General features: G+C 41.6%; 1 protein-coding gene across 3 annotated transcripts; it reads right to left on the bottom strand.

The window, feature by feature from the left end:
* Positions 1-72,852: 72,852 nt before the first annotated feature.
* LOC148038506 (bifunctional 3-dehydroquinate dehydratase/shikimate dehydrogenase, chloroplastic-like) lies at positions 72,853-142,751 on the bottom strand. Of its 3 annotated transcripts, none has more exons than XM_087672839.1 (11): positions 142,313-142,751; positions 140,010-140,115; positions 109,155-109,373; positions 108,352-108,698; positions 96,165-96,228; positions 95,726-95,834; positions 75,402-75,536; positions 75,155-75,303; positions 73,835-73,997; positions 73,631-73,716; positions 72,853-73,464 (listed from the first exon to the last, which is right to left on the bottom strand). In XM_087672839.1, exons 1-10 carry the CDS (start codon positions 142,567-142,569, stop codon positions 73,667-73,669), a joined length of 1,599 nt encoding a protein of 532 aa, XP_087528965.1. In that variant the 5' UTR covers positions 142,570-142,751; the 3' UTR covers positions 72,853-73,464; positions 73,631-73,666. The 3 variants fall into 3 exon arrangements, with proteins under 3 accessions (XP_087528965.1, XP_087528967.1, XP_087528970.1); XM_087672844.1 differs by lacking the exon at positions 142,313-142,751 and adding an exon at positions 141,654-141,825 and having other exon boundaries at positions 72,854-73,464; XM_087672841.1 differs by lacking the exon at positions 140,010-140,115 and having other exon boundaries at positions 142,313-142,750.
* Positions 142,752-144,179: the final 1,428 nt, after the last annotated feature.

Genomic DNA, 144,179 nt, shown 5'->3' with positions numbered 1-144,179 from the left:
AGTTTGTCCACTTACCCCAGTTTTTGGCTCAAATCTTGATCACGTCCTGCTATTTTGGCTGGAGCCCTCCATTTCTTTCATTATTAATGCCAAGAATCACCATCTTCATCCCTATTTGTAGCAGACTTTCACATGTAACTCCGGTTTGAATCCTTCATGTCCTGTTAAGTCCTGTCACTCAAATTTCTAACTATGGTTTGCTCTCTCTAGCCTAAGAAACTGAATCTAGTACTTGAAAATGACTTCTGCAAGGATCTAAGCTATGGATCTGATACCAATGTAATGAAAGCAATCAACCATGGAATGAAATCTAACTGAAATTGAAAATTAACTAAGATACAACAAAGAATTAACAAATCTATTGCACCAAGACATCCTCATCATGTATTAATGGTTGGGGATTCAAGAATACATGATGGCCATGGCTGAGTGCTTCATAGGCTAAGAAGAAGCTAACTCTAAGAAAATGGTAAAGCCAAGATTATTGAATGATCAAAAGATGTCTTGCCTTTGGCCTCTAGTCCCTTTTATTCTAATCCTCTTCCAAACTTAAGGGCTGTTCACACATGTACACATAGGCTAGGGCTAAATTTACAAAGGCTGGAATTAATCCAAGGTGCAAATATTAATGTTGTATTTTCCTTCGTGACACATATCTTGAAGAGAACTTGATTTCCAGCATTCTTGGGCTTCATTTGAATCTCTTGCCTAATCTTTTCTTCTCTTTTATCTCCTATTCTCTACTACCTTCTGTTGAGAGTGAAAAAAGACTGAATTTTTGACCGATTTTTGTTGATTTTGAGGTCTGAATGATTGCTTTTTGATGGATGTACAGTGATGTATGGTCATTAATGGAAGTGTTTGAGAATATTTTGGATGATATTGATTATGTTTTGAAAGCTCGTGATGATTTTTAGTGGAGATATGAAGCTCTGTGATGTTCTGATAGGTTCTGTTAAGGTTCTGATTGGTTCTGATACCTTCTGTATAGCTTCTGTTTTGTTCTGATTTTCTTCTGTATGAAGCATGGATTAATGATTCATGAAGGTTGAAATCTTTTGAAAACTTATTGAATAGTTTTCGATAGTTTAGAATGGCTTTAGTTTGAGTTATGAGGATTTTATGTTCTCTAATGACCTTCTATAACCCTCTGTAAACCTTCTGTAGAGCCTCTGTCTTTGCTCTCACTGTTCTGTATCTGCTCTGGTCCTGTACTGTACTATTCTATAGATCTTCTGTAAGTATTCTGTAGAATGTATGTGTGACTTTGGAAAAGTTTTATAACTTTTGGAAAGGATTAATCTAAGTTCAAAAGAGCTAAAACACAGGGAAGAAGCAGCTGCTGAAGACTAAAGAGAAGACTGGAGTGACAGTGATAGTAGTGAGATATGAAGAGACACTGTAGTGGCTCTGGTGCCTCTTCACATCAGACATACCTCTTGGGAGGTGCATCCATGACCTAAGAAGGATTATTAAGAGTCATTATGAGAGTATTTTAGTGAGGAGATGATGTACTATTGAGAGAGAGAGAGAGAGAGAGAGAGAGAGAGAGAGAGAGAGAGAGAGAGAGAGAGAGAGAGAGAGAGAGAGAGAGAGAGAGAGAGATAGCCAATTCTATCAAAACAGTGTAACTGTATATGAGAGATTAAGAGAGAAAACTATGAAGACATTGAAGATGAATACTATGTGATTTATTTCCATTCAAAAATGGCGTATTATTTTATGTTCATTGTTCTATTGATGGATTTTATGAAGATGTTGAAGATTATGGTTGATTCTATCAAATCCGTGGGAGATATCTACTATGATGTTGCGTGAAGATTTGTTGTTTTCTTTGTTTTGGTAATCAAAAGAATGAAATGAAAGCTTGTTGATGTTACAAGATAGATTTTCTTGTAGTAGAATCCCCTTTTCCTTGGTGTTCCTCTTGGGGCTCCATGTTTTTGGTGCGCAGTCGGGGAAACTTGCCATCAACAAGCATCAGAAGAGGCTGAAAATAAAGGAAATGACATTGCCAAGAAGAGGAGAATTCAATGGATTTTTGCAAAGTTCCTTCTTCCACTGAAGAGTTGGAGATTCTCATTACCAAAGCCACTTTCCACAAGAAATTCATCCCATAATAGCAAAAACATATTACCATCATGATGCATACTCTATGTGGTGGAATGTTTCCTCTTCTTGATGAAGCACCAAAAACTTGCATCTTGGTGGCAAATTGTTTGGGAACAAACTGAAGAGCAAAAACAGAGAGAATGACCATCTATGGAAGATTTCGTATTCATTGAGAAGTTTTCAGTCATCATCAAGTGGGAGATTGTGAAGAAACTTCAAGAGTCGTGGTCTGTTGAGGTTCACGAAAACAAGAAGGAAAAGAGTGGGAATTTGTTAGTGGATGCTCAACAGCAAGATACGTGGGATGCTTGGTGCACTGGCAATCTTCTGTTTGTTCAATTAGCAACCCACTAGAAGTTGGTGGACAGAGTGTTTTTCACAACATACACTGTTGAAACCCTCAGAAGCTGGCATTATTATAATGGCACAACAATGATACTAAGAAGAATGAGTTTTGATACTTTCAGAACGAAATATCTCCCCCTCTGTAGTGGTTTGAAAGCCGAATTCAGAGATGTTGAAAAGAAGGAAGTAGAAGAGATGTTGGCCAGAGAATCCCCAGAGACCGAAGCCCCTCTCTAATTCTATTCTGTTGAGTATTGAACAACTGGTTGGAGCCAAGCCCCTGATGAATGACATAATCAAGAGGCAAGCATTAGGGCCAAAAACGCTTCAAAAATGGCACTTGTAAGAAAGTGATTAAGTTGCTAATTAGTTGAGGTTTAGGAAGAATAAAACCTCTAAATTTGGTTGTCCAGATGTGATTAATGAGAGAATATTTGGTTCATTGAAGAGGTCGGCCATTAATTGCCCTCATCTTTTAATCCAGGTCAGGGGTCACCTTTTCGGCCGTTTATTGTCTTGGAACTCGAGAGATTTTGTATTTTCGAGATTTTCGTACGAACTTCGCATTTGTTTGCTCCCGCGTTTTCTTTCTATACACTATTCTCTTTTACCATTCCTTTTGCTGCACTTGCTTTCTATCACTGTGAGATTCTTGCTCGGTTCATTTGCTAGAATGTCTAGCAATACTACTTCAAATAACACAGGCGCAAGCACACGTAAATACAAGCTATCTATTCAGCTAGATCCGACTTACACATCTTGGAGAAGTATACATCATCGAGTATTGATAGATGAGATTGAAGCCAACAGGTTGCGAACACAAGGAATGAAGCATATAGATTTGTGGGTGGATGGAAATATCTATCCCAAGGATCCTTCTACAGGTAAACCGCCTCCTTTTTTGAATGTCCATGACTATATAAGATATGCTGGAGAAGGTTACAATGGAATGCTTGGCTACTGTATGAGGTTATACTCTGCATCTTACACATATATAGCTCAAGTGCACGAAATGAAAAAAGCACTAGAAACTACACAAACAAAAATTTTAGAGTTGACAAGTCAGATTGATATTTTGAAAAATGTTAACAATTCATTGCAGAATAAGCTAATACGCTTGAGAGAAACTCCAGTAGGATTTAGAGAGAGGAAGAGACCGTTAAAAAATATAACCAGCTTGTGTGAGAGAGCAAAGAAAAGGAGACTAAATCTTACAAAGAAATATGTCTCTAACATATTAGGCATAAATATCCGAGAGAATGAGGAAAGAATCAAACTTTTGAAGGAAACCATGAATAAGAAAGACATTTTGAGGATTCTTAAGTCACCAGAAAATGTGGATTTGAGAGGTCCAACTCTGAGAGAGTTAGTGAAGGACTTAAAAGGCACAGTGAAAGCAAATGAAATCGTAGAGACATGCGATACTGTGGGTATAAGTCGAAAAGGTTACCGTGCTATCTCTGGATTATGGTTTAAAAATCTTAAACGCAATAGGGTAACTATATTTGGATTGCCCCGAGCCCTTGCAGTTTCCACTGCAAGAATTTCCATGAATCGCAAGATTCCACATGTTTTTGGAGATTACTTTCACATCGAAAGGTCTATGTCCTATGAAAAACAAAAAAAACAGGCAATTTTTTATTACAATGAGTTTAACAATATATGGGTTGATCTAAAAAATGTGCAAATTGCAATGGTTAACATGTATAAAATCACAGTAGAGGAAAGTTATGGTGTTCTAAAGTTTGCCTTGAAGTTGGATGAAGCACAAATTCAAAAGGGACAAAAGATGGAAAGAATTAGCATTTGCCTCATGAACATGGCATTGGACCATGGCAATGGCGAGGGCAAAGCTCCATTGCATAAGATCCAATCCGAGATGGAGGTTTGGTGGATTGGTGCAGCCCAGGTACCAATTGAAAATCATCAAACGTTGAAATGGTTGTTCAACCATACAGGTATTCCAAATATCATTAAGTCTCAAAGTGAAGGCGAAATGTTGGTAGTTGATGGGGTTGGTAAATTTAATGTGGAATGGCATATGAGTGCTGATTTGAAAACTATCAAATGTATGCTTGGAATATGTAATGGTGCAAATGCAAAATATCCTTGCATTTATTGCATGGAAAGTATTGGATCCAAAGATTGGAGTAGTTTGCGACCAGTAAGAAGAGCCCCAAATAGAGACTCTATAGATTTGAGTAAATTTAAAAACATAGAAGACATCTGGGATCCCATTCTTTCCATCTCTCTTAAGAATGTTCATATTTGTACTTCGCATGCAGAGATTAGAATAATCGATAAGCTTCTCAGGTTGCATCTTGACTACGCATATTCCATTAAGCCATTATCTTTATCAGATGAGTGTATTGATAAATGCGAGGCATTGCTATCGAAAATGGGATTTCATGGGGGCCAAGTTCACTTGAGAAAGGATCCAATACTTTCAGGAAAAACAAGAGATATCTTGGCCGATGTCTCTATGGGAGGCTCAAAAGCTAGACGATTCTTAGGAAACCATTCAGGAAAGCAGGTGAATGCAGCTTGGGAGTGTTGGAGAGAGCTATGTGAGATCACAACAAATGTTGCAAGCACGCCGAGGCTTGCGTTTCTTAGAATGGAGGTCTGGATACACCTTGATGTTTTTCTAAAACTCCTCAGGCAACATAAGACAACATATACATATGCGGAAGAGTTCAAAAGATCAATCACAAAGCTTGTTCAGGTGATAAAAGAGGCATGGGGAGAAAAAGATATCACTTTTTATTTGGTAAAGTAATAATTATTTAATATCGGCTTATTTTGATAGGTTTTTCAATTGGTATAAAATTTGTGTTACTTTGTATTGCAGCATATTCTTCATATTCATGGACCTTTCTTTGTGGAGGAGCATGGCCCCTTAGCAACTTATAGCAACCAAGGCATGGAAAAATCCCACTATCAAGCACGCACAAGTTATTTTCGAAGCACAAGGCATGGGGGAGGAGTTACAAAAAGCAATGCTTTGGAGGAGCTATTCAACTAGTTTTTTCGACGATAACTTCAAAGAATGCAAATAAAAGACGGCAATGGCACATGAGCAATCGCACTTTTGTATATAAGAAAGAATATATACAAAGCTAGTTTTCCAAAACTCTCACATTCTCTTCCTCAGGAATCTTTCCTCTATAACGTAGAAATTTTTTTCTCTTGTAGCCAGCTATAGATTTTACATCAGTTCTGTCTGCAGCTAAGGCGTAGGATGAAAACGCCAAAAAGTATCCTGCTCTAGAAGTAGAGTAACCTGGACCGTAGCCAAAAATCCTAATTGCTGCAGTCTTTTCCAAAAACATTATTTTGTGGGCATTATATTGTAATCCTAAGAAACCTAGAAGCCTTGTAAGAGCTTTAATACAAAGTATCGGCCATGCTGCGTCCTCTGAGAAACTACTATGAAGTACAAAAAAGGATTCAGGGTCAATCCTAGCCAAGTAGTGGCCGAGTGCAATGTCTTTGGTGGTGTTACTAGCAGCTCTCGATCCTTTGCCATGCCCCAAGAAGTTATCTGTATCGGCAATCTCCAACTGCAAATAAAACCCATACTGAATGAGCATGAAATGTAAACCTACCAATGTGTAAAAGCAAATTCAAAATTATCTTACCACTTGATTTTCATCGTACTCCAATTTAAACGGATTCCATAAATTAATTGATGATGCTGTTTCATTGGTGTTAGTCAATTCTTTAACATATTCAGACTCCTCTCTTCCAAAATTGGAAATGCCAAGCTCGCTTTGAATGCGATCGAAGTCCTCATCAGTAATACTCAACTCTTTTTCAGCTTCTTTGGCCTTTTCAAAACAAAGAGAGAATGCCTCACCATCATTAACTTATCATCTAGAGTTTCTTTATCAAGTTTCAGAATCTCTTCCTTTGATTCATTTTCTATGTCAATTATCCCATTAGCAGCATCAGAAGCCTCTGCAATAATTGCAAGACAATAATCTTCCCTGAGATTAAAAAGTTTTTGAATATATGATAGTAAAATGTACTCCTTGTCCTTGAAAGGTATACATGGCAGGGAAGGAACAATATGGTGAGAACTCTCATCAGGTTGAGGGTTTGTATCTCCTTGGCTCTCCTCAATGATAGTCTCAGCTTTGAAGTGAGCAACATCCAAATTCTCAGCAATGGAAGCCTCAAAATCTGTATCTACAACCTCCTCTGTTTCCCTTTCATCTGCCAGATCATCCAACATGCAAAAGCTGGCAGTCTTTGCTCCTTCCAACTGTTGCTCCTCAGCTTTCATAGGGTATTTGACAAGGATGAATATAATAAAAGCAGCAGATTTTCTCATCATCTTGCAGTTTTTGGAATGAGTGCAGCAAAATATGTATGTTGAATGAAACCTCTCCAGAGAGTGGGCCCTGCACTTTCTAGTAAATACTGTCTTTTCATATCCTGTTGACCCAATGGGAATATGGACATATTCAATTGTGCCAACTTCAATAGAATGACCTGCAAGAGTTTCAAACTCCAAAAAAGTCCTCCACAATATATTTTTCACAAGATTTTAGAACTTTGTCAAGTTCCCAATCAGGATTAAAAATATTTTTCACAACTCCATAGAATGAGAGATCCATTCCATTCTGAAGCATAAAATCAAGTAGCCTCTCTGATGGAGTGATATCAATGAGCTCTGATACTCCTTGACCTCTCACTACTGGCGTTCGCTTCCCTGGAGATGTACTTGGCTTTCTCACACTGGTAGCAGAGGATGGAGAGGAAAAAGAATGCACAGGCTGATCAGCTGTTGATGCACTTGAGCCTTTTGAAAGCCTTCTTCTTTTACCAGTTCCTGAAGAAACCTTGGATTGTATGGGTTCAGACATGTTTCCAACTTCTGACGATACGGCGCGATAAGAGAGAAACGATTCAGACGGAAAGGCCCCCTCGCACCGTATCGGTGATTCCAGTACGAAGCGCTAGAGCCACAACAAAGGTGGTCACACGAGCTTCAGGAACACTGAAAGAAGGCTAGATCTACAGAACCTCCAAAACGAAGCGAAGAGAGGAAAGCGAAGAAAACCAACAGTCGCTCTCGCGCCGTATCAGCAATACAAACAAAGGTCAGAAACCGAAAAAAGTCGTACAGATAAGAAACACACCCTTATGTAGGCGCGGATTATGCCACCTGGCAGTATCCGTTAGTCTCATACACGTGGCAGTAGCCGTTCGGCAACATGTGGCCGAAAACCACGTGGCGAACAAGTGGACCGGTCATTACTTGACACGTAGCATACGGACCATAAATGCAGATACGTGGCACAATCAGTATCGGACACGTGTCTGACACGTGTCATGATTTACCTGGGTATATAAGTGGTCATTTGTCCGACGTGTACACTTTTCATTTCTCGAGCTCTTCCCGCCTTGCTTGCCGATACGGTGCGATACAAGTCCTTTTTTCGCTAGCAAAAAGAGGTGTGCCGATACGGAGCGAGGGCGTCCAAATGGTGTGGTCGTTTTCTCCTAATCGCGCCGTATCGGCTTCTTATCTCCAATACGGAGCGAGGGCGTCCAAACGGTGTGGTCGTTTTCTCCTAATCGCGCCGTATCGGCTTCTCATCTCCAATATGGAGCGAGGACGTCTAAACGGTGTGGTCGTTTTCTCCTAATCGCGTCGTATCGACTTCTACTCTCCAATACGGAGCGAGGGCATCAAAACGGTGTGGTCGTTTTCTCCTTATCGCGCCATATCGGCTTCTCATCTCCAATACGGAGCGAGGGCGTCCAAACCGTGTGCTCGTTTTCTCCCTATCGCGCCGTATCGGCTTCTGATCTCCAATACGGAGCGAGGGCGCTGTTTCATTCTGCTCGCTTTGTTCATATCGCGCCGTATCGGAATTGCTCATTTCGTCACTTTCCTTGCCAGTTTGTCTTTCAATTATTGTCCTTCTGGTTGTTATTTTTCCTTTTCTGGATGGCAAGGACAAAGCAAATTGCAAGAAGAGTGTATCTAGATGGGAAGGACAGTGGGGGTAGAAGAAAGTTAAAATTTGATGAATCTAAGGGGGTAGAAGAAGCTGGTCCATCACAGGCTCCAGAGCATTTTACAACACAAATCCCTCCTACACCAGGTGTTGTCCTTACATCTTCCATAAATGTTTCTTCACCTGAAGTTGAGGAAGCAAAGGATGAGGCTAACCCTGTGAAAGATTCATTCCCTACAATGGTACCTGAGCCCACATCTGCTGAAGCCACTGAACACCCCAAGCCACAAAAGAGAAAGAGGAAGTCCAGGTTCTTCTATATGCAAAGATGTTTCAGTGAGATCAGGAAAGCCCAGAGAGCTACACAGCATGTCATTCCAAAAGCTACTTTTATAAGGGTGGTTAAAGAGATCTCTGATAGATTGTCTCAAGTGGCAACTGTCTCTGGTCTAAGTAAGAAGTGGCAACTCTCAGCCATTCTTGCCCTACAAGAGGCCGCAGAAGATTTTGTTATTGATTTCATGAACGACGCTTACATTGCTGCCGCCCATGCTCATAGGATCACCCTTATGAATAAAGATTTCAGCATCATTAGCAGAGTGAGGTATAGGTTTGACAAAGTCCTGAGGCCCTTGCCTTCCTATGATCAAAAAGCCTTTGAAATCCTTAACGTTCCCCCAAAATTGTCCGGGAAAGAGAAAAAGCTAAATGTTGAAGATGTTAGTGACCTTTACCCTACAAGGGGTGCCACCCAGCAGGAGGCTTTCTTGAGTGAAGAAAATCAGGAGGTGTTTGAAACTGAAGACGATGTTTACAAGAGGAAAGCCGCATCACTTGCTCCCGTCAACAGCGAGAGGATGGGCAAAGTGTATGGGCAGATTCTTGTGAATGTTGCTGGGGAATCTGAGGAGGAATATCTTAGTATATCTCTCGAGGACAAGCCCATGTTGGAAAAAAGGGATGTCCAACTATCTGACTCCGTGGTATTTTGTTGCATAAGGTAAGGTTTTTTGTTGCATAAGTTAAGTCTTTTCAATTATATTTTGGATGAAATTGGTATTGAATAGCTTTTGCTATTATCTGCAGGGCATTGGTATCCTCTCTCACTCTCGATATCCGAAGAACCATATACATTGTTGATCCACTTCTCTCTGTGGGACTTTTTGCAAAATCTGGTTCTAATATTTCACCATTTTTTCGTAGCTTCGATAGTGTGAGAAATTACCACATCTTTTTCCCTTATGTAGAAAGGTATTTTTCTTTTTCTGTAGAGGAGAATTTATGTTCATTTGCTTTCACCCTTCTACTCACCTACTCACCTCTTTTATGAATTTGCAGAGGGCATTGGAGTCTCATCTACATTAATTGTCTTTCAAGGGAAATTATCTTTATGAATTCTCTCAGCGGTGTTCACGGTCAAGCACGAATGTATGTTGGAAGAAAATTACTTACTTTGATTTCTTTTATAAATAATATTTTGAACTTACAAAGCTTCCTTTTGCAGTGCTGGTAGACTCGTTTCTACATTTTTGGATACAACATACGAGGATCTTGCTGATCCTCAAAGGCCGTATACTTTTCTTCTACAAGAAGTTCCATTGCAAAGCGATGCGCATTCTTGTGGATGGAGAGTTATCTCAAACATTTGCAGAACAGTGGATTCAAAGCTGTTACAAATAGAAGGAGTGAATGTAAGTTTATTTCATTTGATGTTTGTGTAACCCTTATCATGATGTCTTTTCACTAACTTATAACATTTATTCTTACAGTGTAGAGACTATCATGAATCATATGTTTGGTGGATAAGGGAGAGATGCATCGAGTTGATTCTAGACAAAGCAATCACACCGTATGATCCTGACTCCCCTCTTCCTCCCAAAACTTCAATGGCCAAGGGCACAAGCAAGGGAAAGGTCAAGGGAAAGAGTAAGGACAATGGCAATGGTAAAGACAAGGGCAAGGGAAAAGGCAATGGGACCATTGCTGCAGAGTCTAAGAAAAAAGGAATGCCAGTGCTCTCTCCTCTTAAATTTGATCCATCCCCTCTTAAGCCCCAAGAAAGGAGACTACCTGTAAAGGTCAAATTTTTTCAACAATCAAAGAAAGGCCCTGTGAGAAAAAATATCTTTGAAGAAATCGATAAAGAATGAAAATAGCAAACATAAGCATACACGAGCCATTTTATTTTGGCTTTGTACATTTTTATGTAATTTTTGTACCTCATTGTGTAATGAAAATTTTCACTTGTAAATCGAATGTAATGTACATTTTATACACGAGCCTTATTATTTTGGCCTTGTACATTTTTATGCAATTTTTGTACCTCATTGTGTAATGAAAATTTTCACTTGTAAATCGGATGCAATGTACATTTTATTTATACACATTCGAAAGGCGACTTGCTTCACGATAGCTTATGAAGTTCCCATTAAAAAATATCTTAAGGACAGTCTATTAAGATAAATTCCTGCCAAGTTTTCATTCTTAAGGCCCCAAACTCACAATTGCGGGAGACAAACAACTCGTACAAAAGAAAGAGCGCTCGGCTCTTTTACCAATTGTTACACCATTCACTTTGAACTTATATCTAGGGGATGTATTGTCTAGCAATTCCAAGGTATCCCTCACATCTTTCAAACTCCAATTGGAAGTAACACTCACCTTCTTTACTTCTTCATGCGGAAAAATGTGCACCACAAGTTTATATGGTGTGTTCTCTGTATCAGAATCCAAGGGAACCCAAATACCCAATCTTAGTTTGTATCGCCTGTACTCAAAGGCCAAAGCAAGATTTTGGCGAGGGATACTGTAAGCCAAAGCCAAGGATTGAGGGCATACACTGCACCTCAAGATATCACCTTTATGATCGCACTCTCTAGATTTCCAATGCGTCCCTATAGTGTTGTCCAAATCCTCTTCCGAAAAGTTTCTACTTAACCAGGATACCTTCGTTCTTTGTAAATTTGCTGTTTTGAAGCAAGCCACGAAGATATGGAGGGGTACAAACCATGATAAACGTATTCTTCTTGAGATCCTTCCAGCTATCATGGACTTTTTAATATCCTGAGATATTTTGAATTTGAAACTCTGCACTGTTACCTTGTCAGGAATCTCCCAATTTAGAGATGAAAGACTTGGCAATGGCAAATCTTCGATATTCCCATACCTATCCGCTTTAGAGGGAACCACATACTGTGCATAATATATAAAAACCTTGCATTCACTATAAAAAGACACAGTTTGATCGGCATAAATAATGTTTGCCAATACCTTATGAATGGCATGGAAAGTCCCACTTAGGCTTTCCACAGGTTGCCATTCAATACTTGTTGACGGAAAGATATCTACAATGACGAACTGTTTGTTAGAACTTGCATAAATGGAAAAGAATTATATACGTTATTCAACTTATAACTTACAATGTGTTTGTTGGGGAACACGTTCGTTTGGAGGCAAGTGCATATCCTTGGCCATGTAAACATGTTGCACCTTGACAAACCAGCCTTCGGGCATAATTTTGAAGGCAATGATACGCCCCTTCCAGTGATGTTTTATATCTTCTCGTTTTCTTATTTTCACCTTATGGGAGCCCTTGCAAGATGGCAGCATGGTAACCCAATCATTTACAGCAAAGGTTTTGGGCTCAAAATTTCCATCTACTCCCTGGCTATAGACTGTGCAAGAGTGTATTAAACGAGAAGGGCGCCTGGAGGAAGCCATGAAAAGAATGAAAGCGCAGAGAAAGAAGCTCAAAGAGGGGTGAATGAACTTAAAAGTAGCGCCAAGAACCCAAATGAGTATGTATTGGGCGCCAAAAACAATATTGAAAGATCTCCCGACTTTCAAAAAACTCATTATTAATTTCATCACATCTCTGTCATGTATTTTGTCAGATTTGTAAGTAAATAACGTCTTTGGGACTCCAAAACATGTCAGACTTTAGGGGTTTTGGCTAAAAAAGAAGAGAGAATCACGAAATGGACTCCACTATCTCTAAAAAAGAGGAGACAAGAATACCATATTCTTGCACACGTGGCGAACTCTCTTTGGCCCTTTCCTTAATCCCGTGATTAACAAAAGTGCATTTTTTGAAGCGTTTTTGGCCCTAATGCATTAGAACGAGTCCAGAGGTATGTGAGAAGAAACAAGGAAAAAATCAAAACTGAGAACGAGCTCGCAGTAGAAGCCTCCTTTGATGCCCTAAAAGCACTCTTTGTAGAAGTCCCCATGGCGACTCAAGGTCCCCTTCCTAGTCAGATTCGTCCTGGAAATATTGATGACAATCCAACAAATGTAGTCCCATTGCCAGTTTTTAAGGGAGAGTACAATGAAGACCTTGATCTTCATGTAGCATAATTAATTGTAGCATGTGTGGCTAACAATGCCAGAACCCCTGAGCATTGGTTAGCGATATTTTCCACCACTTTCAAGGGCACGACATTTCAATGGTATGAGAGACAAGCAGCAAGAACTTTTGGCACTTGGGACAATCTGAAGTTGGCCTTCCTCACTAAATTCAGGCGTGAAGGTTTTGAAGAGCGGATGCGAGAGGAGTTCATGAACCTAAGTCAATCCTTTAGAGAAAGAGTAGAAGCTTATGTCTTGCGAATGAAATCCATCCTCAAGAGATTACTAATCATCATTTGGACGAAGGTATCCAGAAAGGAGTGTTTCTCAGAGGCCTACAAACATAACTTTGCAAGTTTGTGGAATTGAGAAGACCAGTCAATCTGCAAGCTGTAGTGGAAGGTGCAAGATTGTATGATGAAGTTGAAGCAAGATTGTCCATGACTCCAGGAAGAGGAGCCTTACCTCCTCCCATGCCAGGAATAGTATACCCATCAAATGCAGTCCCAGAGACAGTTCCCTATCCCTATCCCCTGATGCAAACAGTGCCGCAGTATAGTGCACCTAATCCACTGTGGTCACCACAGACGACAGTGCCTCAAATGATGGTTCAACCACAACAACAATGGCCTCAAACAGTTTCTCCAATGGCGACTCAACAATAGTGGAACCCTACCAACTGAAATCAACAACCCCAAGTTTCAACAGGAGCTCTGAATCAGAATTAGAACAAAGGACCCTCTGGATCGACCCAAGCAGTGCATGCAGTAATTACAAAAGCTTCCCAAAACCCTACTATAAGCACTTCAGGATGTGAAAATCTGAAGGACTACTTATCCAACTCAGTTGCAAGTATCAAGAAAGAGCTTATGGATGTGATTACAGAGCAGCTACAGACGTTGAAGGTGAGTACCACCAATATATCCACCCCTGCAGGAGCTGGGAGAGATGTGATGCGTTCTAATACATGGTGTGGAAAGTGTCATCAAGCGGAACATTTATCCATTGAATGTACCCCAAAAACCAACCATTCCTGGAGCCTTTTGTTCCTATTTTTTGAGGAAGAACCATACAGAGAATATTTGCTCTCTGAAAGAGATACACGAACAAAGACAGAAGGATGAAAATGCAAGATTCAACTTGCTAGAATCCAAAATGACGACACAAGATATTGAACCAAAGCCTAGGGAGTTTGGTCCTAATTTCGGTCCAAGGAGGTTTCCCTCTCAAAGTTATAGAGGACGACAGTATGGCGGTGGTCAGAGATTAGAGGTGGAATGTTATAGGTGTGGAGAAAATGGTCATATCTCCCCGAATTGTCCAAACCCTAGAAGATCTGTGGATTACAAGCCCTTAGGCAGCCAATGCAAAGGAGAAGGCCACACTGCAAATGACTGTCCAAGTCCAGCCCGTGTCAATGCCAATGCAAATGATAGCCAATAGAAGGTACAAGACTGCCTCCAATTTGGTAGAATTGAAAGTTGCCGCTGTCACGTGCGCCAAGAAGAAGGGACCAGTTATGCAAGAAGAAAACAACTCTCCTACCAAGACTGTGAAGTTCAACCTGTCAGCAAAGGGACAGAGCAATACAAGGACATAACAATGCAGTATAGAGCACTGTAGTGCCACAGAGAGTCACAGAGACAGTCTCAGAAACAAGACTAGAGGTCCAAGAGATAGACGATGCAAAAGAATCTCTAGAAACAGAGGAAGTGTCGATGTTGCAATTATTAGAAGAAAAAAGAAAGATGAAAATGGGTGTAGCCCCATTCCTGAGCAGACTGGAGAAGCCTATGGATCCTATTAAAGATTATGACTTGGTAAAAGACCTAGACAATTTTAAGCCTAACTTAACATTTTGACATTTGCTAATGATGTCCCCTAGTTTTCGAAAGAAATTGACATGGACTAAGAATCGCTCCTTCAATAGCGATCAAGACCAATAAGGCCCCAGAGCCTGTAAAGGAAGTAGATGTGGCTAACGCCTTCCTAAATCCTGGAACCCCAGAGATTAGTGTATGGATAGAAGGATGCTTTATTTCAGATGCATTGATTGATGGAGGTTCATCAGTAAATATAATCACATATGTGACAATGAAGGACTTAGGATTGCAAGGAATTCAATCTACACAGTGGCTTATCAAATTGGCAAATCAAAGCAGAATTAAACCATTGGGCATCCTCCCATACGTAAAAACAACCCTTGCAGGAAGACACTATTGGCTAACATATTTGGTGGTCAAACCAAATTATTATGGGACCTCATATCCTCTGCTTTTTGGAAGACCTTGTCTTTTTGAAGTGAGAGCCAGGATGGACTGGTTCAAAGGGACCCTAACCCTAGGCAGAGGACCTAACAAAGTGGTGTTGAAGTTGTATGGATTGCAAAAAGGCAATGGATCCGCATCCATCGAAGTCATAACTAACTCCTCCAATGAGGTAACAAATGGTACATCAAGAGATGAAGAGGCTGTTAAACAGATCTTTCCCAAGAAAACGGAGGCACAGTCCCTAACAGTGGGCACTGTAAGCCAACTACCAAGGGAAGCAAAGTCCTTGTCCATGGGAGAATACTTCCTACCTCAACTTGAATTGACTTTTGAAATCACCTCTGACAGTGAAATAGAAGCATGGATATATTGTTCTCCCTGTTACATGGCGGTCGCAGAGACAATAATAGAGATAGAACAAATATAGAGCAGAGACAAAGCCAAAGACTGTCACAGAAGTAGTAACAGACACAATCATAGAGCCAGTAACAGAGATAGAATAGGGACAGAACAGATACAGAGCAGAGACAGAGCTAGAGACAAAGGCAATAACAGAGACAGAAGCAGAAGCAGAAGCAGAAGTAGATGCAAAGGCAGAAGATATGTTCTTCTTCTACAGAGCCTCTATAGAAGCAGAGACAGAGCCTCCAAAGGAAGAGGATGAAAATGATGAAGAAGAAAAAGAAGCAGATTATGAAAGTGCAGATGAAGAATTTTCTCTAATAACAGATGATCTTGTTGATGTCCCTACAGAGATCTCAGAGGTCGAGATCTCAGGATGCTGGATGGAATGACCATGGTTCCATTTGGGTTGATCAATAGACCACAAAGTATGCAGAATCTATATAAGCAATGGATTAAAAGCATAAAAATTAAGTTCACCAGTGGCTCCTTTCGCCCTAACTGTTCAGTCCAGAGAAAAGATGATGATGATGTCCCCTGCCAACAGAAGCCCGAGCCATCAAAGCCTCAGCTTCTAGAAGGTACGTGCTATGTGACATTCCTAGACACATCCTCTGAAGATGAATCCCTAAGTCTAGAAGAAATCACCACTCACATTTTGGATGTCGCACTGTCCTTCTCGTCGTGCTTCTAATAGCCCTTATGATTCTCCTCATGAGGCGGTCTCGTTCTGCTAGCCCCTCACAGATACCTCTCAATCCAACATTTTTCTCTTCTCGTCTAATCCAACAACAGTGGCGAGGTTGGTCCTGACACATGGTATTTCTACCATTCTCTTTTTTCACGAAAAAAAAAAGAGAAAAAAAAAACAAAAAAACAAACAAAATTGTTATGGGAAAAAAGGAAGAAATTCCCTATCATAATAGGCCTCGTTCCAAGAAAAGGTGGAAACACCCCCACACTTAAGACATGACCGTCACTGAGAAACAGAAGGTGTAGAGTTAGAAGAACTTGGCCCATATTGCCGAGGAGGAATGTCGACTATCGAGGTTGCATCTTGTGTCATTGTCGGCTGCAGGAGGGACCAAGGTGTCTTCACAGCACATGTCCAACGTCCTTCGTGGTAGGGACCACACGACAGTATATAGGGAGGTAGCTGGTTAAAGGAATCGCACAAAATTCGTTGATGACGAGGGATATTACACACAACTCACGATCACTCAAATGGAATGGAAGAGCAGTCACTCGTCCCATTACTAACATTGCTCGAGGTAATATTGATGGGAACCCATATCTCACACCCAGTTTAGGAATCAACAAGGGGATGGTACAGAGGGAGTATGCCAGGGTGCACGATTAATGGTGCATCAGTGCGTCCAACCCGTCTGGCATAGGTGCAAGGAGAAATTCCAGGGAGCCTTGTAGTGCAGTGTACAGAACAAACATAGTGACGTGTCTTGTGCTGATGGCAGAGACAATCCCGTGGGTGCAGAGGAAAATAGAAATGTACTTGACTCCAATGGTCGTAACGTCCCTCAATCCTCACCTCTCGATAATTGATTAAAGAAACACCAGTCATACTTAGCCCAACCTCTGTCTCACTCTCTGTTGAAAGATACAGAGAATAGGCCATCCTTGAAACCCATTGATGTAATCCTCACCATCACTTGTGCAGAGATTGTATGCCTCATGTGCAATTGATGGTGCAACTGTGCATCCCACCCTATGCCAGCATATAGTGCAAGAAGGAAGGCCAGGGAGCCTTATGGTGTAGTGCACAAGAACATATCATGCGTGTGCATTGAGACGCCCATCCCGTGCATGCAACACTCCATTCACACATCTCACCTCTCATTTGATTCAAAGGGAAAGACTGGTCACTCAACCCACCCTCTGTCTCACACTCATTGATAGATTCAGAGGGCAGCCCATACTCACATCCCCATCCTGTTAGGATGAAAGCTCACATCACTCAAGGGGTTGGTGATGTAAATCATGTTGGCTATTGTTGTCATTAGGATCTTGAACATGAGGTGTACCTAGGGAGGCAACCTACAAATCTCATACTTCAATGATTTGTGAGAAAAGTCGTCTGTTAAGAAGGACAGACGGACTGATATTGCAAAGATAGCGCGCCAAGGGAGGTGGCTTCAAATTACTTGCTGGAAAGGTACTGTTGATTAATCAGCTATCCTGAATTGTGGGGTGTTACCACCTTTTCCACAGTCGACGTTCGTGGTTGGTTTGATGTGTGGTATTAGGTCCTTGATGTTTGATTTACCCTTCCTGCTAAGGTTTTAAGTATGGGGAAGCGTCCCTGTGCGTCTATGTTGCATACCTCCATGTATATACCCTGCTCTGATCATGCATCTATGCCATGACTTCATTTTACCCTGATGGGGTCCCTTCCCCACTCCTCCGTTCTATTTCACCCTGTCCTCGGGGTTGTTCCTTGTCTGTTTGCCTTAATTCTTTGTTTTGCGATTTTTCCATGTGAACGCATTCTACGTTCACTGAGAATCACATTCAACATTACAACCATGGTCGTCCCTTTGAAGTGCCCATTTTTCCTTTTTTCCAACCCCTTTTCCAACAGACTATTCTTGAGTTATTAATTTTTGAAGCAATTCCCATAAATTGGACGGTTTTCCATGTGAATGCGCCTTTATTGCTTTGGGACACTGATGTGAGGTGCCAGCCCTGCCCTATCCATTTCTCTTGATATTTTTCCTTTTTATTCCCTATCATTCTAATACACGATTTATCCACTATTAATTTTTGCCGGTTTTCGGGCCCTTTTCGTGCCTATTTTTTACATTTTTCCATGTGAACATGCCCTATTTTCACCGAAATTCCAGTTTAACTTGACAATCGTGTCCTGTCAGCCTTTTCCCCACTTTTTCCTTTTTCCTTCCCTCTCTTTCGACTGCCATATTTTTAGTTATTAATTTTTTCGAGTGTTTTTGGGTGTGTTTTTTCCATGTGAACCTCTCCTAATTCCCCCCAAGTGATTTTTTTATGCATCAACCCTATGAATCCTTTTCCCCCGAGCATTTTTCCTATTTATCGCACTTCGTTTCGGCAATTTGTTCTTCTGGTATTAATTTCCAGTCCATTTTTGGATTTGTTTTTGGGGTTTTTCCCATGTGAACGCATCCGATCTCGATCGAAACTGTGTTTTGCCGCGATAGGGTTGTTGGACATATTGTTTTGCACATTTTCCCTTCTTTCTACACTTCATTCCAACACGCAGATTTTTCGATATCAATACACGTATATACTTTCGGATATTTTTTTGTGTTTTTCCCATGTGAATATCCTGATTGTGCCCCGGAACCCGTGTCACATTTTTCTATTATCTTCCCCTCGTCTCCCGGCATATTTTTCCTTTTTACGATTTTTCGATCTAACGTGCAGTTTGAGTTTTATTAATTTTTTTTCATTTTTACCGTGTGGCCGCGTTTCTCGTGTCGCGCGTGAACACACCTGTTTTTTGGTTTTACGCTCCTCGGGACATTCCCGTGATCTCGATGCCTCGTGTGTCGCCGTCCCCGCCTCATCTAATCCCACCATTGCAATTTTTTTTACCCCCACCCCACGCCTACGCGTGAGACGAGGGTGTGCTCCTTTTCACCCATCATAACAATTTTTTTTGTTATTAAAACAACACAACAAAAAACTAACTAACTAAAAACAAAACAAACATTTTTTTTAAAAAACAACAAAAAAATAACACACATTTTTTTAAAAATACCATAAACAACAAAAAATAACAAATATTTTTTTTAAAATCACCAACAAACATTTATTTTTAAAAAAATAAAAAAGAGAAAAAAAAACACAAACAAAAAGAAACACATAAATTAAAACACCAAAAATCTTTTTTTTTAAGAAAAAAAATAAACACAAACACAACAAAACAACAATGGTTTTACAACATAAACACCAACAAAAAAAAGAAACCAACAAGCCACAACAATCAAAAAACAATTTTTTTAAAAAAAATACACTCGCAATGGCTTACCCGACGCCTTGATCTTGTGACCTTCCCCTTCTCGTTGTGGCCCCAACAAGCCCCTCCGACTTCTTCCTCCCTTCCGCAGCATCCCGCCCCTCCGACTTCTTCCTCCTCCTCGTAGCCTCCTCCCCGTTGCGGCCTTGACAACTCCCCCGTCTTCCTCCTCCCTCTACACCATCTCCTCCCTCTCCTTGCCTCGCCTTTCTTCCTCGCTTCCACCATCCTCGCGACCTCCCGCCTCCACCATCTTCGCCTTTCTCCCTCGCTTCCACCATCCTCGCAGCCTCCCGCCTCCACCATCCTTGCCTACCTCCTCCTTCCACCCTCCCTCCGCCGCCTCCACCATCCTCGCGCACCTCCTCCTTCCACCTCTCTCTCCCCACACTTCGCCACTCCCTCCGCCCTCCCTCCCTGCGCCTCCTCACCCTCCCCCACCCTCTTCGCCACTCTCACCACCTGCCTCGCCCTCCTCGCAGCCTACCTCCTCCTTTTTAGGCTTCCCCCATCCTCCTCCCTCCCCGCCCGTCCCTCTGTGGGCCTCCTCCCCCTTGCCTGTCCGACTCCCTCCTGTGGGCCTTCCCCCTTCCTGTGTAAGAAGCTGGGAATAACAAATAAGTGTTAATAATATTGATATTATGCCATGTCACACTGACATTGGTATAAAAGGAGAGAAGATGTAAATTTTCACACCTTTTTGACACATTAATACAATTACAATCTTTCTCTCCCTTCTTACTCACAGCTTCTATGGCTTCCCCTTCTTTCTTGTCTCTCTCTCTAAATCTAGTCTTTCTCTCTCCTCGTCACTCTTTTTCTCTCTCTTCCTGCAATCTTTCTCTCTCTTCTGCAGTCTTCTCTCTCATCTTTCTCTCTCCCTGGTTCTCTCTCTGACAAGTGGTATCAGAGCTTGAGTCTTTGATCCATTATTTTTTTCCATTTTCAGTCCCATTTTCCTATTTCAAAATCAATTTCAGACAAAAATGGTACAAGATAGTGACTAGTGGAGTGCTGCAGGACATCTACAGTTAGTAAGAGACTACATCTAGAGATATCCAAGGTCAGATATGGCGGATAATGGCGTAAATGGCTGGATGTCATCAAATTTTATGCAAAATTGAAGGTAATTAGGGTAAAGGATGGTTAACCGGGCTTAGTTTGGGAACAGATTGTGGTTACTTTCAAAAGAGGGGTTTCTCTTTCCCCTTTCCTGGAGTTTCCTGCAGGTTTCATGGAAGATCAGCCCTAAAGATCTGTTCATTTCTCTCAAACCCCTGAGCTTCTTGGCCAATAATCACTTGGAATAGTTTCCTCTGATCAAGACCTTCAAAATGAGCACAAGGTTGCTCAACTTGGCTCAGCTTTGGAGCCAGAATCAGCCCCGAAAATTGCGGCGCAATTTTCGGGCTGATTCCAGCCTTGCCTCCTGCTCAAGTTGCTTCATCTTCAACCTTGGCACTTCTTCCTAATCATTGGCAAGCAAAATCATCAGTTAGATGAGAAGATTCAGTTCCATTCAAGGTTCCTCAGCCTCTTCATAAACCCTAGGTGAACAGTCCATGGCAGCCATGAAAGCTTCAGTCCGACCTTTCAATTTTCAACAATTTCTTGAAGATTCTTCATCCTTTTAGCCTGTGGGATTATCTCAACAAAGATTCTTCAGCAAATTGCAAGGATTAAGCACTAAATGGTTAAAGATTGAAGATCAAGAGCTTCTATGGAGCAAAAATTTGGGGGAAACGGGTTTAATGCTTCAATTTCAAGCATTTGAGGCTCCAAGATTGTTCTTAAGCACCAGATAAGCAAGCCTTATGGATTATTTTACCAACATTGGACAACCGGGGGCTCTATCAAGCATATGAGATTGATCAAGTCATCTTCAGCCATGTCAAAGGTACTCTTCTTCAATTCTTAATCTCTCTCATTAATCCAATTGCTGAGCTTAATCCATTTGATTGAGAGATTAAAGAATTGAACATTATTCATCAAATTCTCAGCCAACCTTTGCTTGAATCCATCTATTCATGAATGCAATGCTTGCTTTATGCATATTAGTTCCAATACTTTGTGTGCCCATGAACAAAGACATAGGGAACGACATGAGGCCATCTTGTCAAGAATGGAGCAGATGGTTCTATCTACTGATCAGACCAAGGCTTCTATTTATAAGTTGGTAGAATCCAACGAACAACTCATGGCACAAATCTCTAAATTCATGCAGTTGCAAATGGCATCAAAAGAAGTTAATGAGAAGGCTTGTTCAAACAGTGGCCCTTCAGTCCCACTTCAGCCATCTAACCAAAATGGTCATGGAAATGGGATTATTGGAAGAAGAGGTATTCCAAATAGTCAGTATGAAGTAGGAGAAGCTTCACAAAGGCATGATGACTATTTGGGCAGTTTGAATGGGGCCAATACTCAAGCTTTTGGACTGCATACTCAAAATTCTAGGGGTACTCTACCAACAGGAAGATTACATAGTAATTCTCAGCCACCTGTTGGAAGATTTCAGTCTCAATTTGGAGGCTCTGTACTTGGTAATCCTGATTAGCCAATTTTGGGATAGCAACCCTTTCATGAAAGGGAGTTTAAGGACAAAATTGTTTTAGCCAAATTTAATGGCCAGTCATCTTCTCCATCAGATTTAGAGGAATTGACCTCTAAGATGGAGTCCTACTTTGATATATACCCTAAAACTGATGATATGAAGATTCACTTTGCTTCCTTGCATCTAGAAGGATTTGCCCATACTTGGTGGAGGTATATCTAGAAAGAGAATATACTTGTAGAGAATTGGGAAGCTTTCAAGGCACTTATGGCTGAAGTCTTTGTTTCGCCTCTTGAGAAAGAGAAGTTAGCACGAAGATGGTATGGTTTGGAACAAAGGGGCCTAAGTGTAAGAGAGTATACAAACCAATTCCTCAACTTGACCATGTATGTGAAAAGCATCAGTGATGAGGCTAAGCTTCACAAGTTTATGTATGGTTTGGAGCCATCTTTGTCAGCTGATGTTATGGCACAAAATCCTACTTCACTTTTCAAGGCTATTGAGCTTGCGGAGCGCTATGAAAGAAAGTATAGGAAAGAATCTTCATTTCAGCCTAGTTATGGACAACAAAGGACTGTTTTAAAGCAGGGACAAGTTGGTAACATTTATGGCAGCAATCATGTGCCTAATGGAAGCTTATGGGTACCAACTTATCCTCCATTTAATGCTTCTAGGCCTCAAAGTAATTTCATGACAGCAAACAATCCAAAGGTTGAATTCAAACAGGGGGACAACAAGCCTAAGTCCATTTCAGCTAATACAAATCCCAAATCTATTCCCATGGATCTTTACAAGGAAAGGAAGGACAAGGGCTTATGCTTCAAGTGTGGAGAAAAGTATACACTTGATCATGCTTCAAAGTGTGTATATACAAAAATGTCAAGCCAAAGCTTCAGAGTATGCTAGTTTTTGAGGACTTTGAAGATAGCATAGATGAAGCTAATGCAGTGGCAATCAATGTTGAAAATGAAGATCTTGAGGAGGAAGTTGGATATGAGTACTTTTATGATCCAGCCGACTCTTTTCCTTTTGATCCAGGTGGAAATGTTCCGTTTGACCCTGGTGAATCTTGTGATGAGTCGCTTGTTGCCACTAATTGTTCTATCTCTATGGATGCTTGGACAGGATCTAAGAGCCCTAATACACTTCGTATGAAGAGAAGCATATATGGAAAGCCAGTGTTCATCCTGATAGACAGTGGCAGTACTCACAGTTTTGTCAATAAGTCCATCATGGACAAGTTAAATTGTGTTCCCACAGACTTACAGTAGCCCATTAGAGTACAAGTAGCTAATGGTGAAGAAGAAATCAACACACAGATTTGCCCACAGGTTTCTTTGCAGTTGGCTGAAAATTTTAAAGCCAAAGTAAACCTGATTACTCTGGAAATGGGGCCCATAGATATTGTACTTGGTTGTGATTGGTTGATGACATTAGGCAAAATCGCTATGGATTTCTCACAGTTATATATGGAGTTTATCTCCAATGGACAGCTCATCCATATACAAGGAATTCCTAGTAGATCTGATTTTCAGCTTATCACCATTCAACAACTCAAAAGAGAGTATAAGAAGCGATCACAAATATTTGTTTTGCATTTGAACAAAGAAACACAGGATCAGCCCAATAATTCAGCAAACCATCCAGCCTTGACAGCTCTTCTTGAGGAGTATAGAGATTTGTTTGAAGTACCTACTTCATTGCCTCCTAAGAGAGCGGTGGATCACCCCATTGATTTGGAGCCCAACTCAAAGACAATCAATAAGCCACCTTATAGATTATCAAAATGTGAATGAGAGGAAGTAGCCAAGCAAATCAAAGAAATTCTTGAAATGGGATTCATTGAACCAAGTTCTTCACCTTATGCATCTCCAGTCTTGATAGTCAAAAAGAAAGATGGATCTTTCAGAATGTGCATTAACTACAGGGATCTCAATAAGATAACAGTGAAGAACGGGTATCCTATACCCAGGATTGATGATTTGCTTGATGAGCTTAAGGGGGCTCGATTCTTCACGAAGATTGATTTGAGATCAGGGTATCATCAAATTCGCATGCGAGAGGGTGATGAAGTCAAGACTGCTTTTAGGACTGATCGTGGGCTCTATCATTTCTTGGTGATGCCATTTGGGCTTACAAACGCTCCAGCTACTTTTCAAAGCCTGATGAATAAGATCTTGTAACCTTTTCTCTTTCAGTTTGTCTTGGTGTTCTTTGATGACATTTTGATCTATAGCAAGACTTTACAGGATCACTTGGCACATATGAGGAGGGTTTTTAATGTGTTGAGACATCATAGGCTTTTTGCTAAGGAGAAGAAGTGCTCTTTCATGCAGACTGAAGTGGAATACTTGGGACATATAGTCAGTGAAAAAGGAATACAGGCTGATCCCAAGAAGATGCAATGCATAAGAGATTGGCCAACGCCTACTACTACTACCTCTCTTAGAGGATTCCTTGGTCTATCTTCATTCTATCACCGATTTATAAAGCATTATGCGGCAATTGCAGCTCCTTTGACTGACATGTTGAAGAAGGAGGCTTTCTTTTGGGATGCTCTTGCAAATAGCAGCTTCAACCAGTTAAAGGAACTCCTTACTTCTGCTCCTATCTTAGTATGCCCGGATTTCTCCAAAGAGTTTACTATACAGTGTGATGCTAGTGGCCATGGCATTGGGGTTTTTTTGCTTCAAGAGCATAGAGTAAATGCATTTGAGAGTCGTAAGCTTACAGATAAGAAGATGGCCATGAATGTTTACGACCAGGAGATGTTGGCTATCCTGTATGCAATCAAGAAGTGGCACCATTACTTATATGACAGCCGATTCAGAGTACATAGTGATCACCGGGTACTCAAGTATTTCCTTACTCGGTCAAATCTCACTCCAAAGTAACATCGCTGGATAGCTACATTACAAAATTATGACTTTGACATCACTCGTACAAGGGGTAAAGATAACATAGTGGCTGATTCTCTTTCTCGTATGTGGTCCTGCAAAGTGTCAGCCATGACAGAATTACATAATGATTGGATTGAAGAACTACAGGAGGCCTATCTTTTAGATAAGAAATTCAGCCAAATCTTTCAGAAATTACAGTAAGGTCTTATGGAAGAAAACTCGCATTACCAGCTTAAAAATGGTCTTATTTGGTGGAAAGGCAAGATTTTATTCCCTCTACTTCTTCTTTTAAGCAGAAAATTATGGAGGAGTTACATTCTTCGCCTTTAGCTGGACACTTGGGAGTTTTCAAGACTTATGACAGGATCAGCAAAAGCTTTTATTGGAAAGGACTGTGGAAATATGTCAAGGACTTCGTTATGAAGTGTATGCCTTCTTAGCAAAATAAGGATAGCACCCATAAGCCAGGAGGTTTGTTACAGCCATTGCCTATTCCTACGGGTAAATGGACTCATATTACTATGGACTTCATTACTGGCTTACCTACTACTAAGAAGGGGTGGAATAGTATTTATGTGGTGGTTGACAGACTCACCAAAGCAGCTCATTTTATCCCAACAAAAATTCAGTTTACTGCTTCTCAAGTGGCCAACCAGTTTATGGAGCATATTTTTAGACTATATGGATTACCGCAGGTGATTGTCCATGATAGGGACTCAAAGTTTATGAGTAACTTTTGGCAGGCAGTATTTACATCTATGGGCACTAAATTGGCTCCATCAACGGCTTATCATCCCCAAACTGATGGAAAGACAAAGAGAGTTAATAAATGGTTAGAGACTTATCTTCGCCATTTTTGCTATGATGTCCAAACCTCATGGGATTCTTGGTTACACGTGGCTGAGTTTGCTTACAACAATGCCACTCGTGGGAGCATAGGAGTTTTACTCTTTGAGGCTTTGTATGGTTACAAGGTGCCCTTACCCACAGTCATCTTTAATGAAAAGATCAATCCTCATGGAAAGGAGGAGTTTGAAAGAATGCAGACCCTTCTTCAGCAATGCAAGGTGAATCTAAGGAAGGCTCAAGATCAAATGAAGATGTATGCTGATGAGAAGAGGAGGCCTTTAGAGTTCCAAGAAGGAGAGCTGGTTTTGTTGAAGGTGCCCAAATCCAAGTACTCTACGTTAAAAGATGGATCCACTAATAAGCTTGCCCACAAGTTTTATGGCCCTTACAAGATCCTTAAGCGAATTGGAGATTTGGCATACAAACTAGAGCTTCCCTCTTCTACAAAGATTCATAACGTATTCCATGTTAGTCAGCTCAAGCCCTATTATGGTGATCCAGTGGATATAGTTGATGAGTTGCCACCTATTGATGAAGATGGTCTTGTTCAGTACATCCCAGAGGCTGTTATAGGTCAGCGTGAAAAGAAGCTTCGATCACGTTCTATTGTGGAATATTTGATCAAATGGAGAGGTTTACCATCTGAAGAGGCTTCTTGGAGACGTGATTCTATATTGAATGAGTATCCATACTTGCGGGAGACATTGGTGGCTGAAGCCTATTGCTTATGGAGCTAGTAATGATGCTAGCTAGTTCAGGACAGCACACTGTTTTAGAATAGTTTTTATCATACCTAATTTTCAGAATTAAGCTATCTATATGGGCTTAAAGTACTCTTCAAAAGCTTCGTTTTGATATATGGTACATCTCATTTGGACACTTCTATCAAAAGTTATGGCAGATTTGGTCCAGCAGGGATTGTTTACTCAGCAAGCTGTCTACTTTATTCTGGGATTATTTGTTGAAGACTTTATGGCTCCATTTGCTTCTAAAGTATTTCAAATCATGTATATAGCTGGGGCTTACTTCCGTTCTTCAAATTCAGCTCTTATAGTGGTTATTTTTCATTTATTTCCCATTTGTAAAGTTGTAAAACAGAGTAGTACTCAGTTCTATCCATCTTCTTTCTAGTTGTTTCTAGGTTTGTTTTTTAGGACAAAAACTTTTGGGAAGGGATGGATTGTAAGAAGCTGGGAATAACAAATAAGTGTTAATAATATTGATATTATGCCATGTCACACTGACAAAAATCAACTAACAAATCATGGATAAATTCCAACACATTGTCGACACTTGTTGGATTGCTGAAATTCCACCCTTACACTTCATAACATATTCATGTGTCCTATATCTCATTTTAATCATTATAAAATAAAAAATAATTAAAAATAATTAAAAATAAGTAAAAAAATAATAAAACTAAAACTAAAATACTAAGATGCTTTTTTTTTCAAGTTGGTGGTTTTTACTTTTTTGACTGGATTCCTTGCATTTGGAACTACTCATTGCGCCTTCAGTCTCTTACATACACACCCCTACCATGTATTTATTTTTTTGTGCTTTATTGATTTTTTATCATCCCTTAATCACAGTTAATTGTTAAAATAAACTTTATGCACCCACTTTTTCACACGCGCTCGCGCTAAACACACATTTTTCTAATAATTTAAAATCAACCAGTTGTTCACTTTACACGCACTACGTGTGCTTCAGAGGCACTTTAATTTTTAATAAAAATGAACAAATCATAACAAAAAAACGTGTATTGGCAAAAAAGTGCTCCACATCACCATTAATTTCTAATTAATGAATTTGAATTTAGAGACCCCAGTCTGGGTATCGCAGTCCGGGTTTCGTTTAAGCACCGCTTCACCCTAATAAATTGTAATTAAAATTTTAAGAAGGAATCGCCGTTTTCTTATTAAGGTTTATAACCTAATAAAATTTCACCTATTGTTAATAATAATGTCTTAAAATAAACCCTTCATTAAAATCATTTCTCTCACTACACTTTTTTTTCCTCTTTTTAATAAACACACTTCGTGGGATGGGCATATATAGTCCTTTAAGCTGAAATTGATGGTCAAAGTTATGGTTAGGTCCTGATTAGGTTTTTAAGATATTATGGTCTGCTTGTGTGATACGATTACGGGTGAGGTCTGTAGTTTTTCTTCTTTTTTGCCTAATACGGGGTTTTGGATGTCTGTTTGTTGCATCGCATGAAGTTTTTGGTTGCATATGTGTAGAGGTCATGCCGAATTTTTTCTAGGATGTGGGTTGTTTAGGGTGATAAATTGGTTAGTTATGTCTGTGTGTGTGCTTCTTTTAATTGATTTCTTTTTTATAGCTATTTTGTTGTTTTGCAGGTATTCTCTGTGATTGTCTATGTTTGTGGTGTGTGTGTGTTTTCCATCTGAATGGCACCTCACGCTCCTCCTATCCAGTATGTCCCATTGATCAGTTAAAGATTATTCTTTCCTGCTGACTTTTGAGTCTATCGTGAAAGCAAGACTTGCAGCTTTCGTGGCTGCTTCACTCTCATTGATTCCAGACGATCCATATCTGTGTGATGAATTTCTTGCATCATACAGTAAGAAATCAGGCCTGGTTCGTGGTGCTTCCATGGTATTGGCACCCCGAGGGCTCTTCCCTACAAAGGAGAACCCTTTGTTATAGCGAGATAATTATTCTTAAATGATGAGATTCTCAAGCTGTTACAGAAGCAAACTAAAGAGATTCTAGATGTCAAGAAGGTGATTAACACTTCAGGAGTGTCTTTCTCCATGATCATTGATCCTATTTGGAAGTTAGTCTACCAATTCCTCCAAGACATATTTATGCCTGCCAAAACACCATCTCATTATTTGTCCAAAGAACTCTTCACAGCTTCTAGAATGGTGTTAAAAGGGGTTGCCATTGATTGGAGTACTTACATGTTTACGAAGATGGACTAATATTTTGTCAAAGTGACCAGAGGGAATGTCACAAATGTCACTTATGGTTCCTATTTATATGCTTTCTTGACATATTTCGGCCTTAAGAAGGGTGTGCTAGCACATCCTCCATCTGATCCAATACCTCCCCCTCCACCTTCAGAGGATTCAAAACCTATTGACATAGAGGATCTTAATTCCCCTCCTCCATTGTTCATTCAACAGAAGCGATTGAAGCGTGTGGCAGATAAAACTCTCACAATCATTCCTTCAGTAACAGTTCCTGCTACTTATAGCAGTGACCTTCCTGCTTATCTTACATTTAACAATTTATTCAGGGCACATAGAGAGGGTTCTTTGGAAATATCAGTCCCTTCATTGAACAGTTTAGTGTCAAGAGATGCTATTCCATTCCTTTGTAATGACATCCAGAGTTCTATTGAACTCTCAGTAATAGCTTGTGTTCAACAATTATATGCTTCTTTCTATGAAGAATTGATGCAGTCTCCAAAGACCAGTTACATAAGGCAACCACAGAGTTAGCCTCTACTAAAGACACTCTTGCCGATCTATTTAAGTAGATGGAGCAACAGATCCAAATGATTGAGACCCAGAGATAAGAAATATCTTCTTTGAAGATTCAATTAGTAGAAGCTCAGTCAAAGGTCACTAGAGTTTTAGAAGAGAAAGAGAGAATGTCCAAAGAAGCTCAAGAGTTTCAGACTCTTTTAGATACGAAACTGTCAACTTTGCGGACTGCTCACCATACATTCGAATCACAAGCTTCCTAGATTAAACAGTTGCAGGACCAACTGGCGCAATCACGGTTCATTCCTCCTAGCCCCAATGTCCCTATGATTCCTTCTATATCTCAACAAGACTGGCAGTTGTCCAAAGAGAGGCCACATTATGTCCGTTGTTTCAAGAAAAAGTGAAAAGATTGCAGTCTAGGATGGATTTGTTATGGTCTATATTTGAGCACTTTCAAGAGTATGTTCCTTCAGACCATTCTTTCTTTGTCAACTATCAATTGCAAAAGTTGGCCTTCTATATGAAGCTTTCAACGATGGATATCCCTCTTCCAGAGGATGGTTGGAGTGGGGCTTGGTCTTCTGATTTGCTAACAGGAGTTGTTCGTATGGTCTTTGAAGATTCTGTGACGACGGATACCATGTTGTTGTCTTACATGTATCTACGAGGTGATCTGTTAATTTCAGATGATGTAGATCTGGCTTGATATGTGGGGGATGTGGTTTTGCAAGTTGTTTTATATGTCAACTATTTGGAGTTGAGGATAGATGACATGTTCCAATGTTATTCTTCTAAAGTGGCTACTTACCCTGACACTTCATGGCATTCAATGATTGATTCTGTGGTCATGAATCAATGTCAAAATACAGCTTCTACTTATGTGGAGAGCACTAACCAACTGAGGGTGGATCTCCTAGCTTATCTTTCCAAGAACCATCCATTTGATTCATCCTTCTTTGATGCCTACCAGAGACAATCTGTTTTAGGTCCCTCTGTTCCTAGCCTATTGTACTATCAACAAATGTCTCATCGCTATGATACTTATCTTTCCCTTTATCAATCCAACTCAGCAACTATCTTACCTCTCCTTTTCCAACCTCACGGTTTTCCTCAAATTCCTATATTTACCTATTGTTATTTCATTGAAGATCGAGTTTTTTCCCCTTCTCCACCATGTCCTTCTTCTCCATCTATCCATATACCTTCTACTTTTTCTGCTTATCAATTGACACCTTTCCTAACTGATTTGCTTAAATTTTTAGCCACTCCTCCTTTAGCTTATTCCTCCTTTTATGATTTTTCCTACCCATCTCTTCATCTCTTTTACTTATTCCACTTCCATCTCCTGCCACTCCTATTTTTCAACCCCCTCAGTTGGTTAGTGGGTACGAAGGATTTGATCAGCAGATTCCGAGAAGAAGATGATGGAGCTCGACTGATTCTCTTACGGCACCACAGATTAACTGGCCATTAATTCCAGGGGACTCGACAACTGCTAGTCAAGCATACCAGAATTATCTCCATTTTTCTCACCAATATTCACAATCTTTAGATCCTTCAATGAGATTGACAACTCATTTTTCTTAGTATCTAGCATATATGCATAGGCATTTCCATAACGATCAAAAGGCCATTCCAAAGCTTTGTATGAATATCAATGTGAACATTGATTCCCAACAGTTGGATGTCCTATATTTACATGCTCTATGCCTACCTATCAGATATCTTGTTTTGCTAGAAAGGATGTGCTGCCTTCAGTTCTTTCAAAATCCTCCAAATGCATTTGTGGATGAGTCATTCTCCATGAATCGTTTTCGTCATCACCAAGCCTTCAAAAGGGATCACCTTCATTGATGCCTTTGCAATGTATTTTGGATGATTCTTAATTATATATATCTCTCTTTTTGGAGATGTCATTTAGATGGTTATGTTTAGTGTTTGTGTTGTGGGTAATTTGTATGTGATGAGTTTGTGCTAGTTGAATAATTTATTCGAAAGCTCTTTTCAACTATTGATGGTGGATGGCAAGCCTATGATGGAACGCTGAAAAAGAACCTCCTAGGTGATAAGTTGAGATCGTTGTTTGGCAAGATTATTGAAGATACTGAAGAAGATCAAAATTGAGCTCTTTAGAGAACTTATATTCTTCTTTTCCTTAGGTTGCGAGGACACTTCCTTTCTAAGTGTGGAGATATGTTGAAAGTGGAAAAAGACTGAATTTTTTACTCATTTTTATTATTTTTGAGGTCTGAATGGTTTATTTTTTATGGATTTTGAGTGATGTATGGTTGTTAATTGAAGTGTTTGAGAATGTTTTGGATTATATTGATTATGTTTTGAAAGCTCATGATGATTTTTAGTGGACATATGAAGCTCTGTGATGTTCTAATAGGTTTTGTTAAGGTTCTGATTGGTTCTGATACCTTCTGTATAACTTCTGTTTTGTTTTGATTTTCTTCTGTATGAAGCATGGATTAATGATTAATGAAGGTTGAAATCTTTAGAAAGCTTATTGGATAGTTTTTGATAGTTTTGAATGGTTTTAGTTTGAGTTATGAGGATTTGATATTCTCTAATGACCTTCTGTAACCCTCTGTAAACCTTCTGTAGAGCCTCTGTCTCTGTTTTGTCTGTGTTCTGTATCTACTCTGGTTCTGTACTGTACTATTATGTAGATCTTTTGTAAGTGTTTTGTAGAATGTATGTGTGACTTTGGGAAATTTTTCTAACTTTTGAAAAGGATTAATCTAAGTTTAAAAGAGCTAAAACAAATGGAAGAAGTAGCTGCTGAAGACTGAAGAGAAGACTGGAGTGACAGTGATAATAGTGAACTATGAAGAGACATTGTAGTGGCTCTGGTGCCTCTTCACATCATACATACCTCTTGGGAGGTGCATCCACAACCTAAGAAGGATTATTGAGAGTCATTATGAGAGTATTTTAGTGAGGAGATGATGTACTATTGAGAGAGAGAGAGAGAGAGAGAGAGAGAGAGAGAGAGAGAGAGAGAGAGAGAGAGTCAGAGATAGTCAATTCTATCAAAACATTGTAACTGTATATAAGAGATTAAGAGAGAAAACTATGAAGAAATTGAAGATGAATACTATGTGATTGATTTCCATTCAAAAATTGTGTATTCTTTTATGTTCATTATTCTATTAATGGATTTTATGAAGTTGTTGAAGATTATGGTTGATTCTATCAAATCCATGGGAGATATCTACTATGATGTTGTGTGAAGATTTGCTATTTTCTTTGTTTTGGTAATAAAAAGAATGAAATGAAAGTCTGTTGATGTTACAATATAGATTTTCTTGCATTAGAATCCCTTTTTCCTTGGTGTTTCTCTTGGGGCTCCACCTTCTCTCTTTAATCCCTAGTGGATACGACCTTTTGACTAAAACCCCTCTGACATTGTTCATCTTACATGGTTGTAAATACATGTTGAAGGTGGAATGTAGTGATTACATGGGGGTGCATTAGTGCATGTGTGTGGAAGGTATACTAATATGTGTATTTAGTAGTGATTAGAGTTCCCAAGTGTGGCATTCAACATGTAAGTTTATGGTTTTTTGGGTTTCCTTAATCATGTCTTAAGTTATGCAAATGCAAGTTGAGAAGAAAGATACCCTAAGGTGAGCTCTGAGACTAAACTTGGTGCTACTCAATGTTAGTACATAGTGTGATGCACTATACACAAGTGTGACTACGTGCAAATATGAAATATTTTAGGTGAAATGCAATGTGTGGTTCTAGGTGCAATGCACTGTGGTGGACTATGTGCGAGTATAGATGCAAGTGTAAGTACAAGTGCAAGTGAAAGTGCAAGTATAAGTCTAAGAGGTAGTGTACTCATGCACACACAAGCGCACACAGGTGTACATAAGTGCACACAAGTGCAACCATGTCTAAGTGAGAATACACTTAAGTGCATGTGCACCTAAGTCTAAGTGCAAATGCTCCTAAGTACACTCAAAGAATCTCAAGTGCAAGAACACACAAGTACGCTCGAGTGTACATGAGCACACATGATTATACACAAGTGCACTCAAGAGTACATGAGCACACATGACTACGCACAAGTGCACTCGAGTGTACATGAGTGCACACAAGTGCACTATGGTTTGTTGAGTGCAAGTTTACATGTATTAGGATAAGGTATTTAGAGTTATTGGCACGAGCGCATCACGAGTGCACATGTCTACACATGCATGTGTACGTGTCAATGTAAGTGTTCCTAAGTGCACTCAAGTGCAGACAAGTGAACTAGGTGAGGCTAGATGCAAGGTTTATAGTAGTGGACTTAAAGTGGATGAGGGTGTGGATATTAATGCACTCAAGGGTATTCAAGTGCACGTGCCAATGTAAGTGTCAATGCACACATGTGCACACTAGTGCATGTACGTGCTCAAGTGCATACTAGTGCACACAAGTACACTGCAATGTACCATCTTCCTCTCTCCTCTTTCCCTCTGAACTTCCCTTGCAAACAAGGTGTTGGGTTGGCATTGAGATGAGGAAGACTCTTGCAAGTGCACATGGGTATGGTATGATGCCCTACAATTGTCTATGCACTTGGGGTCTTAAAATGACTTTATGCTAGTAGTGAGTGCACAAAGTGTGCATATGTATTGTATAAGTGGCTATGCAAGATTGTGTGCAAGGGCAAGTATGGTAGTTAAATGCACTAGGCCAAGTTAATACATGCAACCCAAGTGCCCATGCACATAATGCACATAGTATGTGTGTTAGTGATAATGTGTGTGCTAGTGTGATGTTGCACACTCTCTGTAGTGCTCACAAAGACAAAAGTATAAATTCAAATTTATACAATCTCTCTTCCTCTCTAGCTCTCTTCTAGTTTAGTAGAACCACCAAAAATTTTGAATTGTTGCATGTAGTCACAAAGACTAGGTCCATACAATTTTGAAATGTGTCCACAAACTTGCGAAAACCTTTGACAGGCAGCTTTTAATTGTGTTTTTGAGACAAAGGTGAGGTGGATATACTATAGATGAGTAGACAAAAGTTTATGTCCTAGCCTTGGCTAAGGCCCTTTGGGTCAAGGACAAAATCTTGCTCTCAAAACTTTAAGTTGTCTTTAGGATTTGTGGCATTGATATTGAAGATGAGAGGAAAGTCATACCTCCCATGGATGTCCGAGTTGAAATGAACTACATACCCCCATGGGTAGGGTAGATAGGTAGGGTTACCACTTTTTGTGGAGATGGCTCCACCCTAGCTTCATTACTTACTTCAAGAATGAGCTTCCTCCATACTAGTTGTGCCTCATATCCTTGCACCTTCCTAGGTACTTCCAATGTCTTGGTTTACCAATAGCCTTTCTCCTTGTACTACCACAAGTCAAGGTTTTGTATTTTTTGCTCCATCCATCACTTCTACAATGCTTCACCTAACTCAATCACCTAATTCATTATGCTAACAAGAAGGAAACTTTAGTTTTTGGGTCATGTTCAAGGGCCATAGATGCATCTAATGGCCCTCTTCTCTTGAATTATCTAATCTCCTCCTCCCATCCAATAATGACCATCTTTGGTTCCTTCAAGAAGGGGATGCTCGGTAACATCATCTAGTTGCTTCTTATATTGCTTTATTGGATCCCTTGGTGTGTTTGAAAAGTGGATCCATTAGGGGATTACTCTGTGTGTGTTCGCTTAGGAGGGAGTTCTAGAGTGTTTGCCACATCCTAGTCTCCTGTGTCGATGGGGGTGGTGTAAATGTAGGTGCTTTTGGGATTATGAAGGCCAATCTAGTCAAATGCTCATCAATGAGCCCCTCTTGTTTAACCTATTGTGCCACTTTATCTCTTGTTGGCTCATACTCCTATGGTTGAGACAATGGTCCTAAGGCGCTTTAAAGAGCTTCTCTAGCCATTTGTAATTTTCTTTTGAGCCCTTCCACCCTTGTATCCTCCTTACTTGGCTTGATGATTTCAGTCGGTATCTTGGTGAAACTCCTTTGGTTAATCTTTATGAATTTCTTTTCCATCGCTACTCTATCAAACATGAGATTCAATGCCTCTAATATTATAGTTTGCACTCTTTTACTTCATTGGACCTCCTCTTTTCCTCTAGTGTATTTCCTTTGGAGGACCACATATGCTTCTTTTTCTCTCTCCAAGGCAAGCACTATGCATGCTTTCTTTCTTCTTCCTTGTGATCTCTTTATTCCTCTAAAATTTTGAATAGGTCATCAAAGTCTTGTCCAAGTCCTTGGCTAATGTAGGGTGTGTGTGAGGATGTTTCTTCTATCCTTAGTATATTTTCTTCTCCTTTTCCCAATTCTACTTCTTCCATGGCCAATCTTTTTGAGCCTATGATGACTTGCCCTTCTAACTTGCTTCTATGGATACAAATAAGTAGGCTGCATCCAACCATTGAAGCTTTTCTTCCAATGTTACTTGCTTGCCTCCTTTAGTCAAGTGGTGGTGGTAGGAGTAGTGTGGCTAATGGCATGGTTATTGTTTTTTCCAATTGGCTCTATTAGGATGGTGATGGTAACGGTTGAACTAGTTCCTTCCATTTTCATTCTATTGTCTTAGGCCCTTCCCTAATAGTGATGCTTCCCACTTTTTTGACACTTTTTCTTGAGCCTACTCTAGGTTGGTATGGGTTAGGTGGAACTCTAGTATTGTGTTGCCTCCCCTACGGATCTCTTCTATAGATTTCTACACCACTTGATGATAGTTCTCCTTTCCCTTCCATTCTAGCTCCTCTCTCTCCTTTTGAAGTCTAGCTTGGTGCTCTACCTCTATCCTTTGAGAATCTTCTATGGATGTTTCCAAGGTGTATTTCTCTTCAAAATGTGTATTTTCCTCCTCAACATCTTTCTTTGAGACACTTTTCTTATTCCCTCCTTTGGGCTTTTTCTTTGCTTTTTTCCTTCTCATTCTTTTGAGTGTTCGCTCTTGATTTTGTTTCTTATGTATTCTACTTTTGGGTCCAACCTCCAATTTAGCTTGTTGCACATCTTTGGCCCTTTTTCTCATTTTTTCTTCTCTCTCTCTCTCTCTCTCTCTCTCTCTCTCTCTCTCTCTCTCTCTCTCTCTCTCTCTCTCTCTCTCTCTCTCTCTCTCTCTCTCTCTCTCTCTCTCTCTCTCTCTCTCTCTCTCTCTCTCTCTCTCTCTATACACACACACACACACACACACACATACATATATATATATATATATATATACATATATATACGTACACACACACACACACACACACACACACACACACACACACACACACACACACACACACACACACACACACATATATATGTAGCTTTTTCCTAGTTTGAGAGGCTTGGGAACCTTCTTCTTTTTATGGTTGTCCTTGTTTCATAGGTGCACTAGATGTAGTTTACTTGTTCCTTTCTCTCTTGAAGTCACTTCTTGAACAAAGATGTTGCAATTTCTTCACTTGTACATGTTATGTTACCAACTCCCTAAAAGTTTTATAATCATTCAAATCTTATTCTATTATGGCAATCAATACACCTCCAAACCCAAACATAGTTGCTTTGCCTATTGTATTTCCCCTTGTTGGTTTCCTCCCCATTATGACTTCCTTGGAATTCATAGGTCCTTGAGCATCACCATTGAGTTGTTTGACCACAACATGGATGTTCTTCCTTGTATTAGCATTTAAGTCCACATTCCTCATATGTCTTGTAACTAAGTCCTCAAACATTTCTATGTGGATCTATTCATCGTGGAGTTGTGTGTGGTACTAGAGAACCATGTATGTATTAGCTATGCTTGCATTTTTAAGTAAGTCAGGGATTGCCTCAATCTTAATCTCATAAATTTCCATCTCCTACTTTGTGAATTTAAAATTGTCCACAATATCATTCCTCTTTAGTTTCCCTTTATGAGCACTCAAGTAAACCTAGGGTCTTGTGCACTAGCTCTGTAGATAGGGGAACTTCCACCTTCTACAAGCCTTCACCAATCTTCTAGGTGACTATCCCAATCCTCTTGTCGATGCTATAATTGATAAGAAATTATGTGCACTTTGGATGGTTCACCCTACCTCCCAACTTCTCCACATATTTTTCTAGTGCACACATTTCCATTAAATTCTTGGGCTTTCCACTCTCCATCTATACTCTATCCCAATTTAAAATATGTATATATCTCAAATTCCCATTCTTCAAGATGTTTTCATTAATATTGTACTTTGGCAGCTCCTCTTCTATGAAGGGAATCTAGGGATTTTTACATGCTTTTCACGTATGACCTTCTTGTTGACTCCAACCTTTTTTAATGTATGTGGAAAAAACGAGACATGTTATCAGAATTTGCAAGTTTAGAGTACATAAGCTTACACATTTCATTTTAGATGTTCATATATTTGTACAAAAAGTTAAAGTTTGCCTTTTTCTTCAAGGACATGCATGCTCTTCTTCATTGCCAATTTTGTAAAAAGACTGGCACACTCTTCTCATCTACTTACCCCCTCCTCTTCCTAAAAGTTTGCAATGATTCTTAGCTTCTTACAGGGGATGTTAATGGTGAGGCTCTAATTTCCCATGGCTCAAGAGTACTTATTAGACAATGAATGAGAAAGAAAGAAAAAGAGATAAATAAAATGCATGTGCAACAATTATGTAACATTAGGTATGTACAAGAAAGTTAGACTAACTTGATAATCTAGGATCTCACTATGTAGCAACCAACCATAAAAATGAGGATTGTATTCCATGGCACCATAATGATCAATGTCTCTTGCCTTATGCCCACATCAGTGATATAGGTGAGGATGTCCATTAGGAAATCTCTCATCCCCATGTGACTGGCAATGTTCCTCACTTAGTATTCAACCCAAATAAGGATGGAGTAGAACATGGTCCTCTAATGATCAATTTCGTGTGATAGCTAATACTTGGAATGATGTTGGAGCACTAGGAGTGGGGCCATATAATCAATTGTTTTTATGACTCGATACTCTTCAACATTGGTCATCATCTAGTAGTTGAGTCTTTCCCACTACACATGGAGAGTGACCCACTTCTACAAAAACAGAGATTCAGAGTTGGACAAGCTATCTAAGTCTCTTATCTCTTCTCTTGTTGTTTCTATGTAGCTATGTTTGAAGGAGATGATAAGTGGTGGTTGAGGGCTTGCTCTCTAATTACTTGTGATGCTATTAGTTCTTCAATAGTAGAAGCATGCTTGGTGAAGACAAATTAAAATTCTTCATCAAACAAACCTAGGTCAAGATTGCCATAGATACAAGCAAACAGGGTGAAATTATTATCAAGGTGTTGGATGCTATTGACTATACTATCTCCCATATCAATAACCATGTATGAAACACGCTTGGTTGTCATTCATTGTCGTTGCATACTGGTAGGGTTGCTATTGATGCTAGTCGGGGATTGGTCTTGGGTAGGAGCTGGTTTGAATAGGAATTTATGAGTGAGACTCCCAAGGTTTGAGGCATATTGGCCCCCAGGACTTGAGTCTCAACACCCTTTTGAGTGTTGATAGTTGAAGTCATTTTTGCTAAGGATGTAGGTTCTTTATGTTTAGCTCCCACTTTCGAGTAGATGCCCCAAAGGCATTCTTATTACTTATTGTAGTGACATTGTAGTACTCTTAGGTGGTGTTGAACTAGATGTTGCACCTTCTTGTTTTATGCTAGAAGGTAGCACATTCATGAGTACAACAAAGGGTTTACAGTAAGTAGCATTTTGAATGTATTTGCGATCCTTTTCTTAGAGGATATCTATACAATGGATGCTTGTACAATTGCTTGTGAGATAATGGTCTTCGTGGTTTTGCTAGTGAGCATTATGGACACTTGTGGGAGCCAAATCCATTGATCATCTTTGTAGTATCCCTATGCATGCAATAAATTCTTTGAAACCCATTGTTTCTTTGTATATGTTTGTTTAGCATAGCACCAATTCTTGCATTTGGGTGTATGATATGGGATTTGAGATCTCGATTTTCCTATAAATGAGTTTGTAAGAAGTTAGGTTTACCCTTGGGAAACCATTTGATTTGTTGTATTCTAGTTATAGTCAACTTATTCATTGGTTCCCTTTTGCTCTTTTGAGCCTATTTAATTTCATTTACTAGTCCTTTACCCCCCTCACTAGAGTTGGCCCAAACACATTGTCTTGGTGGTAAGCCATCTTGTCGTAAATCAATAAATTTAACTACAATTAATTGATAAGGTTGAACCTTAAGAATGAGACCAATAGGTTAAGGCTAAAAGCCTTGGCCAAAGTCTATAAAGGATAGCCTATGCATTAGCCTAGGCTAATGCCTAATTACCACCTATCAAGTGTTGAGAGAGAGAGAGAGAGAGAGAGAGAGAGAGAGAGAGAGAGAGAGAGAGAGAGAGAGAGAGAGAGAGAGAGAGAGAGAGAGAGAGAGAGAGAGAGAGAGAAGAGAAGAGAAGAGAAGAGAAGAGAAGAGGAGGAAAGTAGAAGAGGTGGAGGAGAAGAGAAAAGAAGGAGAGATGAGGAGAGTAGAAAATAGGTGAAGGAGAAGAGAAAAGAAGAGAGTAGAAGAAGAGAAGGAAGAGGGTAGAAGAGGTGGAGAAGGAAAGAGAAAGAAGAGAGAAAGGAAGGAAGGAATAGATAAGAGGGAGAGAAGGATAGAGGGGAAAGAGAGTAAAGAAAGAGAAGTGAGAGCAAGATGAGGATATTTCCAATCGCAAGAGCAGCACCACTTTGGCCCGTGAGTACTTCGACACATGTCCTTCCTCTTCTAGTAAAGTTGTGATCTTGCAAAGAGCCACCAGACCATCTAGAGATCAAGACCGTCAAAGCTTGAAGTTAGTGCAGCGGACATCTTCTCACGATGGGCTTGAAGATGAGATATTCTGGAGTGAGGAGCATGAGAGCTATCAAGGCGATCGCAAACGTAGTCAACACGCCATCACACATGGCACAAGACTAAGTTCCTTTGCAAATTAATATTATTCAACACATGACTAGGAACCTAACTATTGAGAGTGGAACCTAACTTGATGACATCTCTTGACTAGGAACCTTACTGTTGAGAGTGTAGACATGGAAGAGACAAAAACAACCATACAAAGCTAGAGGCTATTACAAGGCCTCACTAAGTGTGTAGAGGCTATAGTGTGTAGAGGCTACATGAGGAGTTTAGGAGCTTATGGTGGGAACATAAGGCAAGTCCACATGTTGAACTTTAAAATATTCTATCATCAGAAAATGAGCTACAAAAGAGGGAGTGGTGAGTCTTATCCTTTTGATCTTGGATTTCTTCTTCTCCTTCTTCTTCAATGTTGTCTTCATATTCTTTGATTGTAGCAAGTTGTGCTCTTTGAGACTTTTTCTTAGCATAGCAAAATTTCTCAATATGCCCAGGTTTCTTACAAAAGTCACAGACTATGCTCTTCTTCCCTTTCACATAGAGGAGTTGTTGGTCTCCTCTTGGGATGCTTATTTCTCCTTTTTTCTTGACCTTCTTTTCCTCTTCCAAAAGAGAGGCTTTGATGTCCACAAGCTTTGCCTTTGGCATGTTGATTAATGTGGTAGACACATTATCAAATTCAGGTGGAAAACTTTTCAGAAGCACTCCAATGCAAATGTCTTCATCCATCTTCAAGTTGATTCCTGCAAGTTGTCTCAACAAGCTTTCCATATAATTCAAATGAGTTGCAAGTGAGGTATTACTTTGCATGTCGAGCCTAAAAAATTCAATTAGTAAACCATATTTTGAGGATTTGGAATGAGCTCCAAATAAGGTTTCTAATCGATCCCATGTCGCGTAAGAGGTTTCACAATCATCAACATGATGAATGTAGATGTCATCAAGTTCAAGCTTGATAATAGCTTGAGCCTTATCATCATTTTATCCCATACAACTGAAAGTGCAACTTCCCTTGGTTTCTTCTCTTGACCACTTGTGATTGACCACAAGCCTTTCTTCATTAGGATCAATTTGATCCTAGTTTGCCATGTATGGAATCCAATGCCATGGAATTGGGATGTCGGTGAGTCCTTGCCCATTTTGAGACTTGCAAAATCAGCAACAAATCAGCTCCAAACAATTCCAGTTTCAGTTGAGCACAAGTGCTAAGAATCACTAGGTGATTAGTATCAAGAGATACTTGGCAATTTAGTGACTATGATGCCCTTGAAGTTGAAATCTTCAAGATCCGATGCAACTCCAAGTCTTCCCCTCCTTGATTTGATGTTGGATTTGCAAAAAAAATTAGTTTTGATTAGAAGCAAAGTTGATTGTGTTGACTGACATTAGTGCTAAAAGCACACACTGTTTCTTGAAATGCTTGAGAATCTTGTTAAGATCTTCTCTCCTTGCTGGTAAATAACTTGAATGCTTGCTAAAGACTAAGTGTTGGAGTAGATTAGAGAGTCAGTGACTTGATTTGAGCCACACGAGTGAGAGAAGGAAGTAAAACAAGATCTTGAAGCTTGATAGCTATGGAGTCTACATTAGGGTTTCAGGGGGCAGCCTAGTTTTTCACCTCTTGTGAGCTAAATACTTGATCATTTCCAAAACTTATTTGAAAGAAATGAAGCTTAGAAAGTAGGCTATCAAAGCCCTATGATGTTTGTTAGCATTGGGATGTGTACAGGCGGAATTCGACGTACGAACAACAGAAGGCGCAATCTGGACAGCGTGCTGTTGTTGCAGGCGCAATGCTGGAGTAGAAAGGCAGCAATATTGGGCTTTAAAGTAATAGGGAGGAGCTCCTAGAGCAAAGCAAGAGTTATCCAGAAGAAAGTACGAGCTGAAATGGCCGAGTTTGAGAGATTCAAGCCCTCCACTAAAGATGGGTATCTATGGAGATAGGTGAGAGATTCATGGAAAAGTGAAGGGAGCTAAAAATTCAAAATGGAATGACTCAATTTGTGGGCTGATGACTCACTGACTTAAAGCCCGCTCTGATACCATGTTAAAATACTGAGAATGCATGCTATGGAGGATCATTGATAAGCAAATAGACAATCATAATCATGCAAAATCATTGACAATGAAAAACAACTAATATTATCCAAGCATAATGCAAGTACAACTAATTGATAATGACTGACTGAATGAGTGTGGGGATGAGTGCCTTTTATAGGCTTACAATAGGTGGTATTGGTAGGTGGAGATAGGTGGAAAGGGACCACGATATTCAACAACCGTGGTTTTAATAAACAGTGCATACATGACCTAGTCTAAGGTTTTATTTGGAGTTTGTTTCTTTGCCTTGTTTGTCTCATACAAAGAGGCTATGGTAGATGTGATTGCACATTTCTCAACAGATGCCCTAAAAGCACTCTTTACAGAAGTTCCCATGGCGACTCAAGGTCCCCTTCCTAGTTAGATTCATCCTGGAAATATTGATGATAGGCCAGCAAACGTAGTCCCATTGCCAATTTTTAAGGGAGAGTACAATGAAGACCTTGATCTTCATGTAGCAGAATTTATGGTAGCATGTATGGCTAACAATGTCAGAACCCCTGAGCATTGGTTAGCGATATTCCCCGCCACTTTCAAAGGCACGATGTTTCAGTGGTATGAGAGACAAGCAGCAGGAACTTTTGGCACATGGAATGACTTGAAGTTGGCCTTCCTCACTAAATTCAAGCGTGAAGGTTTTGAAGAGCGGGTGCAAGAGGAGTTCATGAACCTAAGGCAGTCCTTTGGAGAAAGAGTAGAAGCTTATGTATCACGAATGAAATCCATCCTTAAGAGATGGACTAACCATCATTTGAATGAAGGTATCCAGAAAGGAGCGTTTCTCAGAGGCCTACAACCAGAAGTTCGCAAGTTCGTGGAATTGAGAAGACCAATCAATTTGCAAGCTACAGTGGAAGGTGCAAGATTGTATGATGAAGTTGAAGCAAAGTTGTCAATGACTCCACGAAGAGGAGTCTTACCTCCTCCCATGCCAGGAATGGTATACCCACCAAATGCAGTCCCAGGGACAGTTCCCTACCCCTATCCCCACATGCAAACAATGCCACAGTATAATGCACCTAATCCACTGTGGTCGCCACATATGATAGTGCCTCAAATGATGGTTCAACCACAACAACAGTGGCCTCAAACAGTTCCTCCAAGGCGACTCAACAACGATGGAACCCTACCAACTGGAATCAACAATATGAAGTCTCAATAGGAGCTCTAAATCAGAATCAGAATAGAGGACCCTCTAGATCAACCCAACCAGTGTATGCAATAATTACAGAAGCTTCACGAAACCCTACTACAAGTACTTTAGGAGGTGTAAATCTGAAGGACTACTTATCCAACTTAGTTGCAAGTATCAAGAAAGAGCTTATGGATGTGATTACAGAGCAACTACAGACGTTGAAGGTGAGTACCTCCAATATATCCACCCCTGCGGGAGCTGGGAGAGATGTGATGCATTCTAATACATGGTGTGGAAAGTGTCATCAAATATATTAGTGTGGAAAGTGTCATCAAGCGGAACATTTAGCCACTGAATATACTCGAAAACCAACCATTCCTGGAGCCTTTTGTTCCTATTTTTTTAGGAAGAACCATACAGAGGATATTTGCTCTCTGAAAGAGATACATGAATGAAGACAGAAGGATGAAAACGCAAGATTCAACTTGCTAGAATCCAAAATGACGACACAAGATATTGAACTAAAGCCTAGGGAGTTTGGTCCTAATTTTGATCCAAGGAGGTTTCCCTCTCAAAGTTACAGAGGACGACAGTATGGCGGTGGTCAGAGATTAGAGGTGAAATGTTATAGGTGTGGAGAAAAGGGTCATATCTCCCCGAATTGTCCAAACCCTAGAAGATCTGTGGATTACAAGCCCTTATGCAGCTGATGCAAAGGAGAAGGCCACATTGCAAATGATTGTCCAAGTCTAGCCCTTGTCAATGCCAATGCAAATGATAGCCAATAGAAGGTACAAGAGCCTGCCTCCAATTTCGTAGAATTGAAAGTTACCGCTATCACGTATGCCAAGAAGAAGGAACTAGTTGTCTAGAAAGAGCAACTCTCATATCAAGAATGTGAAGTTCAACCTGCCAATAGAGGGACAGAGTAGTACAAGATATAACAGTATAGTACATAACACTATAGTGCCACAGACAGTCAGAGACAGTCCTAGAAACAGGACCAGAGGTCCACGATATAGAAGCACCTCCAGAAACAGAGGAAGTGATGATACTGCCATTGCTAGAAGAAAAATGAAAGATAAAAATGGGTGTAGCCCCATTCCCTAGAGCAGGTTGGAGAAGCCCGTGGATCCTATCAAAGAATATGACTTGGTAAAATACTTAGACACTTTTAAACCAAACTTAACATTCCGACAATTGCTAATACTGTCTCCCAGCTACTGCCGAAAAAAATTCAAAAGCATCTTAACAAGAAGACGTGGACTAAGGATTGCTCCTTCAACAGCAACCAAGATCAATAAGGCCCCGGATCTTATAAAGGAAGTAGATGTGGCTAACGCCTTCCTAGATCTTGAAACCCCAGAGATAAGTGTATGGATAGAAGGATGCTTTATTTCAAATGCATTGATTGATGGAGGCTCATCAGTAAACATAATGCCGGATGTGACAATGGACTTAGGGTTGCAATGAATTCAACCTACACAATGGCTTATCAGATTGGCAGACCAAAGCAGAATTAAATCATTGGGCATCCTCCCATACGTTAAAAAAAAACCCTTGCAGGAAGAGACTATTGGCTGATATATCTGGTGGTTAAACCAAATTCTTATGGGACCTCATACCCTCTACTATTGGGAAGACCTTGGCTTTTTGAAGCAAGAGCCAGGACGGACTGGTTCAAAGGAACCCTAACCCTGGGCAGAGGACCCAATAAAGTGGTGTTCAAATTGTATGGATCGAAAAAAGGCAATGGATCCACATCCATTGAAGTCATAACTAACTCCTCCAACGAGGTAACAAATGGTATATCAAGAGACGAAAAGATTGTTAAACAGATATTTCCCAAGAAAGCAGAGGCACAGTCCCTAACAGTGAGCATTGTAAGCTAACTACCAAAGAAAGCCAAGTCTTTGTCTATGGGAGAATACCTTCTACCTCAACTATAATTGACCTCTGAAATAACCTCTGATAGCGAAATAGAAGCATGGATGTATTGTTCTCCTTGTTACATGGTAGTTGCAGAGACATTAGCAGAGACAGAGCTAGAGACAGAAGCAGAAGCAGAAACAGACACAGGTGGAGGATCTTTTCTTCTCCTATAGAGCGTCTACAGAAGCAGAGACAGAGCCTCCAGAGGAAGAGGATGAAAATGATGAGGAAGAAAATGAAGCATGATATGAAAGTGCAGTTGAAGAAGATCCTCTAATAGCAGATGAACTTGTTGATATCCCTACAGAGACCTCAGAGACCGAAGATCTTCGGGGTGTTGGATGAAATGACCATGGTTCCATTTGGGTTGACCAATGGACCACAAAGTATGCAGAATCTGCATAAGCACTGGATCAAAGGCATAAAAATTAAGTTTACATGTGGCTCTTGTTGCCTTGACCATTTAGTTTGGAGAAAAGATGATGATGATGCCCCTTGTCAACAGAAGCCAGAGCCATTGGAGGCATGGCTTCTAGAAGGTCCATGCTATGTGACATTCTTGGATGCATCCTCTGAAGATGAATCCCTAAGTCCAGAAGAAATCACCACTCACACAGAAGCAAAAAAAGTTATGATGCCCTTCCAAAAATCTCAACAGACAAATGAGTCATATGTTTAGAAAGAGAACATTGGTTCTGGTGGAACATCAGACGAGGACACGACTCTCTTGAAAGAGTCAGACCTCTGTTGAGAAGCAATCCATGGGACATTTATCCGCGAAGTGGAAAGTGAAAGGTAAGTGATGTTCCTGGATACTGACGGTACCGAATGTCACCTGAAAGTGGGTCTCAATCTTCCTAAAGAAGAACTAGTGGTCCTGCGAGATCTACTAAAGTAGAACTTAGACGTGTTTTCTTGGTCGTACAAAGATCTAAAGGGGATTGATACCACAATATACTAACATCACATTAACCTAGAGCCTGATGCCAATGAAGGGGAGCTACGGAGCTCTACCCCGAGACCTATGGATCGCTTATTGATCAAGCGTTTCAAGCCGAGCGGCCATGGCTACCTCTCACATAGCCGATGTGCAATGCCTACCTTACGGGTGTAGTGAGCTTACCTTGATGCTCCATCGAGTTTCCTCCTCTCTCTTGCACTCCGGTAGCTCCACAATCCTTACGACAAGCTCAAGGAACCTCAAGCCCTCCCCGTCAAGCTCCATCCTCCATAGCCGCGCGATAAAAGAGAAGAGAAGAGAATAAGAGAATATGAAGAGAGAAGATAGGAAGCTTCTTCTCCACGATCCCTCACTCTCATACACTCACTCCCTCACACTCCCTCAATCCCTCACTCAAGCACAAGCAAGAAGGCAAGAAACGAGAGAAGAAGAAGAAGAAGCTTTGGCCACACACAAGAATGATCTTTTCATTCACTTTTGAACTTTATATACACGCCCTACCTTTTAGGCGGTCATCCCCACTTTTTACATGGCCGGCCATTAGCCTAGACCCTCTTTTCCTATTTCCCACCGTTCTAACTTATCCCATTCCCAACTAATGCATAAAATTTGCACAGGAGTGAGCCTGGCACTCTGCGCTTTTACTCTTTTCTTTTCTCGAGGCAACATTGAGGCCTTCTAAAGAGGTCGTCATTCAAATTTTTCAGGGTCTAACTTCCATCCGGGGCGCCTTTTTCTTCCTTTGTCATGTGCCCTTTCGGTTATCTCCTTTTTTCATTTTCCCGCTCCTCTGCTCCATTTTTCCACTCCTCTGTGCTACGGTAAACATTACCCCCTCCTAGCTGAGTGCTAGTCCCATGGCGCTGTGGTGGGGAGTAGTGGGGTAGTTGGGGTTGTTGCTAAGTGAAACTCGTGGGTAGATGACCATAATCAAAAGGTGCTGTTGTGAATGAGAGGTGATGGAGTTTGATTAACGATGACCGGGAGAGATTCCGGCGTGCTTTGGACTTCATGAAGATGCTCGAAATTTCTCACACAGTTGTAGCTCCCCTTCTACGAGGCTGATAAAGGTTTTGCATGGGTATCTCTAATCCTTTTCATTGCCAGCCGGCTATTGAGAACCATGTAGCCGTGCATCCTGTGCTGATCCTAAAGCACTTAATCAATAAGCAATCCACACATCTAGGGATTTGAACATACATTTGGAGAATATGAGGTTCCAAAATCTATGCCAATGATGGGTCCATCACTGAGTTTTCCTTTTGCTTGATTTGGTTCAGTCATGGTAGCCATCAATAGACAGATGGTCAGCTACATCAAGCATGATGGTACATCCAACCATCAGAGTATGCAAAATCTCCTAAAGCTATTGTAGTGGTGTCCTATCCGACTCATGGAAAAATTGCTAGTCATTAGCGGATGTCGTGGATGGTCTTCTTTAGCTAGGTAGCCATTCACTGAGTTACGATCATAACCTACAAGAGAAAGTTGTGCACTCCCTAAGGGGTGTGTCTGTCTCACGGTGTGGTATAAATGCATATGTAGTGGAACTGGGAGATGGGTCTAACCTTGGGTAAGCCCTTGGTAATGCCCCACAATTGAGGACCCAGTTCATGTGTTGTTGGAAGTGCAGTGCAAAACTTAGGGTGACAAGTCTAGAAGTCCTGCCCTTGATGTGCCCTAAGCGTGAAGTGGGGGAGGGGCCAGGTATAAACCCTAGGTGTAGTGAGTGAAGTGAGCCCTCGTCCTTTTTTCTTTTCTCTTTTTCTTTTTTTTTTCCTTTTTTTTTTGAAGAATTGTATATAAGGAAGATGTCCTAGCTAATGCCTATCACCTTCAGCTGGATTACGAGGCGGCCGCAAGCATTGGGATAGGAATGCGTGACTTTTTAGATATTCTTTAATACCAGCCCGGGCCTTCAGAGGTGTGGATGACAAAAAAGGATGATTGCACCTCGTGAAGCGGGTATCACTCATATTCTCTAAGATTTCTAAGCAAAAGGAGGGAAGTAAGGTTGCCCTCATCATTAGTCTAGTCATGGCTCTACTATCTATCCCTAGGTTGATGTCAGAAAAGAGTGGAGGGAGGTGGGCTTCCTCGACTGTGGATCTCTGCATTAGTAGGAACTTGATAAGCCTAAGATAATTACAGGTAGTTAAGAAGGCCAGATCTAGGCAAGAAGAAAAATCTGCAAGGAAGCAGTTGATAGATGGGAGGAGATCCTCTAACCTAAAGACTAGGCATTCCTCGCGGCTCCAGGCATTAACATTATATATCTTAGGAAAGTCAAAATCCCCATGAATATTTCGATCATAGTCAACTCCATGCCTACGGAGGTAGGGCATGTAGATGGGGTCATTGCGTTCTTCAGGGAGCGAGCTGCAGAAGGCGGTCCGGGCATCAAAATTGGTATCCCAAATCCTCCTCCACCACTTCGGCTATGCCTCGTAGCCTTGGATGATTTTGGGAACCCTATTTACCTTGTCTTGCCAGTAATCTTCAAGCTCTTGCGTCCATCTGGTTATTATGAGGCTTCTTTCCTCTATCCACCTGTTTGCAAGATCATTAGCCAAATCCTTGATCTTAGCTAGAATACCTAGAGGCAAAGCACGGTCTAGAGAGCATGGATAAGCAAATGAAAGTTCAAACAACCTCGTCTGGAACTCCTGTTGAGGCCATATAACCAACTCCTGAGGCCAATCGATAGGATGGGGATCCGCCCATAGTGGCACAGGCTCTTCAAGGAACTGTCTTGGCAGTGATCGTGCTCTGCGTTGGGCTTTCTCTGCTAGTTCTTGTCTTCTTCTTCTGGCTACCACAATGCGCTCGGGCATATGGACATCTTCGGACTCTTCAGGTGGGAGGTCTGGTAGAGGCGGATTGGGCATTCTTTCTTGCTCTTCTTCAACATCCTGTTCAAAGTCCGGACCCTCTTCGACATTCTGCTCGACAACTGATGGAACCGCTTGTGGTGGTGGTGGTGGCTGCTCATACTCTTCAAACCCAAGTTCCTTAAGCTCAACAGTGGAGAGGCCGGCACGGCGTAGGTAGTGAAGTTGCTGCTCTTTTGTGATTCCTGTGCCTGTTGGAAGTTCCCGTTCTTAAAGGCCATACTTTAGTGCTCGGGTGGTTAGTTCTATCTTCCTTCTTACCTTCTCCACTGAATCATTGCCCTCCGCCTGGGTGACGAGTAGTACTGTGCTACGGAAGGCTTGCCTTTGTGTGTTGGCACATACATCAACAACTTCTACCCTAGACTCCGCAAGAACTCTCTCGCACTCAGACACCGCCAAGCATTCTGTTAAATCCCTAACTCTTTCAAAATTGTTTCTTTCCCACTCACTGGCTCTCTCATCCATCCTCTTTCTTCCCTCCTCCAGCTCACTTGCCAAGGTTGTCACAACCTCCTGCTGCTCATTCGTTAAGAACCATAGTTGGTTCCTTTCCCTAGATTTTTGAGCCAGCTGTTCTTCACAGCAATTTCTTTTGCCTGATTTGCAATGCTGAATATTTTTTCTACCTCAGCAAATAGCTCTGACTTTTCTTGCACAAGCTGCTCGTGACTTTGGATCTCTGTGAAGTGCAATCTTCTTTGGGTGAAGGCCATGGCCATGAGGGCCTCTATGTCTCCCTTGGTAATCTCCAATGCATCTTGCAGTCATTGTGCCTCATTCTGCAGCCTTTGTGCTTGTGCTGCGGGAACTCCCGGCCTTTCCTGTTCTAAGAACTCTATTTCCCTCTCCAATCTAACTTGTTCTTCAAGCTCATACCATATCCGGAAAGCTATGGCATATTTTTGTTGCTCATTTGGCTCGCCCTCCTGAGCTTCTATCTGTCTGTACCTTTCCAGTTTGGCAGTTCTCTCTTGCAAGTCAGCATACTACTGCACTAGTAACTTCAAGCTTCGTTGTTCGACCATCACGTTTTGCTCTTCATCTTTCAGCCTTTGTCTTAGGCGGCTCTCATTGTCCTAGGCTTCCTTGGTCTTTGCTTCTAGCTGATCTTGTAGAGTTTTCACTTCCCTTCTTCGATCAGCTCCTTGCTTTGAAACTTCTAGCCTTAAGGCTGTCGAAGTTTATTTTTCTTTCTCTAACTCCACCAGGGCTATCTTCTTTTCTTCTTTTGCCTTGTCCAATTGTGCTAGAAGATCAGCCACATAAGCATCATAGTCGGCACCAGATGGCATGGGAGTAGGGGCTGTAGTGGTTGATGCCTCTAGCTTCTGTCGTTTTGGATCTTGTCTAGACTCGCAATCTGCGACAGCGGGCCTTTTTTCTATGGCTTCTGGTACAATTTCAGCCACTTTACTAACAAGTAGCTGCATCATGTTGATCAATTGGGCTGTGTCTAGAGAGAGTATGGGTTGCGGGGTGGTTGTGGTTGTGGTGTCGGCGGTTGGTACTGACACAAAGGAGGAAGGCAGGGGGTGCAACAAGGACTTGCCCTTGCCTACAACTACTGGGGCCGTTTCCACACTGCCACTTGCTTCAGCTTCATGGCGGGGACTCAAAGGATCGATCTCTCCTCCCCCATGGGTTTCTTTGACAAATCTATAGGTGGCCTCTGCCAACTCAGCAAGTTCTTTCATTCTTAGTTCTTCGTCTTCCTCCTTTGCCCTTCTTTGCCTCTCTTCTTCTGCCCTCTTTCATTCTTCGCTAATTTTTTCAAGTTCTTCTTCTTCTTTTTTCCTTCGTTCCTCCTCCACCCTTCTTGACTCTCTTTGAGCCCTCTTTGATTCTTCTCTAATTTTTTTGAGTTCTTCCTCTTCTTTTTTCCTTCTTTCCTTCTCCACCCTTCTTGACTCTCTTTGAGCCCTCTTCATCTCGGCCCACTCTTCTTTGCTCAATCTTTCTTTCTTCTCCTTCTGGCTCTTGTCACTCTTCTTTTTCTCCCGTGGTTTAGCCGCTTGAGTAGGTGGTACCTCCGACTCTCCTTTGTCGCTTATTGTCCTTTCACTCAAGCCTTCTTCCTCGCGGTGAGGTGAGCTTTGAATCATGGCTTGCTCTTCATCTACACCACCATCCTTGATAGCCTCATGGATGATTGCCATTAGGATACCGCCATATTTGATTGTGGAGGCTTTCAAGGCACACTTTTTCCTTGCAGATCGTGCAGTAGAAGTAGGACACTCCCCACCAGTAGTGCTGTGTGGCTGGAGCCAGGAGTGAGGCTGAACTCTTGATAGTTTTCTGCACAAAACCGTTCCAATCCACCTCCTCTGGAACTCCTGCAACGATGCTCTCTAGTAATGGCACCCCGATTCTGCTCATTAAAGTGTTGTATCTCTGTCCTGAGAAAAGGGCGTGGACCATTTTAGCTTGCATATTTGTTGCGGGGTCTGGAATATTAGGCAAACTAATTCCATCCACTATGTACACGTCATCTTTTTTTACTCCCATCATGGTATATACATCTCTTCTTGGGCGCCTCTCCTTGGTCATGAGCCCCAGGGCTTTCTCGACGATAGCTGCATTAAGGGGCACTTGCACCCTTCTTTCCTGGTCAACCAGTCCTTACTGTGACCGTGCCATAGCTCCTACCTTCATCAAAGCTCCTTAAAAAGTCAGCGCACATACTGTAATCTACAGCCTGTTCGACCTTTTCCACATACTTTCGGAGGTTGCATTTATCCACCAACTCCTTCACTGTCGGCTCTTCTAGGATGGCATCGTCTAAATTCAGGGTATGTTTGAATGTGAACTGGCTAAATCCACATGTCTCAACACTGATCCCATACTTTGTCAGCTCCTCTTCAGTGAATGGAAGTTTACCCCCCTTTTCTTGTCCTGCCATGGTAGGTGCCTGTCATTACACCATGCCAATATTAGCGTTATGAATTGACTCATCACTAACAAAAACCCAAGAAAGAATGCGTGTGACAATTTTCTGTGCTGCTTCAGAGGTATGAAACTTAAAAATAATTCAAAAGCAACATCTATTTCCTCCTTGGATTCTTTCTTATTTAAATTCAGTTGAGCATTTTCATCCATCACTACACCTTGCTACATCACTTGGCTCTCACTTTACTCCCCCCCCCCCTCCTTCCTTAAGTTTTAAAGGAATCTTTCCTAGGATTAGCAAGGGAAGAAGAAGGACTCACATGGACTTTGTGGGGCGAGTTACTTGGCCAACAGCCAAGTATAGAGATTAGGGTTATATTCAAGCTGGGCATGACGATTAAGTTCACATGGTCGTATGGAAGCTTGGGTGATATAGGTCAAGACATCATGAAAGATATCCTCGGAGTTGAGGCGGCTAGCAACGTGCAGTTCCTATTCCATAAGGAATCGATCAATGCAAGGGTGGGCTAACACATGGTCATCTAAGTGTATGTTGTGTGTAATGGCCAAAACCCTAAACAAAAGAGGTGCCACATAAGTAGGGTCATGTTCAATTGTTTTGATTGCCCTTCTTTGCTCGGCATTGGTCATGATGCAACAGCCTTTTTTCTCCCATTGGAGTCACAAGGCATACCACAGTTGTAAGAACAAAGAATCAGAGCTGGCAAGTTGCGTGAGCTCCTCCAGTTCTTGTTCAAGTGCAGAGCGAGCAGACTTGCGTACGAGATAATTAGTCTTCTGAGAATGGCTTGTTTCTTTGAAATTTCTCCATTAGCGATTAATTTGGCTGCAATTTTGGAAAATTTGACGGTCATAAATTCGTAGTCTTCCCAAGTGCATGGCAACACACAAACATCAAAAGCAAGGGGTTCATCGAGAAGTCCTAGGTCAAGCCTCTCATAGCTCCTAGAGAATGTGGTGAATGTGTTATCTAACACCTTGATGCATGTCACTACGTCATCTCCCGAGGTCTCAGCAAGATCCTTGGCCACTGAAAGGAAAGATCATCTTTCATACAAAGACCTAAGACCTGCTGGTGGTGATGGTGCAATTGGGCTCGACAGTGGTGACTCCATTGATGGCCTCACAGATGGGACTTTGCACTCAGAAGCACTTTGAGATGCTGCAGGGGGCTCCAATGACACAGGAGGTGTATTACATTCTATCTGAGCCGGCATGGGGGTGCTCAACTCCTCTAACTTGGATAATTCTGGGCCATCTAGCTTTGGACGATAAATGAGTTGGGATTCATTAATCACAACCGATGCTGGTCCAGCTTGCTTTGCAGTCTGGGCTCCGTATGTGCAAGTCTCTCTAGCTAGAGTGAGGTTGCTTAGAGTTGAGCCTCTTGAATGTCCACTCTTAGGCACCCATATCCAGGGGTTGCCCTCATAGTATCATTGTGCTCACAAGAGATCTTTGGGGATCCATCGCGGCATGGTCGTGGGTCTATGTCGATAGCGTCTGAGCTGCCTCTTAGGCTGTGACTGATAGTTTTTGCATTTAGAAGTACGTTTCTGCGGTTTACAAGGAGGTGGCCCTTGTCATTTTGGCACCCATATGAGCGTGGACTCCTTGGCCTTGTCAATGGCCTTGGTGGGCTTGGTTCTAGCAGTTTGAGCATGGGGTGAGATATCACAGCCCTTCTCCCTAGGCTTGGTCAAAGGCATGGTCGTAGGGGTCTCTATCAGTGGCTTTGCAATTGTAGAAGGATCAAGATAACCCTTGCTGAAAGTAGTCACTATGCGCACATTGCCTATAGCAAGATGGATGCAATCTAGGTTATAGTCCACATTGCAATTCGTCTGCTTTTTAAAAGTGTGACCTAGTAGTGACTTATTACCGGCCCCTTTAGTGTTTAGCAACACATAAAAGAAGATCGGTATACTTTTAGACTCGATAGAGACAGCCACTTTGCATTTTCCTAAGAGTGAGTAAGTGTTGCCCCCAAATGGGCTGAGTTTAGCGTTTGTGGGCTGTAATTTAGGTTGACCAATGCGTGTCCAATGGTCATGCGTCAAGATATTATAGTCGGCACCTTCGTCGATCAAGGCATCAAAAGAATACATATGTTCTGCAGTGACCATGATTCGTAGGTAGGCGGGTGCCACTACTTCTTCATTTTGATCTATCAGTTCGGTAATAGTGGCCACGCAGACGTTGATAGGGGCTTCAAGCATAGGTGGCTTGTGCAACGGATGGGAAGGAGGATAGTACTTTTCTGCCATTGAAAAAACCTATTTCTTCACCTTCAAGCGTCTCCAATTCAACATTGCCTATTCTACTAATTGTACATACTCGGAAAGGTCCTAGTCCTCGAAATTTCATTTTCTGTTTGTGACCCTTCACAAAGTATAGTATAATGAGGTCCCCCTGATCAAAGTTGCGTTGTTTGACATGCTTGTCAAACCACATCTTTCTTCATGTCTTCTCACAAATCAGAGCATGGGTGGCTAAGAGTCGAGTCTCCGTGAGACGCTCTCACTCCACTAAGCAATTGGTCCAAGCCTCTCTTCCTTCCCAATGCTCTTGGGCTGCTATCCTTAAGCTAGAGACAAAGAACTCTAAGGGTAGAATGGCCTCCGTTCCATAAGTCAGCCTAAAGGGCGTCTCTCCTACAGCCGTCTTATAAGCTATACGATAGGTCCACAAGGCCACCATTAATTTGTTATCCCAGTCACTTCGTGATGTGGATACCACCTTCATAAGCACATTGACTAGGATTTTATTCATGGATTTTGCTTGGCCATTTGCTTGAGGGTAGTAGGGCAAGGACCTTCTATGAATGATTAAGAAGGTTGAGAGTAGATGGGATATCACTTCATTAATAAAGTATGTGCCCTGATCACTTACTAGTTCAATTGGAAAACCAAAACGTGAAAGGACCTGCTCCCAAAAGAACTTTGTAGTGATTCTAGCATTGTTCTTCCTAGTGGCTCTTGCCTCTGTCCACTTCGTCAGGTAATCAGTTGCCACAATTATGTAGCGTGCCTGGGAGTACTGTGCCGCAAGATTGATAGGTCCAATGAAGTCAATGCCCCATTTTTCGAAGGGTTGTCGTGCTATTACAGGGGCCAACTCCATCTTATCCTTGCGCACAGGCACCTAAGTCCTCCGGCACTCATCGCAATGTTTTACAAATTTAGCAGCATCACGGAATAGGGTGGGCCACCATAGTTGGGATTGTAGCACCTTACGGGTTGTTGTATCCCCATTAAAGTGTCCTCAAGCTATTCCACCATGCGCTTCTCTAAATACATCGTGCATCTCGTGCTCACATACACATCTACGCAACAAACTGTCTTGTTCTAGCCTATAGAGTTGGCCGGCAATCAGTTGGTATGGCTAGATCTTTAAGATAAGTCTCCTTAGCCTGGCTTTCTCAATAGGTCTCTCAGGTAGACCGTTCTCTAGCACTTGAACTACATCATCGGCCCAATATGGCATTAGATCAACTCTTAACAAGTCTCTTTCGCTAGACATGCCAAAGAGATGAGCGTCCGGTAGGTCGTCAGGTATGCCTTGTCCAACAGCTTCTTCTGTGGGTATGCGGGACATGTGATCAGCCATGTAGTGTTGCTTTCCATTGCGTACAACCACAGAGAAATCGAATTCCAATAAGAGAAGTAACTATCTAGCTATGCGACCTGTAGCGCACGGCTTGTTCACGAGATAAAGCAAGGCTTGATGGTCAACGAAAAAGACAAAGGGAGTGACCAACAGATAATGCCTAAATTTCTTTACAGCAAACACCATGGCTAATCCTTCCCTTTCTGTAGTGAAATAGTTCATCTCCGTTTCAGTGAGATGCCTCTTGGCAAAACTGACGGGGTAATATAGGTTATGCTCACCAGGCTAGCATAGAACAGCTCCAATAGCAAACTTAAAGGCATCTATGTGTACATGAAATGTTATGCTCTAGTCTGGGACTCGTAAGATTGGTGCAATGGTGAGAGCCTTCTTCAACTCTTCATATGCACGTTGGCATTCCTCGATCCACTCGAATACGATCAGCAGCTTGTACAATGGTCTAGCAATCAGTACGTAATTCAGTACAAAGCATCGATAGTATCCCGTATGGCCTAAGAAACACTGAACGCCCTTGTAGTTAATGGGTGGTGGTAGGTTGACAATGACCCTAACTTTTGAGAAGTCAGTGGCAATGCCGTTCCTTGACACTATGTGCCCTAGGATACATCCGTGCTTCACCCAGAACTGACACTTTAAGGGGTTCAATGAGAGGTTGTATAACCGACACTGTTCAAAGATAGCTCTCAACTTTTCTAAGTGTTCGGCCCAACTAGAGTGTACGCATAAGTCATCTACGAACATCTCTAGCTCGCATCTAAGCATATCCTTGAAGATGGTGCACATTAATCGTTGAAAGGTCGCAGACGCATTCATTAGCCCAAAGAGCATAACGATGTAGGCGAATACACCCCACTCCGTGGTGAAGGCAGTCTTGTGCCTGTCGTTAGGGTGCACTTGCACTTGATTATAGCTAGAGAAGCCATCCAGGAAGCTGTAGGCTTCTTTGCCTGCTACCCTCTCCAGCATGTGCTTGGTATACGGTAAGAGATAGTTGTCACTCTTTGTGGCGGCATTAACTTTCTTGTAATTCACGCACACTCCAATTAAATAACCATTCTTTTTCATAACGATCACTATAGGTGATTCCCAATCCGTATGCTCAATCTCATATATAAATCCAACCTTCATGAGCTTATCGATTTCCTTCTTCACTGCATAGGCGTGTTTGGGATTCATAGGGTAAGGCCTTTGCTTTGTTGGCACCGCATCTGGAACCATTGGGATATTATGGGTCACAACCCTAGGATCGACTCCTTTAAGTTCCTCCAAGGACCAGGCAAACACATCGATATACTCTCGTAAGAGAGCAACAAGTTTAGCCTCCTCATCCTTGGTCAAGTCGTCAGCAATGAACACAAGTCGAGGCTTCTCGCCTTCCCCTACCAAGTTGACTTCCTTGACCTTGGTGGGTCCCTCAATTGGCTCACTACAAAAGCCTCTGCCTCTTCCTCTACCTAACACCATCAACGGTACTGGTCGGTAGTCCATTACGACTAGATTGTCTTCCTCATCATAGGATATGTATGGGTTCATGTAGGTCTCCTGTTCACTAGGTTCTTCCACATAGTGAACAGGAGCGCCACTCGGTGGATGGGTTACATAGGGCCCTGGTGGTCTAGGTATGTCTATTGGGTTCATCTCTAGCCTAGAAATGGCCGGTCTTGCGCCATTTGGTGTTGGAAGTGCCAACTTGGCTCCCCTCCAAAGAGGTTAGGTGGTTTATTGCCTAAGTATGGAGAGTTGTATTACTATGCATATGGGAATCTCCTTGGCAGTCTGCAATGTAATACGTCATGACTGAATCTACCATAGTTCGAGCACGGCCTAGATCTAGAATCTTGGCACTCGACTGGGAGGTGGTTACCGCCACAATGTATACATCGCACATACGACCGCATAGGTTTTCTCATTTGGTCTTACAATCGTGCAAGCTCCATTCTCACCTCAGCCAGCTCATGGCCTTAGTCAGCACTCTTTCCCTTATCATGTTGTATGCTAGAGTTCTCTCTCTCTCCTAAAATTGTCGACCGCTCTGGAGCTCTCTGACTTGTACTATCCCAATTGGTATTCCTCACGCTTTGCTCCCTAAGCTGATCGTCCACCCTTATTGCCTCTTCAAAGACTCTAGCTAACACGTCTCGGTGTAGACTGGAGTTACTAGCCAAAGCCTTATAGAGCTCCTCGCTTTGAATTTCATTTATAAATATGGTAGACACAGCCTTCTCGTTAGGTCGCTCATTTGCAGGGATCCTCTTGAAGAGGCCACGCACATAAGTGACATAGTCCCTTACATCTTTCTTTTCCCTCTGACACTCATCATCAACCGGATGATGAGATTGTCAGAGTACCCTGCCTCACAGAATCTCTTGATAAAGAGGTCCTTAAGACAGGCAAAGTTTGTGCGCTCAGCTGCATCTAGACTAGTGTACCAAATTCTCCCCTTATCACCTAAGCACAGACCGAAAGCTTGAGAGCATTGTACAAGGTCCGTGAAACCATTTGCTTCGCAAACTTGTTCAAATTGCTCCACAAAGCTATATGGGTCATTGTTAGGTTCATACTTGTCTAGCTGCTTTGCTACAATAGGGATTCTAGATTGCCCTTTTGCCCCTTGCGTGACCCTTAATCCCGAGAGCAATGCGGTGGCTAAGGCTATTGCGCTCTGCTCAGCCGACGTATTGTCCATGACCCGCTTGGCTACGAGTTCACTCAACAATAAGTCAGCCTCTGTTGCTCGTTCTCTCTCTGCATTTGGCCTTGCTTTGGTTGCACTAGCCAACGCCGGGCCTCGTACATGTCTACATCTTGTTGGAGTTTCCTACCTTCTACTCGTGGTTATAGGCAATTATGCCCTCTAGCGCCTTTCTAATCGCCTTTCTTTCCTCTTCTAGGCTTGCTACCACCACTTCCTCTACCGGTCTGCCCTGAACTACCGCCCTAGTCAACAAGTCGTACTCATTGACTAACTCATGCACTAAGACTGGGAATTCTCCCAAGTCCAGTCACTCCTCTCCTTGTCCGCCTCGTGATCCTAACATTGCTCCCACTTCCAGCTCCACAAGGTCATCGATCAATTTGAGTATCTCCGGCAGTGTCCGATCCTCTATGTTGTTGCCTTCTGGATCTTCGTGTCCTCTTAAGGTCCTACTAATGGGGCTCTCAAGCACCCAACTATGTTTTGGGATCTTCTCCTAATAGTGGGTTCCTTGATGTTATTATATCTCATTATGAGTTCCTTGTTATTGAAAGCAGTTGTCAATCTTATTCACAAGTTGTGCTTTGTGCTTTCTAGTGCTCAATGCGAAAACATGCTTTTTCTTTTCTTGTAGTGCACCTTTGGTGATAAAATCAAAAGTAAAATGCGGATGCAGGAAATACTCAATGCAAACTCCACTCTTCCCCTCACGTTCATAGCCTTATATGGCTCTAAGCGTAGGTTCTAACTGATCTAAGGTCTTACTGAAAGTCCATGCTATGTTCTCTATTCTACTTTAGGGTTGGTTGGTTGGTTGGTTACCGAAAGTCAAGTTCTAAATTCGGTACGCTCAGTATCTAGCTATTTGGGGTAAATCCTCGATTATCATATCTGGTCTCTGGATTCTAAGGGCTAAATTGGGTTTCCAGGGGGGGCTAGAGATGTGAACAGGGTGGCGAGGACTATCAGGCAGGTTCAAAAACCCTCTATTTTAAGTTCTGGTGAAGTGGTCCGATTCTGGGCTGGTCTGATTTTGAGACTCGAACAGGGTGGTCCAACTGTGAAAATCGGACAGGGTGGTCTCGTTCTTGCAGTCAGAAGGTCTGACTCCAGAAATCGGGTGGTCCGATTCTGGGAATCGGACCCAAACAACTTGGTTCGACTGCGCAGACGACAACCTGCGGGTTGCGTGCGATGACTAAAGCTCAGCGCCTACTCCATGGAATCATCCAATGCCTTCCAAATAGGCGTAAAACACTACAAGGAAATGCCAGACATACATGGAATCCCTGTGGTGCTCGAATCGAATGGCACTCCAAAATTTGAGCCCCTATTTCCCTGTTTCCAGCAGCAGCAGAACCCTTTCTATTTTCCTTCTTTTTCCTATCCTAATCTTAACCTAATGCAAAAAAAATCAAAAACAGAGATGGAGATGGATGGTCCTACTCTAATATTCAAATCAAAATACTTACTTGCTCCAAGGATTAAAACCTCCTAAATCTCCTAACTATCTCGAGCACCAATTCGGGCTGCAAACCCTATTTCTATGCTCGATTTGATGCGTGCGGCACTCGAGGCTCAATTCCATCGGTCCCGGCAACGGAACCAAAATGAAGGGGAGCTATGGAGCTCTATCCCAAGACCTACGGACCGCTTATTGATTAAGTGTTTCAAGCCAAGCGGCCATGGCTACCTCTCACATAGCCGACGTGCAATGCCTACCTTACCGGTGTAGTGAGCTTACATTGATGCTCATCGAGTTCCCTCCTCTCTTTTACACTGCGGTAGCTCCACGATCCTTGTGGCAAGCTCAAGCAACCTCAATCCCTCTCCGTCAAGCTCCATCCTCCATAGTCACGCGAGAAAAGAGAAGAGAAGAGAAGAAGAGAAGATGAAGAGAGAAGATGGGGAGCTTCTTCTCCACAATCCCTCACTCTCGCACACTCACTCTCTCACACTCCCTCAATCCCTCACTCAAGCACAAGCAAGAAGGCAAGAAACAAGAGAAGAAGAAGAAGAAGCTTTGGACACACACAAGAATGATCTTCTCATTCACTTTTGAACTTTATATACATGCCCTACTTTTTGGGCGATCATCCCCACTTTTTACATGGCCGGCCATTAGCCTAGGTCCTCTTTTCCTATCTCCCACCGTTCTAACTCATCCCATTCCCAACTAGTGCATAAAATTTGCACAGGAGTGAGCCTGGCACTCTTTTATAAGGATTCGGGAGCGCTTTCACAATTAATGGTGTGCTTTTACTATTTTCTTTTCTCAAGGCGACATTGAGGCCTTCTAGAGAGGTCATCCTTCAAAATTTTCAGGGTCTAACTTCCACCTAGGGCAACTTTTCCTTCCTTTTTCCTGTGTCCTTTCGATTATCTCATTTTTTCATTTTTTCGCTCCTCTGCTCCATTTTTCCGCTCCTCTGTGCTGCGATAAACAGCCAAACTTGTAAGGCAAAAACAAATGTGTATGAATCCTAATTATTATGCTCTGGTGAAGGCTGAATTATTGAAACTCCTTGAAGCCGAGTCCATTTATCCCGTGACTAACAGTGAATGGGTTTCCCCCATTGTGATAGTATCTAAGAAAAACGAGAAACTTCGAATATGTATGGACTTTCGGAAGCTGAACTTGAAGACGAAGAATGATCATTTCCCTATCTCTTTTACAAACTAACTGTTGGACACAGTGGCAGGCCATGAGCTGTATTCCCTCTTGGATGGATTCAGCGGATATAACCAAATCCAAATCGTAGAAGAGGACTAATCCAAAACAACCTTCACCACAAAATGGGGGACCTATACCTATAGAGTGATGCCATTTAGGCTCTGTAATGCTCCTGTCACCTTCCAACTAGTAATGATGGCTGCCTTCCAGAATCATCTACATGATTTCATTGAGGTGTATCTTGATCACTTTTGTGTCTATAGCTTAATACAAGAGCATTGGGAACACCTAGAGCAATGTTTTTGACAAATGGCGAGAGTATGGGATTTCTCTCAACCCCGACAAATGTGTCTTTGGCGTTTCATCAGGAGTTCTTTTGGGCCATATTGTCTCTACACAAGGGATTGCAATAGACCTGGCAATACCTTGACAGCACCAGCAAACCTCAAGCAATTGAGAGGATTTCTTGGCCATGTGAGCTACTACTACATAAGATTTATTGCACATTTTGCAACCAAGGCAGCCCCTCTGCACAAGCTCCTAAGGAAAGATGTGGATTTTCTTTGGACTAATGACTGCGAATGAGCCTTTAATACCCTAAAACAATGCCTTATCCAAGCATCTATCTTGTAGCCTCCTGATTCAACAAAGGAGTTTCATGTGCAGACAGATGCATCAGTTGAAGGGCTAGGTGTTGTCTTATGTCAAAAGGGCCCCTCTAGATTAGATCAACCGATATATTATGCAAGCCGAAAGGTCACTGATAGGGAACGGAACTATACAGTGATAAAGCTTGAGTGCTTGGCAATGGTGTTTGCACTAGAAAAGTTTCGATACTATCTATTGTCAACGCATTTCAAGTTCTACGTGGATCATGAAGCCTTGTCCTTCCTTATGAATAAATTAGATGTCAAAGGACGACTGATGAGATGGTTGCTCCTATTCCATGAGTTTGATTTTGAAGTGTTCACTAAGCCTAGTTGTTCCCATGTCCTAGCCGATCATCTATCACGGATCCCTCAAACTGCAAGAGAGGAACAGGATGATCTAGACCTTCCTGATGCTTCCTTGTTTCTAGTTAAAATAGTTACTCCTTGGTATGCAGACATGGCCAATCTCTTGGCAACTCAACAATATCATCATGGCATCTCAAGCCATGAGAAAAAGAAGCTTCTGTTAGAATTAGCCCTCTACACTTTACTAGACGGTGTACTGTACAAGAGAGGCAAAGATGAAGTGCTGAGAAGATGTGTTGCAGGAGATAAAATCGGCATAATATTGAAAGCATGCCATGACAAACCATGTGGTGGATTCTTCGCAGGAGAAGCAACAGCCAGAAAGGCTTTGTTAGCAAGATACTGGTGGCTGACCCTCCACAAGGATGCACATGACTACTGCAAGAGATGTGATGCTTATCAACAAATGGGAAAACCCACCAAAACAAGTGCCATGCCACTGCAACATGTTCTTCCCCTAAAGCCGTTTGAGAAGTGGGGGATTGATTTTGTGGGTCCCATTGATCCACCCACTAGACGGAAGCAGAATAGATACATCTTAGTATGTATAAATTATGTCACAAAGTGGTGTAAAGCTAAAGCTCTGAAGCGAGATGATGGTAACAGCATAGCTCTGTTCATGTATGAAAATATTATCACCCATTTTGGCAGTCCCCTCAAGCTAGTAAGTGACAAAGATACTCAATTCCTTAACAAAATCATGGAGGAGCTGACGGAGCTATATAAGATCCGCCATCACAAGTCCACTCAAGCGTAACACAAGGCCTATCATGACAGTTTCATCAAGCACAAGGAGTTCAAAGAAGATGATCTTGTCTTAGCCTGTGATTTAAGATTTGGCAAGTTTCCTGGTAAGCTTCAACAACGGTGGATGGCCCAATACAAGGTACTTGATGTCAATCCTAATGGCTATGTTGAGGTGCGACCGTTGATGCCTTTGATGATCCTTTTTTTATCAATGACTATCGTCTGAAAAAGCACTTTCCTCCTTGGGGATCTTGACAATCACAGTCAACCTACCCTCTCCCTTTTGGGCATCGCACTGTCATTCTCTTCGCGCTTCTGATAGCCCTTATGATTCTCTTCATGAGGCGGTCTCGTTCTGCTAGCCCCTCACAGATACCTCCCAACCCTACCTTGTTCTCTTCTTGTCTGATCCAACAACGGTAGCGAGGTTTGTAAAAATAAAATAAATAAATAAATATAAATATTTAAAAAAAACAAATTGTTATGGAAGAAAAGGAAGAAATTCCCTATCATAATTAGCCTCATTTCAAGAAAATGTGGAAATACCCTTGGGCGGGAAGCTCACTGTGGAAAATGTGGTAACACCCCGCAGTTCAGGATAGCTGACTTACCAGTAGAACCTTTTCATTAAGTAATCTGAAGCCACCTCCCTTGATACATTGTCTCTGCAATATCAGTATGTCTGCCCTTCTTAACATACGACCTTTCATACAAATCATTAAAGTACCAGACTTGTTGGCTGCCTCCCTAGGTATGCCTCGTTTTCAATATCTTGATAACAACAACAGCCGATACGATCTTCATCACCAACCCCTTGAGTGATGTGAGCTTTCATCCTAACAGGATGGGGGATGAGTATGGGCTGCCCTCTATATCTATCAATGAGCGTGAGACAGAGGGTGGGGTGAGTGACTAGTCCTTCCTCTTCAATTCAAATGAGAGGCGAGATGTGTGACTTGAGTGTTGCATGCACGGGATGGGCCCCAATGCACAATGCATGATCTGTTCCTGTGCACTGCACCATAAGGCTCCCTAGCCTTCCTTCTTGCACTATATGCCGGCACAAGGCGGGATGCATAGTTGCACTATCAAATGCGCACAAGGCATACAACATCTGCACAAGTGACAGTGAGGATTATATCAATGAATTTCAGGAACAGGTTACCCTCTTCGATCTTTCAACAGAGAGTGAGACAGAGGATGAGCTAAGTGTGACTGGTGTTTCTTCAAGCAATTATTGAGAGGTGAGGCTTGAGGGACGTTACGACAATTGGGATCAGGTACGTTTCTATTTCCCTATGCACCCATGGGATGGGTCTTTGCCATCGTCATAAGACACACCATTCTGTTCTGTGCACTACACTACAAGGCTCCGTGGCTTTCCTCCTTGCACCTATGCCAAATGGATGGAACGCATGAATACAACATCAATTTCGCATACTGGCATACTCCCTCCCACTCAGTTTTTCCTTGTTCAATTCTACACTAGCCATGAGTTATGGGATTTTATGTGTATTCATTGAGCGATGTGTATCATGGGATGAACAATTGTTCTCGCATTCCATTTGAGTACCCATGAGTTGAGTGACTATCCTTCGTCTCAATGACACCTACTGCGACGGGCTTCATCAACCAGCTACCTCCCTGGGTACTACTGCATGGTCCCTACCATACTGGTTGAATGCTGTAGCGAGCCGTGGTACCTCCTGCAACTGACTCCAACCCTTCTATAGTAGTGATGGTTCCTTCGACCATACGCGAAACGAGTCAAGTCTTTCTAACCTTATCCTTATGATTGCCAATGTACATTATGTTTTAAGTGCGGGGACGCCAGAGTCCAATCGATTGTCGAGTCCTAGGTTGTGTTGCTGCATTTAACCCTGTCCATTAAGGTTTTAAGTGTGGGGACGAGTCCCTGTGCATCTATGATGCATACCCCTCTGCATATGCCTCACTTTAATCTTCCATGTATACCCGACCTGATTTTACCTTGATGAGGTCCCTTCCCTACCTACTCGTCCATGTTCAACCCACCCTTGGGGTTGTTCCTTCTTTTTTTTCCCTTTATTCCTTATTGTGACGATTTTCCATGAGAACGCATCATACGTTCACCAAGACCCCCATCCAATCTTACAGTCATGTTTGTCCATTCAACCTAACCATTTTTCCTTTTTACCAACCCTTGTTTCGACCGACGGTTCTTGAGTTATTAATTTTTGAAGCGTTTCCCGTAAATTAGACGGTTTTCCATGTGAACGTACATTTATGGCTTCCACAGAACAATCTGATGTAATAGCCCTATCCTCCATCTTCCTCCTGACATTTTTCTTTTTTTCTCCCAATCCTTCCAATGCATAGTTCGTCTGATATTAATTTCTACGCATTTTCGGGTCATTTTTCGTACATATTTTTAATATTTTTCCATGTGAACACGCCCTATTTTCACCAGAACTCCAATTTCATTTGATCGATGTGTCCCACCCGTCTTTCCCTACATTTTTTTTCCTGCACCCTATTTCGACCGTTGTATTTTTCATTATTAATTTTTTCAAATATTTTTTATTCCGTTTTGTGTGTTTTTCACATGTGAACCCCTTCTAACTCTACCTGGAGTGATTTTAGAAGTGACAACCCTGTGCATCCCCTTCTCGTGGACATTTTCTCTTTTTATTGCGCCCTTCATTTTGCTACTCGGTTCTTTTCGTATTCATCTTTGGCCCATTTTCAGGTTTATTTTTTGGGTTTTTTCCATGTGAACGCGTCCTCTCTCGATCGAAACTGTGTGTTGACGTGATAGGTTTGTCGGACACGTTATTTGGCACATTTTACCTTCTTTCTGCACTGCGTTTTGACGAGCGAATTTTCTCATATTAATCCCCGTCTGTATTTTTAGAGCCGTTCTTTGTGTTTTTTTCCATGTGAACACCTGCTTTCACACCGACACCCATGTTGCATTTTTCTGTCATCTTCCCCTCATCTCTCGGTACATTTTTTCTTTTTACGGTCTTCCGATCCGGTGTACGGTTTGGGTTTTATTCATTTTTCTTCCTCTTGACGTGTAGCCATGTCTCTCGTGTCGTACGTGAACGAGTATGTTTTTTGTTTTTAAGTGCCTCGAGACGCCCCATGGCCTTTGTGCCTCGCGTGTCGCCGTCCCCACTCCGTTTGATCCCGCTTATGCAAATTTTTTTTACTCTCGCCCCGCGCATGCACGCAGGATGGGGGTGCATTCGCCTTTTAATGTCTTTCAAAAAAAAACCAAAAAAAATTAATAATAATAAATAAAACAAAACAAAACAAAAATATAAAATCAACCAAACAACCAAACAAAATACAAAACAAAAAACAAACAAACCCACAACAACACACCAAAAACAAATTTATTAACAAAAAAAAAACAAATTTTTTTAAAAAAAACATACACAAAAAATAAAAAATCAAAATAAATACAAAAAAACACACACACACACCCACACATATACAACACCACAATAGTAATACTAAAAAAGAGAACCAAAAGCAAAAAAAAAAAAAAACAACAAAAAGGAAACAAGAAAAACAAAACAAAACACCCAAAAACAAAAAACAAAAAACAAAAAACAACACCACAAAAAACAAAACCAAAACAAAGAAAACCGCCCTTTTTTTTTAAATTTAAAAAAAAAACAAAAAGAACACAAAAAAAGAACCAATTTTTAAAAAAAAACAGAAAAAACACAAACCAAAAACAAAAATAGAGAGGAAAAACACAAAGCAAAAAAAAAAAACGAAAAAAGAAAAAAAAAAACGACCTTCTTACCTGTCGCCCACGCGGCCCTTCTTCCCTCCCACCTCATTGTCTCCACCTCCCCCCTCCCTCCCCGCAGCGCAGCACCCTCCTCTCCCGTGCGTCCTCCCTCCCTCCTATCTCGCCTTCCCCTCCTCCTCCCTCTGCAGCGCCTTCGCCTCCCCTCCTCCTCCCACGCGCTTCCCATTCCGCCTCCACCCTTCCTTCCCCTCCTCTCCCTCGCCATTCCACCTCCTCCACCCTTCCTTCCCCTCCTCTCCCTCCCATCTCCGCTTCCTCCCTCCACTCCTCCCATTCCTCCCCCCAAACCTAACCTAACCTACCCCTAACCCTAGTTAACCTAACCTAACCCACCCCCTAACCCCAATTACCTAACCTAACCACCACCCACCCTAACCCCAGTTACCCCTACCCAAGCCCCCTTTCCCACCCCTTCCCAATTACCCCCCTCATAGCCCCCTTTCCCACCACCCCCAACTGCAGCTACAATACAGCCACCCCCGTTTCTTACGCTACCCCACAAGAATCTACAAACACCCTCCACATGCAAGTCCCCCTTCTGCCCAATGGTCCCGTGTGTGCATGTGTTCGTGCGGGCCTCGAGGTGTGCCTGTGCGTACGGGAGTTGCCAACAGGTATTCACGTGCGAGGACGCACGTTTTGTCTTCTCCATGTGGTGGTGCATGCCGTCCCTGAGCACACACAGTTGTTCACACAAAGCCCGAGTATCTCCTTTAATTTTCCACAAATTCGTAAAAAATACCTAAAAACACTTTAAAATCTTTTAAAAAACATACAACTTCAATTTAAAAACAAAAAAAATTACTAAAAAATACTTACTTAATTTGGTAATTTTTTGTTCTATCTTACTAATTATAATATAGAGAAATAATTGCAAAAATTTGACAATATTTAAAATCCTTTTTAAAATTAAGAAAAAATCATTAAAATCCCTAAAAATCAAAATTAAATTCAAAAAAATCACATAAAATTCCATCAATGCATTTGATTGCTTTTGAAATATTTTATAAGCTGAAAAATCACTGGCACATGATCACCATATTATTCTCGGACCCAAATGATAAACTTTTAATCTAAATTCATAAAAATTTTATTTTAAATTTCAAAAATAAGCTATCAAATTACAAAAAGAATACAAATCCACTATTAAAGCCTGATGGTTTCATTCTCATTTAGATTTAATTGATACCCTAATAAAATCAAACATTTAAAAAAAATAAAAATACAAACAAACAAAAAAATAAAAAACAAAAGCACACCTAAATTATAATTATAATAATAATAATAATATCACCCAAACACTAATCAACATTACCTAAATCAAATGTAATCCCACTACCAATGCCTCGATATTTATTTAGTTTTTAAAATAATAATGTGTTTTATTATTTCCGAGTGGTTTTTGCTTTTTTGTTGGATTCCTTTCATTTGGGACTACTCCATACACCCTCAGTCTCTTGCATATACACCCCTATCATATATCTATTTTTCATGCTATATTGATTTTTTGTCATCCCTTAACCACAGTTGATTGTTAAAATAAACTTTATTCACCCACTTTTCTACGCGCACTCGCGCTAAACACATTTTTCTAACTTCTTAAAATCAACCAGTCATTCACTTTGCACATGCTACGTGCACTTCAGATGCACTCTAATTTTAAATAAAAATGAATCAACCGTCACAAAAATGTACATGTTGAAAAAAAAGAGCGCGTCACACATTAAATTTTTAATCAATGAATATGCATTTAGAGACCTGAGTTTGGGTATCAAAGTCCGAGTTTCGTTAAAAGCACCGTTTTACATTAATAAATTATAACTAACAATTTAAAAATAAATCGTTGTTTTTTAATTAAGGTTTACAACTTAAAATTTCAACCATTGTTAATAATTTATGAAAACGAACCCTTCACTGAAATCATTCCCCTCACTGCACTTTTTTTTCTTTTTAATAAATACACTTCGTGAGATGGACACATGCAATCCTTTAAGCTGACATTGTTTATCAAAGTCTTGGTTATGTTTTGATTAGGTTATTGAGATATTATGGTTTGATCGTGTGATACGATTATAGGTGCAGTCTGTAGTTTTCTTTTTTGCCTCATACAGGGTTTTGGATGCTTGCTTGTTGCATAGCATGAAGCTTTCGGTTGCATGTGTGTAGGGGTCATGCCGAATTTTTTCTAGAATGTGGGTCGTTTGGGATGCTCAGTTGGTTAGCTACACCTGTGTGTACTTATTTTGATTGATTTTTTTTAAATGGCTATTTTATTGTTTTGCAGGCATTCACTATGAATGTCTGTGTTTGTGGTGTGTGTGTGTGTATTTTATTTGAATGGCGCCTCAAGCTCCTCCTCCTATTCAGTATGTCCCATTGATTAGTAGGGATTATTCTTCCCTACTGACTTTTGAGCCTATTGCGAAAGCTGGTCTTGCATCTTTCGTAGATGTTTCACTCCCTCTGATTCCAAATGATCCAGCCCTATATGATGAGTTTCTTGTGTCATACAATAAGAAATCGCGCTTGATGTGTGGTATTTTCATGGTCCTAATACCTAGAGGGTTAGGGAAGGCTTTGTATCTTCCCTACAAAGGAGAACCCTTTGTTACAGCCATACAGTTATTCTCAAATGAGGAGATTCTCAAGCTGTTGCACAAGCTGACTAAAGAGGTCCTCGATGTCAAGAAGGTGATTAACACTTCAGAAGCGTCTTTCTCAATGATCACTGATCCTCTTTGGAAGCTAGTCTGTCGATTTCTCCAGGATAGGTTCATGCCTGCCAAGACACCATCTCACTATTTGTCCAAGGAGCTCTTCACATCTTCCAAGATGGTTTTAAAAGGGGTTGCAATTGATTGGAGTACTTACCTTCTTACAGGATGAACTAGCATTTTGTCAAAGTGGCTAGAGGGAATGTTACCAACGTAACCTATGGTTCATATCTATATGCTTTCTTAACATATTCATGCCTTAAGAAGGGTGTGCTACCTCCTCCTCCATCTGATCAAGTCCTTCCCCCTCCACCTTCAGAAGATTCAGAACCCTTTGGCATTGATGATATTGATTCCCCTCCTCCATTGGTCATTCAGTGAAAGCGCTTCAAGCGTGTAGTAGAGAAAATTCCACCAGTCATTCCTTGAGTGTCAGTTTTTGCCACCTCTGAAAGTAACCTCCCTGTCTACCTCACATGCAACAACTTATTCAAGGCACATCGAGAGGATTCTTTGGAAATATCAATTCCTTCGCTGAACAGTTTAGTGTCAGGGGGGATGCCATTCCTTTTCTTTGTAACATCCAAAGTTCTATTGAACTCTCACTGACCGCTTGTGTTCAACAGTGATATGCTTCTTTCTATGAAGAACTGATGCAATCCAAAGACCGGATGCATAAGGCAACCACAGAGTTAGCCTCTGTTAAAGACACCCTTGCTGATCTGTTTAAGCAAATGGAGCAGCAAACACAAATGATTGAGACCTAGAGAGAAGAAATGTTTTCTTTGAAAACTCAATTAGCAAAAGCTCAATCAGAGGTCACTAGAGTTTCAGAAAAAAAAAGAGAAAATATCTAAAGAAGCTCAAGAGTTTAAGATTCTTTTAGATACGAAACTCTCAGCTTTGCAAACTACTCACAATACATTAGAATCCCAAGCTTCCCAGATTAAACAGTTAAAGGACCAACTAGCACAGTCACGGTCCATTCCTCCAAGTCTCAATGTTCCCATGATTTCTTTTATATCTCAACAAGACTTGGCAATCCTCCAAAGACAAACCACATTATGTCCGTTGTTTCAAGATAAAGTGTAAATATTGCAGTCCAAGATGGATTTATTATGGTCTACATTTGAGCAATTTCACAAGTATGTTCCTCTCGACCATTCCTTTTTTATCCATTATCAACTACAGAAGTTGACATTCTATATTAATCTCTCAACGATGGATCTCTCTCTTCTAGAGGATGGTTGGAGTGAGGCTTAGTCTTCTGATTTGCTAACAAAAGTTGTCTGTATGGTCTTTGAAGATTCTGTGACAACGGATATCATGTTGCTGTCTTATATGTATTTACAAGATATGTTAATTTCACATGATGTCGATCTGGCTTGGTATGTGAAAAATGTGGTATTACAAGGTGCCTTATATGTCAACCATTTGGAGTTAAGGATAGATGAAATGTTCCAATGCTATTCTTCTAAAGTGGCTACTTGCCCTGACACTTTATGGCATTCAATGATTGATTCTGTAGTCATGAACCAACGACAGAATACAGCTTCTACTCATATGCAGAGCACCAACCAACTGAGGGTGAATCTCCTAGCTCCTCTCCAAGAACCATCCATTTGATTCATCCTTCTTTGATGCCTACCATCAACGATCTGTTTTAAGTCTCTCTATTCCTAGCTTATTGTATTATTAACAAACGGCCCGTCGTTATAATGCTTATTTTTCTCTTTATCAATCCAACTCAGCAACTATCTTACCTCTTCTTTTCCAACCTCAAGGTTTTTCTCAAATTCCAATCTTTACCTATTGTTCTTTCATTGAAGATCGAGTCTTTTCCCCTTCTCCGCCATATCATTCTCCATCTATCCATATACCTTCTACTTTTCCTACTTATCAATTGACATATTTCTTAACCGATTTGCTTACATTTTCAGTCACTCCTTCTTTAGCTTATTCCTCATTTTATAATTTTACTCACCCATCTCTTCATCCTCTTTTACTTATTTCTCTTCCATCTCCTGCCACTTCTAATTCTCAACCCTCTCAATTGATTAGTGGATACGAAGGATTTGATCAACAGATTTCGAGAAGAAGAGGATGGAGCTCAACTGATTCTCTCATGGGACCACAAATTAATTGGCCATTAATTCCAAGGGACTAGACAACTGCTAGTCAAGCATATCAAAATTACCTCCATTTTTTCCAACAATATTCACAATTTCTAAATCCTTCAGTGAGATTTACAGCCCATTTTGCGTGGTACCTAGTCTATATACACAGGCATTCCCATAACGATCAAAAGGCTATTCCAAATCTTTGTATGAATGTCAATGTGAACATTGATTCCCAACAATTGAAAGTCCTATATTTTCATGTCCTTTGTCTAACTAGCAGATATCTTATTTTGCTAGAATGGATGTGATGTCTTCAATTCTTTCAGAATCCTCCAAAAATCTTTTGTAAATGAGTCTTTATCCCTACATCGCTTTCGTAATCATTAAGCCTTCCAGAGGGATGCATTGTGTGGTTGAAAGCAAGAGAAATTGGAATGCAAGGTTTCACTTTACTAAATGAAATATTACTTTGAGGGTGTTTAGCATCAAAAATTGAGCTTAGAGATGTCCATGAGTAGAATGCTACAATCAATGCCCAAGACAAGTCAAACACCTTGCCTAGCTAATGTTGCACTTATATAAGAGGGATAAGAGTAAAAACTCTTCAAATGTGCACTATTCCCTCGAGGTAATATTTCCTTAAGGCTGAGTTTTTGTATGTTTTCAATCAAATATGAAACTTAAAGAGAACTAGGAATCTATACAAATAGCAATGCACATTTAAACGATCCCTAGGAGTTGTAGTTTGAGTTCTATAATGTTTACCTTCTATTTGTGGGAGACAAAGGTGGAGATATAAGTGCAAAGTCTTAACTCAAGGTAATAATACCTCAACAAACAAGGTTTCAAGAAAAAGGGGGTTATAGATCAATCAACAAGTACAAGTACAAGTGCAAGAGTAATGCCCAACACAACTCTCATATATTGCCAAGTGGAAGCTCCACTAATCAAGTCAACTTTAAGACCAAGATATGGAGTGTGTGAAGTCTTGCAAAAGTTGATGAGACAATACCTCTTTGATTGAGATAAAAACTTGCAAATGATAACTAAAAGCAAGATATAGGCCTTGGATACAAGATCAATTATAGCTCTACACACTTTATGCTCTTCCTTTTAGCATTAAAGATGACAAGCAACACAGCCACTACTGTCTTGATGGTTAAGATCATCTACCCTCAAGGTATCATGCAAGATTTTACTTGCAAGGTTGTATGATTGATCAATATAGGGCTTAGAGACCACTTTTAAGCACTGCAAAGAGTAGTTGAAGACAAAACCATGTTTATGGGGCATTCTACTAGCTCTAGTAGGTGTTTGAACCAAAATATGGAATATTATGAGTTCAATAACAGGGATTCAAGACTATGCCTTCAACAACAGCAATGTAAGGTCTATGTGAAAACTGGATGCTCAAATCACATAATATGCACGAAAGACCCAAATGCCAATGCAAGTCTTCCTTTTTGCAGTTTTGTGCATAGGTCAAGTGCAAATTTTACTCAATTCTAGCAAAGGATGACTAGTCGATGCCAAGAGTCTTCCAAGCATGTTAGAACCATCAAAAGCATTCAAAAACGGATTGGATAGTAGCAACTCGAGACTCGTGCAATCCAATCCCAATGCATGCTATCAAGAGCACTACTCCTGTAGCACAATTTGGATAGAATTTTCTTTCTGTATGCAAATTCTCAGTCCCACTGATCTTACAAAGATAAAATCTAGTCCAAAATCATGAAATGGGCTACTTTTAAGCATGTTTGCTGGTTGTTTCTGATTTGTATAGCAACGAAACATTCAAGCATGTCTAGAATGCATTTTATGCATAGAGTCGATCATGGAGCACAATATACAAACCACTTCGAAGCATAATGCAGATCATTTCATACCAAAGAGTCATCAGCCCTTCTAAAACATTTCTCAAAGGCTGTCCTTCCAAAACATTTGTACCAAAGCTCGGTTTTCTGCAAACATTAATGGCACACTTATGCTGGTATAGGCAACTTAAGTCCCGTTCTCTGATGTCATCATCTTGGGTACCTGCTTCAGACAAATGATCATGTAAGAGGGATGTGAGTTCAGGTTTGATCTACGAAAGCATTGACAGCCAACAATGGGAAACTCACTGCTATGACAACCACTCAACAGTTTTCCTGTGCAGTAAAATACAAAAAGCAGGATCTGCAAAAGAGTTCCCATGCCTTACCTCAGCTTATCTACTCAAGTCCCTTAGAAACACATCTCAATGAGTATAGAGCGAAGAGATCACCTCTCGCATCCTCTTTTCAGGAGCTTCAAACCAACAAAAAAAGGATTCATGCACCAGCAAAGAACTGTTATGGACTGACCTTATAAACCCATGCAACAAGAAATGAGATGAATTGACACATCAAAACTGTAGGCATGTTACCTTTGTGGCCGGTAAACAGCGCAAATTGGGCAGTTGCTTGCCTGATAAACATTTCCAATCCGCTGACCACAGCAGCCCCACTCTCGACTGCCTCTTTGAGGAGCTTCGTCACGCAAGGATTATAAATGGCATCAAAGACAAGAGAGTACGACCTCAAAGCTTTCTGCAGACATATAAATAAGACAGACATCATTGGAGTGCACAAGTACCTCAACTAACAAAGAGCAGAGGAACCCATAACATTGTAACTAGACCAGTTGAAGAATAGAGACAAAATTCTTGGTTTAATAATTTAATGTGCCATAGATGTGCTGAAATGAAGACACGTCAAGTAGCAGCATGTCAATTGTGAGGTTTGGTTTTCTTTCCTATTGATCAACCAAGGGTTAAAGGTTGTTGGAGCCCCTATTGATTGTGGCACATTTGCATTTCCTCAAGACTCAATATGATGTGAGCCAAAAGCAAGATTTCCCAAGTAATCTGCATTGTTTTACTATGGCATGCAAATCACTGGTTTATTGAAGCCTTCAAATGAAAGAACATATGGAACCGTTCAAGCACTATACTGGTAGGATAAACACAGACTTCAATTCTGAAAATAGATAATGGACTTACTCTGGATGTCATTACTGAGGACCACATTGTGTACCAGACTTGCATCACTTTTCTTGACCACCCAATACCAGTGTATTCTTGTAGACTAGAGGCAATGGCAGTACGAGTCCTTCAAGCTCAAGCAAAGAAGACTCTTGCACCTACATCATGAAATTCAAGAACTCCATTTTTTATGTATCATGTACATATATTGGAGGAGAATCGGATGAGGAAGTTCCTACATTGCGTATGGACACCATTAGACCCGGTGTGAAGACGCATTACTTTTCCATCTCAGATGGATCTGACAAATGCTAAGACAAGGGAGCAAGCTGTCCAGAAGCAGCAGTCAGACAGCAGCAAGGGGGTTTGGCATTACTTTAAAAGCCTGAGTTTTCCAAGACAGAATAACTTCTTCATTTGTGACAAACAAAAGAAAGCAGAAGAAATCCATCCAAGGCTAAATAAACACAGCCACAGAAGGATAGTCTCTACTGTTATACCAGCCACCATTGTTTATCTGCACAGTTAGCGTCATACACTACATGCCTTGGAGGATGATATACAATTACAAATACATTTGACAACTTTCAGGTTATCTCATATAGTACACCTTTCTATGCACTATTGTAAACAACGAACCATACAGATTTCAACAGCATTGTTCTCAGATATCCATCAAACTCTTTGTTGAGTGTCAGCTATAGTAAAAAGAGAGAAACACACCTTTTGAATGGGGGATTTGTCCATGTTAGGGAACATGCCCACTGGAGAAGCATTTGCTAGGATCGTCCCAGATTCTGGACAAAAGTTGTCCAATGAATCCAATGGTATTGCTTTTCCCCCTACTCCAGCTGCAAGTGCAAGAGCTCTCTCTTCCATGCCATATCAATGAAAAGAGACAGTTGAGAATGATAGATTCATTTGAATCAAAAGAAAATTTTGACAACCTTATTTCATTTAAAAAAATTACCATATATGTAATCTGTAACAACAACACGTGCCCCTCTCTGTTTTGCTCCAAATGCAATGGCTTTCCCTGCTCCTCCACATCCAATCACCACGATAAGCCTCTCTTGAAGTGATTGAACTTCTGTAGCTTCTTGTTCTGCAAGATAAGTTCAAGAGTTAGCTGGTAGTAAGAAATCATAACCTCAATGTCTTAGAGACAACTGCAACATCATGAACACCCACATATATGCATAAAAGAATGGTTGTTTGACTCCTTGCAAAGCTCAAACTGATAAACCAGGATAGCCATAACTAACAGCCAGCTTAAAAAAGACTACACAAGTTATGTATACAACATGAAAATACCAACCAAATTGAGACTCCATGGACTTGTTTCATTCAAACTAAATAACCAGCAACGTAGGCAAACACTAGATCAAAAGATGAGGCATTTATGTGCTACCTCAACTGGAAACTATAAACTAGGTCTACCTCCAACAGACTTGGAAAGCTCCAAGACTGGGTCATGTGAAACTAACAATATTGATCAATCCTTCTACTCTATCAAGTAATCCATTGCACCTTCTACCTTCACGAAAACTTTGAAGGTTAACTAGTGAGCCCTGTCTAGTCGATAGACATGGAAAACAGGGTTAACTACATATGATTGGTTTGAGTTTTAGTCTAGGCTCAGACAACTACAATGTAAGCTTCACTGAAAGGACAAGTTTATCTCTGGATCATAGCTCTAGTGTAGTCATTCAGCTCAGTGATTAAATGTTTCACAGCAGCTGTTGATAGCAGCTGAGCAAAAGTCTGATGATGAGGCCCTGTCAGTATAGGCACATGGGATGCAAAGCAGGGAAAAGGGACAGGAATGGGTACAGGACCACCAACAAAATGCCATTCCCTACATATGCAACCATTACAGTTGCATGTGGGGCACTCCCTGTGGCCATAGCAACCTATTCAAATTTCATCCACATCCTGCTCAGCATGCTGGAGTTGTCAGAGGATGTGTGTTTGGTGGAGATTCGCCATCTTTGAATTTCAAGAAAAATGTGACTCTACTGCCGATTGATTGCTGTTGCCATTAATACATCCTGTATTGACAACTATGGAGAGTTTCCCTTGTTCCTGTTATGCCTGTCAAGAACCTTTCTATTGTTCATAGAAGTTCCTAATAAACGCCACCTCTACTCCAGCAGTATTACTGACACTTTCCTTAAATAGATGGAGTTCCAAATACCATTCCTTGCATCCTAGCATATGCGTGTGGATGATTCAACAGATTTCTCATATCACATGGGATTGAGAGCGAAAATGTCCTGAAAATGACCATTGCCTGTTGTGAAAAGGATGATGTCAAATTTTTTGGCATGACAAGGAGTTTTTAATGGACGTGGAATCATTTTGGATTTTGCCACTATACAGGACACACAGGATGTTGGAAGTCATGAAGATTTTACTTGATTGGAATTCTTTTAATCAAAAGGAAATTTCAATGAGATGTTAAAGCTAAGGTCATGAGCACTAACTTTAAGAAAAAAGCTATAGAAAGCAAAAAAAAAAAAAGAAATGAAAACGCAGGCAGTCAATATATACGTGGTGTTTTTTGTGATTTAAGGGAGGGTGGCAGCGATCTGAACATCTCATCATGCTGATATGAAGCATGCAGAATCTAAGGTGCTTTTCAGGAGGAGCAGGACTGCGGCAAAGTATGGTGCATTATGAGTTTTGGAGGAGAAGAACATCAGGAAGAGGAAATGGCAGCCCCACGAGCACAACCATCCAAGGGACATAAAGATAGTGAAGTTGAAGCAAGGTGCTCATAAGTAGGAAGGCCATGGAACTGCATACGAGAAGAGGAACATCTTCCTGAGCTTCAAACAAGCCCAGAATCAATCTGTTTCAACTGATTTTGCCAAGAGTAATGAGGTTCAGCAAGGTTACACTCAGAATCAGAAAGAAAACTCTAAAACGTTCACAAAGATATGGTCTTTGTTGAAGTATGGACCTTGGTATGAAGTAGCAGGATCGTTGCTTAGGACAAACAGAAGCCAATTATTAATGGCAATGAAGACTGGAGCACACTCCTTTCCAAAGCAAAGATGAAAGGCAAACATCTCATGGAGTTGACTTCAGCAGAGTTTAAGAAGTCCCACGGGAAGGATAGTGACATGCATTGGCTTATGATGGCAAGGAAGACTGGCACTACAGCAGATAAAGTAGCTGCTTTAACTGTTCTACTCCAGGACAATCCTGTTGCAAATTTGTAAGCTTTTGATTCTCTAATAGGCGATGAATTTTGTTAGTTGCTTTATCTTTTAGAAGGTTCAAGGGTTTATAAAGATGCATCATGGTCAGGAAAAACTGATCTAGCTAGAGGCAAGCACCAAGTCACAAATTTATACCAGTGCTCCTTTTGCTTCTATGACCTGGGTTGTGTGAGAGAGTTTTGCTCGACCATAGCTCGTGATACAACAGCCTCCGAAACATCTAAAGACGAAGGAAATGTTGCCAGCAATGGTGAAGAAGGTATCCGGGGCTCCACTGGAATAGAGGCTAGGTAGCTCCTAGAGATGACCTCTCAAATCTGAGTAGAGGAGGGAGTGGAGGGAGGGTTATCACACAGAATCTCCTTGATGCCCGTGTTGAGACCGGTGCTTGTGGAGAAAGACGAGGAAAGTGAGGAAATAGATAGCTCTAGGGGTGGACAATAGTCACTAGCTCCCAGTGGAATGCATTGCAGAGCTAAAGAAGAGGAAGGACTCAAACAGCCTCTGTCTCTCAAAGAGGCAAACTGACAAGAAGACAGTATCCAACAATCACTGTCTCTCGATGGATCAATCACAAGCCATGGCCACGGAATCCATTGCACCTAAAATAGGTGGCGAAAAGCTCCGTAACATATTGCATCAATCTCCAAGAGGTCATGGTACTTGATGATCCTCCTTTAGCTCATAAGGACTTAGTGCGCATCGGATGCATCTTATGGCCTGAAGCATGATACTCTAATAGCTGATACAAAACAATGTAAAAGAAAGGTGTGGATAAGGAGTGCTTGGTGGTAGACACATATACTCTGTTGGTGTGGGAAGCAAAGGTTGAAGTTGATAGTCTTTGGTGGTATGACCATTCTTGCCACATTAGGAACGCTCAGTGGACTATCCGTCAGGAGAACCCATAGAACCAGAGTGTCAACCTGTAAAAGGGAGACTAGGAGGGAGAAGAAGGTAAGGATAACTCGCGATGATGCCATGAAAATGGGGAGGTAATCAGAAGATGTTGCCACTCCCGCAACCTGTCTTTGCCTTCTCCAATGCAGGGGATCTTCTTGGCTCTCTAAGCCCCTATGACTAATACCATGCCAAAATATGACTACTATGAAAGCAAACCAGAGAGACACTAGGATATGCAAGGAGAAACACAAAGTGTATACAACAAACATTGAGAGATAAGAGAAACTCAGAAAACATAGAAGATGATGATGATGATGAATGATGAATTATTGAATCATGCTAAGTGAATCAAGCTGATACAACAGAGCTGAAGCTTTGAAGATAATTGTGTTGTCTTGCCTGAATTAGGCAACATCAACTGTAGGGAATCTCCACTATGAAGGGAGCAAAGCGCAATCCTCTTAATATAGGATATCGAAGGTAATGTTGAATGGTGAGGGAAAGAATAGCCAATTGTAGAGGGAGCAAAATACAATCCTCAAGAACTATTAGAGATGAAGGATATGCTGAAATCTCTCCGAGATGATGGCTACTATCAAGGCGATTATTGGGCAGCTAGCTAGAGAAAAAAATGCAAGAATATCTAATGAAGATCTCTCCATGTAAGTGGCTATAAACAAGCAACTGCTAAGCAACCTTTTAAGAGTGAAGAAAACACAAAAACGTAGGTATTTTATGTGGGGTTCATAAAGAGGGTGGTGTAACCTGCTGTAAACAACTTGAATCTGTTGCAAATGAAGCTTAATGACACCGTGTGAGGAGGGTTGACGCCAAATGATGTAGGCTACAAAACACCAAGTGGAGATGGATGGAGAAGCTGTTGAGCTAAAATATGCATTACTTGCTGATTAGCCTCTTAAACAGCTCCAAAACACACTAAGATGCTCTTTTAGAGTAAAACCCTAAAACGGGGAGCGGTTCGAGAGAGTTCAGTGAAAACCCTAAAACGGGGAGTGGTTCGAGAAAGTTCAGTGGAAACCCTAATTTTTGGGGCCCCCTTCCCCATCTATAAATAGACAAGCTGCCTCCGTTCAGCAATTATCCTTGTTTTGCATGTTACACCAGCCCACACACCCTCTGCTGCTATTGGCGCCCAGTTTCCAACCTTCAACCCGCCTCCATCTGTTGTCCATCCATCATCGACTGCAGCCACATCATCTTCAGCCTGTCCATTGCTGTAGGCGACAGCTCTCAGCTGCTGGTGACTGCTCCAAAATGTCCCACACTACTGTTCAGCCGGCTGTCCATCATCTCCAGGGTCAGCCAACCTGCGTTTTCAGCATTGCACGCCCTGACACTCTCAAACACTGTTTCAGCCTACTGTTTACAGCAGACTGTGCACAGTTTCTAGCCCCCGATCGGTGGTACACTGCTGCGTTCACCAGTTTCTAGCCTCTAAACTACTGCGTTTTGGTGACCAGCCTGTTGCTTTTCACTATTCAGCACTCCTACACTCCGACTGGTAGTCACAGACTCGGGATCCGTCTTCAATGGACGTCACACTCTGACATTGCTCTGCCCTTGAGCACACTGTACACTCTCACATTCACTTATAGCATTCATTCACTTCAAAGTTGCGTTCTCTCTCTCCCTTCTTCTGTTTGTGTTTGAGTTTTGCGTTTAGGGTTTGAGTTTTGCCCTATGTATCTGTGTCTGTGTCTTTGTATTTCTATCATGGTTGTACACTCTGTGTTCCTCAGTGCAAACCCTAGCAATCTTCTTAACATGGTATCAGAGCCGATGCTCTTGTAAAGAGTATCCTATGGATATTGTTGAGAGCTAGTCTTTGTGCAAGGCACACAATACGACTCGTAACCGAATCACAATGTCCCAGCCACCTCCTTCTCCAGTTCCTATGATATCTTATCAGGCTTCTCCATCATTGGAGGCCCTGAGACGGCATTATGGACTCGGTGAGGAGGACGACACTCCACCTTCACCAGATTTCACTAACATGACAAAGGAGGACTTTGAGAAATACTATCGCAACAAGTACGGTGATGTTTACACCCCTCTGAAGGGGATGCAATGGCAATGGAGAAGGAGAAGAGAAAGATGCAGGAGAGAAGAGCACACACAATGTAGGTGGTGTCCAACTGAACTGATAGCCTTATTGCACTATCATATTATATATGAATAAAGAATGGGTATAATATGAATAAAGAATGGGCGGTCACAGTATATACGAGGCCTTTTACCCCAATGGCAGTGCAGAAGGAGAAGAGGAAGATGCGGGAAAGAAGAGCACGCACAATGTAGGTGCTGTCCAACTAAACTAACAGCCTTATTGCACTATCATATTATATATGAATAAAGAATGGGCGGTCACAGTATACACGAGTAGGCCCAAAGACCTTTTACCCCAACAACCTCCCACTAAAAGGCCAATGTGGCTAGGGAGTGAAAACAAAGAAAAGAAAGGAAAAAAAGACAAGGTGAGGAATCATAGCATCTCACCCAACGCCCAATCGGAAAGCGAGCTGTGCAAGAAGTGTCGGGAACCTCTGCAACAGAAGAGTCAAGCATCCCCAAGTCCATGACATCCAGGAGATAAGCGATCCAGCAGCTCCATACAACGGAGCAATCCAAGAATGCTTCTCATGAAGCAAGCACAACTCATCAGTGCACAGCTGTAAAGCATCAGAGTCGCGCATAGCATCAACATGGCGAAGATAAGACAGCGGAGAGCAGTCAAACTCTCCAGAGTCAATCACCGAAAAAGGGCCAACATCCCGGACACTCGTCCAACGGGGTCTCAAGACTACATGTGGCCTCAGCGAAGCAGAAGACTGACATATGGCTGGCTGTCTAACCTGCAAAACTACAAGAAAACGGCTCTCATGAGCCTGCAAGGGGTCTAGCAACTAACCACCAACATCTTGACCTTGACTGCTATGCATAGCTACGTCATCTGGGCCAATAAGTGCCTCATTTTCAGCATAAACAGCTTGCTGTAATGGCACTGTAGCTGCTGTAAAATCAGCCATAAAGCGTACTGAACGCTCATCAAGAGAGCTAAGAGGTGTCTGCGTCTCATAGAAGACAACACGACAGCTGCGTATGATCTGTTGGGCATCCAAATCCCATAATCTGTAGGCCTTAAAGTCACCATCTCCATAACCAAGGAGGATACATCTACGTGACATAGGCTCATGTGGCATACGTACAGATGCTTGGCAGCCAAACATCCTCAAGTAATCATAGGAGGGTTGCATGCCACTCCATGCCTCATGGGGTGTAATACCATCCAAGGTTAAGCACGGCGTCCTGTTAACCAAATAGACTGCTGTCATAAGGGCTTCAGCCCAAAAGCCATAAGACAACCTAGCCGTGGTAAGCATAGAAGCAACCTTTGCTTGTAAGGCCAGCAAACACATGCCATGAGCAATCCCATAATACCGTGGGCACAAGAAATCAATGCCATACTGCTGACAAGAGGTCCGAAAGCTGGGAGAGAGAGCATGACTCTCATAATCCATCTGCAAGCACCTAGGCCTGCTACCAGCAGAATCCATAAACCTGTCAAGCATAACTGCAGCATCCTCAATCTGCACCAAGGGAAAAGCCCAAACACGATGGGTAGCATGATCAACAAAGGTCACAAAGTACGATGCTCCACCAAGTCACTGGGAAGGCATAGGTCCATATACTGCACAATCGACAAGATCTAGAGGAGCATGCCTCATACGATCACCATAAGCCAAGGGGGCTATGCAAGGACCAAGAGTACAATCAAGGCAAGCATCAAGATCTGTAAGTGACATAGGAGACAGCAATGAGTCTGAACGAGACAAGATCTCCATCTCTCTGTGGTGCATATGGCCTAGGCGATAATGCCATAACAATGCATGTTGTATCCGGATAATTGCAACCATAGAATCTCCCACATGAGAGACATGCACTGGGTAATGAGAACCAACTCGAGAACCTCTAGCCAAAACCAAGCAACCATGATAGATCTTCCATGACCTATCCTGAAGAGAAACAGGGTAACCTACATCATGCAACCGACTGACAGAAATCAGGCTCTTACTAAGCATGGGAACATGTAGAATATCCCTGATCATAAGAGAAGTCCCATTAGGCAAAGCTAGATGTATGTTCCTTGTACCAACAATAGCATAAGTCTGCTCAAGGCCCAGATCAATACATCCATCAACCTCCCTATAAGAAGAGAACCATGCTCTATGAGGGGTAACATGACAAGATGCCATAGAGTCGAAAAGCCAATCAAAGGCATGGGCCTGATCATTGAGCAAGCTGTAGGGAAACTAGATGACAGGAGGACATGCCCAACTGCGTCATCATGGGTAAGCACATGTACCTCACCACTAAAAAGAGTGGTAATACCTGCTGCATCGCTGACTCTCTGCTCATGTCGAGTCCGTCTCTGTCTCTACTGCTCTCTAATCCGTCTAAAGCATTTTCTTTGAACATGCCCAAGCTTCCCACAATGGAAGCAAACAACATCTGAAGTAGAAGAACCTGTAGAATATGACAAGGAATCCAAGTCATCATAAATAGGGCTATCCATAGCATCCACAGAGCTCAAGCAGTTGAGGGCTATCCCAACATAGGAAACCTGCTCATAAAGACAATCATCTGCTAGTACATCAGTGGTAAAAGCATGCTGCAAATGCTCATGAAACCTCAATGGATGGGAGGACATAAAGACATCAATCAAGGATGCAAAAGCTACCACATGAAGAAGAGTCGTAGCCAACTACATGACATAACCAACCACAGTACAGTAAAGCATAAGACATCTGTCATAAGAGCATATGATATTCAGCCATGAAATCAACCCATAACCATATGCATACGCATAGCTCTGCAGTACATCATGCCACCAAGGAACATCCAAGTCAAGTAAAGACCGACAAGTGGCAAAGTATCCTGCAAAAGTCAAGCTCCAAGTAAAGCCCAAACATCTATACAACATCTAAATAAGTGGCTCTGTAAGGTATACAACAGTAGACCATGTGCATAGACGGGTAAGCATACATAGCATCTGCTCTCTAACATGGACGGGCAACAGGAGCCCAACTAGCATAGAAGCTAGACAACAGAGGAGCAAGAAAGCCATAACTGTAAATCCCAAGCACTATCCAAGTCCACTGATCAGTAAGTATCCCGCATATCAAATGCAAATGAGCAATCACAGCTCAATAGGCAACTGTCAAAACAAGGGAGCAGCTCACTGCTCAATACATGTAAGTACATCCAAATAATAGCCAAGATCCATAATCGGAGCATCAAATCCCATATAGCATCCAAGGTTGTAACGGAAAAAGCCAAGTCGTAATGGAAAAAGCCAATTCAATGTCCAACTGCTCAAGGGAATACTCAAATGAATGTCAAGACGAGCTCAAACAACTGCCATCCACAGCCAAAGCATAAAGCATTCACCAAGACATCATAACCCGTAATGGGTAGCCTAGGCATAAACCATGTCATAGATGAAATGCCAACTGTAAAGAAGTGACAGTCAAACCCAAATCGAGCTCTAATCTCAGCTCAAAAGCATTCCGGAGCATAAACAAGACATGCGGCATAGTCCAAATACATCATGACATCATACCAAGTAGCCAGGAGCACCCCGTAACCGATAGGCATAACCCAACTGTAGCATAAATAGCTTCAGCCCTGAAGTTTTCAGCAGCATATAACCTCTGTAAACTGAGCAAATCAGTGCTCAATCCAAGCTCAAATCCATAGGCAAACCATAGGCATACATTCCCGTATGGATACGCACCAACCGGGCATAATCGAGCATCAAATGCCAAGACCTGTAAGCATAAAATTGAAGTATCAGGTGGCTGTCCTGTTTTGGACAGATCTGGGATTGTTCAAAATAGTCAATGGCTAAGCTAAATCAGCTCCAAATGTGTCTCACATAAGAGGCATAACATCCACAAGTGATCCGGTATCAATAGACATCAGTAGAAGCATTACATAAGCCATAGGCATACAAATACATGCTGTCTCAGACTTGAAATCTATTGCAAAATATTCTGTCATCAAAATTTGGCAAATCCGACATGACCATTGTGTCCAGAGCATACCAAAACCCCAACTTAGACTCTTGCCTTACCTGAATCGGGTTCCGAATGCCCGAGGTATGACAAAAAGAGTGATTTTTGGACCAGATTTTGAAACATGTGCAAAAAAAAAAAAAAACGTGAGCTGGCTAGGGGTGTCTGCTGTCCCATGTGTCAACAATGGGGCCCAAAGAGGGCACAAATGGGGACCAAAGAAGGCCTACACCAAGCCTCAGCAAGCCTTGATAGGCTGGAAGCAAGATCCAGGTGAAGGATGCTCCAAGAGGTGTGAGCTATGGCTGCCCACAACCTGTGAAAACCCTGTTGAGCTGAAAACTGAGCGAGAATGAAGATCTCATACCTCGTGTGGAAGGCTGGGATGAGCTCTTGAAGACCCGCTCTAACACCAGTTGACGGGGATGCAATGGCAATGGAGAAGGAGAAGAGGAAGATGCGGGAGAGAAGAGCACACACAATGTAGGTGTTGTCCATATTATATATGAATAAAGAATGGGCGGTCACAATATACACGGGTAGGCCCAAAGGCCTTTTACCCCAACAACCTCCTACCAGTTTTGCTACCACATTCGGACCGGTTGGTGAGGCTGGCTACCTCTCCGATCATGGAGGACATAAGGCATTCGAAACATCTGGCGATAAATCTTCATCATCTCCACAGGTCCAATGTCAGGTTTGTACAATTCTTTTGTGTTGCATGAATCAAAACCCTCGCATGTTTCTTCTTTTGAGGTACAGGATCCCGATGGCTTTGCGTATGTGAACTTCAATAGAGGGGGCTCACAAAGCAGACGAAATTCACGTACATCTACGACTTCTGTTTCATTTGAGTATATTACACGCACTTCTCACTTCCCTCCCATCCCACCCTCTTCTATATCACACCTTGATCATCTCTCATCATCTTTCCAAAATCTTGGATTATACTCCACATCTGCATCACACAATCTAGGGGTTGGATCTACCATCTCCGCTCCTAGCACCTTTTTCTTCTCCACCCCATTCTCTACCTATTTGCACCATGGTACTTCATTAGGGGGAATGCCACCCTTTGACACAGTGTCTCTCACCTTTCAGCAAATGAGCACACCCATCACTCTTAGGTAGACTGTGATGGGCATCCCCCTCACTATCCCCAGCTTCACATCTCCCATGACCACTCATATGCAAGGGTTTCCATCCTCAGATTATAGTGCGTCTTCACACTCTCCTTGGGTTACACCTACGCAAGGATTCCCATCTTCTGCTCCCCGTGTTCCCATCCCACCTCCTTGGGTTCCTCATGTGGCTACCATGCCCATGCCTAGTCAGCCCATCCCTACCTATGGATCCACCTTGCACACTACCCGCATGCCTGGTGGGGACTCTGGGGCCCATTCCCAAGTGTACTCCACTCCCCCATCCTACCCCCGCTACACTTTTTCACACTATCCATCTCCGAGCACTACCACTCCTATTGCAACGGCCAAAAATGCCTTCACGGATAAGACACATTTTAACGGGTCAAATTTCACTACTTGGTCGAATTTCATGCAACAAGTGCTTGAGTCTCAGGGTCTTTGGGACCTCGTCATTGATCTAGAGCCTATGCCGGACCCTCGACTAGCTCACCCTGACTGCATCGGTCAACGGAGAGTCCGCAATGCTACAGTCAATGTTGAGCTGATGCAAGGATTGCTTCTTGAGTTTCACTCTCAGTTGCAGCACTTTCCGCTAGCGTCAGAGCGTTGGAGTCACCTTCTTGACTGCTATACGGCTCGTGATCGTACTCGGCGCATCAATCTCAACTTTGAGCTTCAAGAGTTCTCTCTTAAGGAACGGGATGATCTGAAAGTCAAGTTGGCTGACTATAGGCGGTTACTTGCCAAGTTCGCCACCACTACTGGCTCTCCAGAGTCAGATGGCGATCAGGTTACATTCTTCTTGAATAAGTTGCCCGCAAAATACTTCAATTCCATTCAACACATCATCTCCCAACCTCGATTGCCAACCTTCTACGAGTTTGAGTGCCAGTTCTTGCGTTACACGAGGCTGCATGATCAAGTCCACAAGAAATCCTCATCACAGCTTTATTCAGAGCAGAGAGCGTTGGTTGCTTCTTCTTTAGGAGGGAAAACCACCAGTGGCAATAACTCGCTAGATGCGAAAGCAAGACAATCAAAGGGTGACTCCTCTTCCTCCGATGGAACCAAAGAATCAAGACCTATCTGGCAGCAACTCCCTAAGAAAAACCGGTTTTGCACACACTGCCAGAGAGCAGGCCATGTGGACGAGGAGTCTCGCTCCAAGGCCCAAGGTCTTCCACCTAAAAAGCCTCAGCAGACTGCTACAACTTCACAGTCCAATGGAGCTACGCCTTCTGCTGCTGCCCCATCTGCTCCTCCAGCCCCCATAGCGATTGCTGAACATGTGGCACCCGGACAACCTCAGTGGCCATCCTTCTCTACTTTTGAAGGATTGGTTGATTGGTCTACAGGTTCCGATCCCGTTGCACTTCATGCATCTATCTCACCTTTCTCCCCACCTCGTCAAGCGTTCCCTTGGCAGAGCCCTGCTACTCGACGTACGCGATGATAGCCACCTTCTTAGACTAGCATGTCTCTAGGTCCTTTCGGATACCCTAGGTCAGTCTAGCATTCATTTTTCGCACTCTTAGAGTCAGGCCCATAGGATTGTTTATCTCTACATTTTAAGTCTTCCGCTGCATTTACTCACACACACATACACATTTACATCTTTGCACTTGTTCCTTCAGTTAGCTTTTCATTTTTGTTTTGTTTTGTTTTTTGGAGCATCTCACTACTAATCTCTATGATTGCAAACTTTGATCTCCTCTGCAAGTTTTGTTTTCAGTGTAGGGCTAACATGCAGGTTTGCCCAATCCTACTTGGGCTAGTGACTTGGGATGTGCGTCGTTCCTTCATGGTTTCATCATCCTTGGAGTTTTGCTCTTCTACCAGCATGGAGGCTTCCCCTCCCGAGGCGGATCGTGCAGCATCTCTCTTGATGCTATCATGGCGGTGACTTCTACCTAGCTCTTCCAGCTGGGATGCTTCCTCCTCCTCCTCATTCCTTATGGTTCTCAGCACCACATGAAGACCGACATCAGGCTCCTCTTCCTTCTTCGGCATCTACATTCAGGTTGAGAGGCGGTTCCTACCCTTCTTGATATTCTACAGGCTTCAGCACTTTATCTTCGACATTAGCTTCTCCCCCCTATTGTACCTTACCCTTTACATTGCATGATTTCATCATCTTTGTACTAGGGCACTTGGGCAAGTGAACAATTTCTCCATGAGAGACATTGTCCAAGTGGCACCTGCTGTATGAGCATTCTTCAACATGTAGCATACTTTGCATCTTATTGTGCAAAGCACCACTTGAGCAAATCCTAAGTTGTTTCCACCGGCAGCTGTTGTTACCACACCACCATCCTTCTTCATCACATGGATACCTCATCACTTACTTTTCCTCCTCATCGATACCCTAAGTGGATAGGTTAGCTTGTACTATTTTGTGGTGTATTGAGTGTACCCTCCCTACTCCCGTCTTCTCGGTTACTATTCCTCAATTGGCCGCATCCCATAAAATTTACCACTTATTCACAAAAAAAAAAACACAAAAAAGTTCCATGTAGTTCCATCCGCCTTTGTAGGGCTTGGTAGGCCACTGGGCAACCGACGTGCACCCTTTGTCCGATGCCCTGTCCTCTCTGGGGTGACTACTTGGATTCCCTTGGTAAGATAACCATCGCCTCTGTAGTCTTGGTAGGCCACTAGGCAGTTGACATGCACCCTTTGTTCGATGCCTTGGCTACTTTGGGGTGGGACGCCTTGGGGTACATCAATATCACAATGGTTGGCCTAACCTTTCGGCTCAGTTTTGGGCTTGAGAGGGAGTATTGAGCTAAAATATGCATTACTTACTGATTAGCCTCTTAAACAGCCCCAAAACACATAAAAATGCTCTTTTAGAGTAAAACCCTAAAACGGGGAACGGTTCGAGAGAGTTCAATGGAAACCCTAGAATGGGGAGCGGTTCGAGAAAGTTTAGTGGAAACCCTAATTTTTGGGGCGCCCTTCCACATCTATAAATAGATAGGCTTCCCCCATTCAACAATTATCCTTTTTTTGCAGGTTACACCAGCCCACACACCCTCTACTGCTGTTGGCGCCCAGTTTCCAGCCTACAGCCCGCCTCCATCTGCTGTCCAACCATCATCGACTACAGCCACATCAAGTTCAGCCTGTCCATTGCTGTAGGCGACAGCTCTTAGCTACTGGTGACTGCTCCAAACTGTCCAAGCTGTTCAGCCTATTGTCCATCATCTCCAAGGTCAGCCAGCCTCCGTTTTCAGCATTGCAAGCCCTGACACTCTCAGACACTGTTTCAGCCTACTGTTTACAGCAGACTGTGCACAGTTTCCAGCCCCCGATCGGTGGTGCACTGCTGTGTTTACCAGTTTTCAACCTCCAGACTGCTGCATTTTGGTGACCAGCCTGCTGCCATTCACTATTCAGCACTCCTACACTCTGACTGGTGGTCACAAACTTGGGATCCGTCTTCAGTGGACGTCACACTCCGACATTGCTCTGCCCTTGAGCATACTGTACACTCTTACATTCATTTACAGTATTCATTCACTTCAGAGTTGTGTTCTCTCTCTCCCTTCTTCTGTTTGTGTTTGAGTTTTTGTATTTGAGTTTTGAGTTTTGCGTTTAGGGTTTGAGTTTTAAGTTTTGCGTTTAGGGTTGAGCTTTGCCCACTGTGTCTATGTCTGTGTCTGTGTCTTTGTGTTTCTGTCGTGGTCGTACACTCTGTGTGTGTCCTCAGTGCAAACCCTACCAGTCTTCTTAACAGAAGCCACAAACCATAATGTCCTCCTCGCGGGGTGTCAACCACAATGGAGAGAATGGAGGAGAGAGGAATATGAAAGAGTGACAAAGCGTAAGAAGGAATGAATGTGTGCATTGATGAATGAGGAAAGTCAATGCCATATTTATAGGCACAAACTCTCTCGAGTGGCACCCACCGAAGTCTCTCGAGTAGTGCCCAATTCTCTCGGGTGGCGCATCGACTAAATAATGATCCAAATAAATGAAGTAGGGAAAATGTATTGAATGACTAGGTTTCTCAACACCTATGACTATGATTTAAGTGTTCCTTGCATGGCTCTTGAATGTAAGATGTATTAAAGACCTCTTGTCAAACTCTTGAGATGCAAAGTAATAAGGAAAAGGCAAAAGTCCATGACACAAGATAGTCTAAAGTTGGTGGGCATTCTTCAACCTCATGGTAAGTATCAAGTCATGGGCCAATCATGAGCATTTTTCTTTTGGTTGTACAGATCATTATTTGCTACGAGCACTCATACTGCAAGTAAGTTCTCTCCCAAAGGTGATGGCCTATTGTTGCTCACTTTCATAGGTGTGGGTTCAAGCCTTGCTAGGTGCATCATTTGGTTCTCTCCCAAAGGTGATGGCCTATTGCTGCTCGTATTCATAGGTGTGGGTTCAAGCCTTGCTAGGTTCATCATTTGGTTCAAGAACTGTAGTAACATGGTTAGTTTGTCCAAGTCTTGGCTCTTCCCCCTTTCAAACTCGATTGGTACTCCCCTTTTGTAGACTCATTGAAGAAGAGGGGCCAAGTGTGATTACACATTTCTATTCATTCAGCTTATAACTATCCTATCTACACAAGAGAAATGCCATCATGAAGTTTGCATGATCTCTTGGCGCAAGGCACCCCCTTGTGGGCATTTATGTATGTGTCTTATCTCAAGAAAGGAAGGAAAAATTGCAAGTAAATTTTGAGGAGTGAAGACTCGAGAGACTTGAGCTAATCAAACCAAGTATGGCATGGAGGTGAAATTTTCATATCAAGAGGCTAGTGTAGCAAAATCAAGTCTTAAGCTATTATATCTTGATGGAGTTTTTCATCCCTTATGTTTAGGGTGGGAGGTGTGGATATGCAAGGAAGTGATCCTCCTAGATCAATCTAGATTGGCAAAGACAAGATTTCTGAAAAACTGTCATTAACTAAAACTAAAAGTATACATGGATACTTTGCACCTACTCAATATAAACTCTTACACTTGAGACACAACCCAAAGAGAAGTTTTAGTTCGAAGAAGCAGCCAATAGCTTGTAGGCAATCTACAAAAGTAGACAAGCACATAGCATGACCAAATTGTGTCGAAAATGGAGGAAGGGGGAGAGGGAAAGAGAAAGTGAGAATGAATGAGTGAGTGAACACAAGACAGTAAGCAAGAGTAGGCAACAATCTCACACTCAAAAGATGCAAGTACTAGAACGATAGAATGAAAGTACAATAGGTCTTAAGTAAGTTAAACCTATCCCTAACTCAACTAGAGTTAATTTAACTCTAGAGTCTAGTGTCACTACTTTTAAAGTCCTAAACACGCTATACTAACACTTTAATAAGTGTCCACACCACACAAATTACATTGGGCACTACCCAAAATCGGTAAACTCTAATACCCCCCTACAATACCAATGTGATGAAGTACAAGGATCATCAATTATCAAAGGGTAATAAGTTCAAGAACTTGCAAAAAGCCTCAAGCTTCTCACGTGGTAAAGCCTTGGTGAAAATGTCTGCAGCATTTTCCTATGTGGAAACATACATCAAGTTGATCTCTTCTGCATAAGATCTCTCTCTAATATAGTGGTAGTGAATCTCAACGTGTTTCATGTAAGCATCAAATATACGATTTCATGCTATTACAATAGCACTTAGACTGTCTAAGAGAATGGTTCTAGGATCCTCCAACAAACCTATAGATCAGCTAGCAATCTACACAACCATACATATTCAACTGCTCTTGTAAAGGCTGCTCTATAGTCAACCTCACAAGATGAGATAGACATTGTACATTGTTTCTTACTAAGCGATAAAATGCATAAAAGGCCCAAAAAAGAAACAATATCCACTAGTAGACTACGAAATGTCTGAGTCTCCATCCCAATCTGAATCGTTATAAGTATGTAGTTGAAAGTCTCTCCCCTAGGAAAGATCAAGGCATGTGTCCGAGTACCTTGCAAGTAATGGAAGATCCACTTAAGAACTTGCCATGAAATTGTACGTGGACTGTGCATAAACCTACTTACCTGAGATACTGCAAACTATACATAAAGGCGCATGAAACAAAGATAGATAAGACATCCAACAACCTGGTTGTAAATTGTAACATTAGTCATCTATAGAAAGCTTCAGCCTTAGCTCCATCAAAGTACTCATAGGTTTACAATCTTGCATGTTATACCTAGGTAGAAGCTTTTCCATATACTATGACTGTGACATGATGATACCATGCTGATTTTGAATGAATTGAATCCCCAAATAATAGTATAAGCAACTCATATCTATTGAATCCCCAAATAATAGTATAAGCAACTCATATCTAGCATAGCAAAAGCATGTTTCAAATCAACATTAAAATATGCAATTTTGTCATTCTATATTTGATGAATAGCATATCATCGACATAAAGAATGATAGTCAACGAGTCACCTCCTTCATTCTTAATGTAGAGAGCGGAAGCCATTGGACTATTGTTTAATACAATGTTGGACAGATAAGCATTAATTTTTGAATATATGCACAAGGAGCTGGTTTCAATCAATAAAGAGCCTTATGCAACTTGCAGACCAAGTACTCTTTTCCTCTCACCCACAAACCCTGGAAGCTTTGAAACATAGACATCCTCATAAAGGTCACCATTCAAGAATGTTTTCTTTATATCCAACTAATGTACTTTCCAATCATAAGACACAACCATAGCAATTACATACCGCATTGTACTCATGTGGAACACGAGCAAATATCTCCTCATAATAGACATCTTTCTTCTAGGCTATGAAAGATAGCATTAGCCTTCTGCTTGAGTTAACCCATTCGATGTCAATAGCTTTCTTGCCAGGTGGCAACTCAACAAGATCCCAAGTATTGTTAGTGGCAATAAAGTCCAAATCTTCTTGCATGGCCTGCAACCAATGTGTATCTTGCTAGGCTTCATCAAAGAAAGTAGGCTCATCATCATCCAACAATGAGCTCATAAACACATATTCATCAAAAAGAGCCTCTACTTCTATACTATCAAATAAATGTGCCCCCTTTGCATCATGTGTTACCTATCTAGCAGCCTTTCTAGTGCACTGAGATAAGTGAGCATCAATTTTACTCTCCTAGAGAGTCTCTAACAACCGTCTAGGGATTGCTTTTGCTGCACTTATAGCAGCCTTTCTTGCTCAACTACATGTTTCAAATCGAGCTGTATACCATGATCATATAATGGTTGTTTGGGGGGATGTGGAGCACATAGTTTCCAAAAACAGCATTTTAGACTTATCGAAACGGGGCGGCTGTTGTGTGAAACGACATTTCGAGCAAGGTAGGTGATAGGCAAGGTAAAAACCCCATTTCTAGCTGCATTTTTTTTATTCCCTACTTGTTTTGCCTATTTCCTGCATGGTTTGAACTGCAGCAAACCTGCCCCAATTGCTGCACACCAGCCCATGGTCACCTCTGCAACATTGAAAGTTGTCTTCTCAAAAGGTAAGCTTCAGCAGTGAACATTCAGTCGGTTTTTCTACAGATTTTAGAATTGAATTTCTGCAATTTTCAGCCAAGGTATATGAAATTTTCTATCTTGCTAGCTATCTTCGCACTATTTCAGCCTTACAAGTCATTTGTTTGTGAACATTCAGCCTATTTTCCCACAGACTTCAGACCTGAATCGCTACAATTCTCACCCAAGACATAAGAAATTTTTAGTCTTGCCAACTAGGTGCACACTATTTCAACCTTATTTGTTGTTTGTTTGATGTTTAGGCAACTTGCAACCAACAAATTACCATGGGCCCGGATCCTAATTGGTGCCATGTTACTCTTATGAACTTGACTTTTATGTTTTGAGTCATGATTCTCGAATCACAAATGTTATCATTTTACACTTTTGATCTGGGTTTCATGCGACATTTCATATATTGTAAGTTATGTTGGGTGATTTAAGATTACTTAATACTAAAGAATCTTGCAAGTTGTAGCTTGTCAAACTGATAACTATGTGAAATTGCGCTATGTGAATTATAGATCTTGGATTCTTGTGTTCAAAGTTAAGATTGTTTAGTGAGTCTAGTCTCTAGTATGCTTTGTGTGTATATATATGTATATTATATGTATACAATAGATATATTATTATTTATATTATAACTTACTAGTATATTCTGAAACACGATTTCCACAAAAATTTCAAATGGCCAAAACTCCATTTCTTCTAGTTTCCGAAACTCCTGTTTTCGAAACACATGGAAACTAGTGGAGCAACAGGAGCTTGCTGTAAGACATCTGTTCAGACATTTATAGCAAGCTCGAATCCCAATCCCAAAGCAAGTGGTAGAAGACCTTCAAAAACATAACCAAATCATATGTGGCTAGCATTTCAAACTGCTCATGTGGAAAGACTGCATTTTCAGCAAAGATAACATCCCTAATGACAAAATCTTTGTGAGTGCATAAATCATATAATCAATTGCCCTTGCTTTTCGAACTATAGGACACCACACTTGCTTGATTTCCCATGTTGGCTACAATCAAGTTGGTGTCAATGAGGGTTGGCATGCTTTGCATCCTTAGGAAGCCACATTCTGAAAAATCAATTTAGTGATGGTATACAAACTCAAAACATCCTGACCATTCTCTAACAACCACTCTATCTACATCGCAAATAAAGAATACCAAAGATTTAGAAGTATATCCTTTGGGCTTCATAGCTAATATACAATGTTTCTTCAATTGTCCTTATCATATGGAAGTAAATGACATCTAAGAACACTTGTTGAATTGACCACTTTGGCCTATAAAAAACCTTAATTGTCATTCATAGCTGAGGGAAACAAAGGAACTAAAAACAAAAACTGACATGTAAACGGAAAAGAAAATGGCATGTTTGGAGAAGGGGGGAACAGAAATGCCACATCATCAAGGGGAGAGGGCAAAACAATGGGGAGGGGGACAAGATTACAGCCTAGGTGCTTAAAAGTTAGAACTAAGAACACAGACTTCATACTCAAAATCAAAGCTTTTTCTAACATCCAAGTGTGTGTGTGTGTGTGTGTGTGTGTTGGGGGTCCGCGAGAGAGAGAGAGAGAGAGAGAGAGAGAGAGAGAGAGAGAGAGAGAGAGACTCAATGCAATCGTAAGGCTAAATGACAGTCTATTTATTAAAATGTTTATGCTTATTTTTGTTTTGTTGGCATGTGGGGAGGAGAGAAAGAGAAAGAGAGAGAGAGGATCTATTTTGGTCATCCTTAGCATAGTGACCAATCAAGGCCATTATCATGGTAGACAGAAACAAGCCACAATCTTCTCAAAGTTAGATGTGGACTGATTGATGCCACAAAGCCCCATCCACTCAAAGAATAAAAGAGCGACATTTAAAATGATAACATTAAAAGAAAAGAGAAACAACATTAATCCTTATGCTCGCCACATTTATATTTATTTTATTTAAAAAAACGTTTCAAGCATGTGGGAAAACCAATGAATCCGAAATGTTTCCTCAAGCCAAAACACCCTCTCCAAAGGGGAAACATTTCAGCTGGGGAAACGCGTTTCAGCTCGTCTCCTTACATTTTGGAGCTTCGGGTCCTCCCAAGAGGCATTTCAAAGTGTTTCCCACTTCTATGATGTCATTCCACTTCAGTTCCATCTGGCTCTCTTCTAAGAATCTCTCCCCCACTCCCCTCCTAACCCAACCCCCTCAAAAAAAATATTTAAAATGAAAAAACTTCTCCATTTCCCTCCCTCCCTCTCCATTCCCCTTCTTCTTCCCCCTTTTTCACTTCCTTCTCTTCCCCCTCATGAGCTCCCTTCTCTCTCTACGAGTCTGGGTTTTTAGTTAAGTGGACATATGGTTGAAGTGGGTACCAAATAAACCACAGACCAATGAATTGTAACACAGCAAATAGAGATTATTTAACACTGTTGGAATGCACCATGCATTGTTTCTTTGCAATCGCCCACCTGCCAAGCCATCTTCAATGGCAGAGATGGCTGCATCACAGTCTGTATTGTACCCAATTAACTTCCCATCACTTTTCCTTCTAAGTATGGTATTTACTGCACCAATAGCCTGCAGGACCATCATGAAGCAATAAGATATCCAAGTTCTAGCAGCTGCAAAGGGACATAGTAACATACTTAATGCATATTTTCAACATATCCCGCAAGTAAAGCTAAAGTACTGGAAAGTAAATGTTGCTATAGTAAGCTATGCCTTGATTGAAAGGATTAGCCCATATACTGATTTAAAAAGCAGTAACACACTTTAGAGAAGAATAGTGGAAACTTGAGACCTACTAAGTGAGCTTTCAAGTATGAGAAAAGCCAAGATATTATTCATATTCTAGAAACAAAGACATGATATACTTAACATAAGCAAAGTAGCTGTATAGAACTCTACCTTAGCAGAGATATCAAGCTCGTTGCAAAATTTCACAACACTTTCTTTGTGAGGGATGCCAATGCTGCAGAATTTTCAATCCAAAAAAGATGAGTCAACAAATGTGTACTGATAGTTTGTGTAGATTAACAGCTAAAGCAGATGTGCTCAGTAGGAATTTATCTTGATCATTACACAAAAACCAGAAATTCATAATTATATCTCTTCCAGCAGCAAGAGGCTAATGCACTGAAAAATGGAAGGTTGTGGTTAGTGAGAACTAAAAGAAGACCAATAGTGGACCATCTACCTATATTTGAAACTGCTGTTATCAAACCTTCCACTTCATAGATGTTTTTCTTCACTTCCCTTTGCAAGATTCAGTCCCACAAATGTGAGTCATGTAGCAGAAACGAAACAAAGAGAAGATGCATTGGAGTGTGACATTGAACAAGCAGTGAATCAACAATGATTGGCTGCTAAGCATTGACATTGATGGACATCGCACAGCAGGGACTCCCAAGTAATACATGCTCTTGGTTGTCATTGTGTATCCTAGCCCACAAGTTTCTTTTTGTCAGAGGTCTGTTTGGTAGTAAGCAATTGCCCCATTTTGAACAATGACAAAACAATAAGATGGACCCAAGCATAAGTCAAATTCTACAAGTATTGTGTTATCATTCTTAGCTCAATTACGAACAGGGCATCAGAAAGCATGGAGCAACCCCTATGTTTTGAGCTAGAGAAAAGGCCAAACTGCAACCAAATGAGTATAAATAAATACTCTGGCTATTACTAGTGGCATTGGAGAATTTGAATGATTCAAAATAGGGGAAGAATTGTGAGAGTGCGCAACAGAAGAAGGAACTCGAACACACAGGAAGAGAGAGACAATCTACAAGAGAAGAAGAAAAGAAACCTGCACTGAACAAGGAACAAATGCTGAATACAAAAGGAGGACTGATCGGTCCTTGCACGCAGCCCACAGTGTTAATGAGGGCACTAGATCAGGCTAATGATGACGGCAGCACCGAAGACGGAGGAAGATGACGGAGTCAGAGTTTGCACTTGCCAAGGAAGGAGGGAAGGTGATAATCTAACTGATTGCCAAGTGGGAAATGGCAATAAATAGCCAAAATCCCAAAAACGGGCTGACCTGAAATTTGGGGCCAAAAATACATCCGACCAGCATTTAATGCTGGTAAAAATGCCAGAAATGCTTAGAAAAATCCAAGAAAGGGTGGACAATGTCCGGCAAGTGAGGCAAGCTGAAGAATGCAAAAACTCCCCCGGGAAATGCACATAAAATCCCGATTGGAGGAGAAAATGCATTGAAATGCAATAAACTGAGTGCTCTAGAATGAGCTACCTCCTCCGTCAAAACAAGTGATAGATAGATTAGAGCGCCTTAAGTCCTCGTCTAACTCAGACTGAGGCTCACAGGCAAGAAATGACAAGGCATGACAAACATGACTGCTAACAAGGACTCCCTTCAACAAAATTCCCACAACTCCTCTCCACTAACACGCATGTTTTAACTATGAAGTTGATATTGACATGTATATTGATAGACATAATGGCGTGTCGTATGATATACACATTGTTTCCATGCTTCCTTGTATGCATAAAGAGCTTGATGAGGTTGGTATGAGTCCAACAGGGTAGAACTTATTGTTGTACCATCCAATATTTCCATATATCTTTCATATCTTCTACAAATTGCTATTTAAGTTGGACTATACCTGTAAAAATTACATGGCGCTATTAGAATTTGCCAATTCTATGGGCAATGCCCAATGTTTCAGTTGGTTTTGTAGTGTGAACAAAACTATGTTTATAAGTCGTGTCACCAATTTTAGAGTTAGTTCTAGAGTTAGCTAGTCAAGCTAGAGGTTTGGTCTACCTTAGACCTAAGGTTGTACTTTCACTCCATCACTTTCAGTTCAGCAAGTACAATCTGTCGCTTTCAGCTCACATTGTCTACTCTCTCACTCTCATTTCTCTCTCCTCCACAGCTGGTCAGATCCAACATTCGGTATCAGAGCTGAGTGCTCCTGCCATCACCAGCTTCATTTGTCAAGGAGGAAGTGCTGCCAAGCCTGCCTCTACCACCACCTATCCACACAAGTTCCTCTAGTTGTCACCACCTCTGCCAAACGGCGCTGCCTCCTGTCCTGCATGCCACCAGCAGCACCACTGTCCCCCACCCCCTAACGCTGCTCCTGTTGCTCTCTGTCCGCTGCCCAGTATGCCCTGCAGTGCCACCGTCGCCTACGGCGCTACCAGTGCCTATTGCCTACTCCAGCCCGCCACCTCTGTGCCACCATCTATGCCACCTCTACAGCTCTCTACACCTCTTGCTCTAGTCACTGCCACTAGGCGTTGCGGCCAGCTAAGCTGAGTGCCCGCCAAGATTGCCTTCGTCATGCCTACTCGATACCATAGCCGGCCCACACTTCCAATCCCCTGCCTCAGCCTGCCACCACTACCTACGTACTACACCCACCTACACTGTCCAGCACCGCTCAAAGTCTGCCCAACACCTTGGCCTTTGTGCACGCATCCCAAGAGACACAAATTTGGGGCTTTTGCCCAAATTCGAGTCATGCACACATTTCATCTCCCAAGGTGCCAACATTGTGCAAATTCTTTGAGATTTGTGCAATAAATTTGGGGCTTTTGTCATTCCCACATATGGCATGCATCCCAAGCCACCTTGGAGTTGCTGGTTGCTGTCAACATGCATCCCAAGGCAATACAGTTTTCTTCATGTCTTCTCCAATTACACCCTATTTTTCTCTAGTGATTGACAAGCCAAAAAGCATCCCCTACAGATTACTTTTCTCCAGTCTGAAGACAACCTAATCAGGCCTGAAAATTGTGCCATAAAATAGGGCTGCTCCCGGCCAAAGCACAGTTCAAAATGGTCCGTCACTTGTCAAAGGTCACTTAAATGACCACTTTCTTGTCCATGAAAACGTCCTAACTATGTAAGGTACAAACAATGGTATAAACTCAAACATCCTGTCATACGGTCACAAAAACATAAATTTCAACATGAACACTAACAGACAAGTCCCATAAGTGCACACATGAAATCCACTCACTGATAGTCATCCTGTAAGTTTTCAATCTATCGACATGGAACCACATTACAACGTGTATGGCCAAAAGACACCAGGTCTCAAGAAAGAAGAGCTTGGAGCACAAGGATATGAATTTCTGAAGAAGATGATTTAACAGGGAACCAATGTATTTCAATCTCAACTGTAGCTTATGAATAATTCATATAAGCTTGTATCCAAACCACTGTTAGCAAGTTCTCAGACTATTGTTCAATATAAACCCTGCAAATGTTGTGTCTGTATGCAAATAAAACATTATGCCTAAGTCTGGACAACAAACAATGCATCTTCAGTTCAAAAACAGTCTTCTATATACATCTGAACAGTCTGGAACTCGTTCAGCCCCATAGAGATGAAAATCCCTATTTTGGATCACCAAAATACATCTCTTCCAGCCCTATACATCAGCCTTTCAATCCATGATAGCAGTGAATCAAGAAGGCATCAAATCAGCCCACTGTGTCTCTTGTTTCGTCTAAAAAACAAGCACAAATTGGCTGATTTACTGCCCATATTCCACACCATTTCCACCCTCTTCCTTCTCACACAAAAGCATACATTACCTTTTCAACTTAGGCTCAACCTAACCCCCTGCATGCAATCCAATTCACACTTGAATTTTTTAAGCACTCCCAATATTCCTCATGCAAGAGAGTATAGTATGTGTGAAAAATTCCTAAGTATTGTCTTGTCTAATGGTTATTGTCATACATCTCTTACAAGGTTACTTCAATCAAGAGATATTCATACTTTAATGTCTACCCTCAACCACACGACATCATCTCCCCCATATCTCTAGTTTCACAAGTTCATCCAGTCACAGAAAATGTATGCCCTGTTCACAAACATTCTCAAGTCTCCTGATGTGCAGACCCAATCTGAAGAGGAACTGCCAGGGAAGGTTAAACTAGTCAGATAGTATTATTTCTAGGCTCCTTTCATGTCACTGCTCCTTAGAGTGGTATATAGCATACATTGTACACAAATTGAATGTTAGCTTGAAGCTAATATCATTTCTTTCTCCAAGCTTGGAGCTCTTGCGAATGTTGATAATCAGCTTACTGTCCTAAAAAGTTGTTTCCAGGCTACCAATTTGTATAGACAACTGCAGTTTACCCATGCATCATATAGCATTGACCCCTTGCCTTAGCTGGGACCATCACAGCTATACTTACTCACGGCAATTTCTCTCAAACATGGGCCAACTAAATATAAGTTGTAAACATCTAGACTTCCTAGCTTTGCAAGAAACTACCCTCATCACAAGGGCAAGTTCCAATACTTTTGAAAAACCTGTAAAATATTACACGGCGCAGCGAACAGAATCTGAGAAAGAGATAGAGAGTACACAACAGATAAGAGGAGAATCAGTAAATTCTTTAACTCCAAACAACTGATACAAAGATGGCTCTGTCCACCCGTGCGCTTCCACTATGTGAAGCTTAGATGGCGATCTAGACAGAAGATAGGTGAAGAGCTTAAGGCTAGCTGGAACAACAACTCTGACTGGGTGAAAGACGAGTGAGTGATGGCTGCGAAGGGGTTTAGCTTTTATAGCCCGCGAAGGTCGTTAGGTCGGCCTACTGACCGACCTACCATATGAGCCTCCACTAGTCGGCCAGGGAATATTCCCTTTACCATCGGGCCGGGGGCGCTGCCCCCGGACCCCCGCCAGGGGGGCCGCTGGCCCCCCTGGGACCCCCCAGCCAGGGGCCGCTTCCGCGGCCCCCAGACCCCACAATAGGGGCCCCTTTTAACTCCCTTACCACGCAACTCAATGCAATGTGCCTCGAGTTGCTACCAACTTAACCACTCCGTCTAACCCAAAGATTAGACCCACAACAGTCACCTTTTTGCCATCCGGTCACATAGACCTCATCTGATATACAAGTCAAGACTCAACCAATGTCCGGGCTCACATTTGGCTTCTCCTCATAATGGGGGCCTTACAACTTTGAGCACCATGGATCATTGGTAGCACCTAATGAGGGTGGGGCATTGATCATATCTAACAAAACCAGTACCCTTTGGAACTTCCATCTTGAATGGAATTTTAAATGCACATCATGACAACTTAAGAGACAAAAAATTATTACCAAAATCAACTTCACAAGCCATATACAAAGAAATGTGTGCATACATTGTAATTAGGATCCCTTGCCAGAAGAATTTGTGAGAAAATCAAAAACAAATAGAGAGAGAGAGAGAGAGAGAGAGAGAGAAACAAAGAAAAAAAGACCGTATTAACATTCTTGTGAGGCCAAATTTGGCCTATAGGACTAATCAGAAATGCATCCATCATTACAATCCACTTCTAGCATTTTGCCATATAGGCAAAAAGAAAACATAAAATGAGATAAAACGGTGGTATGACTCAAGTGTTACTATAGTAAACATCATTACATGTGTATAGAAGATAGCTGTAATCTTTCCTAGATTTATTTCTTGGGAGGTGGAGTATGGAAGTCTCTAATGATTTCTTTTCCTCCTCTTTACACTGCTCACTTGCCATTCTTCCTTGCCTCTCAATTCTGTTGGCTGATTTCAGCAAGTTGGCCAGCATAAAATGCTAAAATAGCCATCCTAAAATGCCAAGAAAAATGCCTAAATAATCAAGATAATATATTGGTGCCCTAGCCCACTGACATGCACAAACTCAACCATGAAGATATATCTACTAACACCCTCTCTCAGATCATGAGTGATCTGATATAATACAATATACGATGATAATGTCCCACCATAGTATATACAAGGACCACTAGAGTGGAACCATGGATACCCAAGTAGTGGATACACAAACCACCACCAAGGTGCCTCAAAGGGAACTTGATGTCGATGTCAATCGTACTAGCTCTGAAAAATAGAGAAGAATCATAGCAACTCTCAATATCTGTCAACAATGTCTCGCAGTAGCAAATAAGACCATCCTGTCAAGAATGCCTCTGAACATATGTGACCATGGATTTCCCGCCTTTACCTAAACCGCCAAAGTGTCCCCTCGTGTGAGCTCAGACTAGGAGCCAATCCCGCTCTCTGTAAAATAACCAACTTATCGTGAACTTTGATGTCAATCCCAACTCCACAAGTTGAACCTACCAAGGCGCCTCAAGGAAACCCCTCAGTGAAACCTATACACCTATATACCTGTATAGATGAGGTTCACCTAACCCATCTCACCACCCTCTCACACTCCCCCTCTAGCACGGAAGAGTTGTTAGGGATGACCTGATCACGTATACTAGCAACTTAGAAGGGAGGCCCCTCCAACCATTGCCGGGGCCACATAGATGGAGCCTAAACCTAGACCTAGAGAAGAGGAAGACTCACTCAAAGAGTCGTCACCGTCCGTACCAACTTCTGTTGTAAAGCTACTAATGTCCTGCAATCCTTCCAGAAGTGGCCTTTCTTGCCGCAATAATAGCACCAACACTTCTTCTTCCGTATGATACCCCTCTCTAAAACTGGAACATCCAAAACCATGAGATAGCATCCTCACAAAAACCTAAAGCTGAACACACCAAGTCTCCAACATAACGCTTTTAGATGACAAGAGGAGATGCCGGAGGAGCAATAATGAGGGAGATACAAAGAAGATGAAGAAAGGTAAGGGATCTTCAAAGAGAAAAGTATGCCAAAAGTACAGACTCACAAGGATTGCATGAGTTCCAAGCAGTAAAGAAAGCACATAGAGAAAAGATCAACAATAACAAGAGTGTAGTGATGAGAACGCCACAATCACATGCACATAAACCCTCTCTAAAGCTGAGCAGTGTACCACAAAGTGAGAAGACTGACCAAAAACAACTAGAACCAGCCTGAAAATACTGTCGCCCAGCCCTGCACAGGAGCAAACAACCAAAACACAGGTGCTGATCAGAAAAACACAGGCAGCAAACACCAAAACGCAAATTTGGAAGGGTCGCTAACAGGTCCCCAGCCTTGACACAGCCCCAAAAATCTGAAAACGAAAATGGTAGCCTACAAAACATTGAGAAAACAGGCCGAAAATGATCAGAAGATGATCGCTCAGGCTGGAAATCAGTTGCAGCAGTCAGAACAGGTTCAATTAGCAGGCAGATAGTCAAAACTCAAACCTGAAACAGTGCAAAACAGCTGCAAGAACAATTATCCTACAATCTGACACCATATCAGAAGTGGATGCAGTGATAGAAGCATGGAGAACTGCTGTATATAAACTGTTGAACACAAGAGACGAAGGAAAGAGAAAGAGAAACACTGCACAAAGAACTCAAAAGCAAAGAGATACTCGGGAAATGGAATCTATATATACCAAGATATGAGACAATACAAAACCAATTGAGTTACCGACTATGAAGTCACTGGCACCTGCTCCTTTCCCTCCACCAGAACCAATTAGGTGATGAATGATCAAATGAATGTGGAGGAGAAGCCTAAATAAATAGGCAAAAATAATGCTAAAATAGCCTTCCTAAAATGCCAAGAAAAATGCCTAAATAATCAGGATAATATCTTGGTGGCCTAGCCCACTGACATGCATAGACTCAACCATGAACTGGCATATCTACTAACATGAAAAGGGCCTCTACCACTTTGGGTGGTGCTCCCATCTCTGCTCTGATAATCTCATGTGATACAGAGGGCTTACTCCGAATCATCGATGAGATCATCAATACTAGGGGTCTCTCCATCTGCTCCCACCCCTCGCTGCCCCTTCGGTAATGGCTGATCCTATATGACTCTCCTCGTGCCGCAATAGAGGCTCAATCCCCATATGGAGCCCCATACAAAAGTGCTAGTGTAACCAAAGTGTCAAAGAGCCAAAGCTTCATTTGAGGTTCCTGAAACTATATGCGTGCACACTAACTCTCCATCAATCCTAGAACCGCATAGCCTCCTGCCAATCTATCCTCTACTACCTCCTCAAAGTGAATCTTGGACCAAAAAATGTAATCCCCAAGTAAAGATATATCAAGAACACCTCCATTGTCTCCTCTCCGTATGTGAAATGGGGTACTAATCACCAAATCCACTGGGGGGAGGTATTAAACACCATAATCTTGGTTTTCCCAAGGTTCATTGTGAGATCTCTATCCTGAACTAGCACTGTAATCCCTCTAGTGTGCTAGAGATAAGGACTATGTCATCTCCATATAATAATATGAGTATTAATATCCCCCAGCTCCCTCCCCTCCATGACTATCAATGTAATGTGATATCTCATCAATATAAATGCCAAATAGAATAGGCGAGAGTGGATATCCCTATTTTACTCCAATAGTGCTAGTGATCTCCTCTGATAGTCCCCCCTGGTGCTCATACTCGTTTTGTAACAGACTCATACAGTGAGAGTACCCCCAATCTCATCTCCATCAAGACCTCCAACTCCTATAGTCTTTGCATGAGCTTGGCACATGGTACTATATCAAAGCCCTTACAAAAATCTACAAAAGCAGTAATATACCCACCTCCCTTGTACCCTGCTCTCCTTGATGATAGCTCTGAATGCGAGGATATGATTAAAAGTGGTGTATCCCCTCCTAAACCCCGCTTGTCCACATTCGCGATGTTGGTGCTTCTTTGGCCATTTGCTCAGCTCATGTTCTAGTATCGATCCATAAATCTTGGCTAGCAAGTGGCCAATCATGACCATTCTATACTTCGTAGGAACCATGGGGTCTCCGACTTTCAGGATTGGTCCTCTAGTATTAGATGACCAACTGGCAAGGAAGCCTTCACATAGGGTTCTTCTAAATAGGTGGGCTAGAAGGGGCGTGAGAATATCTCTACCATGTGATAGGTGCTCTGCTATTAGTCCATCACGATCCTGGGCCCAACCATTCTGGAGTCTCTCAATGGTGTCGCAAACCCTCATGCTTGTTGAAGAAGGTAAATGATGTGGGTATAATGCACAATATCCTCGTATAGTAGTGAATATGGTAACCCCCGCCCCCGATGCATATGGAGAATTTGCTAGAGCAAAGTAGCACACTGACATGTATATATCACGATTCACAGGGGCAATCTATATGTATACGTGACCACATGAAGCAAGCCTCATCATCCCTCCGCATGACCTGCACTGTATGCTATAGCTTCTCCCTATACAGTACAGCCACTCCTCCACACCCTTTGGTCCTCCCTCATGATCGGGCTCTAGAGTGGCATGTTGTCTCCCATTTATAGCATCTCACCTCTGGCAAGTGTGTGCTCGAACTTTGTGTGTCTCAGTATACAAGATGATATCTCTGCCAATGAAGGTCTCCTAGAATAGCCTTGCATCAATCCTCATGGCTCGATTACAGTTCCACACTGTGAACTTCAAGTGTGTCTCATAGGCCACGCCCCCTCATTGAAACCTTTTTGTGATACGTCTGTCTCTATATACTACCCATTCGCCCTCTTTGCAAGCCTCTATAATCTGTGGTATGCATTCCTTGTAGTGGGCCACTTGGGCAAGTATGAGGTCATCCTCAAGATAGACTTTTCTCCTTTGAGAGTCTTCCTTTTGGAGAGTAAGGTTCATCATGTCTACAAATCAGTAAATTTGAGGATAAGGGGGTCGGCCCCTTTTCTTGATCCTTTCCTACGTGCCATGCATTCTCCATAATGGAGGGCTCCTACACTCCAACTTTTCCACATATTCTCTTGGCATGTTCCGTAGGGCTATCTCCCTCTTTTCATCCAACCATCTGTACGCATAGAGCTCTAATTTTTCTTCTCTTCTCCTCTTCAAGTGATGCGTTCACAAGCTCTTCCTTCTTTGTTGGCGTCTTCTTGCCACTTTGATTCATTTGGAGTTTTCAACCACTTCAGCTTGAGCTTGTTTCACTATGGTTTCCCATGTATTGATCTCCTTTGTCATGTGTCTCTTCAGCTCATTCATTTCAGTTTGTACTTTGTTGGGCATCACTTCAATGATTTCCCCTTCCTCCTTAAGGAGATCAAGCTCAATTTGATAGTTGGCGATCTCACCCCAAAGTTCTTCAATCATCCTATTTCTTTCTTGTAGAGAGGCTTCAATGTCTGCCTTTCGAGAGGTGAAGTGTGTTGTAATCTCCTCGTGTATGTCATTCTTCCATTCTTGCATATTCTTAGCCTTCTCCTCCTTGATTTGTTGTATAGCATCATCATACATTGCTGCCATTATCTCTTTGATATTTCCCATATCCTGGTCCTACATTTTACATAAATCTCGGAGCGTCTCCATGCCCTTCTTTGTATGAGAATCTGTCACTTTATCAATATTGTTCCAAATAGCCGAGTATTCCTCGCTCTTCTCCCCTCTTGTGTGGCTGCTGAATGGTGGGATTACCCTACTTTTTTGGGGGGATCCCATTGTATCCAGTTGCTGCCTGTGTTCTGTTCATTCACAGAGCAATCACCAAAGTGCCATGGGCGGACAAGGGTAGGCAATCCGTGTGCTCAAACGAGTTTAGGGATTTTTGAGACCAATTTGCTATTCAAGAATGTGGCAGCAGCTAGGGTAGGTAGGGCAGGACAGTGGGCCAGTTTAGGGGCCGAGGCCGGGCAGGTTGCAAAAGGCAAGGGAGGGTCTATGGAGGTCGATCTATAGAAGGTGGGGCAAGTCAAGGGCTGAGGCTAGGTAGGGGCAAGATGCTACGGAGGCAGGGTAAGGTAGAGGGAAAGGGTGGGTGCTATTGAGTTGGGGCAAGGCAATTAGGACACAGCTGAGGCGAGGTAGAGGCCAGAGCCATAGTTGATAACATACATTTCATACTTCCATACATGTAAAGGTATGAAAGTATGATTCATATGTTGCCCTAATTTTTTTCTTTAAAAACTAGGAAACTTGGTAGAATTATAAACATTTCAACAAAGCTTACACTTTGAAAAACAAGCATTACAAACTATGAAATTTGGCAAGGGGACTCTATGAATTTAAAGAGAGCTCGTGTAGGCTATAGAGCACTTAGGACAGCAGGAGGGGAGAGAGGGAGAGGATGAGGCTGAGCAATCAGCAGTAAGCACACTGCCTAGAGCACAGATTGAGCACACACCACCCTATTTTTGCACAAGCTGAGCATGCTGCTCTCAATCTGCATTTCTACACATGCTGCCGTGGTTCTACACAGTGAGCAGGCTGATGATTGATCTTGCTGGTTGCACATGAATAGATTGAGGCACATAGGCTACACACCTAGGTAATCTACAGATGAAAATATCAGACTACAAGAAAAATTGTCACCAAGAAAAAGCAGCATTTTTGACTAGTTGGGAGCCATTTTTTAAAAACCCAACAAATGGACAAGTATGAAATCGCTTTTCATACATCTACATACTAAACGTTTGCAGACATTTGGTATGCTGAGTCATACACATCTGAATCCAACTATGGGCAGGGCTGATGTGGGGCGCATGCGCATATATATATATATATAGAGAGAGAGAGAGAGGACCAAACGGGTGTAGCTTTGTTGGTTAAGTTGAATGCATGGTGACCGAAAGGTCTTGGTTTCAATGCCTACATTCCACATAGTCATTTAGTAGAAGTATAGAAAAAGGGATATTTGAACCCATGTCAGTGCGTTAATAATATACGTGGCTTACCACTAGGGTAGCCACTTGATTACAAAAAAAAGAAAGAGAAAGACAACATAAATAGAGAGGAGAAGAAAAGCAAAAAAGAGATACATGTGCATGAGAGAGAGAGAGAGAGAGAGAGAGAGAGAGAGAGAGAGAGAGTGAGCTTGTTTCATTTCCTTAGGTTTTGGGGCTGCTGGCACAATTGGGCCACCCAGAATGCCTTCATCTTCGATTCAGTTTCTAGGGTTCAAAGTCATTGCTAAGCTCAGGGATCTTCTCCATTGGCAACTGGATCTTATTCAGCATGCTGGCCTTCGGGAGGATTTAGTTGTTTGGCATACAGCAGTTTCTTCTACTTCTCTACCATGACTTTTGTATTCCTCATGTGATTAATATAATTAGTCATTACAGGGGGAGAGAGAGAGAGAGAGATGGGTTGATCATATGCTAAGGCCATACTAGGGTCTAACCTTCATTTGAACTACTCTAATGCTTCAATAGTTTTACCACAGGAAGGAGCCGGCTATGTACCAAAGCTGCTATAATTGGCTTACCTGAATCCCGAAAAGTTGAATTCACCATAGACCTTGAAAAACTCTGCCAAATCATCCACAAGAAAAGGCAGGTAGATGCCATTGAAATCAATTTCAGCAAAAGCTGCATTATGTAAGATCTGTCCTTTGCTATGATGAACAGGGCTTGAGATAAGACCAAACACTTCTGTGCTTTCATTGACATGGCTTAACCTGTATACCCTTGTCAACTCTTGCAACGTTGGCTGACCAGGTGCAGATTCCAAGCCAGAATCAAGTGAGCCAAAAGTCAGAAGACCCCCAAATTTTGGGCATAGGAGGTGACTTATCTGCCCCTTTGCACCCATAGCCAGAAGAACAGTTGGAACCTGCACAAACGCATATCACAAGGCTAACTAAGACGAAAGCAGTCGCAATATAAGGAACAAACCAATTATATAACACCATGATTTACAACATCAGACTCAAATATCTATGTTAAAAAAAACAAAAACAACGGAGTCATATGTTCTCTGAAAATGAAAACATCAGAGTCTCAGACTCAAATATGCATGGACACAAGGAGTTCCTCTATTCCAAGTATACAAGAATGAATCTTTTGCCCTGTTTTGTGAAATTCCATACCCAGAATTATACATGAGAATAGAGACTGTAACAGAGAGTAAGAACTGTAGGCCCTTACTATATTTAATAGCTATTTTGGCAGTAAAGTTCAAACCATAGTAAAAGGGATGCACATCCATTAGAAAGCTTGACAGCAAAGATGACTAACCAACTAATGACTTCTTCCAAAGAAGCACTTTAAAACCAAGCAATAGGCTTACTTTTGAGCAAGCAAGTAGCCGAAACATTGGAGCAACATCAGTAATTTTGTCTGCAATTGCTGCAACTTTAATAATGTCTGCACCTGTGGATTGAATGCCAGCCACCAGAGTCCCAAGCTCATCTTCTGTAAGGCTTTTCTGGTAGCTAAGATAAGATACTATGATTTTGCAGTTCTTGTTTCCTTCCTTTTTCAGGCTGGCTGAAAATTCTGCAGCAACCTGGAAAGCATGTGTCAACTGGAACGTACTATATTTGCAGCTCCACTAGAAGAAAAGAACCAGAAACATCACATTTTCATGAACATAGAAGGCAATACATCTTGAATGGTTTCATATTGGCACTTGATAAATTGGAAATTTGATGAAATTCCAGAGAAATTAGAAATCTCACAAAATGGACTTTGGATATAGGAAGTATTATACTGGCTTAAAAAGAAGACAGTTAGGACTTGCATGAATGCAGTAACTTCACTCTCTCTATTTCAAACAATTGCTTTTTAAATTCTATTTTATTATTTGATGTTATGCATTAGCATTTTCAAACAACCAAACGCCGAAGTAGCATCCACACACATTCTGCCAAGTATGAGTCCTAAACCTTTTAAAGGGTTTTCACATATACTGATGATACATATACTGCCCGAAAAATGTGCTAGTGTTGACTATAGTTGTAAACATATGTTGTTTAGAAATATTCCTACTAGCAATTCATCTCCTTTTGTGTGCCTGTGCTCATGGCTGCAGACTCACAGGAGCCAACTCAGTGAGCCTGACAATGAGAGGCTAGCCTCACATGTGTCCATGTGCATCACAGTGATTTACACTCTATCAATGCATCTAATCTTTTCTCGCTGCCATCCATTCATTGTGTGCATCAAGGCAGCAAAATCAGCGCTTCGGGCTCTCATTCTAATTTTTGATTGTCTGACATTGTATCCCCAGTTTGAGACTTGATCATGAACAGCAGCACCAGTTTGCTCGAGGTTGGCTTGTTAGGACTGTCAACTGCAATCATGGCTACAGGAAAGCTGCTTTCCATGGGTAGGTAATAACTTGCTTTTAAGGTCCATGGATATACATGAAAGGCTTTACATGAACTTTCAGGGCTTTTCCTTTTTCATTTTACTTGTTATTTTGTTGCTGGGTTTTTTTGCACAAGCAGGGTCAGGTCACTAGGTCTGTCACACTAACCCACAATGACATCTACCACTTTTATTCAATGTACAACTTGACTAGATGTGATGATCTCATTACTGATAACAAAATTGGAACATAGTTGCTACCCAAAAGTTCAAACCATATAGATAATGATGAATGCATCAAAAAAAAGGGAGTATGTGTCATCATTCATGAAGGCTGTAGCCAACCACAAGCATACAAAATGACATGAATGATCAAGCCTAAGCCTCAAGTCTAAAAAGCAACATTAATAATCAAGACTAAACTTCAAGTCTTAAGAGCAACAGCATCTATAGGAGCATCAGCATCTACAGCCCTCAAAGTGCTGGCCTCGTGATCATGAGTGCCAAGACTAGTCTCCATCAAGCAAGCATACTCCTCCTCCACTATGTAAATGGATCGGCCTATGCTGTGACACTTCTACACAGCATCCTCAAATTAGCACTAACAAAAGATGAAGCCATCAATAGGTGATCGAGAAGCTGGAAGATTTAATACCTGTTCATGAGAAATATGAGGACTTCGATCATTATATTGAGAGAAGGAATGGATAAAATTCACCTTTGCATGTAACGACTTTTGTTGTGGATCCCAAGTTTCAAGGTAAGGGTAAAGAACATGATGCTAAGATGAATTTAGTTGAAGGATTATTCTAGAGAGCCTGGTGTTATATTATGCGCAAGATCAGAGATCATTTTGCTAACTGCAAGACATTTCCAAGAACTTATGGCAACTAGTGTGATATTGTCTATGCCATTCTATCAATCCTCTTTATATCCTCCTAAAAGTCAGTGGTCTCTAGCTTTTCCTCGCATAATATGCCAATGGCAGTGGCTATTAATGGAGATACGGTGAGCTCATCACAAACAAATGGTTGCATCTTGCACCATTGTACTCTATGAGGCAACCCAACATCAAAAAGTTATATGCAAAGCATATTTCAAAGTACCTTAATAGGATCTTTTTTGACCTTTTGCAGAATTCATAACAAAGGAATTGGTGATTTAGAATGAAGCACCATCCAATTTGCATCCTGTATCACTGGATCGACCCATGCTATGCAACCAATATCCTTTAGAAGGTTGTTCAAGCAATGTGCCATGCAATAAAAAAAGGTAATGTGCTTGTAGACTCCCTGAACAATGGCACTTGCTGGCCTGTTTGCAAGCTCACCATCTACCATAAAATCAATCACAAGATGTGGCCCAATAAACTCAATGGCACATGTCCACTTTGGTGCAAAGTTGATCTACCGACTTTCCCATCCCTAAAGCATCATGTGATGACATGAAATACATCTCACCTCTTAAGTATGCCACAACCCCATGGATTGACATCTTCCTTGTGTCACTCCAACCATCAGCCATGAGTATGACAACATTCTTCTCTCAATATTCTCTTTGTAATTTCTAAAGCTTGCTTCACGATATGCTTTTCCTTGTTAAGAAAGATAGTGTGCAAGGTCTCAGAAGATGGGGGTATGTAGCTGGTGTCATATTCTACAACCGTCTTCAACATGGCCCTAAGGTACTCAAACCTATTGACATAAACACAACAATTACCCTGATTAAATTTAAAATAAGTTTTTATCAAGTTTTAAGCTAGTCCAAGAAAAATTATAAAAAGTTTGAAGACTCAAGAGCATGTCAAAACCTAGTTGTATGAAAAGAAATATGGTCATGATAGAAATAATGAACGACAGCTGAATCTATCCCCTCTTTTTATTTTGGGTTCCAACTTTTCTCAAGAGTAATGTAGCATCAAGTGGTTGAAGACAGAGACGGCACAATAGGTATGAAAGATTGCACAAATAAACAAAATCCGCGAGGTGTGGATGCCACACTCCCTCCTCCAAATGTAGGCCTAGAACCATCAAGGGTTGTCGATGCTCCCACAAGCATAAAAGCCATTCATGCAAGTCTTGATACAAATAGAGACCCCTAAGCAGCCACACACTCTAGAAGCTCCATTTTCTTCTCTCACATGACATTTGAAAAATTGCACCTTCAACTTTGGCTTGTGCAATAAATAAGCTTACTTTGTTTGCCCCGCTCTTATGGCAATAAGGACATGTATGACCAAGCACATGATCCATCTCCACTTGATGAGCATTCGGCATTTATCTTGTCCAACCATGACCATATGTCACAGAGTATCTCTCCTCCTGCCATGATGAGGTGCTTGTGAAGCGTCCATGTGGTGCATGGATACAATGCATAAAGAGTAAGAGAGAGGCTAGCAGCTCACTGCAGCAAGTGATCAAGAAGCTGAGCAATCACCAATGATAGATTGACAAGTGAGATGAGAAAGGCTGAACTAGGGCTGGCAATGAGCGCAAATTGCACAAGGCAGACTGTGAAAACCAGCAGGCAATGCTGAGTGGTTGCAAGCAGTAACATGCAGCAGCAAGAGTCAAGTGGCAAATAGGCAGCAGTAAGCATCAAGTGGCAACAGGTGGGCATCAAGCATGCAAGAGAGACAAAATGCAGGTGACAAGCAGCAAACGAGGTGGGCATTGGTCAATGCGATAGGCAAGTGTAAAGACTGAGGCTAAAGACAAAATGCAGGTGACGAGCAGTAAAAGAGGCAGGCATTGGTCAAGGTGATAGGCAATTGTAAAGCTAGAAGGAGAAAGAAGAAACCATGCAACTTTGGTTTGTCTCAATCCTATCTGCCCATCCTGCAATCCATTCATCCTAACAATCAAGTCCATTGAAACCAACCTTTCTTCTTGGATAGGGTCGTAGTAGATGACCTGATTTAAGACAATTTACACCAAGCGTAAAATTCACAAATCTAAAATAAATACATTATAACATTTATCTTGGGCAATCGTCACCCAATCGGTCCCAAAACTTAACTGGCACCCCTTGCAATACTTCTTTAACTCATATTGATTAAATTTGTAGCATACAAGATTAGGCTGATCTCTCTACAACTCCAGTTTGCATGGTAGGTTCTCTCCCTAATTGTCAAGTAGCACACCTTCTAAAGCCTCTAGACTTAATTGCCAACACTTAAATAATGGCTAGAAATTCAAAATCCCCTCATCCCTGCCCATTAATTAGCCATTGCCCATCCACATTTAATGTGCTAAGCTCTTTGAATGTGAAAGTTGTTCTACCTTTCATTTGGCCTTAGTCTAGCATTAAATGTTAAAAATTTTACTAGCCCCAAGATCCCAAAAGTCATGTCCAAAGCCCATTCAATACGCTAGACCAAAAATGATCCTAGATACCCACAAGTACTTGTCTAGCATAACTTGTCACAACTCTGCCAATCTCCTCCACTGTATAACTTGTGTTTTGGACTTGCTACCATGCCAAAATTAACTTGCACCTCACATGTGCACAACTAATTATGCCAAAGCTAAGCAATAAAAATACACATCACATGATATACCTCTCCCTTAAATCCTTGCAACTCTCATTGCAATGTGACGAAAGCTAAGTACTCAAACTAGAAAAGTATTAAGGCATTGTAGTTAAACAATATCATGCCCTAGTGCTTAACCATGCTCATGTCAACAACATATGCTGAAATTCCCAGCCAAAAAAACTAAATCAGAATTCATTAAAATGAATTTTAACTATTGTCAAAACCATATGGGATGCATCCATTATCCATAAAACAACATTGTTCTGTCCAACTATGTAGAGTAAAGCATAGACTGAGCATAAACCATGCTTGTAAACATAGTGGCATCACATGACATTCGTGTGGAACTTACATCAGCTGAACAGTACGAATAATGAATGCCCACTAATAACTAATGCAAATGTATGGTCTTAGAGCTGCAATGAAAACTATGCCCATCCACATACCAACCCTACACAGCATAAAGACCTCACGGCAAACATATTTTCAGTAAACAGTACCTTGGACACAAACTCTGTACACCCAAGATCCACTATATACATGAGCTGTCCATCATTAGAGAAATGTCCTCCTAAGATCCAACCTGCACACGAGACATGACGCAAGCCAATCTCAACACAAAAGGGATTGGACATCAAATTCACCTCCCAACCATAGAGCCAAAAGGGCTCACCCCCCAAGCTTGGGAGCTAGCAACACTTCGGGCCACAACCACATCCCGAGGGTTGGCGTCCCATACCACCAACTCACACCACCCCAATGTACAGATGTCTCAGCCAATGGGCCCAAAGTCCAAGAGTGGTGATCACACAATGAATGTGCACAATAGAGCCTTGAGTCCTATTCATAGGACTCGGCTTCCCAAACCCCGAAGTGTCCTTAGTGCATTCATACTAAGTCACTTCATAACCACCATGATCAATGCTACTAGTGTCCATCCAAATGTCCAAGGATATAACGCTTGGAGTGGAAGTGCTATCTTCCCCTTGAGCAAAGGGTACCTTGGATGCAAACTTAGTACATCCAAGATCCACTATATCCATGAGCTATCCATCACTAGAGCGGAAATGTTACCTCCCCCTTGATATTAGGTGGTGCTTTTTACCTCTCACTCTCCTAAACCTGAAGAAGCCTGATCTAAAGTCAACTCAAGATTAAATGCATCGATGTAAATACACAACAACTACAAATCCTCTACCAAGTCACCCTCTTCCACTCATTTTGTATTGATAGATGAATAATTGTGAAGCTTTACCAAGTAGTGTCGTAGAAACTTTACCTCTAAGCCTTCTTTCTTTATGTGTCAAAATATACTAAAGTAGCAATATCTCATCCAACTCTTCAAGATCTTGCTGAATTTCAACAAATACATCCTCTCGCACATCCCCATTAAAGGGCCTAACAAGCTCACATGAAAAGCATTCTGTATCTTCCAATGTGGAGGCAATTTCAGCCTATGTAGCACATCATTCAACTTTTTGAGCACCTCGAAGGTGCCCATAATAACGCATATTCAATCACTCTTTGAGTGTCATCCAATTGGCATATAATCCAGTCTTTCATGCAAAGACCAAGCACATTGAAGTGTGTTACCACTTCATCATGGAGGTGATTGAGGACAAGCAGATCGAGCTTGTCAAGTTCTCTACCAATGAGAATCCTGTTGATTTTCTCATTAAAAGACTCCTAGCGGAACGTTATACCATTCTTAGGAAGTTGATGGGCATATGATGATATGGAAGAGATAGCAATCAATGATGATTATATTTTCTTCTCTTATTGTGATGAACCACTCATCTATCTCTTGTAATGATATAGGATATTGTTGTGCACAGACCAGTGTCTTAAATTGGTAGTGAACTGTGATCAACTACCCTCTTTTGCTTCTCTTGAGACCTCCAAACTACTTGGTTGACCTTCTAATCAGCCAAATCCATACTCTCAACATACTTATCAACCTCAAAGATCTTATTCTTTTGGAAAAAAATAGGTCGAAAGTATTAAGAAACCACTTCTTCAATTCACACACTTCATTTAGGGTTTCGCACTAACAGCCCCAAAAAGGGCTAGTATCATTTTGGTCACTTTTTCAATGGGCACCCACACAATGGTGCGCCACCCTAGACAACTTATGCCTATAAATAGATAGTCACTTCATTCATTCTTCACCACCCCACTACTCTTTAATCATTCTTGACCACCTTCTTCGATCACCACCACCACTTCTCTTTTCTCACTAGCCCCTTTCACTACCCTCACATCCCTTCAAGAGGACATTGCAGTTTGTGGCTCATGGCTGCCTTCACCCTTCCTCTTCTACTTCGAGCACCCTGTTCCAACATCAGGCCTTGCGCTTGGAGCATCTTCCACTTGGCATCACCATCATCTGCTAGCGTTAGTACCCTTTTCCATTAGGCTCCACCTTCACCTGCGTTTTTCAATGTGGAGAACTTCTCCTTGCCTAGCATCATCATCTCCAGCTTGGCATTAGTATCCTAGCCTCTAGCGACAATCTCCATCATGGAGTATCGATGATTTCATCACTCATCTATCACAAGGGCTACTGGGACTGGCGTTTTTTCAGCCTGGCTCCTCCTCCATCACTTGGCATCACTTGTCTATCACGAGGGCTTCTAGAACCTACTTTTTTGCAGCCTGGATCCTCCTATTTTTTGCAGCTTGGCTCCTCCTAGGGGCTGCGAGGAGCTTGTGTTTTTGCAGCCTAGCTCCTCCTCCATCACTTAAATTACTTATCTATCATGGAGGCTACTAGGACTTGCATTTTTGTAACCTAGCTCCTCCTCCATTACCTAGCATCGCTCGTCTGTCATAGAGGCTGTTGGGACTTGCATTTTTGCAGCCGGACTCATTTTCCATCATTCGACATCGTCATTATCCACTTGCATCAGCATCTGGGCTGCTCTTCCTGCGTTTGACAGCTCCAACACTCTAGGATTTGCGTTTTTTTGCCTAGGTCACTCCTTGGTATTAGAGGATAGTGATTTGCTCCCTCCATAACCAGTGATCATCTTTCACATCTCCAATGGTGTTAGAGGACTGCACTCCACTCCCTCAATAGCTGCCCTTGACCTTCCAGTGATTACTTCAATAGCCCACTGCCCCGAGGAATGCGTTTCGCTCCCTTCACTCTATAGATTGCCCACTGGTTCTAGCGACTGATTCAGACAAGACAGTGCAATTATCTTTTGAGCTTTAGCTTCACTATATCAACTTTTCTTCTCATAGCATGATTCAGTGCATCATCACCGAGTTCTTCTTGTGTGTTTGAGTTTCTCTTCTCTCTCAATATTTGCCATACACACTCTATGTTAGTCCCCGTAAAACCTACTCTCTCTGCACTATCGCTTATTTTGACATGGTATCAAAGCATACCTATTATTTTTTATAGAAAGAAATCTTTCATAATCTCAAAGGGAACCTTACCACTGGACCAATACACCATCTTGTTATAAGCAAGCTCAACCAATGATAAAATTTGTTTCCATTGTGAGTTATGCTCTAAAACATAACACCTCAAGAGATCCAATACTGTGGACTTTGCTACCTTTGACTATCCATCAATTTGTGGATGGAAGGACAATGAAATTTTCAACTTGGTACACATTTTTTTTCAATAGGAAATTTAAAGGGCTACTATTGGGGATCAAATCTATGGTGGCTGATTTATAGGGTTGTACTCACCCTATATGGTAGTTGATTTAAAGAGCTACTATTGAGAATCAAATCATGGCATGATCCTAAGGCCTTTTAGGCAATAGCTTCCCTAGCAATGATTGTGAGAAGCAATCAGCATACTCTCTCAAAAACGCTATGAGATTTTCATTTAATTTAGATACATTACCCATAGTTTCATTATCTTCTTCATCCTTTGCGAACATAAGCTGAAAGGTGATGTTTCATCACTTTGAAATTAGTAGATGTAGATACAACAATAACAAATTTCCCCTTAAGCTTTACATCCAAAGTATTTGCTTTAACCTTATGCTCTAGAGTGACCACTTTGTCAGGGATATTGATCATCGCATGCACACAATGATACCAAGGCATACTGAGCGATACATCACAGCCCTTCAAGGATGCTATGAGAAAATCTTTGCTATCCACATAACTCTAAATGTGCGACCAAAGTTTTCATATGATGGGTGTGACAAGATCTCCATGACAATCACATGCCCTACCAATCTCTCCCATAGGACCCATCTCATCTTCTCTAATGCCCAGACTATGAGAAAATCTTTGCTATCCACATAACTCTAAATGTGCGACCAAAGTTTTCATATGATGGGTGTGACAAGATCTCCATGACAATTACATGCCCTACCAATCTCTCCCATAGGACCCATCTCATCTTCTCTAATGCCCAGACGGGAAGCCACGTCTACAAAGATAAGCACCTGGATCAAAGAAAATGCACACATGTCAATTACTCACTTTGCCCATGCTCTACAAAGCTCTATTGCATCATCAATGACCTAATCATTATGCATGGCAAGGATCCAACCAGCTAAGTTTTTGGTCTTCTCCCCTTCTGATCACTTTTCTTTTCAACATTACCAACTTGTTGCCTATTAGGATAGTCCTTAACATGTGCCCCTCCTATTCACATCGTTGATACCTTTATAAGCACAATAAGGGACATGATAGAACTTTGATTTTGTTCAAGAGCTTCGACTATGACAACTATGGGTACCTCTCACATAACCATTACACACACACACGCACACACACACACTCTCTCTCTCTCTCTCTCTCTCTCTCTCTCTCTCTCTCTCTCTCTCCAAGCTACTCACTCCTCTCAATCCCATGAAAACAAGAATGCTCAACTAATAAAGAGATGTAGCAAACTCACCTACTTATCTTCACATCAACACCGTGACTCAAACATTTGCAAGTAGCTCGACGATTCAAGTAGTGCTCCTCGATCCACCTCCTCTACTCCATGGTTACTGATCTAATCCACGAGTGCTCCACCTTCAAGAGGAAATGTAGAGAAAAAGGGCTCCCCACTCTAACTCTCACCCAAGAAAAAGGGGAAGAAGAGAGATCGCAAAGCATGAAAGAAGCTTCACTCTCAAATCCCTCACTCTCACACTCACTCTCCCTCACTCTCAAGATCATATATAAGAAGATAGAATGGAGGAAAGAAGAAAAAGAAGCTCTCATGTTTACATGCACAAGAATGAGCTTATCAATTTACTTTCTAGTTTTTATATATGGGTTTGGGTTAGGCACCCTACCCTTCTTTTTGGCTCTTAACCAATGCCTCTTTGTTTTATGCATGCACCTTGGATTAATTGGGCCTATCCTATTGACAGCGAATCAAAGTAAAATGCCCGCAACCTCACCTAGCTATGGGCCTTCCTCTCCAACACCAAGAAACATTACAAATTAAATGAAAGTTGAGCCCATCTCTCAAATAATATTACAAATACTTATGTGACCCCAAGAATTAATGAGGAACTTTGTAATGCACAACCTGTATGACCAAGCCCATATTAAAGTAGTCCCAAAGGATTAATCCTTTTGAATTTATTCCTGGTACATTATGCCTTTGGTAGATTTGTACTCTTATTCGCCTTTTGCCAATTGCACTAAAATACTTTTGGTCGTTGCCATTTGCAATTAACACTAGGTAAGTGCTACTCCCATGGTACTCTTCGTCGAAGATAACATGCTCCAACTTACACCATAGACAAGAAATGTTGGGGATAGTCATATGCACATTGTGGGGAGAAGTGGTGGTGGTTGATGATACTTGATGGTGTGGCCTAGTGGTTGCAGCCTAGTGGTGTCTTGGATATCGAGCAAAAGTGGTGATTGGCGCAAGATCGGGATCCTTTGTAGCTCACGCTGGCTAAATCTAAAACTTAGTGCACAAAGCTGGTCCTAGTGTCAGATTTTGGCTCAAGGTAGATGTTGTGAACCACCACAATTGCTTGTACCTACGAGAGAAAACCTCATGTTCATCTCTTCCCAAGGGAGTGCTAGTTTTCTTTTGCCTGTATAGGACATTTTGTTGTATTGGAAGATGGGTCAAACTCCAAGAAAACTTGGAGTGTTGTCCCTGTTGAGATATTGAGCTCCACTCATGATATGCCAGGGTGACCGTTGTGCATTTATGTCACCGACTTGTTAGCTGTAGATGCGGTTGGTACACCGCCCATGAATAATAGCTAGATGACAGCTATCCTTATCTACTCTAGTTCGTGGCTCACCTTAGTTAGTTGAGTTTGGTTTGAGACCCATATATAGGGTTCTTCTATTTCTATGTACTTGAGTTTTTTTTGGCTTACACAACTAAGAAGAGGAAAACTGTTTTTCAGCCTCCACCTGTGTGTGTATTCCCCCATTGTGCAAGCAAGAAAGCTACAAGTGAGACTCCTTCCTTCTCCCCCACAATCTTGACATGGTATCAGAGCCTTGTTCGTGGTAAGGAGCTCAAGAAAGCAAGCCAAGTTCGCGGTGTTCTGGTAAGAGGACCAATGTTGCTTTCATTTTTCTGTTTTGGGAGCAAGTCTCTGCAGGTAGCACAGCCGGAAAGTGCAAGAGTGCATTGTCTCAGATTGAGTCACCCTTCGCGGTGTAGCAAGAGGGCAGTATATGCTGCGGGTAAGGGCTTTAGCCCTTGGTCGCTCTGTTTTTTTTATTTGAGGCCATTTCGGGGCCTATTTTGGAGACGGAAGTTTTCTGCACGCACTCAAGAAAATGCCCTATTTTATGCTGTGCGACCACCATTCTACAGGTCGGTGAAAAGTTACCATAGAAATTGCATCGTATGCCTGTATGCAGAGACATTGGGAGTTACAGAATCATCCCTATTGCATGTTGATGCAAAATCGTCACTAGGAAGTGACTGTGTGGTCAAATACCACTTTTGTCAATTTTGCAGATTTACCCTTGTGAGGCTCAAGCTGTGTTTTTTACAGTGACAAAATTTTTTTCAGTGTTATGTAATGGCGTCTGATCCTCTTTCACAGATTGTCACTGAAAAGCTTGACAAGAACAACTTCCAAGTATGGAAGTTTAGAATGACGAATTTTCTTATGGAAAAAAGATATTGGGAATTTGTTGCAGGAAATGAAGAAAAACCAGTTCTTCCTGATGTTCCCAATCAACAGCAAATGCAGGCATTTAAAGGATGGCATGAGAGAGCCAGAAAAGTTATGTACTGGCTGTCTATCAGCATTTCAGACTCTATGATTGTGCATATTCAGGATGCAAGTACGCCAAAGGAGGCATGGGATACTTTGTCAAAAATGTATAGCACAAATATGCAAGCCAGGAAAATGCAGCTCAAGCAAGAGTTGCACAATGTACAAAGAGAAAGTACGAGCATCAATGACTACCACATGAAGGTGAAGAAGATTGCAGATGCACTTGCTTCCAATGGGTCGTCAGTGGAAAATGATAATTTAGTTTCTGTGACCTTGAATGGTCTAGGAAAGAATTATACACAGTTCCGAACATCCATTTCCGTCCGTGAAAGATTTCCTGATTTTGAGAAGTTAATTGCTCTTCTAATTTCTGAGGAGCAAAGAAATGGTGATGCATCTTCTTCAGGAGGAACTTCAAAAGAAACTGTCTTCTACTCAAATGCTGGAAGAGGTAGAGGCAGAGGTAGAGGGGGCCGATCTGGAGGCCGTGGTAGAAATCAGAATATGCAGCAAACTCAAGAAAACCAGTCCTATGGAGGAGAACGTGGTAACTCTAGAGGCAGGGGGAGCCAAAGAGGTCGTGGTGCATGGCAAAGAGGCCAAAATGCAAACAGCAATGTTAAATGCTACTACTATGGTAAAATGGGTCATATGGCTAAAGACTGCTATAAAAAGCAAAATGACATCATGAATAGAAAACTGCAACAAGGAAATTATGCATCTTCTAGTAGATAGGATGATGACAGAAATGAGCATTTGTTTATGGTGCAACACATGACCAATTCTGTGACAAGTGCAGAAGAAAGCAACGATGTGTGGTATGTTGACTCAGGTGCATCAAACCACATGACAGGTCATGCAGAATGGATGCAGGATGCAAGGAAAATGGAAAAACCAGGATTTGTGGAGACTGGTGATGATACTGCACATCCTATTGTGCAGATTGAAAATTTTCCTTTGTCTATGCAAAATGGGAAAAAGAAATACCTGTCGGATGTATTTCATGTCCCGAATATCACCAAGAACCTAGTTTTTGTCAGTCAAATGGTTAAGCAGGGCTTGCAGGTCAGATTTAATTCTCATGGATGCTTTGTTGAGGATATGAAAAATAAAGGTCGCTTGATAGCAAAAGGAAAGAAGAATGGCAGAATGTTTACGTTGGATGCAGACATGCCTGAATTGAGTGCAGCAATGTTTGCACATGGGACTGGTGTAGTTGCAGATATTGATATCTGATATAAACGCATTGGTCATGTTAATGTACAACGACTTAAATCAATGCAAGCCCAAAATATTGTTGCAGGGTTGCCTAAATTCAAGGTTGCAGAAATGCATAAGGTATGTGAAGCTGTCAGTTTGGAAAACAGGCAAGGAAACCATTTCCTAGACATGTTCAAGAGAATAAGAAGCCATTGAAATTAGTCCACTCTAATGTGTAGACTACTAAAGCTACATCTCTTGGAGACTGTCATTATTTTGTCAAATTATTGATGACTATAGCAAAAAAATTTGGGTGTATTTTATGAAAAAGAAAATTGAAGTTTTTGGGCATTTCAAAACTCTTAAAGCTATGGTTGAAACAGAAACAGGCCTGCAAATAAAATGCCTAAGGTCAGATGGAGGGGAAGAGTACCTCTCAAATGAGTTTGCAAGGTTCCTGCGGGAGCATGACATAAAGCAGCAATATTCATACAGTCATACCCCACAACAAAATGGAATTGCAGAAAGGAAAAACAGGCATATTGGAGAGGTATCTCGTGCCATGCTCAACGAAAAAGACTTGCCAGATTTTTACTGGGTTGAAGCAGTTGCTACAACAGTCTACATAATGAACAGGACTCCCACTGCAGCAATACATGGGATGACTTCAGAGAAGAGGTATACTGGTAGGAAACAAGATATTTCTCATTTGAAGATTTTTTGTAGCATTGCCTATATTCATGTGCCAGATGAGTTGAGATCCAAGTTGGATCCAAAAGCTGAGGAGTGCATCTTTATTGGTTAATCTCTGCAGCAGAAAGGGTATAGATGCTATAACTCTTCTACTCGTAAGTTTACAGTGAGCAGAGATGCTGTTTTTGATTAGATGAGTAGCTGGTATAAACCAGTAAATGTGATTAATGATGTAGATGCACAAAATGGTAATGTTGCACAGAATTCACAGCAGCAGTCACAAAATATTAGTAGACCTGGAGTGTCCTCTAGCAGTGGTTCACATTCTTCGTCATGGACAGGAAGTGCATCTTTATTGGTTACTCTCTGCAGCAGAAAGGGTATAGATGCTATAACCCTTCTACTCGTAAGTTTACAGTGAGCAGAGATGCTGTTTTTGATGAGATGAGTAGCTGGTATAAACCAGTAAATGTGATTGATGATGTAGATGCACAAAATGGTAATGCTGCACAGAATTCACAGCAGTAGTCACAAAATATTAGTGGACCTGGAGTGTCCTCTAGCAGTGGTTCACATTCTTCGCCATGGGCAGGCAGATTGAGATCAGGAGAATCTCCTCAAAACAATGCAAATAGTGGTATGCAGGTTTCACGAAAAGGAAAAGAGAAGGTAGATCAGCCCATGTTTGATATGAATGCAAGTCACTCTTATGTGGATGGTGAATCCAGTGGCTCAGAACAGAGCATTAATGATGAGTTGGGTATTCCTTCTATTGTTACACCTGGAGTAAGGAAGACCAGGGCTTTTTTGAGAGCACCTGGGAGTGAACCTACTTTGCGCAGGTCTACTAGAGCTAGGTATCCTGTGGATAGGCTGAAATATGATGGATTTACAACCATTCACTATGCCTATATGGTCAAAGTGATACAGGAACCAGAACCCACTTCTTTTAAGCAAGCCATGGGAAAAGAAAAATGGGAGAAAGCCATGGATGAAGAAATGGATGCCTTGGAAGCAAATGCTACATGGGAATTGGTACCTTTGCCTAAAGGTAAAAATGCAATTGGCTGTAAGTGGGTTTATAAGGTGAAGCACAATGCAGATGGTTCTGTGAACAGATACAAGGCAAGATTAGTAGTCAAGGGGTATGCACAAACATATGGCGTTGACTATGAAGAAACATTCAGTCCGGTTGCAAGAATGGCAACCGTAAGAGCAGTCATTGCTATGGATGCATCAAAGGGATGGTCTTTACATCAAATAGATGTAAAGAATGCCTTCTTGCATGGTGATTTGCAAGAAGAGGTATATATGGAACAGCCACCAGGTCATGTGCATGTTGTTCATCCTGAGTTTGTTTGCAAGTTGAAGAAAGCCTTGTATGGTTTGAAGCAAGCACCTAGAGCATGGTCTGACAAGATAGGACAGTATCATGTCACTATTGGCTTTCAGATTTCCAAGGCAGATTTCTCACTTTATGTGAGAAAAACAGAGAAAGGTATTATGCTACTTGTCATTTATGTTAATGATTTGATTATGACAGGTGATAGTGATGAAGATATCCTTCATGTAAAAATGCTATTGAAGCAGAAGTTTAAGATGAAGGATTTGGGAGAGCTGCGTTATTTCTTGGGCATTGAGGTGATTAGATCACCAAGTGGGATACGGCTCTTGCAAAGGCAGTATGGATTGGACATGTTGTCCAAATATGGAATGACAGGCTGTAAGCCTATTTCAGTTTCTTTGGAGCAGAATGTGAAGCTGCGCGCAGATGCAGGTGAGCTTCTCGAAGACCCTACTATGTACAAGCGCATAGTAGGAAGTTTGATTTATATGACTATTACCAGGCCTAATTTGAGCTATGCGGTTGGATTGGTAAGTCAGTTTATACAGGCTCCAAGGAAACCGCATTTGGATGCGGCTAGACGCATACTCAAGTATGTGAAGTCCACATTGCAGTATGGACTATTTTATGAGACTGGGGTTTAGATACAGTTGCATGGATACACTGATGCTGATTGGACTGGTAGTATTTCTGATAAACGATCTACCAGTGGATGTGTTCTCTTTTGGGAGTGCTGCAATCACTTGGAGCAGCAAGAAACAGCCTACAGTTGCCTTGTCGAGCATAGAGACTGAGTACAGGGGTGCAGCAATGGCTGCATGTGAGGTAGCTTGGTTGCATAAGCTACTTTATAATATGCATCAACCTACAGATGGGCCAGTTGTCATTTATTGTGACAACATGAGCAGTATACACTTGGCAAATAATCCAGTCTATCATGCTAGAACAAAGCACATTGAGGTCCATTATCACTATGTGCAGAAGAGGGTTTTACTAGGCCTTATTGATCTAGTTTATGTCAGCACAGAGGATCAGCTAACTGACATATTCACGAAGACATTGGGCGCAAAGAAGCTGCGCAAGTTCAGAGACCTGCTTCATGCGCAGGAATTGGGATTGAGCTCGAGGGGGAGTGTTGAGATATTGAGCTCCACTCGTGATATGCCAGGATGACCGTTGTGCATTTATATCACCGACTTGTTAGCTGTAGATACGGTTGATACACCGCCCATGAATAATAGCTAGATGACAGCTAACCTTATCTACTCTAGTTCGTAGCTCACCTTAGTTAGTTGAGTTTGGTTTGAGACCCATATAGGGTTCTTCTATTTCTATATACTTAAGTTTTTTTTGCTTGCACAACTAAGAAGAGGAAAACTCTTTTTCAGCCTCCACCTGTGTGTGTATTCCCCCATTGTGCAAGCAAGAAAGCTATAAGTGAGACTCCTTCCTTCTCCCCCACAATCTTGACAGTCCCACACCTGAGAACCCAATCCATGTATAGGTTATGGTGCACTTACTATGACAATACATGTGCTTACATAGATAATTAAATAGTTAGAAGACGGCTTCATGGCTTCTTCTTGCCAACAATCCAATGAAACACAGCACAAGTTGATGGATAAAAGATAGTAAGTATTGTTGCTGAGGGATAGAAAAGTCAAAGGGGAATCATCGAAAGGACCCTTAGACTATGCTTTGTATTATGGGTTTTATTGTATACAATGAATGTGGTTCTTTTATGAATCGTCGACTAGCAAATATTAAAGCATTGGATGATTTCCACTTGCCATGTCTTTGTCTTTCTTATTATATTATTGCAATGGCATTGAGGGATTGGAGAAGGAATAAAGAGAATTGTACAAGTGACTCAAGGAGACAGGTCAAGGCAGGACTCCCTAGGTGTATCTTGCTTTCCAGCTTGCAAGTGTGACATTCAATAGCCAATAACCTCACTCTATGAGATTAGCTCTTATACAAATTGATCCCTAAAACATGTGGTCAGATGTGCAATGATCCTCCATCCCAACATGAGGGTACTAATTACAATTATTTGTGTTCATACCTCTACAAGTCTTATTCATGATAGTAAATAGTTATATGCTTCCATTCCATGCTTTTTAAATCTTCAAGTCATGTATAAGAGTAGAAGACACCTCATCAAAATAAAACTTCAAAAATCACAAGGGAACTAAGATCTAGCTGTAAAAAATACAGTAAGATGGCACAAATGGAAGAGCCCAATTGGAATTTTGACTCAAACTAGATCTCAACCAAGACTCTCCTAATGCTTCTTAAGATAGGAAAAATATTTTGACTTGGGAATGGAATTAGCTCCTCTTGAGCCTCAATTTGCCTATTGCACTCCTCCAACCAGCTAGATTTTATTGTTAGAATGCTTCATTCCAAGTCTTCTTGGTGCCAACAACAACCAAAGCAAAGTCACCAACCTCAATTCCCTCTATTCAAATAGCCACATTGCTTATTGTCTGAACAAAAAGATACCACAAGGAACATCAATACCATATGCTATATGGTTAGATCCTTCTATGATGGGAAGTGAGAGAAAGCTAGTCGACTATACCACAAAGTTGTCGTGAGAGAAGAGCTGCTTTACAAGTATAAGACTATGGATCAACTTGTTGAGAAACCAAGTCATTTAGTACATTTACCCTGCTTCATTCCTATTTTGGTTTCCATTTACAACTCGGAAAAGGCTTTAGTTGGATCATTGTTTAGTCTCAAATAGCCACCTGAGAGAGCCGAGATGTCACCCAAGAGACTTCAATGGGCGCCACTCAAGACAATTTGTGCCTATAAACATGGCAGTGACATCCCTTGTGCTTTATCCCACACATTGATTCCTTCTAACACCATTACTCTCTTCCATGTTCTTCTCTCCTTTCTCCGACCTCTGCACTACCATTCACACCCCACGAGGAGGACATTACGGTTTGTGGCTTCTGCATCCATCTCCACTTAGCATTTTGCAACCTACATCATCTGGCCTAAGCCCTCCTTACCTAGCGTCATCATCAAGCTTGCATTTGCAGCAATTTCAGGTCATCTACAATAAGTTTCACCCTCTTTATTAGCCATATATCAAATACCTGCGTTTTTGTGTTTTCTTCACTCTTGAAGGGCTGCCCAATAGTGTAGTCACCTATTTGCAACCACTTACAGGAGAGATCTTTAGATGTTATTGTGTTTTCTTCTCCATCTGACTGCCCAAAAGTCACCTTGATTGCAGCCATCATCTCAGAGACATTTCAGCATACCCTTCATCTCTGATAGCTCTTAAGGACTCCATTTTGTTGCCTCTACAGCTGGCTGTCCCTTTCCTTCACCATTCAGCATTTACCTTTGATATCTTCCTTCCAAAGGGCAGCGTTTCACTCCCTTCACTATGTTGATTCCCTACACGTACCACCGTTAGGACAGTGCAATTATCTTTAGAGCTTCAGCCCCGTTGTATCAACTTGATTCACTTAGCATGATTTAGTGATTCATCATTCATCATCATCATATTCTTCTTCTTCAATGTTTTCTTAGTTTCTCTTCTCTCTCAATGTTTGTCGTACACACTCCATGTTTCTCCCTGCAAACCCTACTCTCTCTCTGGTTTGCTTTCATAGCAGTTATATTTTGACATGGTATCAAAGCATACCTATTATTTTGACAAAATATCAGAGCCAAAGGTGCTCAAAGAACCAAGAAGATCCTCTGCATTAGAGAAGGCAAAGACAGGTTGCAAGAGCAACATCATCTTCTAATTAACCCATTTCTGCTACATCATCGAGAGTTTTTCTTATCTTCTTCTACCTACCACCCTTCCTTTTCCAACTTAACACTCTGGTGATATGGCTTCTCCTAACAAACAATCCACTAGGTGCTCCTACTACGGCAAGAATGGTCATACCACCTTTGATACCAAGCTCGTGAAGGTTGTTTGTGTTAGACAGTGTCATTTCTTGGACAGTCGACCAGTCGGACAACAGAGCAGTACGGCAGCAGTACGGCCAAAGTGGATGCCACGTCAACAGGGCAGACAGGTGCCACGTGGCACAAGTATAGTCGAACTACAGTTCTGTCCAGTCAACCAGTTTTTCTGCAGTCGGCTGCATTTAAGTCGGATGCATTAAATGCAGCCGACCTCGTGCTAGGAATTTCTATTTTTCGGCTATTTATAGTCGGTTTTGTGGCACACTCCAGTATTCATCTTTTCAGATTCTGATCTTGAGATCTGTTGGCTGAGATAGACTGTGCTCGGGCTGACGGAGATCGAGGTCATCAAGTCAAAGACATACGCAGATATTTCCTTTGTCCCCTTGTGTATTTCTGCACTCTTATACAGCATACTACACCGCAGATTTTCTGCGTTTACACTGTCTCCTTTTCTCTCTCTCTCTTCTCTCTATGTTCACTCTCTCTCAATCTTTGTCCTACACTTCCGCATCTTACACTTTGACATGGTATCAAAGCAGTGAAGATGGACTAACTGAAGGCTGAACCTATCTAAAGAGGAGATTTCAGCGCGACATAAGGCTGTGTTTCCAGGATTTGAGGGCGAGCGGAAGGGCTCCACATCGGATCAAGGCTGAAGCTAGCGTGGGCATGCGGGAAAGAAGTCTAATCGGTGAATTTGTTGCAGGCTATTGTTGTTCAAAGGGGAGGAAGGCTGCGTTTGAGGCCTTCCATTGCAGATTTTACCTTTTCATCACCTCCGGCGGGTGAAGAAGGTTTGGGCAGCGGAGCAATCAGCCCTTAAAGGCTTCGTTTTCACAATCAGAGGGGGGCTGATTTTGTGTTTGTGTAGGTATTGCAAGTTAATATGTCTACAGAGACTGATTTGGAGTTCCATGCGATCATGGACAAGAAGGTGCTTGTCCTACCGGCTCTTCCATCGGATCAAAAGCTTGATGGTGACAATTACCGCATTTGGTGAGTGATGATGTTGGCCATTTGAGTCTTATGATTTGGCGAAACTGGTGATGGAGGAGATTAACAGGCCCTCGATGAGGGATGAGTCTAAACTCTCTTCCAATGCTTGTGCGGAGTTGACCAAGGCCCAGTCTCATTGGGACAAACTGAATGCCAGGATTCGATCTTTTTTGTTTCTGTCTTGCACCACAGCCGTGATAGCTCACATCGAGCACTTGACGGTGGCTCGTGAGATATGGCTCGAGCTCGACCAAATGTACAACCAGACGACCCTGATAAAGAGGGTTTCTTTGGAGGTGCAGCTGCGGACTTTGTCCCTGAATAAGTCTTCTTCGCTCTGGGAACACATCAACAAGCTTCGGCAACTTCAGATACAGGTTCAAAATGCGGGGAAGCCTATTTCCTCCGAAGACATGGCGATCACTTTACTATCCCAGTTGCCGCCACGATTCGATACTTTTTATTCCGCTCTTATTGCATCAGGGCGGGAGTTGACTCTTCGGTGGGAAGAGTTGGTTCCTATGGTCTTGGACCAAGAGGAACAATTGAAGGGACAGAATGCTTCCAAAACGAAGGCATTGGTTGGTCAAGTCTCTCAGAAGAATACGAATGACCAAAAGAAGGAGGACAACAAATCCAAGGACAAGGAGAAGGAATCGACTTGCCATATTTGTGGAAAGACCGATCACTAGAAGAAGGATTGCCCCGAAAAAGACAAGAAGGATGCCAAGAAGAAGGACATGAAGGATTCTGGAGCGGTGGCTACATCCTCATCAGCTGCTTTTCTACACTTAGTACTCATTGAGGACTCTACACCGAAGACTTCTGATGCTGCGATGACAGCTCCCCAGGCTCGAGAGTGGATTGTGAATAGTGGTGCCTCACGGCACATGAATCCTTCTTCCGTTGGTGTTGCGCATTTGCGACCTTTGCAGTTGCAGATTCTCATTGGAGATAGCTCTTCTGTGTCTATTGCTACGCGGGGTGAGATGCAGCTTATTCCAAATGAACGTGGTGGTACCCACACCTCTGAGGTGTTGCATATGCCAGGATTGGGATATCATTTACTTTTGGTCCATAAGATTTGTGCTCTTGGCCTCTTGGTGGAGTTTGACAGTGATACTGTTCGAGTCCTTGATCGTGGATTGAGGAAGGTTCTCTCTGCAGGATATGAGGAGAATGACGTCTACAAATTGAAGTCTTCTTCAGCTCTTACTTCTCTTCTTCTTACTTCTCAGACACAATCCAAGTTATGGCATGCTCGGTTTGGCCACCTGAACTACGAGTACCTTCAGAAGGTGTCGCAAGGGTCGTTTGTCCAAGGATTGCCGGACATAGTAGTGAGCCATCAACCATGTGTCTCCTGCATTCGTGGGAAACTGCATCGGAATGCGATTCCCAACAAAGCTTCTAGGCGGTCTACTTACCCATGGAGCTTGTATCTACAGATCTTTGTGGCCCGATGAGGACCAAGTCCCTAAAGGGATGAAGGGAAGCTTGTACTTCATGTTGATCGTAGATGACTACAGCAGGATGACTTTGGCCTATTTCTTGACTTTGAAGTCGGAGGCTTTCTCTCACTTCAAGGATTGGCTTCTCTTTGAGGAGAATCGTTCTCGCCGGCGACTGAAGACCTTGCGTTCAGACAAGGTAGGTGAATTTATGTCTAATGAGTTTGCTCGTTTTTGTGCAGATAGAGGCATTCACTAGGAGTTTGCTAACACCAACACTCCCCAAGAGAATGGCATTTTGGAGCGGAAGAACCGAAGTGTGATCGAGATGGCACGCGCCATGATGGAGCACCGACAAACACCTCAGTTTCTGTGGGCCGAGACAGTGGCTACCGCAGTTCACATCCTCAATCGATCCCCCACTTCGGCCGTTGACAAGATGACACCTTTTGAGGCTTACTTCGGGACTAAGCCTGATGTCTCTTATTTCAAGATCTTTGGGTGTGACGCTTATATGCACATTCTGAAGACGCAGCATGATAAGTTCGAGGCGGCTTCCCAACGACAGGTTTTTGTTGGCTATAGCTCCCAGTCCCAAGGTTATCATTTAGTTGATCCTATTAAGCGGGATGTCTACACGAGCCAAGATGTGCGGTTCGTGGAAGTTCCGGCCATAGAGGAGAGTGAGGAGCACCCCGTCCTTGGAGATCCAGGGGAGAGTTGGGCTCCCGAGACAGTTCCTTTGGAGCCAGAGCCTCTTGATGGAGATTCTTCTTCTGATTCAAAATCTTCTCTTCCACCGACCACCCCCGAGGAGCTTCTGCCCCGGTGGATGTTCCTGAGTCTTCAGCAGATGGAGAGCGATGGGAAGAGGATCGTCCTCCTCCTCGTTGGGCCCGTGACATACTCCGAAATTCAGGGATCGAGGGGGTCCCTAAGGAGTGGGAACCGCATGATGGACCGCGGAGGTCACAGAGAAACCAAGCACATTCTTCGAAGCTTGTCTGCTCCAACTATTGTTTGCTGACCCATGTTATGCAAGATCGAGAGCCCACTTCAGTGAAGAAGGCTTTGCAGTCTGATCATTGGCGGAAGGCCATGGAAGCCGAGTTGGAGGCTATTGAGAGGAATGGCACTTGGTCTCTTGTGCCTCGTCCCACTCACAAGAAGGTGATTGGTGTCAAGTGGGTCTTCGAGACCAAGTACCTTAGCGATGGTTCTTTGGACAAGCACAAGGCTCGCCTTGTTGCTAAAGGTTTTGCTTAGCGCCCAGGCATTGATTTCCATGATACTTTTGCCCCCACTGCTCGTATGGCAACTATTCGAGCTGTTCATGCCTTGGCTGGCCATAGGAGATGGCCTGTTTATCAATTGGATGTGAAGTCGGCCTTTCTTAATGGTGACTTGCACAAGGAGATCTATGTTGAGCAACCTCCTGGCTTTGGATCCTCGGATAGGAAAGTTTACAAGTTAAAGAGGCCTTGTATGGCCTCAAGCAGGCTACCCGTGCATGGAGTGAGAAGATTGACTCATTTCTTCAGTCGAAGTTGGGATATCGGTGCTCCAAGGCCGATCCATATGCACACTTCCGAGGGTAGTCGTGTATTGTTTGTGTTATATGTTGATGATTTGATTTTGACAGGGGATCATGCACAGAAGGTTTGAGAGACCAAGACAGCTTTACATCAGGCATTCGAGATGACGGATTTGGGGCTTCTTCATTTTTCCTTGGGTCACGAGGTTTATCAGTCTCACAGGGGGATTTTCATCTCTCAGCAGAGGTACATTCAAGAGCTCTTGGTGACTTTTGAGATGGAGACTTGTCAGCCCATTACTACTCCTATGGATCCAAATTGGAAGGCCACTTCACACTCAGATTCTCCCGTGATGAATACTTCCTGCTACCGTCAATTGATTGGATCCTTGATTTGGCTTCTCAACACTCACGCTGATCTTTGTTTTGCTGTGGGTCTTTTGGCAGGGTTCATGACGGAACCCAAACAGGTGCATTGGCAAGCTGCCCTGAGGATTCTTCGGTATTTGAGAGGGACCTCTGACTTAGGGGTTTCTTATCCCGCAGGTACACATGCTTTAGATCTGGTTCTTGCAGGTTGGAGTGACTCGGATTGGGCTGGCGATGTGGACCACCAACGGTCTACTACAGGCTTCTATTTTATCTTGGGTACAAGTGTTATCTCTTGGAGTAGCAAGAAGCAGCCCACGGTAGCCCTTTGTTCTACTGAGGCGGAGTATCGGGCTACGTCTTCTACGACATGTGAGGTTGTGTGGCTTTGGAGATTGTTGGAGGAGCTTGGCTGCCCCCAAACTCGTCCTACTTTTCTACGGTGCGACAATGAGAGTTGCATTGCCTTTGTATGGAATCCAGACTTTCATACCCGGACGAAGCACATTGAGATCCAGTATCACTTCATTCGGGAGAAGCTTCTGGATGGGACCATTGATGTGGAGTATTGCAAGACGGAGGATAATCTTGTAGATTTGTTTACGAAGGCGCTTCCCCAGGCTCTTCTTCGGCAACATTCCAAATCCCTCGGTCATTTAACCCGTCCAGGATCTGAGAGGGGGTGTTAAACAGTGTCATTTCCTGGGCAGTCGGCCAATTGAACAATAGAGCAGTAGGGCAGCAGTACAGCCAGAGTGGATGCCACGTCAGCACGGCAGAAGGTGCCACGTGGCATAGGTACAGTCGAATTGCAGTTCTATGCAATCGGCCACTTTTTCTACAGTCGGCTGCATTAAATGCAGCCGACCTCGTGCTGGGAATTTCTATTTTTCGGCTATTTATAGTCGGTTTTGTGGCACACTCTAGTATTCAGCTTTTCAGATTCTGATCTTGAGATCTGTTGGCTGAGACAGACTGTGCTCGGGCTGACGGAGATCGAGGTCATCAAGTCGGAGACATACGCAAATATTTCCTCTGTCCCCTTGTGCATTTCTGCACTCTTATACAGCATACTACACTGCAGATTTTCTGCGTTTACAGTCTCCTTTTCTCTCTCTCTCTTCTCTCTGTGTTCACTCTCTCTCAATCTTTGTCCTACGCTTCCGCACCGCTGCACTCTAACAATTTGAGACCATAGAGTGCCCGATAAAGTCTACAAGCAAGATTTTCCTTATGTTTGACTACAAATCCCTCTAGTTGCTCCCTGTATATCTCTTCCTTTAAATCACCATTAAGAAAAGCAGTTCTCACATCCATTTGGTAGACCTCCAAATCAAACTCAACAACAAAAGCTAACAAGACCTGAATGCTTGTAATACGAACAACAAGTGAGAAAGTTTCTTGATAATCAACTCTTGCAATTTGTGAGAAACCTTTGGCAACTAGCCCTGCTTTGAATTTATCAAATGTTTCATATACTTTTGTTTTAGTCTTATAAACCCACTTGCATTTAATAGCAATACGTCCAAGTGGTAACTTAATTAGAACCCATGTATCCTTAGAGAGAAGAGATTCATACTCAGCTTCCATGGCCTCCTGCCATTTAAATCACCATTAAGAAAAGCAATTATCACATCCATTTGGTAAACCTCCAAATCAAACTCAACAACAAATGCTAACAAGACTTGAATACTGGTAATACGAACAAGTGAGAAAGTTTCTTGATAATCAACTCTTGCAATTTGTGAGAAACCTTTGGCAACTAGCCTTGCTTTGAATTTATCAAATGTTCCATATACTTTTGTTTTATTCTTATAAACCCACTTGCATTTAATAGCAATACGTCCAAGTGATAACTCAATTAGAACCCATGTATCCTTAGAGAGGAGATTCATACTCAGCTTTCGTGGCCTCCTGCCATTGTTCCTTTTGTGAGGATGACATGGTGTCACTATAAGAGACAGGGTCTTCACAAATATTGAGAGCATTCTCAAGAATATCAGCATCATAAACATAACAAGTACCATACTCATTATCAATTGAAAAATCAACATAAAGGTTAACGCCAAGGTTATCATCCACAATCATAGGTGCAAGTTGTGAATCCTGATTTGAAGAGTCAATATTATCCCGTGAAGGAGATTCATCATCATATAGAAAGGGAAAATAAGTGAGTAATGACTTTGTATCATCAACATCCTCTATTGACCACGTCCGCCCAACACCATGTATTGCCCATAAGTTGCTCATTGAAAATAGAATCATGACTTATGATTACCTTCTTGAAAGATGGATCATAAAACTTGTATTCCTTGCAAAAGTTGAATATCCAATGAAAATAACTTTCAAACCAAGAGGATCAAGTTTTCTGCGAGTCTCTTTGGATACCATGAATATAAGCAATACATCCAAAAGTTCGAAAATATAAAACAAGAGGAGTTTCACCTATCTAAGTAGTAATTGGTATTTTACCAAAAGGAGCAATTGTAGGAAGATGATTTTACACAAATACTACTGTTAAAACTGCTTCAGCCTAGAAACATCAAGATAAGCCAGAATGAATGAGCATACATCGCAAGGCATTAAGAATAATCTTGTTTTTACATTAAGCAGTACCATTCTGTTGAGGAGAGTAAGGAACCATATATTCATAATGAATATCATGATTATTACAATAATCATCAAAATCATTTAAAATGTATTCTCCATCATTATCACTGCAAAGTTTCTTGATGCGACGACCAATATGAAGTTCTGCAGCTTTTTGATATTTCTTAAAAGATAATAAAGCTTCTGATTTGTGTCGCAAGAGAAAAACAGTGGTGTGTCTTAAGAATTCATTGATAAAAGTCATGAAATACCAATATTGAGATTTTGATGGAGTAAAAGGTCCACAAATATCAGTGTGAATAAGATCAAGCAAATCTCTAGAATGAGTTGTGGTGGAAATGGAAAAGGGTTTGTAAAAATGTTTTCCAAGTGCACAATATTCACAAATATCCATATGAGAATAAGCTTTGAATTCCATACCTTGAACGAGGTCACGTTGTCGTGCCGCTACACGCACACTGTATAAAAAAATCTAGAGTGTGGCTTCCTTTTAGATTTAGAGGGCCAATGCAACTTTAGGCATTAGTGTTAGTATCCATAGTTCAAAATATTAGATTTTTTTGGACAAGTTTTTAGTTAATTTTTTATATTCTAGATATTATCTCTTGTAAAAATCCATCAAACTATAGACAACTTCTAGATTAGGATGACATGTAAAAAAAAAGCATGTAGCTTTCAACCAATTTGAGAAGATTTTACGTAAAAAGAGAGATTGAAGAAATTGCGCGACGCATGATCGCTGTTTTCAAACAGTGAACAGCACTCCGAAGTGGAAGATGAAAAAGAAGTGATCTGGCTAAATGTTGGCCAGGCATCCTAGTATTTAACCCCCCTTTCGGAGCTAATGGAGGCATCAGATTGGCGATCTGAGCAGCATAGAGAAAGATATTATTTTGTACACGTTTTTGTCTATTAGAGTTATATCTTCTCATAATACTGAAAGAAACTGACAGTCTTCACCTCTGTTAGTATTATTCTACATTTTCTAATTCTTTTTTTGAGTATTCTTCTACGTCTTCAATTTCTTCAAACCCCTTCTCTTCCATCTACTCCTCTCCCTAAATCTACCTTCACCCTGTTGTCTCTTATTTTCAAGAACTTGGCTTGAAACCTTTAACCCTTTTCTTATCTCTACCATCTCTGGAGTCTAAACTCTTGAACCCCCATACATTCTTCTCTTGCCAAACCCCTAAGGTGATCTTCAACCCTACGCACTGCGACAACGTCGATAAAGATCGACAAACTTAGAAAACTCAAAGTAAACAAAGCAATGACACCATATTTGGCTGTTAAGATCGCCAAGAGCTGTAACAACATTTACAACATCTTCATTTAAAGATAACTCAAAAAGATTACCATTTCGAGGAGTAACAGCTATGGTTTGGCCATCTTTCTCAATGCGGCACTTAGTATGGTCAAAACCGACAAAGAGACCAAGGTCCACAAGTCTTGCAATTGAAAGAAGATTCCTTTGTAGATCTGGGACATGTAAAACTCCACGCAAAATTCTTGTTGAAGAAAGAGTATCAAGATATAAATCACCTATACCTTCGACTTGACAGGTTGTGTCATCATCAAGATAAACCAATTTCTTGACAAGAATAGAATGATAATTATATAACCATCGGGATTGATATATCATATTAGCACCAGAATCAATAATAGAAAGAGATCCATCACAAACATGAAGTATCCTTTCCGAAGAGATAGAATAACTCACACAATCTGCTTCTTCGGTAGTATTGTCATGTGTAGCAACATATGCTCTATTACGATCTGAATCAAAATGTCTCTTGAAACATAAATGGATTGGATGATCACTCTTTTTGTAGTAGTCAAGGAGAATAATCTCTAGATAAATGTATTTGTTTATTTGTAATACCATATTCTTCATCATATTATTTTGCCCAACAATCATCTATAGTGTGACCATTTCTATTGTAATAAGAACAATGTCTATTAGGAAACTTGAGATGAGAGAAGTTATCACCACGACGACTCCCACGTCTAGAGCGTGGAAAGGGATACCTTCGAGCAAGTAAAGCTTGGCCAATTTGTTCTGACTGTGTGTCCTCTTGTGAAATCATAATTATTTCTTGATATGTGTATCGTTGTTCATATCGTTATGAATATTCAATCAAAGATATACAAGCTTGATCAAAATTGATCCCATCTTTGTTAGATAATATGGTAACAATATTATCATAAGCAGGATCCTTCATAGTATCAAGAAGCTGTGTTACCAATTGCTTTCGTGAAATAGCATCACCCGTAGTAGCAAGTTGATTGATAATGTTCTTGACTCATTCGATATGTGTGGTCATAGAAGTTCCGATGTTGTATTGTAGCTCAGTGAGCTAACTACAAAGATAAAGTATTTATATAATAGATTTCTTCTCAAATTTCGCTATCAAATACTCCCATATAGCTTGTGAGGTTGAAAGATTACATACATCAAGCATAAGAGATTCTTGAAGAGCAAAAAGAATATACCGACGAGTTGCTTTGTCGCGTCTAACCCACATTATATATGCTTGTTATTCTTCAAAGATAGGTCCTTCAATTACAAGGGTATTATCATGAGCCTAATCAATTGGTTGAGGCTGACATTCATAATTACCAAGAACAATATCATACAAGTCATCGCCTTCAAAAATTAGCAACATCTTTACTTTCCACCCAAGGAATCCTTGTCCTTGAAAGTGAGAAACAAGACGTTGTCCAAAAGAAAATCCATTGACAATTATAAAATTTATATAGCTGGCTAACAAAATACGTGCAATATGAGATCACAGAATTTGCACACCATATACGAAACGGCGAGACGAAAGTACAACACAACAAATCGTATACAGAAGCTATGCTATAAGGAAATACGTTTAGTTCAAAAAGCATACTCCGAAAGAAAGAGACCCATGATAGATGAAACATGGGCATGAATAAAGCGACCCCAAATAGACAAAACGCGTGAGAGAATAAATCAATCCAACATAGGTGAGAAATATAAACAACACTCAAAACATTATCGCTTTACTTTTTTGCCAAGAATAGATGATGATCTGGCTAATTTTGACAGAAACACAGAAATGCAAGAGTGAGTAATCATGACAAAACCTGTGTTGTAGAAGTCTACATGAAAAGCTATTGTCCTGTTTGTTTTCATGTTTCAAGTCCAGTTGACCTGAATTGACATAACTTTTGATACAACACTTCAAATTGAGCACGGATTCGATAGGAAGAAAGCTTGTGAGAATTCGTAATAGAAGATGCTCATAACAAACATAATACATCAAATTTTAAGCATGAAAAGAACATGAATCAAGAATTGAAGAGATACTACATAAATATACTTCCTGATTATCTTCTTCAAGAAAGTGGTTGTAGTCGATCGTGATAGCTCTGACACCATGTTGAGATGTAGAGAGTGAAGATATGTAGAGACACGAGGGAGAGAAGAGACACACTATGCACACTCCCAAAGACTATCTCATATTGATCGCAATCTACATATATATAGGTGAGACCTAGTCTAGATAAGGTGAGCTATATATAGCTCCAACAAAACATGGGACTCCTTGGGTTGATCTTCTTTTCTCTCGCACTTCTCTTTTTTGCTCCTTTTTGGGCCTAAGAGGGGGTGTTGAGAAACTAAGTCATTCAATACATTTACCCTACTTCATTTCTATTTTGATTTGCATTAGCAACCCCAAAAAGCTTTATTTGGATCATTATTTAGTGTCAAGGTGCCACCCGACTCCCGAGAGACTTTAGTAGGCACCATCGGGATAGTCTTTGCTCTGACACTATCGCTCTTACATATTCTTCTCTCCTTTCTCCATCCTCTCCACTGGCATTCACACCCCGCGAGGAGGACATTAGGGTTCATAGCTTCTGCATCCATCTCCTCTTGGCATTTTGTAGCCAACACTCCTCACCTAACATCATCATCAAGCTTGTATTTGCAACAAATTCAGGCCATCTACAGCAAGTTTCACGCTCTTTATCAGCCCTATATCAAATACATGTGTTTTTGTGTTTTCTTCACTCCAAAAGGGCTGCTAAGCAATCACCTATCTGCAGCCACATACATGGACAGATCTTCATCAGATATTATTGTGTTTTCTCCTCCAGCTGGCTGCCCAATAATCGCTTTAATAGCAGCCAGCATCTCGAAGATATTTCAGCATATCTTCCATCTCTAACAGCTCCTGAGGATTGCTTTCTCTCCCTCTATCCCTGGCTGTCCTTTCCTTCACCCTTCAACATTTACCTTTGATATCCTACTACCAAAAGACTATGTTTCACTCCCTTCATTATGTAGATTCCCTACAAGTGTTGCCACCTGATTTAGACAGAACAATGTAGTTATCTTCAAACTTCACCTCCACTGTATTAGCTTGATTCACTTAGTATGATTCACTGATTCATCATTCATCATCATCTTCTTCTTCTATGTTTTCTAAGTTTCTCTTCTCTCTCAATGTTCTTCATATACACTCTGTGTTTCTCCCCAAAAACCCTACTCTCTCTATGGTTTGCTTTCAATGAACTGCAATGTGTTCTAATGCTTCTATAGCACACTCATATAAATCCCAAAAAATAGGGATTCCCTCAAGAATAAATTTGAATAAATACACAAGATGAAAGTAACTTGTCATATAAGTTTACAACAATCATATTTTGACACAACTCACCTTATAGCTCTTCTTTGATCCATTAATAAATATGCCAATTAGATCAATCAATCTAATACTGAGTGTGGGTTTATAATATGAAGTTGGTAACCATACTCTAGGGGCCCATATCTATGGCCACCAAATAAGTCTCTCAAGATGATGTTGAGAACATGTTAGCCTAAAATTTAAAGCCAAGTCCACCATTATCATAAGCAAAAAACATTTTAGATTATTATAAAGCACATGAGAACCATATGCTAGCTTTATCCATTCATTCATAGGAAAATGTTACTAAAGCCATTACCTTCAACTCCACATCTATATACTCAGCCCCTAGCCTAACAGCCAAAAGTAAGGCCTCAAATCGTTGGCTCTCCTCCCCCTCATATTGTCCTCCTTCCCATTTGGGCCTGCCAAATTTAGTGAGAAAATATTTTACAAAATATTATGAATCACAAGCAAATGCGATTCAACATTAATTGTGATCTAAAGAGCATCTCTTAATATCAATCATAGTTGCTTGGAGTTTCAGAAATGGTGAAACAAAAATGCACTTTGGAGTCGCAAAACCAAGTTTTGGCTCAAGGTTGAATAAACAAAATAGAAAAACAGATTTTACATCTATTTCTAGGGATATTATAATATTAGACATACATAAATGGATGATAGCATTTATATGTTGAATATCTATACCAAACCACTTAAATTCCTCCACAATATAGAGTATACATGTAACTTTAGAAGAGATTTGACAAGTATACATGATTCTACCAAAGATTTAAGATAGTAAGACTATAAAATCATAATCCACGAGTTTTGAAAACTTTCAAGATCAAGATTTAGAAGTTAGAACCTGATATAAAAGTGTACAGTATGCCATGGCCCATGAATGATGATGACATATGTCAAGATTGAAGACTCAACAATGAACAGCCATACACACATATTATGTCATATAGACTCAAAAAATAGAGTACTCAATAAATAGTGAGTGCAAAATAAATGCAACTATGTTACCATAGAACGTACATCTTGTCGTTTGGAGTATCATCCTTATTTGTCACATTGACCACAAGGTGTTGCCACCTCCAATGCTCTTAACTAGCAAACACATCAAGGCAATTATCAATATCCTTACCACTAACACGAGCAAGATGATTCTTCACTTGTGTAATATTGCCCGTGCATATGACATGGCAATAGTTGCATTCCCACCACTTTGAGCCACTGCTAGCTCCATAGTTGCTAATGATACACATGTGGCTCCCAAATACAATCTTTACCATGGCTGTTCCTTGCTGGAAATAGAGGAAATCAACAGCAATGTTGGGGAAAACCAGCTCAAATACCGTGTGCTCAGCTAAGAACAAAGAGAGGAGAGGGATTGCTCGCTGGAAACACTAGAAAACAACTCCAAATCTGAGAGAAACATGCTGCAAATAGTGTGGACAGGAAAGGAAAAGGATTGGGCAGCTGAGGGATGAGGGATGTAGGGTTTCAAGGCTGTAGACAGCCATAGATGTGAAAGGAGGGAAGCAAACAGGAGGTAGGGAGTGTGATCAACTGAGAAAGAGGGTGGAGAGCAAATGGAACAGGGTGAAATCTGCACACATCAAGGCAAAATGAACAGTCTGTCACAAAACTGGATAAGTTACCCTACATGTTCCGAAACGGCTGTTCCAAAACATGATTCGGGGCTGAAACATTTCTGTTTCAGGCAGCCTGGAATGCCATTTCGGGCAACTATGATGTCGAAGATTAGAAGAATAACATGTCTTCTCCTCCCAATCACATCTTTTAGAAGAAAAAATAGTTCATTCCAAACTAACAACGAGCCCATAGAGTTATTTGTACCCTACAATACTTGTCGATAAGTTTGGCTTTGAATACATTAAGATAAGCGCACAACACTCAGCTGAGAAAACTGGAACTATGATTGAAGACTCACCATTGGGCTAGCATCGCTGAAATTGTCCTCCTATTGTCATACTAAATTTCTAATTCTAGAGAATCCCTTGATTTGGAGTTGAGGAAAAGGCTCCCTCTCTCTTATTTCTTCTATTAAGCATCGAGACTTGGAAGGAAATGCTAATGCACTTGTCTTGAGTAGTTCCTATAGGCTAACTTGTGCACAACAGGCGTTCACTTGTACTTAGAAATCAATTTAAATAACAGATTCCATCTTGTTCAGAAGAAAATCTCCTTTTTTTATTGGTGAGAAGTGTAATTTTTAGGAAAAGTGTGTGCTCCCTTTGGCTTTTGTCTCTGCTTGTTTTATTGGCAAAAAGTGTCCTTAAAGTTCCTACATAATGGAAGGAAGTGTTCGGTAGTTTAATAGCTATTCAGTGGTGCGTAATTGATTGTTCACTAGTGCAAACCCTGCAATTCAAGCTTCAAGAGAGAAATATCTGCTAATGATAAAGAACATGGTTTTCCCAGCGGTGAATATGGCTTTTGCATGCTGACCAGACTGTCTCCTCTATATCGCCTGACTATTCTTCAATTTCAGATACCTTTGCAAAGAAGAAAAACAAAACCAGATGGGACAAAATCACAACCTCTTTTAAAGACAGGGAGGAGCTGAGATGACCTAAGGAGAGGGTGTACCTGTAGGTGACGATGACAGGGCAGGGGCGGGGAGAGGCGAGGAGGATGGGCAGGTGGGTGGGGGGGTGGAAGGGCTGGAGGTGGTCGATGCAAAGCTCCACGAGATCCGCCCCGTTTGCCGCGGCAGCCGCCATCTGCGCCACCATCTCCTCCACCGTCGGCCCCAGCAGAGGCACACATACCCGGCACACCCCACCACCCATCATCGTGGCTGCAACAGCTGTGCTGTCTCTTGTTCTTCTCCTTCTTCTTCTCATCAGCCACGGCTAATAAGCCTCTTCTGCTCTCACAAGCTTCTACATGCAGCCCCGGTCCCCTACCCTGCTGAAGTATCAATGCTGAACTACAGAACCGTGACGAGAGAAAGAAAGAGAGGGCCGAGAGAGTGAGAGAGAGAGATGACGTGGCACCCGGCCACGACCCGTGACAATGAAAAGCCCTCCCTGTGGGGCCGTTTGGCCTAATATGAAAGGATACTCTTACTAGGACATGAACCCACGCCTTCGAGCTGTTAGACACACACCCTACCATCTCGATTCTCACCCATGCACGTTAGTTGACATGCTCTGAATTCAATAAATTTATATATTTAAAAAACAAATGCGACCCCTAAAAAGTGTGGGGTCACCGACACGTGGCCTGCCGATATGTAACGTCACTTACGTCAGCCGGCATTCGAGGGGGGAAAGGTAGTATCGTGGTACGTTCAACATCACTACCGTTTCACATTATTTCTTGCCTACGAGTCACGACGAAGACGCGTCAAACTCAAATACCATGATACTTAAGTAAAATCTGATTATAGCATTTGCTACGTAAATGTAATCGATTTTGATTATATAATTTGCTAACTACATTAAGTAATCTATCTATGGTTCTATGCTGTACTATAATTGATGAATCTTTTTTAACCTAGCACCAAAGTAATGCAACATGCATGTAGTGTTCCCAACCCAAAGCTTTACAACTCAAACTCTAGTTCCTTATAAGTTGTGGCATTAATGGCGCACATCTCTCTCTCTCTCTCTCTCTCTCTCTCTCTCTCTCTCTCTCTCTCTCTCTCTCTCTCTCTCTCTCTCTCTCTCTCAGAAAAAGAGTATTTATTTCCTCTTGATGCAGATAGTTCTCTCTCCCTCAACTACCACACTGTAGTTCCTTATGGCATTAATGGCTCACAGTACTCTGTGTGTGTGCGCGCGCGCATGCGCGTGTGCGCGTCCTGGGGAGGTGGACAAGATGGAGCCGGAGACGCTGTGAGGAAGGGAGAGGTTGAGGCGCTGCTACCGATGTCTGAGTGAGAGGAGGAGTTGAGGGGAGACGTTGCAAATCAACTCCAGGAGGGCCCATCATCGCCTGGCCAAGGAGGAGCCGCCTGCAAATCGCCATCGTCGACGTCTGTCGATTGTATTCCCCCCCGCCCCCCCACCGAAAAATTCTGACCTTAAAGGTCTTACTCTTCCCTCCCCCCGTGTCTTAAAAACCTCCCCTTAGCCCCCCTTCCTGTGGGCTTTGGGATTACTCTTTTTCCCCCTCCAATTTTTCTTTTAAGGGCCCTTATGCCCTTTCCTATAGCCTTTAAAGGCTACTTTTTTCTCCCCTTTAAAATTCCTCCTAAGGCTCTATAAGCCCTTTCCCCCCCAAATTTCCAAAAAAGGTCTTCATATGGTACCTTTAACCTTTATTTCCCCCCATATAAAATTCCCTCATGTGCCTCTTTAAGGCCTTTCCCCTTCTCACACAAAATAACCTCTTGAAGGTCTTACACACCCTTTTTCCCCCATTCTTTTCCACCCAGTCCTAGGATCCAAAGCCCTTTTCCGTGAACCCTCATATTGCCCTCTCAAGTGGGGTTTAAAAGCCCATTACC

The sequence above is a fragment of the Lygodium microphyllum genome, chromosome 3 (assembly GCF_053477565.2).
Source record: "Lygodium microphyllum isolate KBCC chromosome 3, Lygodium_microphyllum_v1.1.10, whole genome shotgun sequence".
In the NCBI taxonomy this organism is placed as follows: domain Eukaryota; kingdom Viridiplantae; phylum Streptophyta; class Polypodiopsida; order Schizaeales; family Lygodiaceae; genus Lygodium; species Lygodium microphyllum.
Note: the sequence above shows the minus strand (reverse complement) of the source record. Positions and strands in the feature narration are given on the sequence as shown.

Excerpts from the sequence above, each read along its gene's own strand:
- LOC148038506 (XM_087672839.1), bottom strand. The coding sequence starts at position 142,569 with ATGAGAAGAAGAAGGAGAAGAACAAGAGACAGCACAGCTGTTGCAGCC. Across the intron at positions 95,835-96,164 it reads AGCTTGATATCTCTGCTAAG|GCTATTGGTGCAGTAAATAC; the intron begins GTAGAGTTCTAT and ends ATGGTCCTGCAG. Across the intron at positions 73,998-75,154 it reads ACAAATCCCCCATTCAAAAG|AAAGCTTTGAGGTCGTACTC; the intron begins GTGTGTTTCTCT and ends ATATGTCTGCAG.